General features: G+C 39.4%; 1 protein-coding gene across 1 annotated transcript; it reads left to right on the forward strand.

The window, feature by feature from the left end:
* Nucleotides 1–22,783: 22,783 nt before the first annotated feature.
* Nucleotides 22,784–121,573, forward strand: LOC135704039 (uncharacterized). Its single transcript, XM_065225452.1, has 7 exons — nt 22,784–23,451; nt 37,558–38,291; nt 116,958–117,327; nt 117,396–117,523; nt 119,219–120,204; nt 120,468–120,830; nt 120,895–121,573. Exons 2-7 carry the CDS (start codon nt 37,808–37,810, stop codon nt 121,213–121,215), a joined length of 2,652 nt encoding a protein of 883 aa, XP_065081524.1. The 5' UTR covers nt 22,784–23,451; nt 37,558–37,807; the 3' UTR covers nt 121,216–121,573.
* Nucleotides 121,574–130,351: the final 8,778 nt, after the last annotated feature.

Raw genomic sequence — 130,351 nt, forward strand, 5'->3', positions numbered from 1 at the left:
AGTAAACAAATTATTGACCCTTTGTAGAACCTTAAATTTAACTCGTAGTTAAAAGCGACAGATGAGTTATCGAATAGCCCTGCTATTCGAGCGTGGTTATTTCTGACCGACTAGAAGTTAAATTTTGGCAACTGTGACTGAGTTCTGTTTGAAAACCGATCAATTTCCGGGACTATCGAACATTGAAATAACACAGCCCAAGAAGTATTTCTCGATTACTTTTTCGAAGGGACGTATCAGCTTTTGTAAACAACGCATCTGATCGTCGATTTGGCGTAATTAGTAGCTCACCCACGCATGCTAACACTACCATCAGATAGGGGAAATTTTCCCCAACCTGATATAGTGGTGTTCAGTGATGGAAAAGTTCGTGAAAACTCACTATGACTCGTGAACTTTTCCCTTGGTGAACTTCGTGAAATATCGTGAACTTTTCCAACACTGGTGGTGTTAGTATGCGTTGTTTACAAAAGCTGATATGTCCTTTCGAAAAAGTAATCGAGATTTGTAGAACGCGGGATCATTATCATTCAGACAAGGTGGTGGATCTACTTCGGAGCGCTTGCGCCATCGAGGTGACGGCGCTGCCAGCAGCCAGTGATCTCGACGGGAACGACGCGCCAGGTTCGAGGTGCAAAACTGGAACGCTGCACGCTTGACAGTTACCGCTGCCTTCCTACTGCTGCTGCTGATGCCCAGCATGCGAAGCGAAAATGAGTTGAGGCACAAAAGCAGCGCTGTTTTATAACTTTTCAGATTCAAGCAGCACGATGTGCAACCAAATGCTACTCGATTATGACGACTGGGTGTGGGGAGAACGTTTATTTCATGAAAACATTGATAAAATTATCACTTTTTATTTGTACATTTTTCAACAGTATTTTTTTATGGAAAATTGAAAAAGTGTTTATTGTTATGAGAGTTATTTCCTATCGAATGGTGTATTTGGATTTTAATTTCATCGATAAATGACAAAGTTATAAGCGTTCAAAACGTTACACCTTTTCGTGACGGTCGAAATTTTAGATTTTCGATTTACCCCCAGTACCTTCCCGTAAGACGGAGTCTACGTCAAAAATAAGCAGGAAATGTTTTGACATGGCCGTGAGGATGGAAAAGGAAAATTTACGAAGAGAATCGATCTTTTAAATTTTTCGAACCTCTTAACGGAATCCCTTTATGAAGAGCTTTGAGTGTGTTTGTTTATTTCTTTAAATTTCATTATAATTGCTTATCTTTTGACAGATACGCGTATTTCGTCTACTACTTGCAGACTTCATCACTGCCAAGTACTCAGTGGTTAAGCATTAGCATTAGCATTATTGACCGCCCACGGTTGCTACTCTGTTATTACCAGATCAGCTGCAATTACACAGAGAACCAACAGATGATGTTTGGGACTAACATTCATCCTCAAAGTGTAAAAACTGAAGATCTAATATTTAGCAATACCAGCGCCGGCCGTGTCCGAATGCAGGTCCAATAGGGAATGGGAAGGAATGTGTTGACGTGATACTCGCTGTGAAGGAAACCGAGAAATCCTCTGCGCTTCCACGAGAAATCACTGGGATGTTGGATGTGGGGAAAGGTTTGCAGCAGCCGGGATCGTTTTTGGTAAACTAATGCTGATTGTAGTGATTTATAATAGGTACACAAACACATACATACGGGCGCATACACACGCACACACACTCGCACTCGTGAGTATAAACAGAATATAAAATGATATTAACTTTATTTTAACTTAACTTTAACATAACTTCAACTTAACTTTAACTTAACTTTAACATAACTTCAACTTAACCTTAACTTAACTTTAACTTAACTTTGACTTAACTTTAACTTAACTTTAACTTAACTTTAACTTAACTTTAACTTAACTTCAACTTAACTTCAACTTAACTTTAACTCAACATTAACTTAACTTTAACTTAACTTTAACTTAACTTTAACTTAACTTTAACCTAACTTTAACTTAACTTTAACTTAACTTTAACTTAGCTTTAACTTAACTTTAACTTAACTTTAACTTAACTTTAACTTAACTTTAACTTAGCTTTAACTTAACTTTAACTTAACTTAAACTCAATTTTAACTTAACTTAAACTTAACTTTAACTTAACTTTAACTTAACTTTAACTTAACTTTAGCCTAACTTTAACTTAAATTTAACTTAACTTTAACTTAACATTAACTTAACTTTAGCCTAACTTTAACTTAACTTTAACTTAACTTTAACTTAACTTTAACTTAACTTAACTTTAACTTAACTTCAAATTAACTTTAATTTTACTTTAACTTTACTTTAACTTCACATTAACTTTACTTTATCTTCTGTACGCTAGTTCATCTCTAAGCTGAAAAAGTGAATATTTATAATATAAATGCAAAATTCAATAATATAAATGAAATATTATAATATAATCCTAGAGGTGTTCATCATCGAAGAGCTGAAAGCAAGCTTAAATAATTAAAATCCATACATCCCGCATGAATGAAAACTGAAAAAAATGTATTATTATTTTGTAAACCTAATGATGTCATATATTCAAATATTCAACGATCTGAAAATAAACTTATCTTATTTAAAACAATGGATCTAACATGAGTGAAGACTGAGAAAAACTAATCATTACGTTATAAATCCAAAGATGTTCCCTCATCAACGAACTCAAAAGATGTTTCATCATTGAAGAGCTGAAAATAAATTTTTAAATAATAATATGTCTTCAAGTGTTCGTCGCAGCAAAGCTATGCAAGTAAAACGGCGTCCCCGAAAGCTGTTTATAATGTCACTTTAATAATGAATCAATAGTCAGAAAAATCGAGGTTATTTGGACAGTAAACAGTTTTCATGCACTTGTTATCATGGATTACAATATTTTTTGTATTTTCCTGAACGAAGGCTGAAAAAGTGAACCATTATAATATTATTCTAAAAAATTTCCATCATCGAAGAGCTGAAAATAAACTTAAAGATTCAAATCAGTAAATCCAACCTAAACGGAGGACTCGCGAACACAATAAGCTCCCCGATCACTCATATTCCGAATCTGATTAAATGAGTATTTACAAGTATACAATTAAATATATCAACAAGTAATGTAATTTTCTCTCCGGGAATGGAAAAATAAAATTGTTAATTGCTCTGTCATTTAAACGTAGAACATACATTAGAGAAAATCAAAGCTCTTCGTTCAGTCCGCATCGTGCTCTCTTGCCGTGCGGATCTATTTGCTTTTTGCTTAAGGAAGTGTTACTACTACCTAAAGCTACAACAAATTTAAACAGCACTTTTCAGTGCTCAACCTGTAAAAAATGTCTACCTTGTTCAACTCCTCTTATTCCTCTTCGATCCTTGTTTGGACCCTACCCGAGGTAATCCTTCTTGGATATCGATTTGGAAAATTCCTCTTCGATCCTTCAGATTCTTATAGTAATCTGCTTGGAAGTCGATTTGGATAATCGCATAATCGCACTTTTCAGTGCTCAACCTGTAAAAATTTTCTACCTTGTTCAACTCCTCTTATTCCTCTTCGATCCTTGTTTGGACCCTACCCGAGGTAATCCTTCTTGAATATCGATTTGGAAAACTCCTCTTCGATCCTTCAGATTCTTATAGTAATCTGCTTGGAAGTCGATTTGGATAAAAATTTACTGCCGCCATGGCGCCTAAACGCAAAAGAAAGGGGCAAACTCTTGACCCCCCTTCTGATGAAATTAATTTGAGTAATCAATTTGATTTGCTCACGGATGATGAGAATGATCCATCATCCAAGAAAAATTCTAGTAAACTTTCCCGGCTTAATGCCAAGAAAGAAAAGATTCCCCCTATTGTGATAACCACTACCGATTTCCATGCTCTTCGCATGGATCTTTTGAATTTCGTGAAAGTTAAGTTTTCACTACAAATTGGACGTCGGGGTGAATGCCGTGTATTGGCTGAAACCTTGGACGGATTTAAATGTCTTCTCAAGTATCTTACTGAGAAGAAGCACAAATTTTTACTTACGACACCAAAACTGAACGTGTGTTCAAGGTTGTCATGAAAGGACTGCCCAGTGGTGAATCCCTGGATCAGATCAAAGATGAACTGGCAAAATTACTTGGAGTTGTGCCACTCCAAGTAATCAAAATGAAAATGAAATCCCGTCCTGGCGATTCGCGCAACGGGATTTCTAATGCTTTTTATTTAGTTCACTTCAAGTCTAGTGAACTAAACAACCTTAAGGCCTTAGAAAAAGCTAGCCTTATGCTCCATTTCCGAGTGAAGTGGGAACACTTCAGGAAGACTGGAGGAAATTTCCAAAACCTCACTCAGTGCCGTAAGTGCCAGGGATGGGGTCACGGAACTAAAAATTGCTACATGCCAGCTAAATGCATGAATTGTGGTGATTCCTCTCACGCAAAGGACGACTGTCCTGTGAAGGAAGATCCTAAGAAATTTAAATGTTCAAATTGTGGTGAAAACCACAAATCAAATTTTTGGGAATGTAAGACTCGCAAAGCGATCCTACAATCTCGTTCTAACCGACAGGTAGGAAACGCTTCACGTTTCCGACCAGGTACAAATTCCTCTGCTGTTAACAACGGTCAGCGAGGAACAAATTCTACATTCGTACCCGTAGGTACAAATATCACCCCTGCTTCAAATTTTTCATCTGTACCTACTCCCCTCGCTGCTAACAATGTTCAGCGAGTTAATGGAGCTACCTATGCTGCTATTGCAGCGGGTAGAAATCAAAATACTAACCAACGTTCTAACGGAAATTTTGACAATTTTGACTTAGGAAGCATTACTGCTCCTAAAATGGAATTTTTACAGAATTCATTAATTGACATGATTTCTGATATGCTTAAATCTAACTCCATGTTTGATGCTATTCAAACTGGAGTAAAATTTGCTAATAATATTGTCATGACTTTAAAATTCAGTAATGGATTTTAAAGCATTAAACATTTTAAATTGGAATGCTCGATCTCTTAAAGATAATGAATACGAGCTATTTAATTTTTTGAGAGTTCATAACGTGCATATTGCCGTTATAACTGAAACGTTCCTTAAACCTGACCATAAGGTTAAGAAGGACTCAAATTATTTAATTTATAGAAATGATCGTCTTGATGGACCCTGTGGTGGCGTTGCCATCATTATTCATAGACGAATCAAACACAAAATACTTTCTTCATTTGAAATCAAAGTTTTTGAAACTTTGGGAGTTTCTGTTGAAACAAAATTTGGACAACTTACGTTTATAGCTGCCTATTTGCCATTCCAATGCGTAGGCCAGCAAAAGAATTTTCTCAAGGGTGACCTCCAGAAACTTACCCGTCATAGGTCTAAATTCTTCATTATTGGTGATTTTAATGCAAAACACCGCTCATGGAATAATGCTCAAAGCAATTCCAATGGTAATATTCTGTTTGATGATTGTTCTGCAGGTTATTACACTATTCAATATCCAAACAGCCCAACATGCTTTTCTTCTGCAAGAAATCCCTCAACTATTGATTTGGCCTTAACTGATTCATGTCATGTTTGTAGCCAATTGGTTACCCATGCTGACTTCGGTTCTGATCACCTTGCAGTAACTTTTGAAATATCCCAAGAAATAATTTCTAATCCCAACAGCTTTACTTTCAATTACCATAGGGCTGATTGGGAGCAATATCGAACATTTATGGAATATAACTTCGATCCAAACATTCCTTTGCAAACCAAAGATGAAATTAATTATGCTCTTGAATCTCTGACTACTTCTATAGTTGCAGCAAGAGCTGCCTCAGTACCAAAATGCGAGGTTAAATTCGATTCAATTATAATAGACGACGATTTTCAGCTCTTGATCCGTCTTAAAAATGTCCGTAGGAGACAATATCAAAGAACACGCGATCCTGCCATGAAGGTTATCTGGCGGGATTTGCAAAAACAAATTAAAAAGCGATTCTCTGCCCTGAGGAACAAAACGTTTGAAAATAATATTTCTAAATTAGACCCGAGTTCCAAACCCTTTTGGAAACTCACAAAAATTTTGAAAAAACCTTAAAAGCCTATTCCAGCGCTTAAGAAGGTGGTAAAATTTTGATCACAAATTTGGAAAAAGCTCAGAAACTTGCTAAGCAATTCGAGAGTTCCCATAATTTCAGTTTGGGTCTTACTAGTCCTATTGAGAATCAGGTTGCTCGGGATTTTCTGAATATTTTCTCTCGGGAAAATATTTTTGATGATTCCTGGGGGACTGATTTGGACGAAGTAAGGTCTATAACTAAAAAATTTCAAAATATGAAAGCTCCAGGTGATGATGAAATTTTCTATATCCTCATCAAAAAACTCCCAGAGAGTACCTTGTCTTTCTTGGTAAAATTATTTAACAGATGTTTCCATTTGGCATACTTTCCTGATAAATGGAAAAATGCAAAAGTTGTTCCAATTTTGAAGCCGGATAAAAATCCAGCTGAAGCTTCTAGCTACCGTCCAATAAGTTTGCTTTCTTCAATAAGTAAACTTTTTGAAAAAATAATTTTGAATAGAATGATGCTTCACATCAATACGAACTCAATTTTTGCAGATGAGCAGTTTGGATTTCGCCATGGGCATTCAACTACTCATCAACTCTTGAGAGTTACCAATTTAATTCGTTCAAACAAATCTGAAGGCCACTCAACTGGAGTTGCTCTTCTAGACATAGAAAAAGCATTCGACAGTGTTTGGCATGAAGGTTTGATTGCTAAATTGAAAAAGTTTAATTTTCCACTTTACATTATGAAATTAGTTCAAAATTATTTAACTGACAGAACTCTGCAGGTAAATTATCAAAATTCCAAATCTAATCGACTACCTGTTAGAGCAGGAGTTCCTCAGGGTAGCATTCTTGGGCCTATATTGTATAACATTTTCACTTCGGACCTCCCTGATTTGCCTCAGGGTTGCCACAAATCTTTGTTCGCTGATGACACAGGCATTTCCGCTAAAGGAAGAAGTCTTCGTGTTATTTGCAGCAGACTGCAGAAAAGTTTGGATATTTTCTCTTCTTATTTACAAAAATGGAAGATTTCTCCCAACGCTTCCAAAACTCAACTTATAATATTTCCACATAAGCCTAGAGCTTCCTTTTTGAAACCTAGTAGTAGTCACATAGTCACTATTAACGGAGTTCCAATTTCCTGGTCAAACCAAGTGAAATATCTTGGATTAGTTCTTGACCAAAAATTAACTTTTAAAGATCACATTGAGGGCATTCAAGCCAAATGTAACAAATATATCAAATGTTTGTATCCTCTTATAAACAGGAAATCCAAACTTTGCCTGACGAATAAACTTCTAATATTTAAACAAGTTTTTAGACCGGCCATGCTTTACGCTGTGCCAATATGGTCTAGTTGTTGCACTACCAGGAAAAAAGCACTTCAAAGGATTCAAAACAAAATTCTGAAGATGATTTTGAAGTTGCCTCCCTGGTACAGTACTACCGAAGTACATAGAATTTCGAATGTTGAGACTTTAGCACAAATGTCCAACAAAATAATTAATAATTTCCGGCAAAAATCGTTACGATCCTCAATTGCAACGATTAATTCCCTTTATACTTAGATAAGATTTAGTTTTAGTTATTTAGTTTTAAGCTATCAATTGTTATACTGACATGCAGGTTTAAAAAACCTGTTTAAAATACTGAATTGCCAAGACAGGAACAATGTAAAAACACTTAGATATATATCATAACAATTAAGGCTGGTAAGTTACTGTAGTAACTGGAGCACCTAGGTTAAAAATGAAATGTAATTTATTTTGAATTTGGAACAAATAAAGAGTTAAAAAAAAAGCTCTTCGTAAAGAGAATCTGCCATTGTTACGTAGGACCTAATCTATTGTTCGGCCTGCATTTTCCTGCAATGTAGAATAAATAAATTAAGAAACGATTTCCGGGGTGGAATAAATTTTCAAAAATATCTATTACTTTTATTTGTTTGAAATATTTGGTGAAAAGATATGAATGATGTGTGAACACGAAACTTCATTTAAATGTTATACATTTAGACAATTAATAGATTAAGGATGATAAAAGATAACTAGTTCCATAATTCCAATAAAATAAACATGAATTTTACCCAATAATCAGAGCGATTAAACGCGAAGCTTTGGATTTATTGTGTCCTCACTAGCACTTTACGCTGGCTCTCAACTTAGTAGCACTTTCACAATTGTTAATTGAGAGCTTTCTAAGCCTCTTTCATTTTTAAAATTATTATTATTGTGTGGCAAGTACAATCATAATCTATGCTCAGGGAAGTCGACAAATGTATCAACCCTAAGAAAAATGCCATAACTGGAACGGAAAGTGAGCCCATCCGCTTCCTGCATAGTCTAAGCTAAGAGAGGACCCGGAGCTCCACAAATACCAATCTTAGTTTTACAAAGGAATTGGTTGATAAAATTGGTCACCCTGTTATCGTGACTGAATGCGACTCTTGGCTCGTCAATTTGATCTAGAGCTGCCTGAGGTTGGGTTAGAATATCTGGGAGCTTAGCTTCGGGATGGTTCAGGTTACATTATTTTAAAATTTCTTATATTTTTCAGCGAGACTTAGTTAACGCTAGATTTCAAACAATATTTCACGTACATTCATACGAAATATTCCATAAATCGAAAATATCCCAATAGAGCAGTTCTACGCAAAATGGCGGAAAAAAAAATTGAATTTTTGAATCGACCTTCTCCGATTTGTACGCAACTTGGCGAAATTGTTTGTTATGGGAGCAATGATTCTTATTTCTGCTGAAATTCTGCCATTTTGAGTCTTGTAAAATTTGCAAAATGACGTTCTTGGAATTTTTCTACACAGCAAAAAGTAAATTTCAATTTTACATCGAAGTAATATTACACCATATTTTTGACACGATTAAAAAGGAATCCACGATTGAAATGCGGCTATCAAAATTATTTTTTTGCTGTGTATAAAATGCAGCATTTCTGATCGAAATGAAAGCTGAGACAAAGTTTTTGAAAAAATATTGTCTCTCTTAGAAAAATAAACAAACAATGTTTTATTTTTATTTAGGAAAACTTTCAAAAATATTTCAGACACTGAAATAAATGTCCTTGTCTGGTATTTCAAATTTTTTATTATTTTTTTATAAATTTTTGGAATTTGAAAATGATTTAAAATGTCTGAAACATTGTTTTCGGGGTAAAAACTTCATAAAAAATTGTTCAAAACAAAAAATAATAAACCAGAAGTTCTTGTGCTACAGATTTTATAATTTTAAGTGACATTATTATAAACATTCCGAAAACTTGCATTTTTCATGAGCTTATTATTTTTTTTTCAAAAATCAGACATGGACATTTGTTTTAATTTTAGCTTGAAACTTAAAAAAAAATTAAATATATTTTCCCAGAAAAACGCTATGTTTCTCAAAAACTTTGTTCCAGACATCATTTCAATCAGAAATGCCATTTCCGTGCAACTCAATCAGAAATGCCATTTCCGTGCAACAATTTTGAAATTTTACATGATTTAAAATGAATGAATTTTAGCAAAAATATTAAACATTGCCCATTACAAAAAAATATGTAAAGTTTCATATAAATCGGTGCAGGTCGAGTTTTTCTAATTCGTCATTTGGCGTGTATATGCTCCCAAGCTTGTGTATGATTGCGCCATTTAAATCAATTATAGCTAAAAATGACACAAGGGATAAGCGACCCTTATAGGCAGTCCATAGTTTGCACCAATCCATCCTATCTTTCTATATATCTACACAGCAAAAAATAATTTTGATATCACATCAAAATGGATGCACTTCAATCGTGTCAAAAATATGGTGTAATAGTACTTGCCAAAAGGTCAAAATTATCATTAATACAGTGCATGAACTGACATTACGCTGCTTTTACTGCATTTGTTTATTTTTGTGGCCATAAAAATTACATAAAATTTTTGACATGATTAAAGTGCAATGTAATTTTAAAATTTATTTTTGCTGCGTACCTATTAATCTATCTATCTATCTATCTATCTATCTATCTATCTATCTATCTATCTATCTATCTATCTATCTATCTATCTATCTATCTATCTATCTATCTATCTATCTATCTATCTATCTATCTATCTATCTATCTATCTATCTATCTATCTATCTATCTATCTATCTATCTATCTATCTATCTATCTATCTATCTATCTATCTATCTATCTATCTATCTATCTATCTATCTATCTATCTATCTATCTATCTATCTATCTATCTATCTATCTATCTATCTATCTATCTATCTATCTATCTATCTATCTATCTATCTATCTATCTATCTATCTATCTATCTATCTATCTATCTATCTATCTATCTATCTATCTATCTATCTATCTATCTATCTATCTATCTATCTATCTATCTATCTATCTATCTATCTATCTATCTATCTATCTATCTATCTATCTATCTATCTATCTATCTATCTATCTATCTATCTATCTATCTATCTATCTATCTATCTATCTATCTATCTATCTATCTATCTATCTATCTATCTATCTATCTATCTATCTATCTATCTATCTATCTATCTATCTATCTATCTATCTATCTATCTATCTATCTATCTATCTATCTATCTATCTATCTATCTATCTAACTATTTTTTGGCAACGAGAAAACCTTCAAAAAGGCCATCATGCCACCACTTGCTTGTTGGCTGACCGGGTGCACGGTTGCGGTGACACGGTGTGTGGGATTCTTACCACACTAAAACCCCTTAAAGGCGTCCATTGCGCTATTCCCCCGGGGCCACTTGTCGTATTACTTTGGTGGGGGCTGTGCATTACGCATCTCACTTTACCTCAGCTAACTGGCGCTTCTAGTTTGCTGATCATCTCTCCTGTTTGTGAGCTATTTAGCTCCCAGCGTCGAGTTATACTCGACTAACCCCCATCGGTGGATTCAGCATACTCCGACAGAGAGTTCTCCTGGCTCCGTCTTTCACTTCGCACTTGTGTGAGTAAATTACTACTTTCTAGCTGGTTCTCTCGCCATTTTCGCTGCAGCGCTGACATGATCTGCGTTACTGCTCTGCTGACGGCGTTAAAGGTGCCCTCCTCTCTACACATTTCTTCGACGACATTCTCCGTGCTAAGGGCGAGCATCACCTCTCGCACAGCATCAAATCTAGGACATTCGAAGACCACGTGCTCTGGTCTTCCAGCTTCCCACACTCCGGACAGAAGGGTGACGTTGTGTGTCCGAACCGATGCAAGTGCTTGCTGAAGCAGTCATGACCAGACAGGACATGCGTCAAGTGGAAGTTGACTTCTCCATGCTTCCTGTTCACCCAGGTCGAAATAATCGATATTAGCCTGTGTGTTCATCTACCGTTCTCCGCTGCATCCCATTCCTGCTGCCACTTAGCCATCGACACCGTACTCCTCTGGTTTCTCTCGTCATATTGCACTCGTAGTCCTCCGCTAAGGTGATGCTGATTGGGATCATACCGGCGATAACGCATACTGCCTCCATCGAAATGGTTCTGTACGCACTCATGATTCGCATGGCCATGAGCCGGAACGCACTGCTCAATTTCATTTGGTTCTGCTTCGTTTTCAGCGCTTCAATCCAGGCTGGCGTCCGTACCTTAGTATCGATGAGGACACACTATCGAGAAGACGCCTCTTGCTGCTGCTTGGACCAGAATTGTTCGGCATGATTCTGGCTATTGCGTTGATGACGTTCGCTCGCAAACATATTCGATGTGGCTGTTAAAGTTTAGCCGGTCGTCGATCATCACTCCTAGATACTTCAGAACGCGCTTCGAAACAATGGTGTGCTCTCCAACGGTGATTTTCACTTTTGTTTTGTAGTGGGCTATCTGCAGCTTCGCTCCTTGCATCCAGTTACCAATCGTATCTATCGCCTCGGCCGCCAGCATTTCCACTTCTTCTAGCCTCTCACCGGTTACCGTCAAGACGACATCGTCCGCAAAGCCAACGATCTCAACTCCTTTGGGCAGCTTGAGCGTCAACATTCCGTTCCACAGCGTGGGACCTAGAATGGAGCCTTGTGGAGCTCCCGCCGTGATTCTAAGCGATTTCTGCCCCGTGTCTGTCTCGTAGACCAGGACCTGGTTCTGGAAGTAACTACTTAGAATCCTGCAGAGGTAGTCTGGAACCCTCATTTTATGGAGCGCCATGGCGATGGCCTCCCAGCTGGCACTATTGAATGCATTCTTCACATCAATCGTAATCACGGCGTAGTATCAATTTCCTCTCCACTTCTATTTGGAAGCTTTCTCGGCTCTGTCAATCACTGTCCGAATTGCATCCACCGTCGATCTCCCTTTACGGAATCCAAACTGCCTCTCCGACAACCCGTGTTCACTCTCCGTGCATTTCGTCAGCCTATTCAGGATGATCCTCTCCAAGAGCTAAGAGATGAACTAGCCTATGGCTAAAAATCTCTATAATAAGAAAAAAAAAAAAAAATCTCCAAGAGCTTTCCGACAGTATCCAGCAAGCATATTGGCCTATACGATGCAGAATCTCCCAGCGGTTTTCCGGGCTTTGGCAACAGCACAAGCTTTTGTACCTTCCACCTATCAGGGAACTGACCCTTGTCTAGAAATTTCTGCAGCACTATCCTGAACATGTCCTGGAATGTCTGGATACCCGCCTTCAACCGCCACGTTGGGAATTCCATCCAGGACGGGAGCTTTATTTGCCTTCAACCCTTTCGCAGCTGCTAGGAGTTCCTCGTTGGAGACTAGCACGGAGGGTGCTAATTTCCTCGTTCCACCAGTAAGCTGGACGCCGCCTGTTCGTTGGTTCCAGTTTTCTCGGCATAGTTGTGTCACATGCCCTTGCTAATGATTCGGTCAACTCGTTCGCGCTTAAACTCGGGACGCTGCTAAGCTTCGATGAAGAGATCCTTATTGAATGTCTTGCTCTTGCACTTCCGCTCGCTTACTTTCGTCCTCCGCATTTCCACCGGTGTCCGTTCGCCGATACTGTACCGGATCGCCTGATGGTCACTATGGGTGTACTCTTCGCACACTCTCCAGTTCATATTTGCCACTAGCGACGTACTGCAGAAAGTGACGTCGATAATGGATTCCCTACCATCTTTGCGAAAGGTGCTGATGGTTCCTAAGTTGGCTAGACTGACGTTCAACTTTGCCAGAGCTTTGGTCTCCGTTGAGCCCATCTAGCATCTAGTGGAACTGCTCAATTGTCCATCTCTGGGGTGCGTAGCAACTACATACATAGATTCCATTGATTTTGGCGATCACGAAACCTTCGTATGAGCTTGCCACTACTTGTTGAATGGGATACCTACCCATGACTTGTATGGCCGCCATTCCTGCTCTATCCGCCACCCAGCTACCATTATCGAGAGGGACTCGATATGGCTCTGCAATGATAGCAACGTCGCACTTTGTTTCCGTTGTTGACTGCCACAACAGTTGCTGTGCTGTGTTGCAATGATTGAGATTTATTTGGGTTACCTCCATTATTGTTGGCCCACCAGCGCCTTCTTGAACTCAGGGCACCTGAAACTTCCCGTCACATGACCGTGTCCGTCCTCCTTTTTGCAGAGCATGCACCTCGGTTGCTTTGTACAGTCTTTTGCAACGTGCCCCTTCTCTCCGCATTTCCTGCACATATCAGATCTGTTAGGGCCTGATGACCGAAGCCCAAGCATTTGTAGCATCTCTCCATTTCCTTAGACACCCGAGGAATAGCTTTCAATGGGCACACTAATCACCCAACCTTGATTCGGCCTATCTTCAGCAGCTCGTTAGCTGCGCCCGAAGAAAGTCGTATCGACGCCGTCTGCATGCCACCATACGCCTTCCTCAACCGAATTGCCATTGATACGTCTACCAAGTTGCATTGCACCTTCAGCGCACTTTTAAACTCGTCTTCCGTTGTGATCTCGTCCAGATCACTGCACTCGACCACTGACTCCTGGGATAAGGCTCTTACGTTCACCGTCCCGCCAAGACATTTTTCGATGAGCTTCCTAAAAGCTTCGCTTTTAACCGTAGGATCCCTTTTCAGCTCAAATAGCATCTCGCCTTTCTGGGTTCGCCTGGTTTTCACCACATTCTCGCCTAGTTGTTTCAACTACGGATTCTATCTCACTTTCCGGAGGAGTGCTGCGTAGGACGTGTTGTCCTTCGCCTCAACAACCAAAGCGTCACCCTTGCTTCTCTTCCTACGAGGCCTAGGCTACTCCTGGTTCTTCCTGTCTTCCTTCTTCTTCGCTTATTATTCCTTCTTCCTTACTTCATCTTCCTTCTGTTTTTTCTTCCTCTCCTTCTGGTTCACAACTTAACGCCACCCACCATTTTCTCCCATCTCCTTGATGCCTTCCTCGTCGACCCTGCATTTTTTGGGCTCCTCCTGATCAGCTGGCGTGTCCCTATCTCTCTTTTCAGGACGTGGATTTGTGGGTCCCTTCGGCGTCTCATGTGCTTCAGCCAGTCTTATGCTCTCCTTGGCTTCCAGGAGAGCCTTTTCGGCATTTTCGGCTCTTTTTCTCCACTCTTGGAATTCCCGATCTGCTACTCTTATGCCGGAATTGATTCCAGTCACAAGTTGCTTGATCTCTTTGTGTGCGTTGTTTTTATCCTTAACGAACACATAGACTTTGACTATATGTTAGTATTACTTCTGCGTGAAGTCATCGATTTACATAGTTGAAGATGCTAATTTCAAATAACAGACTGAAGTGATAATTTTTATACAATAGATGAGGAGATGAAAGTATAGAATTGATAGTTCCGTTTAGAGTGCGGCAGTGTGAAAATTGCATATAGAGAGTAGAAAGCGAGCTAGACAACTTTTAGGAAGGTACAAATCAGTTTTATCATCTCTCTTTACCAAACTCCCCCTTTGAAGAGGGATGGTGATGGGTTTTGATACTACTTTGAAATCAAAGATGGCGACTTCTGGCCTTAAAAAAATTTGTTAAATTCCCAATCAAATGAGTATTTTTGGACAGGAAACCAATGATTCAATGGGTATCTGACAGTTTTTGTTAAAATGAAAGTCCCCTCATAGATTTAAAAATGGCGTCAAACATCGATTTACTGCCTCTAAACGTCGTCTCTGTTTCGAATATAACCATACTACTGGGTGTTTGAAAGTTATTCATAAACTGGAAGTCACCATCTTAGATTTCAAAACAGTGTAAAACATCGATTTCTGGCGTCTCACGTCGACCCTGTTCCGAAAATAAACATATTGCAGGATATCTGACAGTATTTTCTTAAACTGGAAGTCCCCATCGAGGATTTCAAAATGGCGTCAAACATCAATTTCCAGCCTCTACAGGTCATCGCCTTTCCGAAAAAAAAATCATATTCTTGGGTATTTGAAAATTATTCTTTAATTGATCCAGTCCGCATCGTGCTCTCTTGCCGTGCGGATCTATTTGCTTTTTGCTGAAGGAAGTGTTACTACTACCTAAAGCTACAACAAATTTAAACAGCACTTTTCAGTGCTCAACCTGTAAAAATTTTCTACCTTGTTCAACTCTTATTCCTCTTCGATCCTTGTTTGGACCCTACCCGAGGTAATCCTACTTGGATATCGATTTGGAAAATTCCTCTTCGATCCTTCAGATTCTTATAGTAATCTGCTTGGAAGTCGATTTGGATAAAAATTTACTGCCGCCATGGCGCCTAAACGCAAAAGAAAGGGGCAAACTCTTGACCCCCCTTCTGATGAAATTAATTTGAGTAATCAATTTGATTTGCTCACGGATGATGAGAATGATCCATCATCCAAGAAAAATTCTAGTAAACTTTCCCGGCTTAATGCCAAGAAGGAAAAGATTCCCCCTATTGTGATAACCACTACCGATTTCCATGCTCTTCGCATGGAACTTTTGAATTTCGTGAAAGTTAAGTTTTCACTACAAATTGGACGTCGGGGTGAATGCCGTGTATTGGCTGAAACCTTGGACGGATTTAAATGTCTTCTCAAGTATCTTACTGAGAAGAAGCACAAATTTTTTACTTACGACACCAAAACTGAACGTGTGTTCAAGGTTGTCATGAAAGGACTGCCCAGTGGTGAATCCCTTGATCAGATCAAAGATGAACTGGCAAAATTACTTGGAGTTGTGCCACTCCAAGTAATCAAAATGAAAATGAAATCCCGTCCTGGCGATTCGCGCAACGGTATTTCTAATGATTTTTATTTAGTTCACTTCAAGTCTAGTGAACTAAACAACCTTAAGGCCTTAGAAAAAGCTAGCCTTATGCTCCATGTCCGAGTGAAGTGGGAACACTTCAGGAAGACTGGAGGAAATTTCCAAAACCTCACCCAGTGCCGTAAGTGCCAGGGATGGGGTCACGGAACTAAAAATTGCTACATGCCAGCTAAATGCATGAATTGTGGTGATTCCTCTCACGCAAAGGACGACTGTCCTGTGAAGGAAGATCCTAAGAAATTTAAATGTTCAAATTGTGGTGAAAACCACAAATCCAATTTTTGGGAATGTAAGACTCGCAAAGCGATCCTACAATCTCGTTCTAACCGTCAGGTAGGAAACGCTCCACGTTTCCGACCAGGTACAAATTCCTCTGCTGTTAACAACGGTCAGCGAGGTACAAATTCTACATTCGTACCCGTAGGTACAAATATCACCCCTGCTTCAAATTTTTCATCTGTACCTACTCCCCTCGCTGCTAACAATGTTCAGCGAGTTAATGGAGCTACCTATGCTGCTATTGCAGCGGGTAGAAATCAAAATACTAACCAACGTTCTAACGGAAATTTTGACAATTTTGACTTAGGAAGCATTACTGCCCCCAAAATGGAATTTTTACAGAAATCATTAATTGACATGATTTCTGATATGCTTAAATCTAACTCCATGTTTGATGCTATTCAAACTGGAGTAAAATTTGCAAATAATATTGTCATGACTTTAAAATTCAGTAATGGATTTTAAAGCATTAAATATTGTAAATTGGAATGCTCGATCTCTTAAAGATAATGAAGACGAGCTATTTAACTTTTTGCGAGTTCATAACGTGCATATTGCCGTTATAACTGAAACGTTCCTTAAACCTGACCATAAGGTTAAGAAGGACGCAAATTACTTGATTTATAGAAATGATCGTCTTGATGGACCCTGTGGTGGCGTTGCCATCATTATTCATAGGCGAATCAAACATAAAATTCTTTCTTCATTTGAAACCAAAGTTTTTGAAACTTTGGGAGTTTCTGTTGAAACAAAATTTGGACAACTTACGTTTATAGCTGCCTATTTGCCATTCCAATGCGTAGGCCAGCAAAAGAATTTTCTCAAGGGTGACCTCCAGAAACTTACCCGTCATAGGTCTAAATTCTTCATTATTGGTGATTTTAATGCAAAACACCGCTCATGGAATAATGCTCAAAGCAATTCCAATGGTAATATTCTGTTTGATGATTGTTCTGCAGGTTATTACACTATTCAATATCCAAACAGCCCAACATGCTTTTCTTCTGCAAGAAATCCCTCCACTATTGATTTGGTCTTAACTGATTCATGTCAACTTTGTAGCCAATTGGTTACCCATGCTGACTTCGGTTCTGATCACCTTCCAGTAACTTTTGAAATATCCCAAGAAATAATTTGTAATCCCAACAGCTCTACTTTCAATTACCATAGAGCTGATTGGGAGCAGTATCGAACATTTATGGAATATAACTTCGATCCAAACATTCCTTTGCAAACCAAAGATGAAATTAATTATGCTCTTGAATCTCTGACTACTTCTATAGTTGAAGCAAGAGCTGCCTCAGTACCAAAATGCGAGGTTAAATTCGATTCAATTATAATAGACGATGATCTTCAGCTCTTGATCCGTCTTAAAAATGTCCGTAGGAGACAATATCAAAGAACACGCGATCCTGCCATGAAGGTTATCTGGCGGGATTTGCAAAAACAAATTAAAAAGCGATTCTCTGCCCTGAGGAACAAAACTTTTGAAAATAATATTTCTAAATTAGACCCGAGTTCCAAACCCTTTTGGAAACTCACAAAAATTTTGAAAAAACCTCAAAAGCCTATTCCAGCGCTTAAAGAAGGTGGTAAAATTTTGATCACAAATTTGGAAAAAGCTCAGAAACTTGCTAAGCAATTCGAGAGTTCCCATAATTTCAGTTTGGGTCTTACTAGTCCTATTGAGAATCAGGTTGCTCGGGATTATCTGAATATTTTCTCTCGGGAAAATATTTTTGATGATTCCTGGGGGACTGATTTGGACGAAGTAAGGTCTATAACTAAAAAGTTTCAAAATATGAAAGCTCCAGGTGATGATGGAATTTTCTATATCCTCATCAAAAAACTCCCAGAGAGTACCTTGTCTTTCTTGGTAAAATTATTTAACAGATGTTTCCATTTGGCATACTTTCCTGATAAATGGAAAAATGCAAAAGTGGTTCCAATTTTGAAGCCGGATAAAAATCCAGCTGAAGCTTCTAGCTACCGTCCAATAAGTTTGCTTTCTTCAATAAGTAAACTTTTTGAAAAAATAATTTTGAATAGAATGATGCTTCACATCAATACGAATTCAATTTTTGCAGATGAGCAGTTTGGATTTCGCCATGGGCATTCAACTACTCATCAACTCTTAAGAGTTAACAATTTAATTCGTTCAAACAAATCTGAAGGCCACTCAACTGGAGTTGCTCTTCTAGACATAGAAAAAGCATTCGACAGTGTTTGGCATGAAGGTTTGATTGCTAAATTGAAAAAGTTTAATTTTCCACTTTATATTATGAAATTAGTTCAAAATTATTTAACTGACAGAACTCTTCAAGTAAATTATCAAAATTCCAAATCTAATCGACTACCTGTTAGGGCAGGAGTTCCTCAGGGTAGCATTCTTGGGCCTATATTGTATAACATTTTCACTTCGGACCTCCCTGATTTGCCTCAGGGTTGCCACAAATCTTTGTTCGCTGATGACACAGGCATTTCCGCTAAAGGAAGAAGTCTTCGTGTTATTTGCAGCAGACTGCAAAAAAGTTTAGATATTTTCTCTTCTTATTTACAAAAATGGAAGATTTCTCCCAACGCTTCCAAAACTCAACTTATAATATTTCCACATAAGCCTAGAGCTTCGTTTTTGAAACCTAGTAGTAGTCACATAGTCACTATGAACGGAGTTCCAATTTCCTGGTCAAACCAAGTGAAATATCTTGGATTAATACTTGACCAAAAATTAACTTTTAAAGATCACATTGAGGGCATTCAAGCCAAATGTAACAAATATATAAAATGTTTGTATCCTCTTATAAACAGGAAATCCAAACTTTGCCTGACGAATAAACTTCTAATATTTAAACAAGTTTTTAGACCGGCCATGCTTTACGCTGTGCCAATATGGTCTAGTTGCTGCACTACCAGGAAAAAAGCACTTCAAAGGATTCAGAACAAAATTCTGAAAATGATTTTGAAGTTGCCTCCCTGGTACAGTACTACCGAAGTACATAGAATTTCGAATGTTGAGACTTTAGCACAAATGTCCAACAAAATAATTAATAATTTCAGGCAAAAATCGTTGCAATCCTCAATTGCAACGATTAATTCCCTTTATACTTAGATAAGATTTAGTTTTAGTTTTTAGTTTTAAGATATCAATTGTTATACTGACATGCAGGTTAAAAAACCTGTTTAAAATACTGAATTGCCAAGACATGAACAATGTAAAAACACTTAGATATATATCATAACAATTAAGGCTGGTACGTTACTGCAGTAACTGGAGCACCTAGGTTAAAATGAAATGTAATTTATTTTGAATTTGGAACAAATAAAGAGTTAAAAAAAAAAAAAAAAAAAAAAAAATTCTTTAATTGAAAGTCGTTGTTTTGGTTGTTGTTTCTTTATTAAGGATACTTTCAGCCCAAGGCTAGCTCACACGTTGTCAAGGGAACGCAGTAGGCTCTGTCCGCGAACGGTTGGTTTTGGTTCTGCTGGCGCTGATTTCATCTGTTTTCCGCATATTTTGTAATTGTACCAAGGCAAAAAATATTAGTTTTTGCGTGTGGATAAGCGTAAATCACGTTTTAATAAGCTTTTAGTGATATTGTAATTAACGTGAAAATTCTAGGACAATAATTTGTTTCGAGTAGCTGTGTTGCTATGGTGTCGCGTTGGTCGGTATTTCTTTTCGCTTGTTTTTGGTGCTTTGCCTCCCGCCCAAGAAGAGTTTTACCGGGTATTTTTTTTTTCTTTTCTTGGTGCTGGCGTTCCTTCCGGAGGATGCACGCGAATGAGGTGTTAGGCAAAAATTCAGTCCAAAAGAAAAACTTCGCATGTGATTCAAAATGTTGTGTTCGGTTGTAACGAGTGAACAAACCGGTGCATTCTCGGAGGCAGGACTTGGTGAGAACCATCTGATTATAAATCAATCATAAATGCATATTTCCATCACATTTCGAAATCTGGAAGTGTGTACTGCAACCATTATTCATATGATAACGGTAGTGTTTACACGCGGGGCTTATTGTATGTGAAAATAACCTAGGAATGGACGTGAATTACCAGGCATTCTGAAATGGGGTGCTGAATCTGCAGTACAGCTATCGCTTTCTAACTCCCGGAATAAACTTGCATTAACTTATTAAATCAAGAATTGTTGTAAACAAATTTCTTACATAATACACAGATGGAATACACACACATACACAAGGCTAGCTCACACGTTGTCACCTTTTGGTTTGCCGAACAGCATCCGAGACGTTCTCGGAAATGAACCATCCACCATAGCAGCAGTTATGTGCTTCCTGAAGGAAGTAAGACTTTATCACAAAATCTAGGATCGGCAGCATAGCATTCCACAATAGATTTTGCTGGAACGTATTTCTGGGTTTCTGTACAAAACAATATCATTAGAAAACTAAATTCAAATTCATGCATTAAACAAGGTGTTTACCCGTTGCAACTAAGGCTTCCATAACCTTTTTCTTAACCGGGAGGCCTACATTTTCGTCGAATAGACACAGCTCGATAAGACTGTTGCCCAGGTACTGCAAATGAGTCAAAAACTCTTCATGTACATACTGCTTTTGCAACGTCTTCATCGATAGCTTAATAATCCTTCAATATGTTTAACAAGTTCAAATCGTTGTTCGGTGCTAACCAACTTTTCAAGTATACTTTCACAATAAATACATTAAATTGAGCCAGGTGAGTTTTTAGCTGTTTAAGGTAACTCAAATTCGTGTCTGCAGATTAACATTTTCAACGAATACATTATTTTAGCCATCCATTTCGCATTGTGGAGAGCTTTGACTTTTAATTTGTTATCCATCTTTCCACCCAAAAATAAAATCGCTATCTGTAGAACTTCTCGGTAATCCTTTCGGTGGTGTTGCTCAATGATTTGTTTCTCAAAAAGGTTTAATAAAGTCAATCTTTCCGTTTATGTATTCCCTGTTTAAAAAATATCAGTATCCATACCTGAGTTGTTTGATTGAAATTTTTTGAAAATCTCGACATTAGGAAACTGTGATGTTTCAAATTTTAGCTCATGACGCATGAAAGTTTAGCTCATGATTTGTACATTTTAGAATGAAAAAGGTCAAATTTTGACCACGTTGCACCACCCCTAAATCAAGTCCGATTTAGCTCAAATTTTGCATAGGGTCGTTTTTCAAGGCAATAAACATACGCGAATCGCTTCTAACCACACTTTATCGACAGGTGACGGTTGTTATTTACATCAGAAGTGAAGTTGAAGTGAAGTGTAGGGTGAGAAAGCCTTAACTCCGTTCCATCTTCAACCTATCTTTCGAGGAAAGCAAACCACCCTCATATGTCAAAATTTTAGGTTATAAGCGGTTTGTGCAAGACTTCATTCTGGAAAAATGCCGAGTGACAGCTGGTTTTTTCCCGAGAGGAAAGCAAGTGCAATATTGCGCATTTTGCACCACTCCTGTGCAAACAAAAAACCATCGGCGCATGAACTCCAGCTAATATTGAATATCGAGCAAGGCCGGGTACAGTCAGCTAGATTAACATACGCTGGTATCTAATCTGTTAGATCTTCGCATTCTTTAGGAACAAGTGCAACAAACCTTCAATTTTTCAAGTGAGCTCCATCTCCAATAAAACTTCAATGTGATGACCGAGCTCAAGCACCGATCAATCTGCTAAGCTCGCATCACTCACTACACCCCACTTTGTAAGTGACAAATCTCTCATCGCTCGGATCGTCCGATCCCCCAGTGGTCGACCCGCTTCCACCCACTTTCTGAATGTACATATACAAACACACACACACGCATCTTAATCCACATAACTTTTTTTCCTTTATCTCGTTGCTCTACTCCCGATTCCGCGTTCTCTCATAAATCATCATCTGCGCATAATTCCAACAGCGAAGCGCGCGCCTCTCCAACCACCCGAATTTTAATTGTACGTGTGTGTATGTTTATGTTGGCACGCTGCTGGTCGCGATCTCTGTCTAGTAACCTTCCAACTGGCATGTTGTTGCTGCTAATATAACAAGTGATGTGATTGAAAGGATCGTACCGGAGAACGTTTGAGAAGAGACAGGCAGGAATGAATAAATTTACTGAGAGAGAGAAATTGCGCGCCCCGCGAGAGAACGATCAAACGGGTGGTGGTTGTTGTTGTTGTTGTTGTAGGTACCGACTAATACGCGTTTTCGGTGCTGAGCTTTTTCCGCCGTCGTCGTCGTCGTCGCCGGTCGGTCGTTTCGAATGCATGAATAATGAAAACATAACGAGTCCGTGTCAGTAGACTATCAGACAGCCATCAGTTAGTATCAGGCGGCACCAAATATCCCCGAGCGTGTGTATGATCGAGTTGTGTGTTGGGCGCGATCGGATGCGAGGACATCGAAGTTTTGCGCGCGCGCACATGCTTCCGAGATTTATCGACCGAAGAACGATTGATCGATCGTCGGTTGCAGTTTCAGAAGACAAGTGGCAGTCGAAGGCGCATCGCGGCGCGGTGATGAATTGATTGACTGTTTTGTGGCTGCATTCGCTTGATGACATACTGATGCCGCGCAGCAACCTGTTACGGTGTCGTTCGGCCAGGGGGGAAGATCAGTGGAACATGTGATTTATTGGGACCGACGACGAGAACGGTGAAGAGTATCAGTTGATGAGTGTGTGAAAAAATTCGCATCGTTGCTGCAGGGCAAAAAGATGGAAATATTTGTGATATTATTTATTGTTTGAAAAATTTGATACCAAAACGAGAGCGAGTGCAAACTTATGAGACAACGCTGCAACGGCAGCTGGATGGGGAAATTGAAATTTTAAGAAGTATGACAGTGCAGCAGATTGTTTTTGTCAGATGAGTGTTCGAATGAGGAATTATTTAACCTGGGTTCGGTGAACACGTTGGATGTGCTCCGAGTGAGGTATGCAGGATCGTTGGAACAGCATATAGGCAGAGCTGTTCTAGATAGGTTAGTAGAACAATTGATGTTTCCCAAAATTACTTGGTTTAACTAAATAGTCGTGACTAATTAACCGAAACCGTACATTTTATTTTGATTATGAATATCTTTTAGAAGCTTATAGACATACTCGTTGGGCTACAGTTTGCTTTAATCGTACATAGTAGTTAAATACCAAAACAGCACCAATTTTTTTAGATTGGATGTGAAGATAAACTTGATTTCAATCAGAGTTGGTCGGAAATGCTATCTAACATGAGGCTTTAGTGTGATAATTTATTAGCTAGAGAATGGTCTTAAGAGAGGGTAGGTAGATAGTTCCGCTAGAGTACGGCAGTATGAAAATTGAATAGAAGTTGGAAATGAGCGAAGGGCCATTAATGCGACAGTACCAAGTCAAACGCACACTTGATTGCAATATCAACGAAATTTAAAGTCAGACCTAGTCTGGTAATAAGAAGAAAACACATTTGGGACCACATTTGGTACAATTAATACGATTTAATATTAATTAATAAGAGAATACGTAGAATGACCAACTCTATCGACTGGAATACACAGAATTGATGAATATTTTTTGTTGTGTTCAACGATCAGGGGTCCAGTGACGCCTAGTAGATTACCGTTTCGTGGTGTATTACTGGCATTAAGATCTACCTCCGAAACCTAGTCCAAACTACTTCAAACTAGGGGAACAGGATTTTTTTTTGTAATCTAAGGAACACATCTTAAAGGCTGACTAAAAGTAAATTGGCCCGCACAAAAAGACCTGCCTTTCGTGATTCAAAAAGTTTAAAAAGTCCATTAATGGTTGCTTTACAGTACTTTTACTAAAACTTCAAAGTTAGAGCATTAGATGGTTATATTTCTCCAGTTCGAACGAAATCTCGAACCTTCCTCTTGATGGAGCCCATCAGCGCCCGCACAGTGGAAATGGACACGGAATCAGCACATTTCTTCCATTTTGTCAGCATTCGCTGGATGTCCTTGACTGCCCCGCCACTTCGTCGAAGTCCCTGCGTTGAAATTGCCCAGTATTTTTCGATTGGTCGAAATTTCGGGCAATTCGGAGGATTCATTAGCTTGGGAACAAAATCGATTTTGTTGGCAGCATACCACTCCAGAACCACCTTGGAGTAGTGGCAGCTGGCCAAATCGGGCCAAAAGATGACTTTGTCCCTATGCCTGCGGATGAACGGCAATACACGCTGTTTCATTATTCGATGTAAACTTGGGATGTCATTGTCGAGGATGTGACGAATGGTTCCGTTTTCAGGCCACAACTGCAAATTGTTTGTCAAATCATGACCTTCTTCGTGAACTTGTCGGCAAACACGAACTGGAATATTCCCGGCACATCCCCATGTCTAGTCGCGATGTAAAACTTTTGACCGGGAAGCTGCTTAAAATCGAGTTTGACGTGTGTTTCGTCATCGATCAAAGTGCAGCCCTTGTGTTTCGTCAAAACACGGTCGTACAAGAGCCTTGCACGCTTGTTGGCCACGGAATTCTGCTTCATGTGTCGGTTCGGATGTTTGCTGGCAGTGTACGACTTTTAGCCTTCCCTGGCAAGGATGTTCCACACCGTTTGAAAGTTGGCGTTGTTCCTTCTGGCCACATATCGGATCGAAAGACCAGGGTTGGCTATAACGCACCTCAAAAGCTTGCTGCGCAGCTGACGATCCCTGGTTCCAGTTTTTTCGTAGGTCCACTGATTTCTTTCCACACTCAGGGTTTCTTTGTAGGTTTTCAGCAATCGACAAACTGTTGTTTTCGGTATCTTCAGCACTTTAGCAAGCTTAAAACCGGACCACTCCAGATTTTCCAGGTGTTTGTGCACAATATTTTTTCTTCATTCAAATTTCATTTGACGTTATTTCTGAACACGATCGACTACTTTGATCAAATTTGCACCAGTTGTTCTCTATAGTAGGATTGGGCGATCTTGGATTGATCTTTTTCATCTCGATTTTCGATTTTTCGGATCGATTCTTTGTCCACGAAAAGATCGAAAAAATCGATCTTTTCTTTCGATCTTATCGATCTTAAAAAAAAGGTATTAATTTTTTTTAGTGTATTTACATCGAAAAAACGGTTTACTCTCACCACAGACTGCGTTGTAAATTTAACGAACATAACGTTAACATCAGCATAGCTCCCTACGTTACTATTTGCGTTTCCGATATTTACGAATACAGCAACATTTGAAGCTTTGGGCTACCTCCCTCCTGTGCTCATTGCTGCTTGCTGTCACAACATCAATTAATTTAATATTATAAAGGAAAGAATTTCTTGGGGTACCAACGTACACAAGCGTATTAAAATAAAAATCAAAAGGTCGATCTACCCAAGAGATCGATTCTTTGGTACCGGTTTAATCATTGGATTAATTCTAGAGCCAAATATAAGATCGATCCGTTAAGATAGATCTTTCTCTGAAGATCCTCCAATCCTACTCTATAGAAGTGTAAACAAACCACTGTCAAAGATTTTCGAATCCCAACACTAAAGGCGTGCTAGCGGCGCGCGAGGGGCGTACCAATTTACTTTTAGTCAGCCTTTAGTCCTTATTACTTTTTATGCCTTGTTGATAGTTACAAGACTCGGCTTTGTCCACCGAGAATGATCTTGAAACAAGGAAAAAAAATAGAAAGGTAGTTATTTTTAATAAACGTGATTCCTAATCTTTTATTCGCTGTTCTCTAGTTTGGATTCTGATGCATGGTCATTATCGGTGTTATTGCTTGATTTTGTTGCGAAGGAATCCGTGTTAAACTGATAAAGGGGTGCGCCTTTGGATTACAACACTCCGAAAGGTATAAAGAGCGGGACCTTACAATTAGAGTCGGATCCTTGCGATAAAGGCAAGAATGACAACTGTATCAAAGACGAATACTTCATCATTTCTGAATAGGGATGGAGTAATACGACATGCACTAAACTAAGGACAAGAGGCATACCACAGTAGATCAAATAACTGGTCGTAGTGGGTTTATGTCCTGAACAGAAGATAAAAAAAAGGTCACAGGGACATCGTGGATACTCGTAGATCTGGCAATATAGGAAATATCGAATGTTTTCAATGTGATGAGACTGAATCAAGGCAAGGGTGGAAAACTTGCGCTAGATTACGGTTAGACTTGTGAAACCCATGTGTATCAATTTGTGGTGCTCCAAAGGCCCACAAATTGCTATCAAATGAACAACCAATTTCTAACGGGATCAGTATGACAGTTGTCTGCCACCCCTGCTGCGCACGCTAGTGTTGATCACCATGAATAGTCATTTATTAATTTTCCATTTTTAGCAATGAAGATTTTAGAGTATCACTATTTTCAATTTAAATTTAATCTCTTGATCTAGCAGTCGGAGTCGTGTTGGAATATTTTCTCCGACTCCGATTCCGACTCATCAGTTTGTCAAATTCCTTCTGACTTTAACTCCAGCTCCTAAACTTTGACTCAGATTCTCGATATAATATTCCAATATTTTTAGAATAATTAAAAGTAATATATTAATAAAAAAAAAACAAGACGTTGTATCCAAGACACGACCGTAGAATTGACGTAGGATTACGAAAGGTAGTTTTGATGTCACAACAAAAGTATAGTATATATTAAATTGATTTCTTAACTCGTTATCAGAGAAGAAGGTTCGATAAGTTGAAATTTGGATGCAAACTGAGAGTTCTGTTTGTGAAGTTCTCTGTCGATGTCCATGTAGTACAAGCCAATCCTGGGCGATATGTTTTGGATACAAGCTCTTACTCTTTTATCAGTCATTTGTGGTCTGGTGGGTTGGATGCTTGGAAGCCAGTTTAGAACAATGCCGTGGAAAATTGTCCTCGATGTTCTTGGAGATGATAGCGGTGCGGAAATGAAATATGTATTAGGGAAAACACATCAATGATAGAATCTGAGTCTACCGGACGGTACCTACGTTTATGCTCTTTGATACAAATTTTAAGCCCCTTCTATTAAGAGAACTCGGCATGATTTTTTTTATGTATAATTCTCTTAATAGGATCAATTTGCATCAAAAGGCATAAAGATAGGTACGTTCTGGCATGCTCAGTGTTTGATATCAATATTCGGCGACTGTGTTTGGGAAACCACTTTTCCCATCACGGAAACGCCTCATTTCCTGATGTCAAAATCACGCCTTTTCGTTCAAAAAACGCATGGTACTTTTGATGTATTCAGAGTGGTTCGAGTTCGGACGCCGCTACCCTTTTGTTTTCGTAATAATTAATTTCTTTTACTTATACACTCCACATTTTATATCTCTATTTTTTTTTTCATTGGATTGCAGCTCGGTATATCTCATCCTCCGTTCATGCGGTCTCCACTGTTAATTGCTAGCCAGATGGGCTAGTTTAAAGAGATTCCTCTAACCTCTGGTCTAGCCAGGGAGATCGTCTGGGGTGGGCTACACTCGCCTCTTTTGTTGGCTAGCACGACCTCGAAACCCCAGAGCTTCAAGGTCGTCTCCTGGTTTGTCGACACTGATCCGAAGTACAAAACCTATTCGTTATTTTCAACTCTTTTCGATGTATGTAGTATGTGTGTTTGTGAGTAGTGCTGGCCAGCGATGACGGGATTCTGCAGCGGGTGGGGTTTCTCGGCGGTGGATGAACAGTACGTTCCCGGAGGATGACGGTGCTCGATGGTTGTCGCAGTATGGCACAACGGATGTCGTGCTGGAGCTCGATGGGCTGATCGACGGTGGACTTGCTGTTCACCTATTGCTAGTTTAAAGTGGTCGTCGGTAGCTTGCCGATCAACACTTGCTAAACGGGTGGTGCTGGCGGTATAGCGTTCGCCCTCGCACGTTTCGACCAACGTTTTTCTGTGGCCGGATCGCAATGACTTTTTAGCCTGTATTTAATGGGTCCTGAGGGGAATATGAGAGGTGGTCTTAGGGCTGGGAATTCCGCTACTGGGTTATTAATTAGGTCCTACCTGACTCCGTATTCAGCGGTATTAGCCGGTATTTGTTGGTAACTCTTCACCATGAGACTCGTTTGTAATTTATAAGAACTATCTTGCGCAATGGCTGAAGTAGAACCTTCTCTTCAGTTTGACCCAGTAGCTTCCCCTTTGACCTAAGCACATTTCCACCACCCTTTGTCCATATCCTTCTCCTGTTTCCAACGCCCACCTTCATCCTTTCTCCTTCCTGTTACGTGTTCTGTGTTATGTGTTGTTGATGTGACTGGGTTACAATTATTTAATTTGGCCGTTGATGTGGAACTGGGTTTTCCTTTACATTAAAAAACAATACAATACTGTGTACAAGAAACTGGCATACAAAGCTTAGCTCTCATGAGCATGGTCGAATTCATTATGAATACACATTATAGTGGGTCATTGTTGTATGGAAAAACGCAAACTTTACTTCATCAATCGAGAACAATCCTTTTTTTGGTTCCATTTGGAGTCCCAAACAACTGTGCAAAATTTGGGGATTCTTTATTACTTCAGTAGATCATTAATGTACAATGAGGATAAGATTGGCCCCAGAATAGAACCCTGGGGAACCCCAGATGTTAATTACAGCCTGTGTTCGCATACTTAAATAAGAATTAATCAAGTTTGCGGAATGATCGGAAAAACCAAAATTTGATCTGAGTTTTTGACATAAAATTTTATTCGACACAGTGTCAAACGCTTTAGAAAAATCTAATAGTATTAGAACAACCGGGCGACCTTTGTCTACTACTAGACCTATATCATCAATTATTTTGAGCATAGCTGCTTTAGTACTATGTTTCGAACGATAACCTGACTGAAATTGATTCAGAAGATTGTGTCTATTGATGTGACCGTAAATGTTCATCTAAACAATTTTTTCAAATACTTTTGATAATGCGCAAAGGATGCTAATAGGTCGCAAGTTTTCCAACGTGTTCAAATTAGCCTTTTTCTTAATTGGTATAATTTTTGATTTCTTCCAAGCATCTGGAAATACTCTTGTAGTTACAACAGTGTTAAATAAGTGTGTTATAGGCTCAATTAATAGAGGACAAATAGCCTTTAAGAATTTCATTGGTAGCATGTCGACTGCAAGAGCATTTGATTTGATGGAGTACATGACATTTATGACATCTACTTGGTTTATTCTATCAAAATAGAAAGCATCATGGTTAAACCCATTTGAACCCGTAGAACTAAAACTTCGAATATTATTGTCGGAAAAATAATTGCTAAAGTTACGGTTTATTTCATCAGCCGTAAAGCTGTTCGATGATTGTTCATTTGCTTGACCGAATCCAAGTGCCCTGAGATTTTTCCACAATTCCTTAGGAGAAACCTTCGGATCAAGACGAGAAGCAAAATAATTTTGTTTTGCTGTGCGTATCATCTTATTTACGTGGTTTCGTGCTCTTTTAAACTCATGATGATCAACCACGTTGTTACTTAATTTCCATTGTTTGTATAATAAGTCACGATTAACGATGGCCCTGCATATGGTAGAATTGAAACAAGGATTATCCTTTTTATTACAAATAGTAGTTCGGATTGGAACGAAAGTGTTATGGAGATCCGTCAAAATTTGACCTACTTTTGTAAGAAACTAACTTGGCACAAACAATTTCAAGTTTATATGGAATTACTATGGGAAAACTTAAGTTTTTGTTCATATCTATCTAGCAATTCACCACATCACTATGCTTTTAAAAATGATAGCAGTGATTGTAGAAAATTTCCTCAGCTACAACTTTTTTCAAAATCATTTTTCAATCAAAAGTTATTAATGATTCAAGTCACTGATGTCTTATGATTATGCTCATTCAACTGTTCAGCAGGCAACATTGGTGTTTCTGGTGCGAAGAATAGAGCACAAATATCATGGCTACTATGTCACACTGCAGAATACAGTGTTACCCACAGAATAGCTGCTTGATTATGCCATGAGATTATCAATCTCTTAAACAATTATTAACAATTTAATTTGGCATTTGGCTGAAAAACGATATCCCGCAAAGTTGTAGCTTAAAAAAAATTCCCGTAAGAATAGTAATAGATTTTTTTTTGCAAAATCAATATGGAAAATGGGTAGAAGACAATAAAAAAAAAAGTTTGGTTTTTCCATAGTAATTTCCGTATAAACTTCGAATAGTTTGTGCCAAGTCACTTCCACTTCGAATTTTCAATTACACACATCTCAGAAATTTATGCCCCATTTCACCAGAAATTGCTCCTTCATGAATGCTGCAGTAACAGTTTAATTGTGGTACGTATCGTAGAAGCTGATATTTGTGCTCTTAAAGTTTCAAAGTTGTTTCACTCACTTGCTATAAACATTTTTTTTCGGAATTATGAAATCATGAGATGATATAACAATAATTAGTACTTGTAAGTTACAAGAAGAAGTCGTGAAGTATGTGTTTGACACATAAAATCTGTCAATATTGCTTTCAGTACGTCACAATCAGCGATTTTACTAATCGTGAGCGCTCACTCTGAGTGAACGTTCTCGAATCATAAGATCGCTGATTGTGATGCTCTGAAAGCGAAATTGACAGGTTTTATGAGTCAAAACACATACTTTGCACCTTTTTCTCGTTACTTAGAAGTACAACTGCTAATTATATCACCTAAGGATTGCATAGTTCCGAATTTTTTTTATAGCAAGTGAGTGGAAGCAACCCTGGCTACGAGAGTAAGGATCTCACAGCGAAACACCTTGAGAAGGGCTCATATAAAGGTGCGTCCAAATTTTTTCTAAATGCATTATTTAATATTAATAAGGTATAACTTTGATTTTGTAGTTCATAATGAATAATGTTTACAAATAATTTCAGACTCAACCTTCTCCGATTTGCATGAAACTTTGCATAATTCTAGGCAGAGCTGAAATTAGGGCGTAACTGCTTTTGTAAACAATGACTTCTCTTGATGATTTCTCGGAAGCCATGGCTCTCCCTGGCAAATCGACATCACCATCGAGTACCTTGAATTCCAAGGAATCATTGTTTACAAAGGCTGTTGTATGTATGGAAGGTAGCCACCACCCCTTCAAATATCTTGTCTTGTATGCAGCTCCACTTAATAGCAAGATCAATTTGAGCTACCGCACAGTGCACTATGGGCAAAAATGAGTCCAAAATTACCCAAAATTCAATATCTCAACAGCACGCTGAATTCCGGCCATGAAAAACAACTTTTCCGAAGGGAAATCGTCCGGGAAATCAATTGCACGTGGTCCCATAGACCGGAGAGCTATGTAGGTATGTGTTTTGGACCATTTTACCCCATTTTTCCCTACTTTTTGGAGGAAATGTTTTTTCACAGCTCTATTTATCGTAAAACATAAGCACTTTATGCATGGTTTTAGAATACTATGTCTTTAAACAACAGTTCATGAGATATTAGGGGAATACGGGGTACACTTAATAGGGGAGTAAGGGGTAAAAGTGAAAATAAAATCAATGTTTTTTAATGCAAAATCCATTTTTTAATATTATTATATTTTTTTCTGAAAAATACTTTTAATAAACTTTCACTTGGTATTTTGAGTTCCGTCATCGGCCTAACAGTTCAAAAGTTATAAATTTTTGAAAAATATCGAAAAAAAATTTTTTCGTTGACTGCCCTAATAAATAAATAGTCACCCTAATGACAAAACAAAAATACGGGTCTAATATGTTGCGATTAGGAACAAAACTACCAATTTTTACAAAATTCTGAGAATCACTATATCGTTTTGCTGTATACAGACAAAAAAAGTGAAAACTCTTTTAAAACAGATAGCAGTACATTAAAACTTATTTAACCCCAATTAACCTTAAAATTTCGAAAAAAAAATCTCATTATTGCAGGCAACCTTTGGGGTCATTCAAACAATCGCATCGTTCAACATTTTTATGAATTAAAATAAATTTAGCGAGGGTTCACTTTTACCCCTTTCTCCCCTATTAAGTGTACCCCGTATTCCTCTAATATCTCATGAACTGTTGTTTAAAGACATAGTATTCTAAAACCATGCATAAAGTGCTTATGTTTTACGAAAAATGGAGCTGTGAAAAAACATTTCCTAAAAAAAGTAGGGAAAAATGGGGTAAAATGATCCAAAACACATACCTACAAGGCTCTCCGGTCTATGGGACCACGTGCAATTGATTTCCCGGACGATTTCCCTTCGGAAAAGTTGTTTTTCATGGCCGGAATTTAGCGTGCTGTTGAGATATTGAATTTTGGGTAATTTTGAACTCATTTTTGCCCATAGTGCAGTGGTTTAAAAGTGAAAATTCGTGAACTTAATTGTATCCTGATGTTTGTGTACATTTTAGCCATTTTACGTATTACAATGATTTTCATAATGGTCTGTTCCGCAACTTTTGGAATATTCACCTTACATTTTTGTTAAGGTGCAACTGTACTTCAGAAACCTAACTTTTCCATTTCAACAAATAGAGAGTAGATGTACATACAAAAGTTATAGAAAATATTATTTCAAGAAACTTTGCTCAAGACATCAAGTTGCCATGACTTCAATTTGCCGAGATATAGGATATTCTTTGACAGTTGTATTATAAAATCAGTTTTTTAAGCTTTTATATACTTTAATCACGTTGTATCTCTTATGTATGTTCGGCGAAGGTTTAGAAAATAGTATAATAAGCAACTTTTCTGGAAACACTAAAGTGTTATGTTTACATTTGTGAGAGCTTTTGCGATTTTTAAGCCAAAAATGACCCTTTTTCAATGTGCTATAACAAAGCAAGCACTTGAAACAACTTTCATTTGAAAGTTTAAAACCAGATCTTTATTTTTGTCCTTATCCTGGGGAATGCGGTGGATTTTAGTAAACAAAGAATTTGATATATGAATCTCAGTATTTTATGACATATTAAGATTCAAAGATTGCAATCAATTTGAAGATTTATTGGTATGTAGCAACCATTTTAATATTTTAAAATTTTCCAAAATCGTGTCCAATGAGTCTGGATTTGGTTTTCCACAGGGCAGTTACGGCTTTTGAAATTAAATGTTTATTTCATTATTCTTAGTGTGTTTCAATATATACACTAAGAAGCATACACAGAAAAAAATCTGAATTTTAACTATCGTGTAAAATCTCTCTTCGTTTAATTTTGAGCTATACCTGGCATAAACAGCGAAATCGTTTACAAGCTTGCATACAATATTGCTAATTTATGCGATATTGCGCTTTAATTTACACGAAATGTCACGTAAAATTATGCCCAATTTAGCGTTAATTTTATGTGCGCTATATCTCACAGAAATTTACATGAATTTTTCGAACGGTGTATAGTCAACACTCCACAAATCGAAAAAAAAATTCGGTTGCATGTTATAGAATCATAGTAAAAATTAATTTCATGGCTTCTGTGATGTTGATTTGTATGGGATTGTGCCACTGTTAACTTGATAATTAACACGAAAGTCTCTTCAATATCGAGTTGTAGAGAGTTCACTGTAGATCACTTTGATTTAAAGACCAGTGAAGATCATAGCAACCTACACATTTATGTTAAAATTAAAAACACAATCGTACAGCTTGTATTCGGCTGTTTAATAACTTACAGATCACAAGTGAGAGTTCCCAAAGCAGATCCGATTATTAAATTGCAGTAAAAAGTAATCGAAAATGTCTAATTACTCTTCAGGTATTTATTATATTCTTTTTAATATTGATTGGAAATTGTGAAAAATTTATTCAAACTTGAAATTGATAAGCATAGGTTGTTTAAAATATAGAAAGAAACCCAAGGGACTGAGGCAGACAAAGTTAAGAAGATGAGTCAGGAAGTGTATGTGGCGTACAACATTGACGAGTTTTGTTTGAATGGATTTGATGTCGAAAGGGCTCTGCTTCCGATTTGCAAATACTTTACGAAGCTGTATCGCAAGTTCCATCGAAGCGAATCGAAAATGATAAATTGCCACATCCACTACTTCAGAAAATCCTTCAAACTCCCCAGTCTCCTACTCTCTAGTCTTCCTTCAGCTAGTCGAGGAAGAACACCGATTTGTTTTCAGGATAGTTCTGATGCTCGAAAGACTGCTAACCTAAGACGAGGTCATTCCTTTAGCAAGTTGGCTTACGTTACGCAAATGAAACTACGTGAAAGTGGATCATTAAAGTGGTAAAGGAAGCAACAATGACAACTCCTACTCGAGCATCTAAAATGCTTGTTTTTTTGGAGAAATTCCCAGGAGAAGCAAACCGTTCTCTATTCTGATCTGGAAGCTCTAGCACTGATCATTGATGCCAACTTAACCAAGTCGCAATACTTGAAAATCCAAAGAGACGCAAAAATTAGAAATGTGAACCTTTATCCGTCTTACAACAAAATTGTCATTGCCAAAAAAGAGTGCTATCCGGAGGATCAGTTCATCGTGGTCGATGAAAAGAAAAGCCGAAGTAAATCTTCAAAAACTTTTGGACCATACCTCCAGTAGGATTGTCTTAGTGAACAAAGAGCGTCTTGATGATTTCACAGATGATGAGCTTAAGAAGGTTGTACTTTTTTTTTAATAATTTGTTTATTTTTCTAGGCTCATTTGATGTAGCTTTGCGGAGCCGATATTCATTGTTTAGATAACAAAATTACTTAAAACTAACGTTAGTAAAGCGGAGGCCGATTACTCGCGGCTATCTCGAGGTTAGGGGTAACAAATTGTAACAAATGGATGGCAGGGTAGGGATTGTGAACACAAGGTTTGGAGAGCAATGTGCTCTTGATCTCGAACTAGGCGACACTCTGATGAAAAATACTTTTTTTTTTCGTTGATGCAGCTTTAAACAAAAGATTTATCTTCTTCGGGTTGAACTTTTGATAAAATGGGGATTTGATGGTAGCAGTGATCATCCGGAGTACAAACAAAAAATTGAAAACGATGACGGAGAATCCAGTGATTCTAATGTGTTTATAGCTTCCTTAGTTCCAATTAAGGCAGAAGCAAACGGAAAACTTCTGTTCCAAAATCCGAGACCATCATCAACACGATTCTGTAGGCCTGTGAGGATTCAGTTTGTCAGTGAAACGACGGAAGTGTCGATAAACGAGTACAAATATATAGAGAATCAAATTGACCAGCTCACTCCAACAGAAATCACGGTAGATGACAGAACTATTATTGTATGTTATAAAATGGTTTTGACGATGGTAGATGGAAAAGTTTGCAATTCGGTCTCGGGTAATAAATCATCACAGACATTTACAAGGCAACACCGAAGCAAATGAATGATCTTGATTCTGTAAAGCAACGCAAGGAGAACAGTGAAACTTTTCAGTTTGGACTTTCTTCATTGCATGCCTGGATTCGGTGCAATTTGTTAGACTTAAGTGCATTAGGGTTTAATTTAATTAAAATTTTCATAAGTTGCATGGAATACTTTCTCCACATGTCATACCGTGAAGATTCGAAAGAAGCTAATAAAAAAACGGTTTAAGGTCGAAATCAGGCTGATTGTTGACAAGCCAAAGCAGGGAGGGTCTGGATCATCGAATGATGGGAATACTGCACGTCGTTTCTTTTCTAATGCCAATAAAACATCTGCAATAACTGGGCTGGATGTAACAGCACTAGAACGATGTGGTGCAATATTGCAGGTAATAATGTGGGATTATGATTTCAAGCCTAATTAATTAATTAATTTAAATATTGCTATGTTCTTAGGCAGGGTTGCTTCCACTCACTTGCTATAAAAAAATGATTTCCTGAATTTTGAAATCATTAGATGTTATAATGATATTTTGTAGTTGTAAGATATAAGAAAAGGTTGAAAGGCAAGTGTTTGACTCAAAAAACCTGTCAATTTAGCTACCAGAGTGTTACAATATGCGATCTTATGATTCGTGAGCGTTCACTCAGAGTGAGCGCTCGCGAGTCGTAAAATCACTGATTGTAACTATCTGAAAGCAAATTTGACAGGTTTCATGTGTCAAACACTTGCTTTTCAACCTCTTCTTGTATATAACAAGTATAAAATCTGATTATAACATCTAATGATTGCAAAATTCGGAAAATCATGTTTTTATAGCAAGTGAGTGGAAGCAAGCCTGTTCTTAGGTCTTAGCATGTGGATAAAAAATCAACACAGAACAATTTTCTGATTATTGTTCTGAAACAGCGAGGTATCTGATTCACTTATACCCGTGGTATTACATGCCAGCTTCGGTGCATAAAATCCTGATTCATGGCGCTCAGGTTATCAATCATTTCAATGTTCCAATTGGCCAGCTTTCCGAAGAGGCTCAGGAATCTAGAAATAAAGATCTCAAGCGATATCGTCGAGATCATACAAGAAAATGCTCAAGAATGATCTTGAACCTTGACTTGATTCGTAGTTTGCTTGTATCATCGGACCCACTAATCTCCAGTATGCGACAAAATCCCAAAAAGGAGACAAAAAGGTTGTCTCAAGATGTAAAGTTCTTGTTGAACATGGACAGTCCAGAAGAAAGTGATTCGGAGATTCAGAATGAAACTTTCAATGATTTTGAAATTTAGTTTATTTTGTAAATTTTATTTTGTTTGTTCCTTCATTTGAATGCTTCCTGTTATTGTTCTTATAAATTATGTTTATTATGATCAATCATTCACATTTTCACTAAAACTAGGCCATTTTAGATCTTGTATTTTTTTTTTAAATGGCGTCTTTGACATTTTTTAATATGGTCACGTCTTCCTTCGGAAGGGAAGTAAAGCCGTTGGTCCCGGCCCATGTGTGTTTGAATGGGTGCGATATCCTACGCAGGTGTGGAAGCTGCCTTTCTGCACATTCGATTGCCGTCAATGGATGGCAATCGATGTCCGTTGGTGATAGATTGCAGAACAGAGACCGACGTTAAATTAAGGAAAGAATACATATTTTAAGTTACTTCTGATCTAAATGACATACAATTGAAAGTTGTAGAGCAATATATAGTGTTTCTGGAAAAAATATACCCAGTAATTTTTTTTTCGTAATTTGGTGTAATATTTTTTTAAGAGTACCGAATACTAAAATGTATTAAAATGTCTTTGTAGAATTTTTATAATTTATGAAAGTATATTTTATTCTTTTCCTGCTAAATTTCCCCAGCCTAAACCACAATCAAGCAGCAAAAAAAGAGTTATTCAATTTTTACCATTTCAGATCCAAAAAATGACTGGAAATATTTCATCGAAATTATACGTTTTGAATTTGTGATACAGTTCTTCGGTCCGACAATCTCGAAAGGAATCCCGCGATCGACCAAAAGCCAAGCAAGTTACCGTAAAAGTGGATCTCCGTGCACACCCGAGTGGTGGTTCTGGGAGTGTGCGCGAGGAGCATAAGGAAGCGGCGAAATTATTTCGACTCCCCTTTGGACCGAAATCATAACACACGGGCAAGGCTCATAAAAATGTCACTGGATAACAGTATGGACGAGGAGTACGGTTCGATGAGTAGCAGCGGTGGCTTCGGGGAGCTGGACCCGATGGGAACGCTGAAAAGGATCAAGCTGGAAAGCGACGTCGCGATGGACGGCAGCACCAGCAACGGAGGAGGGGGAGGAAGCCTGAGTGAACTGTTGCGGAGTATCAAAAGTGGATTGGACATGCGCGTCCGAAGTGATGATGCTGCTGTTGCTGCTGCTGCAAGCTCAAGTGCCATTGGGGCTGGTGGTGGTGGCGGTGGCGGCGGCGGCGGCAGCGAACGGACTGGGGGTGGGATCTACGGTGGTAGTGGCAGTGGCCTGAATAATAATAGTGACGCTTTCAACAATAACAATCCGATCAAAGCGAAGCTCGGCGAGGTGGATGAGGCGAAATTTAGTGAGTTTAGTAAATTTTTGGGCGACAACGAGAAGGATGAGAACGTGGCGACGGTGCTAGAGCTGCTGCATGGTAAGTTAGTTTGCGGAATGCTATTTTCGGTATATCGATTGTCAGGGAGGGGTAGCGCAGAGCACTGTGCATTGTTATTACATAAAGGAACAACTTTTCATTTAAACCGATCGAGTAAATTACGCATTTGTTTTCCCAAGTGTTTTTCGTAAATAATTCAATTGAACAAATTGAGCATTTTCTGTTTGGCAGTTAAAAATGATTAACTAATTTGAATTGGAGATTTGGTCAACGGAAATCATTTCTACATTTCTGTGCTTGAATGATGCTGGTTTTGAAGCCGTGGTAAACAGTCTGATCAAACCCCGGAGCGATCCCCCGTGTTCCAGCATTTGTTTTGCTGATTTCAGCAATTTGCTTATTTTTCCCATCAAACGCAACAAAATTTCAAATGATAGCGAGGGAAAAAAACAACATTCATAATTCTCATCGTTCATCGTGCCTCGTCGCACTGACTGACTGACTGACTGGGAATGCAGGGAACGGGCAAATGCGAACAATCAACCATCCATCCACAGCACAATATCCAGCATAAAGCACCGCAGCCAGTTAGTGTGTGATGCTACAGAAATTTGAAAAAATATTTACACCGAGTTCGCGCTCAACAGCATAAACAGAATATTTACACAACGCTCATTCAATCGACTAATTTTTGTTTCCACTTTCCGCCTTGACTCGCACCACCAGAACAACAGTTTTTATGGACAGTTGTGATTGTGACTTTTCCTCCCATTCTGAATTAAGCCGGGCGCGATTCATCGGAACACGCGCAAAACTCTACGTAGAGTCGACGACGACGACGACAGTTTTGATGTTGACGCATTTTCCGTTCACTTGTGACCGTTGGCTGAAGCTGGATTGGAACGAATCGATGCTGGCTGACGGAGGGCATTACTCATCATCAGGAGGTTGTTTCATGGTACATTTTAAGTGAAATTATGAAACATTTTTCATGCGTTTGTGCAATTGGTTTGAAAGCGGTACAGTTTTGAGCTTACGTTTTCATGAATGGAGCTGAAAATACAGTGAACTCTCTGCAACTCGGAATTGAAGGGACCATCCAGTTATAGAATTATCGGAGTTGGGAAGAAATATCCCATCGGAAATCATCATCACAGTAACCACGAAACTCATTTTTACCATGGTTCTACAACTCGATATCAAGTTATGGAGAGTTGACTGTATTGCGCTGGCAAGATGGTAGGTAAGGAGGAAGATTGCGAAAGACGACGTGAACTCTTGTGGGCGTTTGACTGTATCAACCCCGCTAATCTCATGGAGAATTTTTGTTTTAATAATTCTACAGCAGCTTGTGAAAAGGGCCTATGTGTCAAATGTAAACAATGGCTTTTAACGTCGATTTGTCGGCACAGTACTGTCATGGTACATTGAGAGCTGCATTACCACCGCCCCACCACCGTAAATTCATGCGCCACCACCTTCACGAGAGTCCATAATTGTAATGCAGTTTTTTTTTTATCAATTACGGTTAACGACTTTTCAGTCAACATAAATTGTTTTATGAGAAAGTAATAAGATACTTAGAGTTAAGCACATAACAAAAAGAGACGTGTATATGTGTGAGAAAGGATCCGATGGGATTCGAACCCACAATTTTTCGCAAATTTTCTCACACACCCGTCTCTTTCCAATGATATGTGCTTACCTCTCATTATCTTCATTGGAGTAGCTAATGGGGGTGCCGGGGGGCCAGGCCCCCTCCAGAATTTTTTGTTTTTTTTTTTTGACTCAGCGGTATTTTGTCAAGCTTGTTAAGCTATTTAACAGTGATTAATAAAATTGGACCACCAACAAAGATTTTTTTAATGTCCTTTATGTTGATTACTTTTGTTATGTTCTGGACTAGAAGAAACAATTTCTTTAACTTGTGGAAACTTCTTAAAACTTCAAATAAAAGTTCAGGAAAGATCTTAAAAATTAAGTAAATTTGGTAGAAATTCTGGGAGCTTCATAGACCTTCAGAAAAATTCGTAGAAAAAAGGAACTTAGAATAGTTCTGAAAACTGCGCAGAAGTAGAGAATTCATTTAAATTTGAGTAGCTTCGTAGAAGTTAAATGAACACTATTTTATTTGAGGGAAGCTCATTATTGATCGGGAACCTCTATATAATTTCAGGTTTTTTTTAAGCCTTATGGACTTGGAATAGTTGTGGAAATTAAATGCAAATTCAAGAAATTTTGTTCATGTTCGCGGAAAATCAACGGGAAACGTAAAAGTACAGCAAGCTTCGTAGAAGTTTTTCGAATTTCTTAGCATTTTGAGGAGCTGCGTAAATGTTCATGTAAGTGTAAGGAATTTTGAAAAATTCCAGGAATTTTTTAAAAGATCAAAAAATAGATCAATAAACTTTTAAGAACTTCAGGGATCTTCGCTTCGGTTTAGGGAACTTTGTTGCCGTTTGTCAGAGATCTTACTTCAAAAAAGCTCCATGAACTTCTTTGAGGTTTTGGGAACTTCGCTAAATTTCAAGGAACTTTCCATGTGTTCAAGAATATTTATAGATGTCTTAGGTGTCTTTCCAGAAGTGCGAAGATGTTCAGAGATCTTTGTAAAATTAATAAAGATGGAAATGATGATTAAATAAATTACCGAAAAAAAGCTCTTACCTGTATAAAGTACGTGTAAATAATAAAATGCTACCAAATGTTTTAAGCACAACTAGCTTAATTTAAAATATTTAAAATATCCCTGCTGTGAGTCTCAGAATCTAAGATCTTGAATTGCGAATTTTGAAGACCAGGAGATTCAAAACTTGTCTAAGCCTATGATATCGTTTTTTTTTAGTAATGTACTCGTGCAATTTTTGTGCATCTAAAACTGCCCATAAAAACGATAATGAATAAAAACTGAAAATTTTTAATGCACTTCCAAATGGTTTCCTACCATTCCCATACATTCGAAGTGACTGGCCCTCTGGATGTGGATGATGTCAAAAACAACAAAACATGATTAATTAGGACAATTGATCTAAACTCGTTGACTTTTATTTGCATTTGTATTCGAAGAATTTATGTTTACAATCTGTATCAGAGAAATAATTTTTATTAGTTACAAAACCTTCAAAACATATAGGTTTGAAATCGTAAAACTATTTTTATTTTAACATTCACAATGTTAAGAATTGTGCATCTGCAACATATGCATGTACGTAATTGGTGGATTGGTTAGTTATTGCGACGCTTTTGGACAATGTTTGATATTTCCCATTTTTTCAATAGTTTCTTGTTAAAAAAAAATCAACAGTCAAAAGCAATGCTATCGATGCGTAGAAATATTTCTAATCGATTGGTGATAAAGTTATTGAAATCGGTCCAGGGGCAGCTGAGTTATTAACGTTCAAAATCTTTCATAATTTCGTTACATGTTCCATTTTTGGTGTTCACAAAATGTACAAGTGCAGCAGGCCCCCATTAGGCCCCCTCCAGATAAATTTTCTAGCTACGCCAATGAGTATCTTCTAACTTTCTCATAAAATTGTAATGTATGACGTTATGAATACATGTAAGCACAATAGAGTTCCCTCTAAAGGACACTGAGGTATGGGTATAGTTTGTTCGTAATCAGCTTGCCATAAAACTTAAAAATATTTACAAGGAAGAGAGTCATTCATACAATCCACATGGTCAAACAGAATGACTCAGCAACTGAATTCAATTGACTAAGGGCAATATCTCTCCATACAACATTTACTCATATTTGTGAAAACCTGCAGTTTGATTATACTAGCTGTAAAATGAGAAAGGGTATCAAGGGAATAGTCAATTCTATTAAAATAATTCTAACGTGGTTTATAACTCTATGTCTTTTTAGCACTCCTAGAAGTCATGTCTTTGTAATGCCTCAACCATTTACGTCCTTTAATTATAATTATATAGTTTTTACAAGTTTGACGTCAAACACCGTCAACCATTTAAACAGCGGAGGAACAAAAGAGACGACAAATTATCTGGGCCTCACCTGTTGCATCTCATTGCCCATTACCAAGACAAATGACAATTCGCTTTTTCGGTCACTCTGTAACTCTTTACTCCTATGATAAAATCCCATAGGCATACATCAGTCTGTGCGTGCAACATGGTGAAAATGTCCTTACCCTTTCAATCCTGTGAATATCCCATAAGAACTGTCAATTTTTGCGTGAAGAGACGGTGGCTTGCTGGTACCAGGGTGAAATGAAGAGATAATGCAAAGTCCGCTAGACTTCATGCACAGATTGTCAGATGCTGTGATCTGTGATTCTGTGAAAAAAATTCTCGTGCCCATCATTGAAAGCAGGGCTCTACATTTTCGAATCTCTAAAATGAACTCGTGTTGTTTTTTCTCTCATACATACGTGTTCGACGCTTCATTTCTATAACGCCTAGCTAGACTATCAGCAAGAAACGAAAATAAAAAAGCAGGACGCTTAGAAGGAAAGGCCGACTGTGGAACTTCTCGTCGTTGCTTTGCTCATCGCTTTCAATGTAACTAACGTCGATTTTCTAGTTAAACGAACCTCATTATGGCTTTCAATCCCCTTTCATGAACACTCTATCACCGATCTTTCAATTTGTTTAAAATGCGTTATGTCCCGTTTTTGATCATTTTTTTTTTAGATAAATATATGGATGGAAGATAAATTTAAAATATTACGTGTAATCTTCACGTGTTTTCACGTGAGAAATGCTTTAAATGTGTTATTTCATTTTCCGTCATATACGTCATGAAACCTCTGTTGATGTGTTTCATGAAAGAGAAAACTATCAAAATCGAGCGCTCTTTCGCTCATCCGTTTCACCGAAGCTTGAAAGGAAGACCAATGGAGCGACGGGAGAAAGAGAGACAAGCGATTGAACATTTGTTTGTGCACGCCGACTGAGGTTCTAGAATGCTGCGAAGCTGTTCGACTTTAACAGAAAAAGAAAGCCAGCAGTCTCTTCGTCGCATCGATTTGGTCGATTGAAGCTGATATTGTGACGCCCTGATTGAAAGAGCCCCTTTCTCATTCGAAGCTCATTGTCACTGTCAATTGAGTCATCCACTATCATTTGATATACGTGGAGTGTGGAGTGTGGAAGAAACCCAGCAAAATGGTCCCAAACAGACAAGTCGACCCGATGTCGGATCAATGTAAGTCTAATTTAAGGTCGATGTCGACCCAATGTCATGTTGTTGTCGGATCAATTTGGGGTTTATGTCGGGTCAATGTCCGGTCAACATCGGGTTGGGGTTTGATAGAAGTCAGGTTTGTGTCGGGTTGGCTTAGATTTTTCGCCGGAATGTCGACCAGAGCTAACCCCCTTGTGAAGAAAATTACACATTGATCTTAAAAAAATCTCTTTAGTAAAAGCATCAAAATTTGCATTTTCCAACGCTTTTGAATACCATACAGTCACGGCAACATATATTCTCCTTCCAAATATGAGGGACGCGCTCCTTTATTTTAGAATAGCACCAGTGTTTTTTGCACCACTCTGAGTTTTTAGTCGATCCCTGGCTGTGGGCCATCTATGCCAAGCGCGTCACCCTCATTCCAATACAGCTCACCAGCCTCATCTGTGTTGAACACCCTAATAGCTCAACATTACTCAACCATCACGACAAAACGGTCCTTTTCAGGACCACCAAAATGTGTAAGAGTATTTTTTTGGTCATTTGTCAAGGTCATCAATGGGATGTCAGTTCCCATATCAAGATAGAGCTGGAATAAGGGCGTAACAGCTTTTTAGGCATCATAGCCTAGTCATTAAAGGCACGGTATTACCAAGCCGGAGGGGGCGGGTTCGATTCCCGGTCCGGTTGAGGGAATCTTTCGGGTTGGAAATCTTCCCTGGGCATTGAGTATCATTGTGCTTGCCACAGAATATACAAATTCATGCATTGGTATTGGCATCGAAAGCTCTCAGTTAATAACTGTGGAAGTGCATTTAGAACACTAAGTTGAGAGCACGCAATAAGCTAATATGCGATAGGTAATAAGCTTGATATGCGAAAAAGAAGAAGAAGAAGAAGCTTTTGTAAACAAAGACTTCTTTCGATGATGTCTTGAAAATCAAGACTCGCTAACGCAAAAATCAACATCACCATTAGGTAGGGTAAGACTTCCCCTACCCGACGGTAATGTTGGTTGAGACAAACAAAGAGAGAGAGAAAGAGACTTAACACGGTTGGCGATTTCAAAAAAACAAAGTCGGTTGCGGCATGAAAGTGGTCTGATTTTGATTCAGAGATGACGGATTTTAATTCTTAATACGCCAATCACCGATTGCCTGCGAAAAGCGATTTCCCTAACACAGATTTCAAAGTTGAATTCCATCTGGTCTCACCAAACGGTGATTATTCAATCACCGCGTGGTGAGTGGTGGTGTTCTCCAGTACACAACGAAACGCTGCAGCCCACATGAGCATCCATAGAAGGAGGAATAAGAAGCACCGCTATTGATCGGATTCAGTAGCTCTTCGTGAGTTGCTGTGAGCCATCTATGTCAAGCACGTCATACTTAAGAGTATAAACAGAGAGAACCTTGTTCAAATTCTACACAAAACACAAGCTCCTGTTGCAGTTAAAAAATATTATTATTATTATTATTTAGCTTTATTAAGGAGGCTTTCAGCCTTGGGCTGGTTCGCCTCCAAATCAGTTAAAAAAATAAGATTTATTATAAAAGATCACGTAGTCCTACGTCACCATTACGTACAACCCCATAGGGCTGCCCTTGTAGTTTTTTTTTTCATTATACCGTTATGCTGAAACGAATCCAAGTATTGCTATCCTTCAATATTAACAATAATGAAGCACACCTCGAATCATTATTGGAGTCGCTTTTTAAGCGGGTGATACGTGCCGCGATAAAAAAAGCGTAAAAACCGCTTAAATTCCGGAATACGCGTAGAAAAAACCGCGTGAGTTCTGAAATCCGCGTAAAAAGCGACTCCAGTGTATAACGATAAACCGCGTAAATTCCGAAATCCGTGTTAAAAAAAAAACCGCGAAAATACCGAAGTCTGCGTAAAAACCGTGTAAATAGCAACCCCGATGTCGATGAATCGATTATTTTATAGTTGCCAACATTGAACAAAAAATCACTTCGCGGTGAGAACTACCGTATAGAAAAATGAGTTAATATTATCAATTTCAATTTTGAGGCATCTTCGCTATTAAATTCGTTAGGAGGTTTAACACGCTTTGCGAGGAAAAGGCTTACATACACTGAACCTAGAAATCATGTTAAATTTATCTGAAAACACACATAATTATTTTCCATGTAGCTTTTCACATAACTTCTATGTGCAAATCACATAAAAATTCGAGAGATGATTTTGATAACATTCATTGGAACAATCACATACATCTTATGTGAAATACCCATGAGGGTTATTGGTTTTTGTTAATAAATTTTATGTGAAATACCAATGAGAATTATTGGTTTCGATAATAAATTTCATGTGCTTTTTAATACTTTTTAGATCAATTCATCTTTAGGTTTTATCATACATGTCATTTCAGTTAAATAATCAAACAATTAAAATAATGTTTCAAATTATTTATTTAACATAGCTTTGCTACTATTTGTTCCTTACAAACTAATTACAATCGTGTGTACACTGGAGTCGCTTTTTACGCGGGTGATACGTCCCGCGTAAAAAAAAACCGCGTAAAAAAACCGCGTAAATTCCGGAATCCGCGTAAAAAAAAACCGCGTAAATTCCGAAATCCGCGTAAAAAAAAACCGAGTAAAAAAAGACCGTGTAAGAAAAAACCGCGTAAAAAGCGATATACCGCGTAAATTCTGAAATCCGCATAAAAAAAAACCAAAATCCGCGAAAAAAAAACCGCGTAAATTCCGGAATCCGCGTAAAAAAAACCGCGTAAATTCCGAAATCCGCGTAAAAAAAAATCGTGTAAAAAAACCGCGTAAAAAGCGACTCCAGTGTATTAAAATTAGATTTTAAGCGAAAGTAAAACTGTTCTCCTATTCTATGCCCCATAATTGGCGGACAACTGAAAGCGTCGATATGAATAATTTCAACTTGTGGTATCGCTTCGATTGCTGTAAAAGCCATGTAATGGTCGTCAAAGATCCCTGATTTAGCTACAAAAAAGTATTCTTCATTTTCCTGAATAATGTCTAGTATTTGAAACAAACATAAGTCAGTGCTCTTAAACAGCGTTACAAAGTTTCCAGCTTTATAACTAGTACCTTTATATGTGATTTTACTAGATATAGCAACGTCAAACCCATTTTTAATGATCATAGGTTTAGTAATATTGTCATAGTAATTGCGCAAACGAATATCACTCATAACAAAATCTCCATGTACTTCAACCTTTAAAAAAATTCCGTTGGATAAATTGTAAGCAAATTGCAAGGAAGCTTTTACGCATAAAGTATAACAAATATTGTTGCGTGACGACATGATGTGAGCATATTGCTTGAAATTTTTGTGCATTGCTTCGTTTCTGAAACACATCATCTTTTCTATGGGCCCAGAAGTTCGTATCAAAGTTGGATAGTGCACGATAAAATGATGCTTAGGTTTTAACTCCTTTTTTAATAGCTGTTACAGTTCGTGATGTGTTGTGATAGCTTCCTTAAGATAATCAATTTCAATTTCAGTAAATGATCGTTGAAGGCACATATCAACAAGTCTTATTAACGCTTTACAGAAGTTCCAGACTTCATCTCCTCTTGGTACAAAGTAGCCCACGATAAAAGGAAAATAATGAATCAATGAACGCATTTCACTGGATGTTAGTTTAAATGATATAGATTTCCTTTTCTCTTTGCTATGGTATGAACTTGAAATATCGGGCATCCTTTGCAACTCACTATCCAAGCAACCCAAGTAGCATTGCAAGTTTTATCAAGGTTTTAAAGCGTTCTACAAGTCCAACTCATGGTCTACAGAACCCTCATAAAACCAAAATTGTTACTTGGGAATGCTTACTAAAAGCTTTCCTCCGATTATTGAAATCTTGAACGGTAAAATATCGTTTTTTGTATATGCAATAATCCAAAACATCTACCAATCCATACTTGCAAATGCCACCGCTGAAGAGATCATGCATCGCATCTACGCTCTTATTCTCCGTCACGTGAAATGATGGCAGCTCGTTAAAAATGGATCTTCCAGCAATACCTGTTTGACTCTGTTTGTTTATTTCAACGTCTTCATCATAATCATTTCTTCTGCGTATGCAGTCTGCATGTTCTTTAACATCTACTTTGAGCAGTTCTTTAGGTCTGCAACAAAACCGACAGTAAAACGTGGCGTTGAATCCACTGGAAAATTGCAACATTGTATGCAAACCTAAATTATCGCCCTGAAGTAAGCACAAAACAATTCTTACATTAACTGATTTTCCCTTAACATCTAATTGTATTCCTTTCTCTTCCATAGACTTGAAGTTTTCTATCATTACAGCTAACAGTTTGTTGATGCCAGTATTTTTCATATCCACTTTCTTGATCATTCCTGCTACAAAAATATGAGAAAGCTTGGCGAGGAACTTATCAGGTACGGTTGGAAAATTATAGTAAATACCAAACACTGAGTGCCTATTAGAATGAGAACTTTGTGAGTCGTTGACTTCAAACTCGTCGGCATAAAGCTAAAGTGGAACAATTATGTCTCCTTCATATTTCTGATTTATTTGTTTCCATTTAGATCCGTTAACGAAATTCAAAATGCCGTCTGATTTTTCGAGCATTGCAGTGTTTTCCAAAATTGTATGTATTGTATCATTTGATTTCAAGAAAGACTTAATTTGAAATTCAATAGGCATCATTTATATATAACTTTTTGTGCTTTCAATTTCTACATCATCTTCAATATCTATTCTTCTGGACACAAGATCTTCGTTTTTTCTATGGTGATTATAAACGGCAATTCTAGACCTTCATTTTTCATCAAGTGATTGAAAAGCTTACAGTCGGAACCAATGGACTTAAAAATATTCTTCATTTTTGAAATGTAACTTTCGTAATAAAATTGTGATTCTGCATTAGGTGCAATCATTTCAAGATCTTGTAACTGATTGGCTATCTCAGTAAACATTAAGGTTATTCCTTCTTGAATATCATAAACGTCTTTTCTGCTGACATTCGTTTTCACATGTAAACTTAGGGTGAATGCTGTAGCTGATTTTTCAAGTTGATTTAATTTGTCAGATGATCCTCCTCCATAATCGCTGCTGACTTCTGCACTGGACTACATTCCATGGCATTTGATTGATCTGCGCTTTCTGGGCTTATGTGACCGATAATATGTTTTTTGAACGGATACAATTTAGAAAAAAATTGACTGCATGACGGTACGGTGCATCTGTAACGATAGTTCACTGGAACCCTATGATGATTTTTAAAATGTTCGAGATATACGACAGCGGTCTTGAAAGTGACGTTGCAGTGTTCGAACATACATTTAATCATGGTTCACTGTTGTCGAATCTTCAGTTTGAATTAGAAAATTGTGTAGGTGATTTACACTTGCGTAGGACTCGCGATGCTCAATGTCGTAGATAGAGCAGCTGATGAAATGCCAAATAAGTTTTGATATCTTCGAATAGGGTAAACCAAACAAGTGTGTGGTTTTAATAAGTACGTCGATTGCCCTTGCAAATGATGTTAACTCGAAGCAAAAGTCCGGGTAGTATACATAAAAACGTCCGGTTAAGGTTTCCAGTCCTGTCCCCACGGCAACTAGTTTTGGGGAAATCGGTAGCTTCCTGTCAACATACGATGTGTAAATTGCCTGAACTTTCAGAACGACTTGATCACTAGATTCCACAAATAAAATCGTATCCTCTTGAGCCAAACAAATAGTTGGCTTGAACTTTGAGCTGGCAACGTTCGGATGAAGGACCGTACTCAAGCCAAGTAGAAGTGCGCACAATTTGGTGTCTGCAAAGAAATAAAATATGGAAATTAATTGAATTGGTTGCATTCATTTTTTTTCGTTTTAGGTACCTTGGTTTACGTAACTGCTCGTTAAATATTTCAACAGTTTTACAGCTGAAGGATCGGTGGCTTTCTTGGCGATGAATAAAGTTATTGCAGCCGTTGCCAATTCAAGCTTCCGCAAACCATCCAAGGAACCTATGCTCAACAACTTACAGCCAATATCCACCTTTTGAGAGAAAAATTTCAATGAGTACAAACAATGTGCATTTCAAAACTAAATTAAAACAAATGTTAGCAAAAAGTTAAAATAATTGACAACAAAGTTAGCATACTGAGGAACATCATTACTCACTAGTTGATATCCATGATAAATCTTGTAGTGCGAGTATCTGGAAAACAGCATAGGCAGTGATTCCGCACTTTGAAGATATTTCCTTCTGATCGGGAAACTGGATGTCCACTTTTCAAGTACAACAGACCAAGGTTCCTGGTTTAATGCCAACCATTCAGCTGCTTCGATAGAAGTTGGATCAGAAGATGTATCGATTCCCGCTGCCACTTTGGCCTGCTTGCAGTGTTCCTTTTCTTTTACATCAGTTTTACGTTTTTTTTTGCTTGAGGTTCGAAATTTTGTTGGCGATTCTGCCTCCATGGTTGCGCCGTTGGCCGCTTCGGCAGATGAAGTAGTTTTCCTATGAGAATATAAATAACTAGCATCAAAATTTGCCTGATGACCATTTATTTTTTTATTATTACTACCTTTCGCTCGAACTTGAAGAGACTTGTTACAGCCAGTGAATAACTTTCCAGATCCTCGGTGGGTAGTTTATTTTTGTGTTTCAGATGAAACCGAGCGATGGTTCCGGCAAGCTGGAGCTGATTACTCTCGGATAATTCACACATTTGTGCATTCTCAATTACATCCTTTCCTTCTTCGCTACTATCCAGAAGAGACAGGAGGAGATTTGGTGTAAGTGTGATGATCTTGTTGTCCGTTGTTCTACTAGTATTTATTTCCACCTTGGAATGCTCTCCACGATTCTGAGCTTCAGTGTTGTCACCAGTCTCCAAAATTGGATCGTCATCATTCCGCGTGTTACTTGTTCCAGTTATGACCCCACAGACTTCATCGCCAGGTTTAAAATCTGTCCCATCTTCTGCTTGGGATTGTTGATCTGGATTGGCCGTTGTTCCTAGATCACAATCGTTTTCGACGATAACTGAGCGCTTGCTCTCTTTCAAGCAGGTGGCTTCAGAATACTCTCCAGCAGTAATCTTTACAAACTCTTTCTCGACGAAAAAGTCAGGCGCTAGAGCTTGAAGAATAGTCGTCTTCTGTAAAATACAAATCCAGAAGAGTTATAGTCAGATTGTAGAGGATTTTATTATTAAACAACACAACACTTACATTGCGTTCCCTCCAGGCGTCAATGTACTCGAAAATGGTTTCACAATTCCATTCAACGTTGCTCTTCCCCAAACTGGATTCGAAATCAACGATCGAATAGGTTATTAATTCGTACAGCTGAATTCCACACCCTGAGATTTAGTTTTATATCATCTTATATATGGTTTCAACAAACATACGCTGCGAAACTTCCAGTGATTCCTCCGAGAAACCTAAATCTGCCAGCAATTGATCACACAGATTCGCCATCTTGAAAACACTGCTGGAACACCACTGATTTTTTCACATCTGCCAATCACATAAGATTCATCTGACAATACACATAACCTTCGTTCACATACAAAGTATGGTATTGACAAATGAATATTCTTGGTGTGTCATAATGAGCCTTATGTGTTTTTTCACATGACTTTCAATGGATACACATAATATGAATGGGAATGTATTCAGTGTGAAGCTATGTGATGTTTTTAATAAATTTTATGATATTTTTTGGTTCAGTGTAGTTTTGTCTACAAAAGCTGATAGGTCCTTTTCAATTGTTGGTCGAGAATTATTTTCCTACATATATTCCCTAGATCCTTCATTTAACCACCCAATGATCATCAAATCAACACTTGTCGATAGCCTAACCCGCATTTAAGCGTAAGACCGGCCGACCGGCAACCGAAAAATCCACCATCGATGCCAGATTCCGCTCGGTTCTAAGAAATTTAAAAAATAATAACACTAACAATTCGCCGACCACCGTCATAAAATGCAAAAGAGCTTCCCGAAATCAATTCTGGTGACACATCATTTTTACTTTCCATATCGCGCCCCGCCAACCGGCGGCATCACCGCCGACGACGACGACGACGGCAGACGCAAAACAATGGAGTTCTTCTTCCGTGCCAGTTAGTCGGTCGGTCGGGCGCGGATTGACGAAAGTCACAGCAAGCAAGCAACAATCGCATTTAGACTTAATAAAAACCAATAAATTGAATAAAAAAATATACAGTTTCCACTTAAAACCAAACGAGTCAGAGGTGATGAGGAAGGAGGGGGGGGGGGTGACAATATCAGCATATGGAATGCGTACGCGAGTGTGTATGAATAACTGAACGGCAGACGACGACGGCGGGAAACGACGCAAGAATGAAAGCAATTGTATGTGAAAGAATAAGGAGGAAAGTGATGACAACGGCGCGCGTAATGCCGACAACGACGTCGACGTCGCTGGTCAACGCGAAAAAAAAAAAGAACGAGATGAAGATCGACGGAGAGGAAAACGCACACGCAATAATGTCTCGTTTCCCGCTTCTGACTCGTTCGGTGGGGGGGGGGGGGTTTCCACTGAGGAAGGGCTGGCAGAATCAAGAATGAGGGGGTCGCGTCAATGGAAAGATGGTGGTGGTGGTGGTGGTGGGGACAGGGAATAAACACCGATTTGGTTGATTTGACTGAATGAGAGAAAAATATTAATAAATAAACTTTTATATCAAAATCACTTCAACTTGCCTGGAATTGAATTGTGAGAGTGTGAGGTTGTGCGTTGGGTTTGGTGACCGTGCGATGGGGTAGGATTGGAAGGACGGAGGAGACCTGTAGGAAATTAGCTAAAAGTCGTTGCCGTTAAAGCAGTCAGTTGTCTTTCCTCTGTTGGTTTCTGTTATAATTTATAGATTTCGATAGGTTGTTGGTCTATGGTCCGTGATGGGGCTGACGGGAAAAGCATTTCTTATTCAGCTGCTGGATTCCAGTCCTATCGCCGAGCAATGGCTACCGCGCCAGTATTCGCGTCGCACCTTCTCAATACACTGAAAATTAAATTGAGGTTATACAACGAATGCGTTGGTTTGTTCCACGAATCCATTCGTTATTTTCTGCAACGAAATAGCTTCGTACTTTATAAGAAATCAGTTTAGTTTAAATTTACAAATAAAGTTGCCTCGTAACATTCTTGTATTTTACAAAATGGTGTCTCACTTACTACAAATGTTTCATAACATATATACGAACTATTACGAGAAACCCCGACTACAGAAAAAAAATAGAAGCGCAAAGAACACACGATCAGTGCAGCCACCGACGGGGGGCTAGATTTGGTCATACGTCGTCGTCGTCGTCGTCGTCGTCAGCGTCGAGAGGTCGTAACCAAGCAGATTACTGACGTTCTCCGGGAGTCCATGTTGTTCGCGTAGCTTCTGAAACTCCGGGCAGACACACAGCACGTGTTCCACCGAGGCGGGGATGCTGCAAATTGAACAGACCTTGCGGAAAGGTGTCCCACCGAATTTACAGGAAATCCTCGCATGGCCGGTCCGGAGTCTTAAGATGATCCGCTGGTCCTTGTACTTTTGGCTGTCCGGCCAGCAGCGTACGGTTTCCTTGATCTTCCTCAGGAAAGTGGTCCGCGACTGGAACCATTCCTGCTGCTAGGCTTCCATAATGGTATTCACAATCCAACACCTGACGTCTAGGGGGGGTACGTTCCTGGTGTAGTGAGGACGGGAGTTTCCGGGAACACCGCAGTGTCCGGGGATCCACGTAAAGATGGTTTAAGGTTTGGCGTACCGTGTAATGGCTTGTATCCAGGGGTGGCTCGGGGCTTCGGCTTCCAGCGCTTGGATGACGCTGTGTTAGTCAGTTAATACGAAGATCGGTTGATCTGCCGGAGTGATGGCTGCGTCTAGAATAGCTGCGGCTTCAGCGGAACAGACGGAACACTCATCCGGTAAATTTTGACTCGTTGCAGTGTTCAGTCCTGCCACTCCGAGTCCAACTCCAGCCCGCTACCGCGATCCGTCCGTAAAACGATGAACGTGCCCCGGATAAACCGGCCCGAGAAGCTCTGCAACAGAACGTCTCAAAGCTACAGAGTTATCTCCGGCTTGGAAGCCACTGTTAATCCGCTTATCTATTTTTACGACGTTTGATCGCCAACTCTTCTCTCCATACCAGTGGACCCTGGCCACCGGGGGGAGGTCACGGTTGGCTACAGTACGGAGGGCTCTGTTCTCCTCGGTGAGGAGAAAGACCCTTTCATTCCCGAATGTCTTAGCAGCGAGGGCGGTGGCTTTCGTAGCAATGGCTGCAGCAGTTCTTTCCGCTATCGATTCCGATTTCCACACCTGCAGCGTCTGCAGGCGTTGAAGGGAGAAGGCCGGATACGATGCGTACGTAGGTATTGTATACCGGAGCGAGGATGTGGTTGAGCTTCTCGGTGGCTAAGCAGGTTATTTCGAGGCCGTAGAAAAGTCGACTGTCGATAACAGCCCGAGCGATACGAAGGCGGATCTCACGGTTGCTGGCACGATGCGGGCGGGAGATTGTCCTGACTAAATATGTTCATGCGGCTACGACAGTTTTCTTTCACCATCCTGAATTGCTGGTTGAAGCTTAGGGTGCGATCCAGTATTACCCCCAGAACAAGCACTTTTTTCTTGAGCGGAATCGGGTGATCTTGGATGGTGATTGGTGGTCCTCGAATCAGATGGCCCGAGTGACAGATATGGCACCGTACACTCTTCGGAGCGGAGAGCTGGAGACCAACCGAAAGCGCCCACCTGCTGACGGCGGAGACTGCTGCTTGAGCTATGTTCCTGGTCCGCTTAGTCGTTCGTCCCGTTACGACGATGAGTGCACTTCTTGGGCAATCGGCTGAATACTCCGTTCATTGCCACCAGAAATAGCGTTACCGCTATGACGGATCCCTGGGGCACTCCAGTTTCTTCGGGGAACGGATCCGAGCGAGTGTTCCCGACAGTCACCTGGAAGGTACGATCAAGGAGGAAATTCCGTACATAATGTGTGATGTGACCTTCCAGGCCCCAGCCGATGAGCTGCCTGATGACACCAGGTGTCCATGTCCTGTTGAACGCCTTTGAAATATCAAGGGAGACTAACTCCGCATGGTGATAGTTGTCCTGGGCTTCCTTAAGTACTTTCCCGAGGGCTGCAAAGTAAGTGTCCTTGCCGGAACGCATGCTGCCGTTCGTCAAGGAGGCAGTTTGACTCCAGGAACTGCTTAAGACGACGATTTACCATTCTCTCCATCACTTTTGCAGCGCAGCAAGTTAGCGCAATCGGCCTAAAGGAGGAGGCTTTTTCACTCGCCGTGTTGTTCTTCAGAATGGGCACAACCGAGCTTTGTTTCCAGAGGTCCGGATACGAGTCAGTGAGCCATAGATCGTTGAAGAGGGCGAGTAGCCTCGTTTTTCCGTCGAGGGAGAGGTTTTTTAACACCGGCCCGGCAGATTTACCACTACTGCTGCCGAGGGCAAATTGAAGCTCCCGGAATGTAAGAGCTTCGTTGTTCTGGATTGCAGGAACATCGGGTGGAATTCACAAGTCGCGAATGCTGCTTGTGGAAGGTTTGACGCGCTGGATGAAATCGCTGTCGTAGCCACTGACAGCAGACAGGCCGGCAAAATATTTTCCTAATTCATCGGCGATGTCCTTCGGTTCTGAGATCGAGGGGCCATGAGCTTGGATAGTAGGTGGAGTAGACCGCCACTTGCCACTCAGAGCGTTGACGCGATTCCACAATTCACTCGACGATTGGGATTCGTCGATTGAATCCAAGAAATCCATCCAGCTAGATCGCTTTGTGTCACGGATCACCTGTCTGCACGAGAGATGGCGTTCTCGGTAAAACTTCAGCGCTTCCTCCCTCCCAGGGTTGTATAAGGCGAGACGCTTAAGCCGGCGTAAAGCTTTGCGTCGCGCTTTCACCGCACATTTGGTATCCTCGTTCCACCAACGTAGGGCTTTTCGCCCAGGTACGCTACCCGTCCTTGGGATAGATACTGTTGCAGCTTCGTAGAGTACTTCCGTGAAACTTGAGATGTCGTTGGGATCGCGTTGCTGAAGGAGAGCGTAAGATTTCTCCCAGCTGGCTTCCTCGTAGCGCCATCTGGGTCTCCGAGTCGTTGGAGGGGCCGCGCCTACGAAAAGCTGTATACGGATCGGGTAATGGTCACTACCATGCAGGTCGTTACGATCGCGGTGGTGTGCCGTCCATTAAAAAAGGTGGGAGCGCCGTCGTTCAGCACCACCAGGTCCTCACTGTCGAAGATGTTCGCCAGAGTTACCTCTATGGTAGAACCTCTGGGGTCTGGGCGGGGGCTGTCCCAGTCCGGATGGTGCCCATTGAAGTCGCCGACGATGAGCCGCGGTTAAGTCTCCATCTAAGTTGGCTATCCGTCCGCAGGGCAGGTACGCACAGCCGATAGCTAAGTTAGCAGCGTTCTTGAGGCGAACGCCAACTATTGATAGGTCGGTTTGGAGGTCAAGAACTTGGTGTGGAATGCTCCTAAGCAACCCGATGGCTGCGGAGTTTCTGAAGTTACCGCAGCGCTCCCAGTGAGTTGGTTAAACTTAAAGCGATAGATTGTTAATATCAGTATGGTTGATATTTCGAGTGTAATACAATCTAAAATGAAGTTATTTGCTGTTGATTTCATAGTTCTTCGATATGATCTCTCCCAAGAGATTTACACATCGAATTGAAATGCTTGGCAAGTAGTCATAAACAGCAATTCACTTTACATGAACGTGATGTTTTTTACCGTGTACTGTTTTCTTTATTTTATAAATAGGGTATACGTCCCTAACCTCGGTCTAATATGCAGCCATCGATTACGTTTTTAATCATAACTCATTTATTCATTTAGCTGCATACCATATTCAACCACCGACAATCCAACATGAATGACCATAGCAAAAACCATAAAATTTCTGACCAAAGCACACTGTTCGGGAGTAGCCTCACCCTACCCTAGCTATGCCACTGTCGTTTGTACAGAAACTCTCTCAAACTCTCACCACGTAGAAGCGAACCATCACTCCTTTCGTACGGACACTACCACGGAACCAATAACAGATTGGATAATATTAGATATCCCGATAACGATCGGGATTAATGCCGTCATTGCGGTGATCGTCTATCAGTGTAGGGATCGACAATTATAATATATTTAGAAATAGCCAGTTGGCTCTGACTCTCATCGAAGGATGGATAGTGTTTTGTGTAATATGTGTAAATATGTAAAGTGTTGTAAATAAATTGTATGTTAATAGTTTAAACTTGACATGGAAATATATGTGATGTGTGATTGAATGGACGAATGTGCTGTGTAGTAAAGGATGGAAGGAATTTCAAAAAGATACCAATCGAAGTGCCTACTTCCGCTCTTATCAGGGCGCCCAAGAAGATCCCACCCCAGAAAAGGCAGTGCCTTTTTATTAACCCCCCTAAACGGTGTTGGGAAGGGTCCGGTAACCCAACACACACTACTGACATATGGTTCCGTCACCGACAAACCAACATTAATGACCATAGCAAAAACAATAAAATTTCTGACCAAAGCACACTACTGACATCTGGCTCCGTTTTCGCGGAAAATATTTAGCTAAGCCATAAACCCGCATGCAAAAGTTATGAATTGGCTCGTGTCTGATCTATTCTGGACAAATTATTTTCATCTAGATCTATAAATCCTATGGTTTTGACAGTTCGGATCACTGTGTTTACGGACATAAGTCAGAATTAAGTGTCATGACGGTTTGTCGGTGATTCTACTGCTAAATGATATGCTTAGATATGCTATCCGTCAAATTCATGATTATATTCGTAATGTAACTCAAAACGAAAATTTGCTGAATCTTATTGTAAACGTATATGTATATATTAACTTCCACAAGAAAAACCTAACTGACTTGAAGAAAAGTACTATTGTTTATAAGTATTCGTCATATTGAGGTCATATTCGAGAACTGGATTTTGTGGATTAATAAAATTTAACACAAATATAATGAACACATTTCTAGATAAACATTTCAAAATGTCCTATCTGCATTGATCGACTCTCTTCCGTTAATAACTCAGCTGTAAAAGCTTTCCCTATTGTGTTTGACATTTTGGATGCTAGATAAGAACCTCCTTTATCAAACCATTTTGTAAAATTAGCGCAAAATCTGCACAGCATAGCAGTGGTTATCAAAAGAGATAGTCGATGAAGAGAATCGATCAAAGCAGATAGGACCATTTGAAATGTTCATCGAGATTTAATCATTCTCTCTCTCTCTTCTCTCGCTCTCTCTCACACTCTCGCGTTCTCGCTCGATCTGTATCGTACTCATACGCTCACTGTATCTAGCACTGCCAACAATACTGTTTGCGCTAGATCATATTCGTGGGTGTATGTTCAAATCTGCTATGCCGCATATCTCGAAAATGGTTAAAGATATCACCAAACGGACAAAACGTTTGCCTTAAAGACTTGTTCGAAAATCAGCTTCGTTCGATACATTGGACTTAGGCCTCTGGCGCCACCTCTAAATCTTGATGTTCGTTTGGCCCTAGTGTAATCATTTTACAAATGAGAAAACGTGTCCCCGAAAGATTTTGAAAAATAAGTCCCACCCTAATGTGCAGTCTTCCCAATGACACTGATGAAGATTGTACTCTGAAATTCGTTGACGTTATTTATTTTTTATATTACTGTTAACTGGAGTTGTACCAACCAACAAACAACACAAGAAGAACATCTCTACGTTGTGATGCCTGTATAAAAAGCAAATGATTTTTATAATTTATAATAAAGCCATTTACAAGTAACAAAAATCAATCATCTGGTCTCAAATTGCCGCTACACATTAAAACATGAGAAGCGCAAAATCACTCCAAAATACCAATTTAGAGCATGTGCCCGCTTCCAACGAAAGAGGTGTAAAACTAAATCGACAATGGAAATCATCCACAAAACATATTCGACGAGAGCATAAATAGAAGGAGAAAAAAAAGCTACGCTCCAAACCTCATCTTCAAATTAAGCGATTGTAATCTAAGGCCACGGGCAAAATGTAGTTGTTATTTTGCGCACTCTATCTATTCCCCCGCTTTTCGCCTTGGCCCGATACCGTCCAACCATAAGGCGAGATACAGCCTAATCCCTGGCATCTTGTTATTATTTTGTGCTTTGTGGTGATTTCTTATGCCCCTCCCCTCTCCAATACCCCCTTCCACCACATACCAGCTTGCTCCCACGCGGGTTGCCGATTGCACTTTAAAGCTTTTTCCTATTCCCTATCTTGACTTGACGTCAACAAATTATATACAAAATTTATTAAGAAAAAAATATTATATTTCTCCGGGCTGATTGATTTATCGAACGCGCATTAGACTAGTTTGAATCGATCGGGAAGACGGGGCTAAAGACAAATAATGCGGTCGACTAATGCCTGCGAATTTGAAACTTAGGAGTCAATGAAACCGTTTCGATAATTTTAAGAATTTTAATCTCCGATCAAGTTATAATCTTTTTAAAGATTATGATTTGCATCCCATCATCGAGTGGCGTTTCAGGGTTGACCCTATTATTTCCTTCTTTTGTTTCTTTGCTATGCTTTTTTTTTTGGTTGGAATAAATCTCAATTGAGTTGGTCGTCTCGTGGCTCTTTCTCAGCCTCTGTTCGTTGCCACTCGGCTGCTGCTGCTGCTGGTCAGTTGTGCACTACCCAATCGGAGCCATCCTGAAAGGGGTTGTCTCTGATCGAACCTCATCATTTTTGGCCACACTTCAGCAACATGGACCTTCCTACCCAACTGAATCTTTTGCGCTAATGATAGTGTTCAACAATGGAGAACGAACCGGTTCACTGCTACTGAACCAAATTTAGCATAAAAAGCTTCCGTCTAATTTGTGGCTTGGCGTTGTTGGTGCGAAAGGCTTTCCCTCGAGCCTGGCGGTTGCGGATCGAACAAGCATATTTGTAGTATGTTTTTAAAGGTATTTTTTTGTGTCTACATTTTATTGCAAATTTCTATGACAATACAGTAATGACCCGATTTTGTCAGACCCTCCGAGCATCCGACTTTTATCTTTCAATAATTTCACATAACTGCTACTCCAAATCATTCTCACGGACACGGTATCAGCGCATTTCATCCATTTTGCCAGCATTTGTTGGATGTCCTTGACTGCCCCGCCGCTTCGTCGAAGTCGCTGTTTTGAAATTGCCCAATATTTTTCGATTGGTCGAAATTCAGGGCAAATCGGAGGATTCATTAGCTTGGGAACAAAATCGATCTTGTTGGCAGCAGTGTTGGAAAAGTTCGCGATATTTCACGAAGTTCACCAAGGGAAAAGTTCGCGAGTCATAGTGAGTTTTCGCGAACTTTTCCATCACTGCACACGCCGCTAGCACGTCTCTAGTGTTGGGAATCGAAAATCTTCGACAGTGGTTTGTTTACACTTCTATAAAGAAGTTTGATCAAAGTAGTCAATCGCGTTCAGAAATAACGTCAAATGGAGCTCAAAAGAAGAAAAAATATTGTGTGCAAACACCTGGTCAATCTGGAGTGGTACGGTTTCAAGCTGGCTAAAGTGCTGAAGATGCCAAAAACAACAGTTTTTCGAGTGCTCAAAACCTACAAGTAAACCCTGAGTGTGGAAAAGGAATCAGCGGACACAAAAATGACTTTAAAATACAAATACAAATACAAATAGATCACTTGGGAACGGTGGAAGTATCACTTTCCGGGAATCTACAATGGTGTACGAGTCCTTCGGATGAGCCCCATTCCGTCATGTGTGACCATCGATGGCGAAACAACGCTGGTGACATACCGGAATCAGCCCAAATCATGTCGTCACTGCGGAAAAGCAGCCCATCCCAAACAAAGACACCGAAAACAGTTAGTTACTCCAAAACCCAGTGGGTCGAGTGATCCACAGTTGAATGAAGACGAGTTTCCACCATTATCATCAGCATCTGAAGAAGAGCTGAACTCCCCATTAACCAAAACCAACGAAGAAGCCAAAATGCAACAGAACTAAAACAATAACGAAACCAACACAACCAGCGATACCGGTGATGACGGCGATGTTGACGATGAAAATGATGATGGCGATGACGGTAAAGACACCTTGGATACCAACGATTTCATCGAAGCAACCAATAAAAAGCGAATGCCAACCAGGGCCCAACAAAGTCACTTTCACTCGAAAATCGTCAAGCGACGACGAAGCTGTCATCCATCTCTGTCAATTGAAAGTCATTCTGTCTTCTTTTCAAGCAAATCACCTTCAACATCAACAGAACCAGATTCGACCAGTTTTCATGCTGTTTGTTTTGGCTTGATTCGTGTTCATATCGTCTTTCATTGTCAAATGAACTCACATTCACGCAGTTTTTCTAAGTCTTGATGATTGTTCACTCGGTTCATTTAAGTGCATGCACATTAGACTGATGCTAAATTTGAAATTTTTGCTCCACAGTGTTCAAACGGTTTCAAATCGGGTCCTGATTAGCTTCCGAAACATTAAACTCATTTGATAGGAAACTGACTAGGCACAAACCATTTGAAGTTTATATGGAAATTACTATGGGAAAACAAAACTGTTTGTTCTTTGTCTTCTGGCCTTTTTACATATTGTACTGTTAACAAATTCTATTGCTATTCTTATGGGAATTTTTATCATCTACAACTTTGCAGAAAATCGTTTTTCAGCCAAACGTCAAATTAAATAGTTAGTAATTGTTTAAGAGATTGATAATCTTATGGCAAGATTAAGCAACTGTATTGTGGGCAACACTGTATTCTGCAGTATGACATAGTAGCCATGATGTTTGTCCTCTATTATACGCGCCATAAACACCAATGTTGCCTGCTGAACAGTTGATTGAGCATAATCATAAGACATCAGTGACTTGAATCATTAATAATTTTTGTTTCTTACATTTGATTGAAAAGCGGTCTGTAACAAAATTGTAGCTGAGAAAATTTAGCTCAGCTATCATTTTCTAAAGTAGAGTGAACTGGTGAATTTTGAGATGGATATGAACCGAAATTATGGTTTCTCCATAGTAATTCCCATATAAACTTCAAATGCTTAGTGCCAAGTCAGTTTCTTACTAAATTAGTTCAAATTTTGGGAGGCTAATCAGGGCCTAATTTGGTACCGTTTGAGCACTATGGAGTGGAAATTTCAAATTTTGCATCAGTCTAATGTACATAGACTGTCAAAGTTATCATTGTCGGGTGGATTGTTTTGTTTTCCAGTCGTTTCCATCTATTGTCGTCACTTTTACTCCGGTGTGAAATGAAAGGGTCAGAAGAAGAACAAAATGTGAGGTTCGGGACCATGCACTGATCCATAGAAAATGAAAACAATAGCACGCGTGTCACATTCCCTTTTCCGAAAAAGTGGGAAATACTGACACCGACAAATCAATTGAAACTTTATTTATTTTTTTTTCCTTTGGTTTGTTTTTTCCGTCGATCTTGTTTTCCGTGCTGAGCACCAATGCTACCGACGTACCAGGAAGGCAGCTCCCACACCTGGACCCTACCTATCGACCCATCAACTCATGAACCGGGGACCAACGGCTTTACTTCCCATCCGAAGGAAGGCGTGATCAGAGATGTTATGCCTCAGAGCATCCCGGCGGCGCCGAATGGGATTGAACCCAGGCCTGCTGGGGTGAGAGATAATCACGCTTACCACTACACCACCGGCACCGTTAATCGAAACTTTATAATCGACGTTATTTTTAAATCCAATATGGTGGCTTCCAGTTTAAGAAAACGTTGAAAATACTGCCGCCGACCTATCAAAATGTGTATTCTTGGAATCAAGGTGACATCTAACGATCGAAAATCGATATATGGGAAACCATTTCAAAATCCAAGATGGTGGTTTGAAAAATGGTGGAAAATACTATCACTTACCTTTTAATAAGTTTTTTTTAAATCGCGAGGCTAAAAAACGACATTTGACCCATTTTCAAATCCAAGATGGTGGCTTCCGCATTAAGCAAAAGTGAGAAATACTGTCAAATATCCATCAATATAGGTATTTTTGGAATCGGGATGATGTTTAGCAAATGAAAATCGATGTCGGACGCTATTTTGAAATCCAAGATGGCAGCTTTCGATTTAAGAAAAAGTTGGAAATACTTTCAAATACCCATCAATAGGGTATTTTTGGAACCTGGGTGACGTCTCAAGGCCGAAAATCGATAACCGATGTCTTTTTTTTAATCCAAGATGGTGGCTTCCCATTTAAGAAAAAAGTGGGAAATACTGACGCTGCCCCATCAATATGGGTATTCTTGGAATCGGGGTGCCGTCTTAAGATCCAAAATCGATATGCGACACCATTTTAAAATCCAAAATGGTGGCTTTCGGTTAAAAAAAAGGTGAGAAATACTGTCAAATACCTATTAATATAGCTATTGTTTGAATCGGGATGACATCAAGAGGCTGAAAATCTACATCCGAAGTAATTTTGAAATCCAAGCTGGCGGTTTCCGATTTCAGAAAAAGTGGCAATACTGTCAAATACCCATCAATTTTTTGGGTATTTTTGGAATCGAGATGACGTCTAAAGAATGAAAATCAATGTCCGACGTCATTTTGAAATCCAAGACGTCGGCTTCTGATTTCAGAAAAAGTGTCAAATACCCTTAAAAATGGGTATTTTCGGAACGGGGATGACACGTAGATGCCAAACATTGATAACAGACGCCATCGTGAAATCCAAGATGATGACTTCTGGTTTCAGAAAAAGTGTGAAATACTGTCAAATACCGATCAATGTGGTAATTTTGAAATCCCAGTAACGCCTAGAGGCCAGAAGCCCATGTCCGACGCCATTTTAACATCAAAGATGATGGCTTTGGTTTAGAAAAAATGTGAAATATTGTCAAATACCAATGAATGTGTCTATTTTTGGAATCGGATTTCAGAAGAAGTATCAAATACCTTACAAATAGCGTCAAATTTCGATCTTCAACATCTACGCGTCGTCACCGTTCCAAAAATACCCAGCTCTTAGGGTGTTTGATACTTTTTGTGAAAACCGATGGTAGTTATATTGAATTCCAAGATGGCGTTGCATATCGATTTTTGGCATCCACGCATCGTACTCGTTCCGAAAATACCCATATTGTAGGGTATTTAACACATTTCTGAAACCCGATAGCCACCATATTGGATTTCAAAATGGCGTCGAATATCGATTTTTGGCAGCTACATTCTCCGTTCTGAAAATACCCATATTCTTGGGGTATTTCTTCTGAAAACTGAGACCGCCATCTTGGATTCCAGAAAGGCGTCAAATATCGATTTTTGGCTTCTACGCGTCGTGCCCGTTCTTAAAATACCCATATCTTAGGGTATTTGAGACTTTTCCTGAGTCCGATGGCCACCATCGTGAGCTGCAGAATGGCTTCGTCAATTTAATTTTCGGTTAATATAAAATAATAATTTATTACTACACATAATGGACTGGACTGGAATGTTCTATCCTAGAAGCCTCAGAGCCTTTGATTGGCATCGACACCAATCATCCTGCGTTGGAAGTTTCCATCAACCTATCTGTTCCTGTTCGCTACGATAACCCCCCCTGTTGATGTACATGAGCTCGACTTTCGTAGAGCAGATTTCGTCGCGCTGAGTCACTCGCTTGCCCAGGCAGATTGGCAGTTCCTTGACACGTGTTCATCTATTGATGAAGCCGTCAACTACTTCGCTGAGGTCGTTGGCCGGGCAATAACTGATTCTGTCCCATTGAGGAGACCCTCTCCCAAACCCGCATGGTCCAATGCTCGACTACGGAATTTGAAGCGTCTGAGATCGAAGGCCCTCCGTAAATACTGTCGTACTCGTAACCCATTCACTAAACGATTATTTTCAACAGCGAGCTACGAATATCGCACATATAACCGCATTCTTTACAAGAGCTACACAAGGCGTGTGCAGGCTAATTTACGGCTTAATTCAAAGCAATTCTAGTCATTCGTGAATACCAAACGAAACGAGGAGGGGCTACCAGTCGAAATTCACCTGGGTGATAGAATCGCCAGCAATTCCCTTGAGAAATGTAATCTTCTGGCAGAACATTTCAAAAGCATTTTCAATGACACTACGGCTTCGTTGTCCCAAGTTGCTGAAGCGGTGAGGGACACTCCCAGTGATGCTTTCAATTTTTCGATTACCTCGGTTACAGTAGACCTCGTCGAATCCGCCATCAAGAAGCTGGCCCTGACGGGATCCCCTCAAGCATCCTGAAGCGATGCTGTTCAGAGCTTACAACACCGCTTTCGAAGCTGTTAAATATTTCATTACAGCAGGGGGAGTTCCCTACGCGTTGGAAATCGTCATTCATGTTCCCGATCTACAAGAAAGGAGACAAGAGAATCGTCGAAAATTACCGAGGGATCACATCACTCAGTGCCTGCTCTAAAGTTTTCGAAATCATCATCAACGACGCATTATTCTCTAGCTGCAGAAATTACATTTCTCCTGATCAACACGGTTTTTATCCCAAGAGATCAGTTTCAACAAATCTAGCTCCGTTCATTTCTTTATGTTTTCGGAGTATGAAAGCTGGAGCGCAGGTGGACGTTGTATACACAGATCTTAAGGCTGCATTCGACCGGGTTGACCACTCCATACTGCTAGCTAAACTTGAAAAACTCGGTGTATCCTCGGGTTTAACTCGTTTGTTCAAGTCCTATCTGACCAATCGGGAACTTTAGAATCGGATCAGAGCAATCGGACTATTTCATAAACAGCTCCGGTGTTCCTCAAGGTAGCAACTTGGGACCATTGCTATTCTCGATTTGTGTGTATGAGGCCGGACTGATCCTCCTAACTGGTTGCCGATCGTTCTACGCTGATGATGTGAAGATCTATGTGATTGTTCGTAGCTTCGCCGATTGCTTGCGGCTTCAGCACCTAATCGATACTTTCGAAGAGTGGTGCTCAAGAAACTTTCTCACGTTGAATGTACAAAAATGTAATATTATCTCATTTCATCGCAAGCTGAAACCAGTGGCATTCAACTATACGATAAATCACCAACTTCTGCAATGTGTGGACAATGTTCGTGACCTAGGAATCACGCTGGACTGCGCCTTAACATTCAAGCTTCATTACTCCGGCATCGTTGCGAAAGCTAACAGGCAACTCGGGTTCATTTTCAAGATCACTGACGAGTTTCGCGATCCTGCCTGACTAAAAGCTCTATACTGCTCTCTAGTGCGATCGATCTTGGAATTCAGCTCGGTAGTATGGTGTCCGTATCAAGCAGTTTGGATAGCGAGGATTGAATCTGTTCAAAAAAAATTTGTTCGGTATGCCTTTCGTCACCTTCCTTGGAATGACCCTGTGAATCTTCCGCCGTACGAAGATCGTTGTCAACTCCTGGGTCTTGAAACACTAGAACATAGGTGGACGATTAGTCAGGCCGTGTTCGCAGCGAAAGTACTTATTGGTGATATCGACTCTCCAGGAATCTTGGCTGAATTCGAAATCTACGCACCCGAACGAGTTCTTCGGTCGAGGAGTTTCCTGCATCTTGGACCTCGTGCTGCGAACTACAGCTTGCATGACCCAATACGGTTTCTGTCTGGGCGTTTCAACGAGTTTTACGAGTTTTTCGACTTTAACTGTGCAGCGGAAACCTTTCGTCACCGTTTTCAACGCAGACTCCTGAGAAGGTGAGTAGCTGTCCATTTAATGTAGACGTGAAGGATTGTGCTACCTGTTTATTTTCTGTTTCCGGTTGAACTGCATGACGAGGACTTCTACCTGCTTCACGGACAACTCTATGCTATAGGAGGATAATTTTTTTTATGCTATAGATTTGATTAATGTTCGTTGTAATTGTATTGTATTATTGTGATTCATGTATTTCGAAAAGATATGGGGTTTTTACGCCTTTTCTAGGCTTTTCCCCATCAGGCTTTATTTAGACACGTTAAGTCCGATGAAGAAAAACAAATTAAATAAATAATCCGGATGCCATCCCTATCGGCAACCGATATTGTGCGGATACTATCCGGATACTATATGTTGATGCCTAATGATGCGACACGTGACAAGTCGAATGAGCCCCGTATTGAAGTGAAAGTGGAAAAAACGAAGGATGCAGTTTTCGAGTCATTCATGACGTCAGATGAAACAAGTCTTTGCTTCAAATGAAATGAACTGATGAACGTGATGCAAGAAACAAGCGATAGCCAAGTCATGTTTGACAGTAGGGATGTTCATCGTGACTCGATAATACGGAATAATAAATTAAAAAAAAAAATTAGAAGTGTCTGTACCTAGGGCCACGAACGGAAGCTTGACGTAGGACCGCTAGTGGACGAAACAAATGTGAACATTTAGTTCTTTTAATTGATCAATCATCAATTATCTTAACTCTTTCCGTTTTTATTTGTAAGCGTATCAAATTTGTAGTATGTATTTCAAAGAGAAAGTTGATAAAGAGAATCCAAGGGACTGTCAACTTGAGTATTATCGATTCATCTACCCGACTTTAAAAGGTGTATTTTGAATTTTTTGTTATTTATGAATTTCTAAGTTTTGTGCATTTTGGTATTAAAGTGTATTCAATTCTCCCCTCACAGGATTTCCTTCCGAATTATATGAATGGGGCGGGGCGGAAAGTATCGTTTGTGCAGAATATGTAAAAAAGGAGGGACTTCGAGAGATTGAAATTGTGATAGCTAATTTTCTCACAAATTTGATTTTATTGGCTTTCTGTGGACTGAATATACACCCAAAGCGAATTATTCCCACTTCTCTCAAATTCTTTATTTAATTTTTAACACTTCCTACCGGCGTGTTCTGGAAAATGGTCGGACGATGATTAATCTCACCAAAACATTCGGGCCTACAATTCCACACCTTCTATAGAGACCAGGTTGAACCTTGATAGCTAGCTGCTTGCGGGAACTGATGAACTTGACCAATGTCCAAATAATACTCTTTAACAAATTTTTGGTGGCCGGTCCGTTTTGCAGTGATGGTTGAGTAGTTCTGAGCTGGGTGTTCAACACGGATGAGGCTGTCGAGCTGTATGTCGTTTGGAGCGAGGGTGACACGCTTGGCATAGATAACCGACCTGCAGCGACTCACGAAGAGCTACTGATTTTGATCCATAGCATAGCGGTGCAGCTTCTTCCTCCTTTGATGGTTGCTTATGTGGGCTCTGCAACTCGCTGCTTGCAGGCAGCCTTTTGTTGTTACTGGAGAACAATTTTCAACGCCACACGCCGAAAGCACTGCTACTGCTGCTACTAATTTCGACGATCGAACTCCACCACACAACCCAAGTAACAATTTTGGTTTTATGATGGTTCTGTAGATCATGATTTGGACTTGTAGAATGCTATAAAACCTCGATAAAACCTGCAATGTTACTTGGGAGTGGTGTGGTCGTTGGGAGCGTGTGGTTCTGAGTATGGCGATGGGTGTGTAAAATATTACGCAATTCCATCCTCCCTATTCGCACGCGCCCGAGGATCGGAGGCGAATGCCACTTCGACTTGTTTCGTCTACTTACTACTCTCTGACGACTGTGCTGGGGAAGCAGCATATGCATGAAGGTAATTGGTGGATTTGTTAGTTAATTCGACGCTTTTGAACAATGCTGGACATTCACCAGTTTTTCAATAGTTTCTTGTTGAAAATCAACATTCGGAAGCATTGTTGTCGATGCGTAGCCATATTTCTGATCGATTGGTGATAAAACTATTGAAATTGGACCAGGAGCAGCTGAGTTATTAACGTTCGAAATCTTTCTTAATTTGTTACATGTTCCATTTTCGGTTTTCACAAAGTGTACCCCCATATAGAAATCAAAGACGTAGTCCTACGTCAAAAAATGGAAGGTAGTTCAGGGAGCTTCGTTTGAACTGAGCTTAAGCTCAAGAGACTTTGTGGTAGTACAGGATCCTTCGTAAAAGTTCAAGAAACTTCGTAGATTTTTAGAGAACTTCGTTCATATTCACATACTTTGAATAAGATATAAATAAAATCCTCTGGATTCCAAATCAACATGTTCAAGAAAGGGGCCGAAACCATAATGTCAAAATCTTCATATCTACAGCAAAAATGTTCACATGTCTACTTAAAACCAAAACAGTATTTGCAGTCTCCTTGAAGATCAACATTTTATCAAACTTCTTCACAAAACATGAAATATCTTCAAAATGTCCGCGGGATTTTGTTTTCTCTAACTGATTGTTTATCATATTCTAACATTCCTGTATTATCATCATTATCGATCAAACGATCTTCGAACGGACATTGGTTATGGTTAGATAAAAAAAATCTTTATTTAGTTTAGCCATTTGTCCACCCCTCAGTATTATTTTAGTGACAAATACCACCTTAGACAACCTGCTGAGTACGGTGTTGTCCCCCGAGCAAGAACCAATAACTAACCGATAACATATGAATATCTTAATGTGGTATGATCAGCGAATCCAAACACATAATGCAACCAACGATACAGACAAAACGGTTGCTACGACTGCCATGACAAACTCGCTCTGTAACATAGCTCGAATGGAGTGGTTGAAGAATAATGATATATTGCTTGCCTGCTTTGTTGCAATATACACTGATGAGGACATAGCTTGATCTGAATCGAGAAAAGACATAATTAAAAATTTCCATTAACACACGTGTATCATCTTCGGATTTACTTCGTGAAGCAGCTTGCCAACAATTTGCTCGTTTCCTTCTACCGCCCCGAGTAAGCTGTGTCCAACGGGATGCTTGTCATGAAAAAAAAGAAGAAGATTATATCATTATTGCTTTCACTTCTAACATAGCGTTATCATTCGGTTCGTTGATCGCTTGTCATTTTGTCATTTGGAGATATTTTTGATTCCTTGGGTATGATACCTTATGTTCGTTTGCTTGTGGTATAAAACTTTGTTTTAATATTATTCAGCTATCGACATATTTTGTTAATATCAAATAAATATCAAAATTACAAAATGTGATCTTTCAGTTTTTGGACAGTAACACCTAAAAGAGTTATTGGATTGGTATTAGAAGACCTCTAAAATAACACATTATGATATTCTAGCATCGAAAAAAGCGCCTGTCATCCGTCAGTTATTATAATAACTAGTTTATTTATTAGTTCTTTATTCGTAGAACATTTTATAGTTATTATTTTTGGTATTTTACATCTCATGTCAGCCTCGTCAATACCATATTTAGGTTGCCAGTTATGCAATTTTCATACCTGAATTTGGTATTAATAAGTTATTTTCTCCTGCTGGGGCCGTTACATATGATCTATGATTTGATTTTACTCAAATAATCATAATGCTTAGTACACAGTCAACAACTGACCAACCAAAGTAATTGTATTGGTTTTAAGCATTCAACGGTTTGAATCTTGAAATAATTTACAAAGCTACATAAGGAGATTCCATGTCCGTCAAAGCAACAAAAACTGCATCAAATTTTGATTTTTCCATTGAGATGTATCGGAAACTAAAACAGAGGATCAAGTGTGTCCACTCTAGGCTATAGACGATTGCCCTGTCTAAATGCCTAAACCTCCCAAAAACTGTTAACGTGTTTTGTGGTCGATAAGATATCATCAGTCCAAAGATTTGATAAACAATCGCAGGATCGATTAAATTAGATTCCAGCAGTCTATCCTGCACACCCTTGCCTCTTAAATCAAACAGTTCGCACATAGTATACCCATCAACCCTTCTATCTAATCTCCCAACGAACGAGAGTTTCTCATCGAAAACCGCTCAAGTGGAAATTCTCGATCAAATTAATTTCTAATTGATTTTCATAAAACATCTTAAACCCTCATCCCGTTCAAGCTCTCCCGGCAGAAAGAGTGATTCTTCAATCGAGGTGGATTTAAGACCAACAAGAGACAAAAATGCCCGGCGTCGTGTCTTCGAGTAGTAAAACGAAAGCATGGATGAAACACCGAAAAAAAAAATATGATTGAGAGCAACGTCTCATCGAAATTTATCCACCCCAGGATTCGGGCAGGAGGTGGGCATGCGGCGGGAAAAGACGTGGTGAATACATTATTTAGTGGGCTTTTGAAAAAAGTGGCGCAACCGAATCAATGCCCGTTGTATGTAGAGATGTTTAATGCTGATGATGAGAACGAGCGGCTGATTCTAGTTCTTCATGCATCTACCACCACTCTGCGAACATGTTTGATGTTGAAATGATAGATCTCTGTAGATAGCTCTTTGCTGACTTGATTGGAGAAGGGGGTCCACTGCTGGATTGGGTCGGGTGTCGAATGCCACACGATGTTGAAAAGGAGAGGGAGGGAATGATTCCAAATAAAGCGGGATGAATATTTGAGAAAAAAATGCTACATTCTGATAGTGCTTTTCAGCTGATTTGGCTACTTTTTCTTCGTATTCCTATCGTCGGAATCGAATTCAAACTCTTTCACATTTTTTCCCCTATTTGTTGGTCGTTCAAAGGTTCAAAAGGCGAAATACGAGCTCTCTCTCTCTTCGATTTAGATGGGAAAATTATTTTTACGTTGTTTATTCGATCTATTAATTGACTTCAAGTATATGGTGCCTTCGAGTATCTACATATCGAAAAGAGATTGACAACGCGGGTAAGTACCGGGCGTGGTGATGCTAGGGAGGGAACGAGACGGAAAGACACTTGAGAATGTCGAGATTGTTTCAATTTGCAGCCAAATGAAAGTAGCGCAAAATAAATTCAGTCTCATCGCGTCGTTTTGTGTAAATTGCCAATTGTTTGGTGATGGTCTTCTCTCACAACAACCGCCACCACCGCCGGCCGACAATTCCCTTCAAAGCGATATTTTAGGATTTTTACGATCAATTTATTTCTAGGTTCACTTGAGTTTCACCAACCAGTGCTTCCCTCATCTTCCTCCATCCTCGTATCGCTTCAATATACAGTTTTGTCTAATCACCACCACCCGTGAAGATCTCTTGAAAAGACAAACGAAAAAAAAAAACATGAAATACTTGTCGATCGTGTCGATTTTATTTACTTTTTCGATTTTGGCTTTGGCTGCAATTTGAATTTCTTGTCTGAGATGATTGTTCAACCGAATCGAGGTATGGTAAAAATAGTGAATGATATCAACGACGGGAGAGAGCGTTGTTTTCCTCGTATAGGAAATATTATGCCTTTTGTGCCCATTTGAGGGCTCGGAACAAGTGCACGAATCTTGATTTGTCACTCCTAATTGAATGTGTCAATCACTGGCTGGGGTTGCGTAAAACGCAGAATAGAAGCGTTTATGCGATTGAGGGACTAAAATGGAACGCTCAGAACTGATGCATTTGCTCAATTTCAATTTAATTCTGTAGTGAAAAGCTTTTTTTCTATCGTTTTAGTCATTTTAATACTAATGAATACGAGAACAAGTCCAATCAGTGCTGTGTCCCTAAAATTTGAGCTAAGCCGTCGCACCCAACCCACCCTGCGCCTTTGAAATATAAATCTGCCTAAAATGACGATGCGTCCGCCCCTGACGTTGATGGCGTTGTTTCAAATAGTGTATTATCTAGTTGATATAGTACTTTGCAAAACATTTGCACTTTATCACTGCCGTACCATACTCATACTCTACAGGTGACGAAGGTGTCCCTATATCCTTCTTGAAATTATTCTGAATTTCTAAAAGTTCTGTCATTATTTTCCATGCTCCATATTTTTTTTTCTTATTTATCGTTATCTTAATTTCAGGAAAAAACGTGATTCATTTCTAGAAATTTTCCGTGGGCAAAACAAATTTCTGAAAAAAAAAAAACTACGCAAATCTTTGAAATAACATCCAGAGATGTTTGTTATGTTACAGTTGATGTTACCGTTGGAAACCTTAATAGGCAATACGTTAAATAATATCAGTGCCAGGTTGTTCCGTTTATATCAGGTTTTTGTTTCTGACGTTCCCAAGAGCTCGTGGGAGTAACCACGGTTTGGCATTACTGCCGAAAGTGTTAAATCAATCCAGAAAATGTAACACTTTTGAAAGTGAGTCTACCCTTGGGGGATTCAATATTATACCTACTAAATTCAATCTTTTCTGACGTTATTAAGTATTTTATGAGCTGAATACACGGATACAGTGTTTCGATTGTTTCCGAAGAGATTCAAAACTTTTGCAAATTTCAGTACTGTTCAAAGTAATTCTGTACGTGCTAAGCTTTTCTGAAATGGTTCAGTATCTGTTGGGAATCTCGAGAATCGGATGCAGGAGAAAATAAACTAGTCCTTTAAAGCTGAAATATATTCATTGATAGTAATAATTAGCATGATTTATGACTATATAAACAAATGTGTCTTACGTTCTAGCTTACACTTTCGTCTAATTCTCTCCGATCTTCACAGCATCATTCCAATTCAAGCTCTAATAATTGTTTTATAATATAATTCTTGTTCCATTCAATTCAATTAACTTACATAAAAATTCTTCTTCTACCAGATCGAACAATAATCCACTTCAGCAAGTCATCCGTCTATCGTTCCCGTTCCACGAGTAACAGCAAATCACCTACAGTCCAGAATCGAACTTCAATAAATGTTTCCACTGCAACTTCAATTTCGTTTCTTACCGATACTTTAGAACTGCCTTACTGTTCAAATTTCACTGGCCAAGACTTTACAATAACTATTGATTACTAATTAATTATAATCACTATAGAAATCAATATCCGCTTTCCTGTTACGTTGTCTAACTCCTTTGGTCACATCCAGAAATGCCAGATTCACAGCCGGTCGTGTCATCACTCCGTTGGTCGTGCGGACTACAACTCTGCGTACTTGACCGTCATTTCCTGTCGTAACTCCTATGATTATGCCTCTCGTCCATCAATTTCGCTTGTTTTCATCGATCACTAGGACCTACTGGTTGGTACCACTTCGTTCGCCTTGACAAGTCTGGCAGATACTCGCGGATCCATCTTCTCCAGAAGTGATCGACAAGGCATTGTGCTAGTTTCAAGCTGTCTCGAAGCGTCATTACTCCTTCGGTCAAAGGTGTTGGGGGTTGATCGATGCCACGGGTTCCGTACAGGAGGAAGTGATTAGGAGTGAGCGCTCCATCATCAGATAACTCGGTGCATCACTTACAAAATGATCCTAAGACTTTCTCAAGTTATTCAGTACTTTCTGAAGTGATTCTGAAATTTTCCAAAGTGATTCTAAACTTTCCTAATGTAATGTAATGTCAGTACAGATAGATCTAATTTTTGGAAACATAACTACAGTGCACTCTCTACAACTCGATATTGAAGTGCCTATCGAATTTTAGAATAATTGAGCTATAGAATAACAATCCCATAAAATTCGCTATCGCAGTAGCCATGCAATTCATGTTTACTACGGTTCTATAACTCGATATAGAATTAGTGTACATCGAGTTGTGGAGAGTTGACTATACGTCATCTATGTTGCCCTAATAAATCATTTTGTTCGAACATTTTCCACAAATATGGCGCTGTTCCGCTGGTAGGAAGTGATAAAAATAAATTGAGAGAAGTGGGAATTATTCGCTTTCGGTGCATATTCAGGTGGAAAAGAGTGAACGACAACCTAAAGAAATTAATCAGGGACTTTGTCGTTCATTTTTTCCCGGAAATTATTGTTAAACAAGCTACAATCAGCGGCGCCGGTGGTGTATTGGTAAGCGTGATTTCCTCTCACCCCAGCAGGCCTGGGTTCAATCCCAGTCGGCGCCGCCGGGATGTAAAGCCGTTGGTCCCCGGTTCATGAGTTGATGGGTCGATAGGTAGGGTCCAGGTGTGGGAGCTGCCTCCCTGGCGTCGGTAGCATTGGTGCTCAGCACGGAAAACAAGATCGACTGAAAACAAATCAAGGAAAAAAAAGCTACTATTAATTAAAAATGATTTTTCCCCATACCGTTTTACCTGCTGTATTACCAGTTCCCAGAGAGCCAAAAAATTTGAGAAAGAGGATTTGCTCTCACGATCCCAATCTCTCAACATGCCATGTATTTTGTTGACACTCGATTTGTGATTTCCCTTTCATAGACTACAAAAGAGAGTACCTGACACTACAAAACATGTCTGGTACCTCCTTTCCAGCGTTGTGTTGTAAAGTAGTTGAAACAAAGCTGCAGATAAAGCTACAAGCAGAAGCTTGCAAAATAGTTTTGGAGAGCGTTAACTCAACTTTTTCACAACCATTATTCAATTTTTCAGACGCACTGAATAACATCACCCAATAAACGCTAATGTAACTTCTATGCAAATATTAATCAACTTTCAACTTTTAGCTTCAAAACAAAGTTTTAAAGCAAATATATTACCTACTTGATGGTTTCTAAAGAACCAACAACTCTTACTGAATAACATAAACATCAAAAGTGCTTTTCCAACAACTAAACAACATGTACTCTACTACTTTGGAAGCAATTTTAGAGTCAACTAGGTTTATTTTTAGACTTGTGCAGTTTTACAGCTTTTACTCTGCTTTTTTTTACAAAGAAAAATGATTCATGTGCACTATTATAAAGCATCTACTTAGCAATCTTGTTGTAGAAGGGCATGTAAATTTGTTTACGTCAGTTCAAAGTGTTGGCGTAGCGACGTTGGTAGTATCAAGGTTTGCCATTGCGGTCGTTCGAGTTCGATTCCAGGTTCCGGTACAGGGAAAATAATTTGGTGGTGTGCTTATAAATAATTTAGATTAATTTAATTCGCAGTAAAGTAATGTCCTCTAACAAAAAAAAGCGTAAACAATATTTAACCTGGCGTCAAGAGAAAGCTGTGTAGTGATTATTGGATAATCGGGTAAAGGTTGAGTAAGGGCCTTTCAAGTTCACACACAACTAAACAGCAGTATAACAGCTGTATAGAAGCGTAAATAGATACCCGCATAAACAATAACCATAAGATGCGCCTAACCACCAATTCGGGATATCATCCCAATTTTATGTGGTATGGTCGCACCATCTAAGATATCGTCAGTATATGGTACACGTTTATTAGGGTATGCAATAAGAGCTTGTCCCAACCGTCACAAAAGCCATAAGTAGCTGACTAAGTTCACCAGATTTGCTTGTAAAGAGGTTGAGTAAAGGTTTCCTTATATCGTATAACATTTGAATACAGCTTGAGGCTGTATAAATGAAATGAGCACTGCGAAAATTGTTAGTTGGGTGCCCCGCTAAACTGATGCAAAATTTGTCTTTTTTGCTCCACAGTGCTTAAATGGCTTCAAATCGGGTCGTGATTAGCCTCCAAAAGTTACAACTCATTTGGTTAGAAACAGACTTCGCACAAACCATTTGAAGTTTACATGTAAATAACTATGGGAAATCTCAACTTTGTGTTAATTGCCTTCTAGTATTTTCCATATTGAGCTGCGAATCAGCTAGATAGGCATTCTTATAGAAATTTTTTTCAGCTGCAACTTTGCTGAAAATCGTTTTTATGTAAAACTAGACAGGAAATAGTTATTAATTATTTAAGAGATTGGTAAACTTATGACATGATTAAGCAGCTGCTCTGTAGGCAACACTGTATTTTGCAGTGTGACATAGTAGCCATAATTTTTGTGTCCTATTCAACGCCCCAGAAACACCAATGTTGCCTGCTGAGCAGTTGATTGAGCATAATCATAAGACATCAGTGCATTGAACCATTAATAACTTTCGATTCTTGCATTCAATCAAAAAGTGGTCTTGAGCAAAGTTGTAGCTGGAAAAATTTCCTACAGTTTTTGAAAGTTTTTGAAGCAGACCGATATGGTGAATTATTAGATAGACATGAACAAAAATCTTGGTTTCACCATAGTAATACCCACACAAACTTCAAATGGTTTGTGCCATCTCAGTTTTTCACCAAATGGGTTCAAATTTTGAGAGGTTAGTCAGGATCCGATTTGGAATCGTTTAAGTATTGTGGAGCGAAAATTTCAAATTTTGCATCACTCTAGTGCCCCGCCCATACACTGAAAATAAAATTTCGTTTATACAACGAAATCGCTCGTTTGTTCTACGTTGTTAATAAATACGTTGTTGATAAATTCGTTGTTTTCTGCAACGAAATGGATTTGTACATTGTATGAAGCTAGTTTCGTTAGAACTGTCACACTCGGTACCGCAACACCCAACCAGCGGTCCACAAGTGTTGGTTGTGGAAACCGAAAAATGTGGAGTGTGTTAGTGAGGATGGGTAAAAATAACTTCATCATTGGAAGGAATAAATATGACAAAAAAATAATAATAGGCTTGAAGTCGGACTCCACTCATGAACTTTGCGATCGTTGGATCTGTGCTTTATCAATTGCTCTATCTGTGCTATGAGAAATGGTAAAGCTAAAGGCAAATAACAAGCACTCATGGAGCGGTACTTCGATTTCACTTGCTTTTTCTGCTGCTTGCATGTATTTTTTTTTTCTAACATAGAACCATCGCGACGAGTAATTTGATTTATTGTGGTAGCTTGCATGTATTGGTCAAACCGACAATATTTCTAAAAAAAAAATCCCATCTCCAACACACAATCAGCACTTTAGGAGACAATAAGCGCAGTTGTTGGTTTGATTGTACGAAGATGTATTTGTATATTATACGAATAAGGCGTAATATTGACATTGCGCCAGATGACAGGAAAAACGAATGTTTCGTACCATTTATGAAAGATGTGTTGTATGTACGATATTCATTTTTACGAAACGGTTTTCAGAGAAATAACGAAAATACATTTTCAGTGTACATAAAAATCGGCGGGATATTCTGTGAGGGGTGAGCTATTTTGTGTGCAGAATGTGTAAAAAAGGAGGGACTTCGAATAATAATCTAAATGCATATATAGTGGTGGGGCCTCCCTTAGCTCAGTCGGTAAAGGCGCAGCTACAAAGCAAGACACGGCTGGAGGTGGCTGGGTTCAATTCCCGGTCCAGTCTAGGAATTTTTCGGGTTGAAAAATTTCTCGACTTCCCTGGGCATAGAAGTATGATTGGACTTGCCTTGCCACACAATTATACCAATGCAAAAATGGTACAGGCATCGAAAGCTCTCAATTAATAACTGTGGAAGTGCATCTAGAACACTAAGTTGAGAGCACGCAATAAGCTAATATGCGATATGCAATAAGCTTGAAATGCGAAGAAGAAGAAGAAAGAAGATATATAGTGGTACCAGACATGTTTTGCACTGAAGTGTCCTCTGTGAACAATTATAGGAAAACATATTGTGTGTAGTTTCCGATAGATGTCACTGCAAACAACAGCAGTGACATCTGATGGAAAATGAATGTAGAAGCTTGACAAAATGATTAATTGAGACCTATTTCGATGTGTCACAATTAGCAATGGGCGATCTTGGATCGAAACACAAAAGATCGATTCTTTTGGTTCGATTAATCGATTTTTTGAATCGATTTCAAACACGGTAAAAATTAATTGGATCGATCATTTTCATTCGATTTTTGTTTCGATAAAAAAAAATTAATATTGATTTTGCCTTGAACATGGATTCTGCTAACAGCCAAAGTGACAGTTCAGTAGAAACATTCACTTCTTATGACATATTTCAGGTTCATCAGTCCTCTGCTATGTCAGAATTGAATCGCCATGGGTGCATATCGGCAGAATTACAAAAATTCTTGCATCAGCCTGTTTTTCCACGTTCTGTCGAACATTCGTAATGTATATCCCATTGCTCGAGACTGTTTATCAAGAATGGTAAAAAGTGTTCCGTCAGAGAGGCTATTCTCTAATTCCACACAGAATCGATATCGGCTCAATGCAAAACGCATGGCTCAATTAGCTCCCTCTCGGATGAGTTTTGGGATATCTGAATTAAGTACTTTCCGTACTTACCTGCTTTTACACATAGCAAAAACTTCCACATTTACAATGAAATCAAAATAGTAATTTACTTTTTTCTCATCATGTACAGGGGTTACTGAAAATAGCTAGGATGGGCAAATTTTTGGTCAAGTGTTGTAACTTTGTCAAATATGATCCGATTTTAAATCTTCCAAAAGCATTTGACTGGAAAACTAATATTGTTTTACGGTAAGCCACGAAAATAATCCTGGATACTGGAGATATTCCGGGTTTCCGGAGGGCTTCCGCCCAAAACTTGGTCATAATCTTTCCTTTCATGATTGGTCCAACTGAGGGCCATGATATGGCACCCCATACCATAACTGAGCCTCCTCCGTGCTTTACAATCGCTAGCGAGCACAAAAGTGCTGGCGAACATCTCCAGAACTGACGTTGACAGTCATTTTGTTCATTAAAGGGTTGTTGTTGTGCTCTTGCTACACCGTACATTAAAACAAGAGAGAGACTTTTATTGGTCTACAACCAGAGTTTAAAGACCCAACCTCCCGATCCACTGCTAGTAGTCAATGGTTTATTTCTAAACTTCAGATAGTTCGAGCTATTGAACGCTCCCCAATGGCATTGTTTTGTGCAAAAATGTAACTGCAGCCTACTACAGGTTCTCCCCGGGGGATTCCAGTGACTCCGGTCCAATGTCCAATGTGGTCAATGTTTCACTTTAAGTCTATAGAAAGAATATTCATGAAAATCCATGAAGAAAGAGCTGTCGCACGGCATGTTTTTGAGTAAACATGCAATTGACCCCTGCTACAGATTCTCCCGGTGGCATACCGGAAGTTCTAGATTGGCCAATGTGGTCAATGATGCATTTAAATTTTATCGAAAGTCTATTGACGAGAAACCAAGACGAAAGAGCAGTCACACGGCAAATTTTGAGTGATTAAATGATCTGCCAGCATTCAGAACCCTCCACCAGAACCGATTCCAGGGAAATGGCCATATCTCGGATGAATATAAGCCGATTTCAGTTCTTGGCCTATGATTCGCTTTAGAAATGGTTCTTCTTTCTTTGTATTTACTAAAAATATATATTTTTAACCAGCATCATATCATTTATAACATCGCATCAAAAATTTAGCAAGTTAGACAAGACCTCGGGAAACCCAGAATATCTCCGATATCCGGTGACCATGATTATATTCGTGACCACACCTTAAAACAATAATAATTTTCCAGTCAAATGCTCTAGGGAGATTTAAAATCGGATCAAATTTGACGAAGTCACATTACTCCAAAGTTAACCAAAAATTTGCCCATCCTAGTTATTTTGAGCAACCCCTGAATGTATGTTACACTCACAACTTTTACTGCGTACGTACTACACAATTTATTTCTAAATGATATCAATCATCCCAATAAATGACTATTATAAGTAAAATGTCATAACAAGATAGCTTATGTAACGTAATATCAAATTTTGACTGAACTTGGCGTTAACCTGCACCAACTTTCCTAAGATCCCTTATATTTGCAACATGTTTGTGCCATTTTGAAAAATGAATCTATTCAAAAGATCGATTCAAAAAGATGGAAATGATTGATTAAATCTGTGAATCGATTATTTAAAAAATCTAAGATCGATTCTTCCTTCAAAATCGCCCAATGTGAGCCACAATCGAGTGTTAATGTGGCTTTACGATAATAATCAATACTCCGTTTAAGTGAATCCTGTTGCAAAACTATTGAGAAATTTTGTGGATGTTATGAGGATTTCTCGGTTTCCAACAAAGGTGGAATCACGTAAACACATTACTTTCCATTCCCTGATTGACCTACATTTGGACGCGGCCAGTGGTGTTATTGCCTATTGTAAAGTATGAGATCACCAGTTTTTACACATTGCAGATGCATGTTAGTCCCACGCATCGTTTGTTGCTTCTATGTGTATGCCAGGTGACCTGGAAGTAATGGAGTATCAACCGTAAGCGGTTAATTATTCTCATGCTTACTTTTGACTGTAAGTACCAAAGTGATTCAGTACTTTCCGAAGAGATTTCCCACTTTTTATGAATGATTCTGTGCTCCACAAAGTGATTTGGATTTTTGTGAAGTGTTATAATATTTTCTGAAGAAATTCCAAACTATTCTGAAGTGGTTCAGTTATTACAAAGCGATTCAGTGCTTGAGGAAGTGATTGCAAACTTGAGAGAATTGATACAGTACTTGCCGAAGTTTTGTGAAATGATTCTGTTCTTCAGTAAATGATCCAGTTCTTACGGAAGTGATCACAAGCTTTCTGGAAGGATTCAGTATTTTCCAAAGAGATTCAGAAATTGTCTTAAGTCACTCAATACTTTCCGAAGAATTTTCAAACTTTTCTGAAGTGGTTCAGTACTTTCAGAAGTGATTTCAAACTTTTCAAAAGTGATTCAGTTCTTTCCGAAGTAATTCAGTACTTGCGGAATTGATTATAAACTATCTGCAATGATTCAGTACGTTCCAGAGTGATTCTAAACATTCCTGGAATGATTCAGTACCTTCTGAAATGATTGAGCTCTTCCGAAGAGATTCCGAACATTTCTGAAGTGAATCAGTGCATTTATAACTGATTCAGTTATTTTCGAAATGATTCTGTTCTAGCAGAAATGATTACAAACTTTCTAAGATGTTTCAGTACTTTTCAAAGTGAATCCGAAATTGTCTGAAGTGATTCAAGTGTGATTCGAAGAGATTCTGAACTTTTCTGATGTGATTCAGTTTAGGATTCAGTACTTTCTGAAGTTATTTCAAACTTTCTACTTTTTGAAGAGGATTCAAATTTTTCTGAAGTGATTCAATACTTTCTGAAATGATTCAGTACTTTGCGAAGTGATCATGAACTTTTCTGAAACTATTCAGTACTTTCAAAGTGATTCCAAACATTCCTGAAATTATTCAGTATTTTCCTAAATGATTCAATTATTTCCGAAGTGAACTTTCCGCAATGATTCAGTGCTTTCCAAAGTTATTTCGAATGTTTCTGAAGTGTTTTCGATCTTTCCTGGTGTTATTCAGTTCTTTGTGAAGTGACTCCTCAAATTTATAAAGTGATTCAGTACTTTCTTAAGTGATTCCAAACTATTCTTAATCGATTCTGAAGTGATTCAGAATTTTCCGAAGTGAGTCCAAACTTTTCTGAAGTGATTCAGTACCTTCTGAAGTGATTCAGTTCCTTCTGAAGTGATTCAGTTTCTTCTGAAGTGATTCAGTTCCTTCTGAAGTGAACTTTTCGCAATGATTCAGTGCTTTCCAAAGTGATTTCGAATGTTTCTGAAGTGTTTTCGATCTTTCTTGGAGTTATTCAATACTTTGTGAAGTGACTCCTCACATTTATAAAGTGATTCAGTACTTTCTCAATCGATTCTGAAGTGATTCAGAATTTTCAGAAGTGAGTTCAAACTTTTCTGAAGTGATCCAGTACCTTCTGAAGTGATTTCGAACTTTTCAGTTCTTCAGTGCTCTCTGAAATGATTTGGTACTTTCCAAAGTGATTCCGAACTTTTATGAAGCTATTCAGTCCTTTTAGAATTGATTCCAAATATTTCTGAAGTGATTTACTACTTTCCGAAGTGATACAATTATGTTCTTAAGCGATTCAGTACTTTCCGAAGTGATTCCAAATTATTCTCAAGTGATTCAGTATCCGAAGTTATTGGAGCTTTTTTTATATGATTCCAAACTTCTCTTCTATACCTCACCATGAAAGAATTTTGAAAGCATGGACATACACGCATTGGATGCACGCCATTTCAAAATAAACTGTTTATTTTTTTATTTTTCTTTGATACTCAGATACACGTGCGCCTTTTCGCATAAAACGCTGTTAATCGTTTTAAACAAGCTTACCAGGGGCGCAAGCCATGTCAAATATAACCTTTTCATTATTTTTGCAGAACGTGTTTATCAGGGGCGCAAGCGATTTCATTTTTTTTTTAAATTTTTCCCTGAATTTACTTAGCGCATATTAGCTTATTACGTGGTCTCAATCTAGTGTTCTATAAATGCACTTCCACAGTTATTAATTGAGAGCTTTCGATGCCAATACCAATGCATGAATTTGTATATTGTGTGGCAAGTACAATGATACTCTATGCCCAGGAAAGTCGAGAAAATTTCCAACCCGAAAGATTCCCTCGACCGGATCGGGAATCGAACCCGCCGCCTCCGGCTTGGTAATACCGTGCCTTTACTGACTAGGCCCCAAACCAGGGGTGCTAGTTATGGCAAATTTACTGTTAAAAACTAGCCAAGGGGAGGGACTACCGAGGCACGTAGAATTTTGAATGTTGAGACTTTAGAACAAATGTCCAACAAAATAATTAATAATTTCAGGCCAAAATAGTTGCAATCCTCAATGTTCCCTCTATACCTAGATAAGATTTAGTTTTAGTTTTTCATTTTAAGATGTCAATTGCCATAGTGACATGCAGGCTTAGAATTTTTTTTTAAATTACTGAATTGCCAAGGCAGAAGCAATGTAAAAACACTTCTTTTTTTCCTATGTTGGGGACATAATACCACCGCGACCATTACTTTGATCTATTGTGGTGTATCCTCTTTTTATTTATGCCATAACGTAGCGGTAAGCCACTATTGTTTGAGTAACTACCACTACTGTTGTAAGCAATCATCCCAAGCAGGTAATGCATTCCTTATGAAATTTATTACCTGATTGGGAGCAGCAGCCCAGATTTCCCAAGGTCTCATCAGACCCTTATCAAGATATCTGCATCGTTTATGAAATAGTGCAACACAGTCACACAGCAAATGTTCAGAGCTTTCACTCTTTAAGTTACAAAAGCGACATTTATCTTCATGAAGTTTACCAATGATTTTCAGGTGATTACAAGGACAGTGTCCTGTTATCAAACCAGTGTATGTACTCAAATCTTTTTTTGAAAGATTAAGTAACTTTTGTGTATGAAAAGCGTTCGAGCGAGAATTTAAGGTACTGGTCCAGTTGTACTGTACCTTTGTTTTTTCCCAGTTTTTTAGCTCCATTTTTAAAGCACAAAAAGAAAGTCCAAAGAATGGTTCAGGACCGATGAATTTCGTGGATGACCCTATTTTTGCCAATTGATCAGCTTTTTCGTTTCCTTCGATTCCACAATGACCAGGAACCCAATAAAGGTTAACCGTATTTCGACAGGACAGTTGCTGTAATAGTTTAGTACATTCCCACACCAGTTTTGACGTATAAGTTTTTGATTTCAAAGCATTCAGCGCCGCTTGACTATCTGAACAAATGCATATATTCGCATTTTTATAGTTTCTTTTTATGCAAATCGCTGCACATTCTAAGATGGCATATATTTCAGCTTGAAATACTGTCGGCCAATTTCCCATGGACACCGAAAAGTTAACCCCAGGGCCGGTAATACCAGCCCCGACCATATTATCTTGTTTCGAGCTATCTGTATAAAAGATTAATGATCCAGGACTAATATTCAGTCTTCCTGCATCCCAGTCAACGCGAGTCACACCAGGAACTTGGAAATTATGGTTGAAATAATGTCGCTTTAGCATGCGATCTTCGTTCATCAATATTAATGGACTTATCTTAAACTCTTTTAGAATGCTCAAATGTCCAATAAGATCTCCATCGAAGAAATTCATGGACCGTTTGAGCCTTAGAGCACTTTTCTCTGCATCCAGTTGAATAAATTGATGAAGACGAAGGATATTGAGTAAAGCATCCAAGGCTGTAGATGGAGTACTACGCATTGCTCCAGTTATGGAAATAGTAGCAAGTCTTTGTAGCTTGTTTAGTTTGACTTGTGCCGTTTGTTGCTTAGTTTTCGGCCACCATATAAGTGAGGCGTAGGTAATCCTGGGTTTAACTATAGCCGAGTATATCCAGTGTATCATATTTGGCTTCAGACCCCATTTTTTTCCAAACGTTCTTTTGCAGGTCCAAAAAGCATTTGTTGCTTTTCCTATTTGTTGATCAATATGTTTGTTCCAGCAGAGTTTACTATCTAAAGTTACTCCTAAGAACTTTACTTCTAAAGATAGTGACAGCTTTACGTCTCCTAGTTTAAGATCATTGATAGAGATTTTACGTCTTTTAGTAAAAGGTACAATAGTTGTTTTTGTAGGATTGATATTCAATCCCTCATCTTTGCACCACGATAGTGTGAATTTTAATGCTTTTTGCATTCTTTCGGAAACAACTTTATCGAATTTTCCACGGACTATAATGACAATGTCATCCGCAAACCCAATTATTTCGAATTCTTGGTGCTTTAGTTTTATAAGAAGGTCATCAACAACTAGGGACCACAGAAGGGGAGAAAGAACACCTCCTTGAGGACAGCATTTTACAGCTGTTACTGTCACTACTGAATCTCCTAGATTAGCTGATATTTCTCTTTTGGATAGCATTTCTACAACCCAGTTGATAATGTTTTTATTAAAACCACGATTTCTCATGGCGCTTATCATCGACGTGAAAGATGCATTATCAAATGCACCTTCAATATCAAGAAGCGTTGCTAGTAGAATGTCCTTAGCCGCAAAGGATTTTTCTATTTTATTAATAAGAGTATGAAGAGCTGTTATTGTTGACTTGCCTGACTGGTGAGCAAATTGTGTCTTACATAATGGTTTTTTAAGAAGTATTTCTGATTTGACATATTCATCTATGAGTTTTTCCATTAATTTCAAAAATATTGATGACAGGCTTATTGGTCTAAATGATTTTGGTGAAGATTTATCTCTTTTGTTCGCCTTTGGTATGAATACCACTCGGACTTGTCTCCATTTTTTTGGGATGTATCTCAATAAGAAACTAGACTTGAACAATTTAACTAAAACAGGAATTACTATAGATTTACAATTTTGAATATGTGCTGGAAGAATTCCATCTGGACCAGGGGATTTGAAAGAACTAAAAGAATCTATCGTCCATTCAATTCTTGAGTTTGTAAATATTCTAATGGCAAAGTTTTCAGCCTCTTCATTTGACATTTCTAGCCCACATATTTCGGTAGATCTATCACGTTCACCACGGTCTGAAGATGTGGCATTTTTCATGCAATCATGATTTTGTAGTTGATCATCAGTAGGAAGGGACCCTGGATAATGGGTTTGCATCATCAGTTCCAGAGTTTCTTTTGAGTTTTCAGTAAAATGTCCGTCAGTCTTTTTGAGAGTTCCAAGACCGTTAGAATGATCTTTTGAGAGAACTTTTTGAAGTCTTGCAGTTTCAGGAGTGTTTTCTATGTTTTCACACATGTGTCTCCAATCTTTCCGCTTGGATCTTCTTATTTCTCTGTTATATTCAGTTAACGCCTCTTTATATTGAGACCAGTTTGAAGTAAATTTTGCACGGTTGAATAGTTTCCTAGCTTTTTTCCGTAATTTTTCTAATCTATCATTCCACCAGGAAACATCTCTATTAGTCGAGCGCTCCTTTGTAGGACAACTGGCATTGTGAGCCTGATTCATGTTAGTTATTAAGTCATTAGCAACTTTTTCTAGCTTTGTAATGGTATCAATATTATTGAAAATGGGTTCATGATGACTCTTCATAATTGTGCGATATAGTTCCCAATTTGTTTTACGAGGATCTTTATAAACCTCTTTCAGTATATCATTAGCCTTAAATTCAAACATAATTTGTTTATGATCAGGTAAAGAAATTTCGTCTGATACATGCCAATTTACTATTCGATCAGAAAGTATTAAACTACAAAGAGTAAGGTCCAAAACTTCTTCCCTTATCGCATTAACAAATGTCGGGGAGTTCCCTTTGTTACATATGTCAATATTATGTTGTGAAATGAAATCAAATAGACACTCACCCCTTTTGTTGATTCCGGAGCTGCTCCATATCGTATGATGGGCGTTTGCATCACATCCGATGATAAAAGCCTTATTTTGGTTTCTGCAATGAGAGGCGAACACTTAGATATATATAATAACAATTAACTTTAGTAGCTGGAGTACCTAGGTTTAAATGAAATGTAATTTATTTTGAATTTGAAACAAATAAAGAGTTAAAAAAAAGTATGCTTAGTTGAAGGCTATGTATGTAGTATATCTGGAATATACTGATATCAAAAAATCATGCAGGAGTTCAATCGTTATGGCCATTTTTAAAAGTGACCGTTTTTTTCCGAATCACCCTGTATGTATATTCTTCGACGGTATTTTAATCATTAAACCCTCCTTTTTTGGCACAAAAAATATAATTTCAATGGTTGGAAAATATTCTTGCAATATTACTCCTATTTCTTAATAGGATTTGAACCCCAGCTGTAGGGGAAGTTATGCAAAAACAATCTGATTTGATAAGTTAATGCTTGCTTTCTCAGGGTTAATGGTCTTAGTTTCTTAAGAATATCGAGTTGATTTGAAATTCCGAGAAAATAAAAGCTTTTGTCCAAGATTTTCCCCGTTCTGCCCAATGTAAATCACCACTAGGAGCGTGGTGGTGCAATGGAACCTGCCTACAGATTTTCTTTTAGACAGGTTTTAAAACAAATGTAGTGCAATGGATTTGAATTGAAGCACCATTTCGTTTGATATTCCCATCTAATCATTCATTTTCCCAGTTTTGTCTTGCCATGCTGATCGCTGTCATCGTGGTCTCCACTTCTAAAAGTTCAATTCCACCCGATATCCAGAATAACCTGAAAAGGTACTCGTCATTGCCGGGCGGGCCGAGTTATTTCAATTTTTCCACTCACTGTCTTCTCTCTCTCCTTCGCTCTATCAATCCTTCAACTCACTCTTTTCGGCCCAAAAATTGTACATTATCATCATTTATAAGAATCCGAAAAAAATAATATTAATCTCCCAATGGTAACGGGTCAAATAGGATTGGCCATCAGCAGCGCGCTCGTGGAGTGTGGATCTACTCGCCGAGAGCGAGAGGGGTAGAGACCGGGCAGAATGTGTGATGTAGGCTAGGCGATAACGCAAAAATAGATGAATATCATGCGGGATTTTGAAGTGCCTCCGCACTCGCCACCTCGCGTCGTCATTGGAACTCGATTTCGAGGGTCATCCGCGTGGCTCGGCGAGGACGGACGGGCGGGGAACGACGGTAGTGGTAACGAGGGATGCTCTCCAGAGGGTTGATATAAATTTCATATGTACACCTAGTTTGCAGTTTATTTTCCTTAGCTCTTGGCTTTCTTCGGTCGGGGTGGGAGGGGGGAGCCTGCCATGCCCGGTTTTGTTTCTTTGCAGAAAAATTCCAAACAAAAATAATCCGTTCAAGCTCCTCCGTCCGTGGTCTTTCGTGGGTCAGTGTGTGATTTTTTGCACGTTCGAGAGCATCACGATAGACCTCCAGGTGAAATCAGACTGGTGGTACGTGCTGCCGGGAGCAAAAGTTATTTATCATTAATTTTAATAAATTTAACACTGTTGGGCTACTTTTGAATCATGTTTGTTAAGGTTTTTTTTGTTTACAACGGTGATTCAGTTGTAAATTAGGGGGAAATATTTGTTCATAGAAAACACACCTAGTGCCATCGTGGATCTAATCGACTGAACAACCTCTATTTGAACCGCGGAATTCAACTACCAACACAAACCAGAAATTGAACTGAAATATTTTTAAACACACATTTGTCTTTATACTTCAAGTTCAAGTTCCACACTACCACCATGTACAATTGATTCGCTGCGACCTTCAGGGACCAGATATTTGCTGTCGAGCGTTGAAACCGGAGCAGAGCGGACCACCGCACTCTTTTATCAAATCATTAGATCAAAAAGTCAGCCAAAAACATCTAAATCATTCACTAATCGAAGGCAATATAGCGGTCTCCGAGAGCAACTCGAACCCCAAATAATATAGTCGGGAGTATAGAGGAGCCACCAAGTAGCACATGGCAAGCCGAAAAAAAAAATCTCCAACAACAACCTGAATATCTACGAATAGCCATTTCTCGGTTGGTCCTGTGGCCACTTGAAGCAAGATCAACAGGCGGCAACAGCAACAGCAGCAGCATAACCAATTCCAATTCCCAAACGCAATAACATGTTTTCATGCTCTCTTTCTTCGTCGTCGTCGTCGTCGTCGTCGTCGTGGTGGATGGAACTGCCGGCTTTCAACTCCTCGACTTTGTACAAAAGTGTTCTATTAAAATACATCATGTTGAAACGATACATAGAGGAGCCAAAGTGAGTCACACAGCAACAAAAAGAAGTTCAAACCTCACCTCGGCCTCACACTCCTGGAAAACAATAAATTGATTGATGTTGAACATATTTCTCCATCCAATTGAAAGCTCCACATAATGTATTGAATCTGGTGGCCGGGACGAGCGAATCAGATAGACGAAATTTTTTCCCAAGTTTCTCCTTAAATTCAAATCAACATCATCGAAAAACTTCAACTTTGTTAAATTTTTTTTTTCGAGCTATTTCGTTTCATCGGTTTCATTACTGTTTTTTGTTTGGGGTCTCCCGTGTTGTTCCCTTTCGCGCCGCACCGATGGCCACCACACGCGCCTAATCTCTTTCACGCGTGCTCGCACGTCTGGCTGGAGGCTTGTTCGGCAAGCGCGCGCACTTACTTGTATGGGGCCGGCCATACAGGAGAGCGACAATGAATGTTGATGGGTAAGTATGAAAATTTCACCATGCCTCATGTGAAGTCAGCGGATCGCGGAGATAATTCATCTTTTCATAAGTTTTTGAAGATTTGTTTTGCAATTTTTATTGACGATGTTTCAGTTTGTGAACCAACAACTATCGCTCGGACGTTGTTAGTCGCCAAGTAGGATAGCTTGCAATTCGTGGATTGTATCAGCGAAATATTTTAGTTTTTGAGTTGTAAGAATATCAAGCGACTTCATGTAAATTGCAGCGCTCCAACATATGCAAGCGTCACTTATTTCCTTCCACTAAATTTTTTCATAATGGAAATGCTTTGCTAACTTCATTTATACAGCCTCAAGCTGTATTAAACTGCTATACGACATGAAACAACATTAACTCAACCTTTATACAAGCTAATCTGTAGTTAACTTACTCCAGAATCATTCAAAACAACAAGAAAACCTATGCCAAATACACGCTTTTTTTATGCATAAGCATGAGCATGATTGACCGCCCGCAGTTGCCACTCCGTTATAGCCAGATTCGCCTTTTGTCACACAGAGGAGCAACATACCATGATGCTTGGGACTGCCATTATCATCATGGCGTAAAAACTGGTGATCTAGTTCTTCAAAAAGGCAATACCAGCGTCAGCCACGTCCAAATGCAGGTCAATTAGATAATGGGTGGCAATATATTGAGGAGATATTCGCTTTGAAGGGATCTGAGAAATCTTCTGCACTTCTATGAAAATCAATGGGAGGTTTACAGTTGAAGTATAGTGTTCATGAAAGCAATGGGATTGAACCCACCATGTTCTGGGCAGTTAAAAAAGGCCAACATTAGGCCACCAGGCTGCTCATATTACAACACACAACTTATGATCGAGTTGTTGATATTACCATTCAAGCCCGAAAATGGTGCCAATAAGTTGAATTGAAATGATGTGTTCATGTTATATGCAGAAAGCAATACGACATTAAAGACTTAATAATGTGACCCACGATCTTCTACACAGTAAGCAATAATGGTTGTCCAAGGGCGTAGCCAGGTTTCGAGCTAGGGAGGGGCGAAAAAAAAATTACCATGGAAAATTTGGCCGAATGCCATTTCACCGAACGCCATTTCCTCGAAAGCCTTTGTGTTGCCGAGTTTAGGGGGGGGGGGCAGTCGCCCCCCCCCCCCCTGCCCATATCTGGCTACGCCTATGTGGTTGTCATTAGGTCACGGAGCCACTGATATTACAACACATTACAACGAAAACGATTCGCTGAGTTGAAATGGTCTGTTCTAATTCCCTGAAGAAGGTGTAATAAACTCCAAAACGTCAGATAAAGGGTAATACCTATTCGTTTGATTGCTATATAACTGCGAAACCGAAAATCTCTCATTGTTAATAAAGAGAGTGGTACAATATTCCCTAGAATATTATTATTATTATTATTATTTAATTTTATTCATCGGACTAAATATTGTCTACATGAAACAACCTTAAAGCTAAAACAATTCAAGTGTTTCTAATCCATTCCAAAAAGCGAGATGAAGATTCCCCAAATTCGAATAATTCTTCGACAGCCATAAACGTAAACGTACGCATCATAGTTGTTAGTGGTTCGTTGTAACCGAAGGTCGTTCGATGGTACCGCGGTTGGAGAAGGGTACCACTTCGTAATGTTCTCGGTGGTACTCGGATATTCAACAGCGAGAGAAGCCTCGAGCAGTCGACCTCACCATTCAATAGCTTGGCAACAAAAACTGCTTGCTGATTTTTCCGTCGGCATTCCAGAGTATCCAAGCTCAGCAGATTGCAGGGATCAGAATACGGCGGGAGATTTTGCGGATCACGCCATGGTAGATTACGTAATGCTATCCTGATAAACTTGCGCTGAACACTTTCGATCCTCAAGCTCCAAGTCAACTGATGAGGAAACCAGACCAAGGAGGCATTTTCCAGGATTGGTCGCACAAGTGAGCAATAGAGAGCTTTCAGGCAGTGTGGGTCAATGAAGTCCTTCGATATTTTCGACACAAAACCTAGCTGGCGATTCGCCTTTGGTGTATATGGAGGAAAACTGGCAACCACTAGGCCACTAGCTTAATTAATAAAAAAAAGTTGATGATGCTAATTTCAAATTACAGACTGAAGTGGTAATTTTTATACGATAAATGAGGAGATGAAAGTATAGAATATATAGTTCCGTTTATAGTACGGCAGTGTTAAAATTGCATATAGAGAGTACCCAAGTAACCATCAAGCCCGCTAATCGCCGTTTTTGCAATATAAAGCTGATATACGGCTGATAAAAAGTATGGAAGCCCTATATTAACCTTGTATTGCACAAAGAGCGATTATCGGGCTATTAGTGGGCTTGGTGGTTACTTGGGTAGCAAGCGAGCTAGGACAACTTTTAGGAAGGTACAAATCAGTTTTATCATCTCTCTTTACCAAACTCTCCCTTTGAAGAGGTATGGGAGCATACCATCATTGGTCGAAAGATAGCAGTAGCAGCACCTACCCTACCCGTGTCTCCTCGAGATCGTCAAGTCGACGATGACAGGAGCACGTACCAATATGACAGGAGAGGTAACAATAGCTGCAATTTCAAAACCTACGACTGGATGCCTTCCTTCAGATAACAACTGGAGTGCGGTAAAAATCGGTAGAACTGTTTCAAACACATCGTTGGTACATGGGCGGGTCGGTGATCATCTCTTTTTGCCAGTGGTGGCGGGGGGAGGGGACACACACCCCTCACCATCCCTCTCCAAAGGGGGCGTTTGATAAAGAGAGATGATAAAACTGCTTAGTACCTTCCTAAAAGTTGTCCTAGCTCGCTTTCTACTCTCTATATGCAATTTTCACACTGCCGTACTCACGGAACTATCATTTCTATACTTTCATCTCCTCATCTATCGTATAAAAATTACCAATTTAGTCTGTTATTTGAAATTAGCATCTTCAACTATGTAAATCGTTGACTTCACGCAGAAGTAATACTAAACATATAGTCAAAGTAAAAAAAAAGTATTTGCAATCACTAAGTCCCATTGGCGTAAATAAGAATGAGCCACCCCAGTAAATTTGAATCAATCTATATACAGTGTTGGAAAAGTTCGCGATATTTCACGAAGTTCACCAAGGAAAAAGTTCGCGAGTCATAGGGAACTTTGATGAACTTTTCCATCACTGTCTATATATTTGCATTGCATGGAAGAATCGCGATATTTTTCCAGATTAGCGAAAATATACTTAGCTGAGACTGTGAATTTCTGAAATAATTGCCTATTCACGGCTGATGATCGACCTTCATTTTTTATTCACTTTTCCGCTACACGCAAACGTCTCATATAATGATCAAACATCTTCATTATTTTTGAAAACATTTGAAATTCTAGGAAGAAGTGTTCCTGATATTTTTAGAATAATACTGAAAATGTCTTTTAATTTTCCATGCAAAGAATTGTATTGAAAGCGTATTGAAAATCTATGGAAATCAACTAAGTTCTATAAAACTTATTCGACGTTTTCTATACTTCTACAAACCTTTTTAATTCAAATTCCATGAACTCAAATAAAGCTCCCTGAACTTCTTCCCAATCGATTTAACTTATCCCTGAGGCTCTATGAGGATCTTTAAATTTGTGAAAAGTTCTGCTAATTGCTGGAAAGTTGCGTCTACTTCTACGAAGTTTTCTAAACTTTTACGATTTGCTTATAGATTACACAAACTACATCTAAATTATTACCAAGATTCTTGAACATGCACATGTTTCCTATGTCTCATTTACTGTTCTCGGAAATTTGACCATGATCTCAGAACACCACGTTAAATTTCTGCATAAACCTTTCTTCAAAACTCTCTGAGTTCCACGAAAGTCTCGAAAATCTAGCCGAGCTTGTATGAAGTTCCTTGAACTTCTACATAATTCCTTGCTCTTCAAAGAAGTTTTGAGAAGATTCTCGATATTTTTCTAATTCGCTCAACTTGTACAATGATCGCTGAACTATTCTATTTTTTTAAAGAAGTACTAAAGATAACAGCAGGCACCGGAATTTTAAAAGAGTTTCCCGCAATAAAAACATGTTTCATTCACTTCATTGAAGTTTCCAAAAAAAAAACAGGATTAGGAGGTATCAACATTATTGAGACCTAATAGTTAGTTCCGAGGTTGTAAACGTAGGATGAAAAATGACACCGATAATATCTTGGATTTAAAAATGGCGTCGGATATCAATTTTCGGCCTCTAGACATCACCCCGATTCATAAAATAACCATGGGTGCAGTGCAATCAGGCTAAGGTCTTGATGTCCAATGCTGTTCGAAGAAGTCGTCTCCACTCTACTCTATCCACACAGTTCGAAAAGTAGCGTACATTTACATCAAATATCATGCACATAAAAGGAGCGTGATAAATAATGTGGCATTACATTGCATTCTATTTTTACATTAGCATCTGGTTTAATGTATATTAAATTTAAGTTATGGAAATGTAGGTTATGTGCCTCATTATGTGCTCAAGTTATTAACGAAAGAGAAAGCCGAAGAAGAGAATCGATCAATGTTACTTAGGACCTAATGCAATGGTTTGTTTTTTTTTCCGTCGATCTTGTTTTCCGTGCTGAGCACCAATGCTACCGACGTGCCAGGAAGGCAGCTTCCACACCTGGACCCTTCCTATCGACCCATCAACTCATGAACCGGGGACCAACGGCTTTACTTCCCATCCGAAGGAAGGCGTGATCAGAGATGTTAGCCTCAGAACATCCCGGCGGCGCCGACTGGTATTGAACCCAGGCCTGCTGGGGTGAGAGGTAATCACGCTTACCACTACACCACCGGCGCCGTTACCTAATGCAATGTTCAGCTTGAAATATCTGTTTGTTGCTACTGATGACAGCTGCAGCCTCGGCGTCAATTTTAATTAATAATAATAATAATTTTTCCTTTGTGACTCTACAGACGGCTAAGACCAGTTTCTTCCATCTCTCAAATTATTAATTTGTTAATCTAGATGCGAAATACAGGAACATAGTGACACACATGTATAAACCTAAGATCTCATTTTTATAATGTACATTTTACAACCGAAATGATAATCCAATTGTGGGATAAGTGCTTTTACTGGATTATTCAATCGAAATAAAAGTCTTGCAATTTTCATGTTGGAGTAAATGTGAAACATACCTGTGTCTGGTTCGCAGCTGTTGGAGATGATGAGGTCCTCAGGTGCCCAGAATTCTTCTGCTGTGAGAAGCATCAGAAGGCTTCCGGTGAATGCTGAAAGTGCCAGATCGTTTGAAATTTGACATCCATCACTTTCCAGCACGACCTTAGAAAATGTTTGTTGATACGTATTCGATGCTGTAAATGAAATAAGTATTTTTGTACTTCACATTTGTAACAGGTATCTATGTGAGCTTTTTTCTTACCTTGCTCAATTAGACTGACAACCGTTGCTATTGCTGGAATGATGTGCCTTGATTGGCGTGATGAGTCGCAGACTTTGAAAGCTATGATTTTCTCAATTTTTTCTTCAATAATCTTGGTCTAATCTAGGAATGGTCGAGCGTGCTTTGCAAATAGGTAGATTTGATTGTTTTCCACAAATTTGTAGATCGGCGCTCGATCGATGAAGTTGTTGATCGATCTGCAGACTTGTTTTTTTTTTCTCGACTTGCTTCACATAGCACTTCCCGTAAACCGTGTTCACTTATATTACGGACAAATAGTTCTTCATCAAACACTGTGATGCTTCCATGTAATTTATTGTATACGAGTGGTTCAATTTCAATCACTACAAAATCTTCACCGTATTGGTCATGCTTCACGAACAGAAAATCACCTCTGCAATAGGTATATCCCAAATAAGTACCCTTTTCGGCATACACATTTTGATCCGCATCCAGCCCAAAATCATGTAATAAGCTTCGTGTTTTCAACGGTAGTTCACTGATGTGCTCAACAAATTTATCCAACATAAAGTCATTCCTGAACCGAGAATTTTGTAAACCTTGAAAGTATTGATGTTGCTCGGAACAAAACCTAACTACGTTTTTAAAATTTAGTGTAGTTCTCAAGCACCGTTTAAACAAACAATGCTTCATTTCACAGAAGAGGGTGCAATATATCATTGGAGGGCCCATCCATAAAATGAATCGTGGGTAGTGTAAAGTGAAATGGTGTTTGGGGCGAAGTGGTGCATCAAATTGAACCTCTCTTAGCTCGTAATACTCAAATAAGTCCGAAGATAGTAATCGTACTTTAGTTTCCGAGATGACTGGCGAGGTTATAGTGTCTGTTATTTTCTTAATCAACAACAGCATGACCAGATAAGGATTGTCGTCGACCGTTGAATAAGGTGCCATATATCACATGCCTTTCCTTTGATGTTTTTTGACTTACGGGTAAAGTTAAAATCTATTTTAGTGCTGATATTCAATCTTTTAAAAACACTGTTGACCCTACCCTGCCGGTAGCTCAATGAAACCACACGGTTAGACACCATTTTTCTAAATATGAGGTATAGGTCATTATTCGCCCACCCTTCAAATATGTCATGAGCCACACATGGTGATGTACCATACTCAAACACTTCGAAGTGCTTTAGTTCATTGAATATACAACTTGTTTTCACTCTCCGGAATGGAATTCTAGAGGAATCATTAACAGTAACTTTCAGATCTTTGATGATCTCCTTTCTGAAGTATGCAACGGATCGTTTTGAAAATAGTCATGGTCCTTGTAGCAATAGTGACAAAAATGGGAACTCCTCGAGAAGTTCTGTGTCAGTCCTGCTAACTGGTGAGCACCTAAGTTGTCATTCAACGTTGTGAAAACAGATCCGTATACCCTCTTTTCTGTTCCTCCTCCATTAATGATGATGATGTCTTCTTCTTCCAAAATCTTTATATCCTCAATCAGTCGACGGAATATTGTATTCGCCCCAAAATAAGCGAAGTCCTTATTTTTACTCAGCAGAATCAGATGCACGTTATCGGTTAATACACGCAGGTGAGGATCTAGATTAACCAGGACCAAATAAACGCAAAGTAGCTTGTATCTCGATGTGGCGTTCCCTATCGTGTTTACCACGGCTTCGGCGCATCTTGGTGTATAAAAAGATTCACAGTTGTTTTTTAGTGAAGAACGAGCTGTTTTTGAATTTCAGTCCATTTGTGTAGTCATGTAGACATCCAACACTTCCGTGCTTTTCCCGAAACGCTGCGTTATAGATATCTCTGTCACTCAACAGAGCTTTTAGGGTGTCATTTAAGGGAACGTAGTAATAAAAGCACTCGGTATGCTAACTGTTCTTTTGAAGCGGAACTTCCACAGGAGCAACATATGTAAAATTACAGCTAAAGAACTACTTCCACATATAAGATGATCGAAAAATACCATTTACCCCGAACTGGTTTATAAGAAATAAACACTCGGTTAATGATTCTAAGAACAATCGCGGAGAATCATCTCTGACACCAAAGTAATCAATAATCGACTCTAAACTGCTACGCAAAATTCTCTCCTGTATGACACGCACTTCACCAAGCACTTCTACGATTTCTTGGATCGCCGTATCCGTGACATGATGTTTGGAAAAGAGGTTCAAGAAAAGGCTACCAAAAATTAATTCCGCTGTCATATAAAGATTGCCACCGCATGCATTCTCTTCGCCTTCTTTAGGTTCTTCAATTTCACTAAGAAGCTCCGAATTTACGTCACTGGCACCAATCGGCGAATGCTCCAATATAGATGGTGAAATTTTCAGTTCGCTCCTGTGTGCATACATTTTATGTATACGTAAACTATTAGGGCTTCCGTGTGGGGCATCTTAGTGGACAATATATGGGAATTCCGGCTGAAATATGCTTCATAGCGTGCTTCATAACTTTGTGTATATTTTTTTCCGAATATTCGCACGACGGGATGAGGCATTTATGATGTGGCCCTTGGTTCTCATCGAAATGCTGTTGCTGCTCGGAAAAAAATCCGTTCCCGAAAACGGGAACGGACCGTGAACTAAAAATCACGGCCAGCTATCCAGAACAAAATTGTCTCAAATATACACCGTGAACTATGGTTCACGGCTGTGGTTCACGAATATGGGAACTCTTTTTTTTTTCCCGTGTGTAGATGCTTCCAGAAAGCAACAAATGATCTAAACCGGATTGCACAGTTTTCGACCGGACAGTCGAACATTTTTGAATTCCGGTGAATTTTTATGTGGGTTTCGCACTGTAAAACAACACACTTACACACTTAATTCCGTCAAACATCACTGTATCACTTTTAATCTTATTTAAATTAAAAAAAACGCCGAGAGCAAAATAAACATGGCCTGACGCGCGCGGAAGCCATCTTGCATTGTGAACACTGACTGATTGTTGCGGCTGCTCGTTTGTTTACATTTAGTACATGTAAAGTTCAAAGACTGTTCATTGATATTTACTCATGTCACACAATTTTCAATGCTGGGAAATGTGGTCCTAACTTTAATGGGGTTCCACTGTAATAATGCGGTTCATGCCATGCTCCATTTATGTGCATTATTTATGATACAAATTTCAATTAGAAAATCGTTTAAATGAGTACTTTTTCCATCATTTTCCTGTTAACGTTCCACGGAATATTAATAAACTTTTGCTGTGCATGCCATGGCTACACTTCAGGTCACAGGTCCAAAGTAGGCACGAGTCCATGCCATAGTGCGTCTTTGAATTTCTCTGCTGGTATCATACATGATACATGAGCCCGTCAACCACCTCGATTTCGTCACCGTCTTCTGATCACACCGTCTAACGTAATGTTGAATAGCAGACACGAAAGTCCATCACTTTGCCGTAACCCTCTTCGAGATTCAAAGGGACTCGAAAGTGTCCCCGATACTCGAACAACGCACATCACTCGATCCATCGTCGTCTTGACCAATCGCGTCAGTTTATCCGGAAATCCCGTGCATCATTTGACATAGCTGATCTCGATAGATTTTGTCGTATGCGGATTTGAAATCGATGAACAAATGATGTGTGGGCACGTTGTATTCGCGGCATTTCTGCAGAACCTGCCGAATCGCGAAAATTTGGTCCGTGGTGGCGCGGACACCCATGAATCCCGCCTGGTATTGCCCCATGAACTCTCTTGCAAATGGTGACAGGCGGCGGCATAGAATTTGGGAGAGTACCTTGTGCGGTAGTTGTAGCAATCCAACTTGTCGCCCTTTTTGTAGATTGGGCATACGAAACCTTCCATCCTCCGGTGATATCTCCTCCTCCCAAATCTTAGCAATTACCTAGTGCAGTGCTCTAGCCAGTGCTTCACCACCGTATTTTAATAGTTCACTTGGTAGTTGATCTACACCAGTTGCTTTGTTGTTCTTCAGCCGACCAACCATCTCCTCAACTTCTTGAAGATTAGGGGCTTGTAGCCTGTCGTCTTTTGCACGTGCTGCATGGTCTGTTACCGTGCCACCTTCATTTTCTGCTGCATCACCGTTGAGGTGCTCGTCATAGTACTGCTTCCACCTCTCACTCGTTCGTGAAAAGGTTGCCATCCAAGTCCTTTCACATATCAGCTTGCGGCACGTAGCTTCTCGTAGAATTTCCGTGAGTCGTTTACGTGGTACAGATTTTCCATCGCCTCGCGATCTCGGTCTTCCTTCGGAAAACGAGCTTTGTCTGTTCCGCACTTGTCTGCATTGCTCCACATTCCATCTCGTGCGGTATTGCAGCATTCTTGCCCGTGCTGCATTCTTCTCCTCTACTAACAGTTTGCATTCGCCGTCGAACCTGTCATTTCTTCGGTCCGGGATTTCTGTACCTAGTGCCGCTGCAGCAGTACTACATATGGAGGAAAGGATCTTCAAGAGTAGCTGTGCCAAGCTGCTTTTCCTTGGGTAGTATAGCTTCCAGCCGCTGCGTGTAATCCTGGGTAACTCAGGTATCCCGTAATTCCTCAATGTTTGACTTCGACGGGTGTTATGCTCCGCCGAAAGTTTTGAGCGCCTGAATACTGCAACTAAGTAGTGGTTCAAATCTATGTTCGCATTGTGGTAAGTGCGGACGTTGATAATGTCGGAGAAGAATTTCCCGTGGATTAGAACGTGACCGATTTGGTCTTCTGTGTGTTGGTCAGGTGATCTCCAGGTGGCTTTGTGGATATCCTTGCGGGGGAAAAAGGTACTTCGGACTACCATACCACGAGAGGCTGCAAAGTTCACGTATCGTTGGCCGTTGTCGTTCGATACAGCATGCTGGCTATTTGGCCCGATTGCTGGTATGTACATTGCCTCCCGATTTTGACGTCCCGTTGCGAACAGCCGTCGTACACCTGCATGGTAAGAAAAAAGTACCCAAAAGTAAGTTCTTTTCCCTCATCTCGGCACTATAGTGCAGGAACCCAAAAGTAGGTAGGTAAATTCGTATGGAATTTTCCACTAGCTTTCTACCCAAAAGTAAGTTAGTTGTACCGAAAAGTAGGTAAATATGATTATACTCAACGTTGAGTTCCTACACTTTGCTACCCCTGTTGGGTGGTTTTCCTACTCCGTTTTTGACAACATTAGAAGGAGAAAAAGAGACAAACTAGTCAAAAGTAGGTAAAAGTGAACTGACCATTGGGTACTTTTTTCTAACCGTGTGCTACAGCTGTGCATAGAACGCTTCTTTCTCGTCGTCGGGTCTCCCTTCGTAGTTGAAGAAACGGCCCTTAATCCTCAACTTGCACATCCTCGCGTTGATCGGCTGCCAACCAATCACGCGTTGGCGCATCTTATCCAGCGCTACAAAGCCGGTTCCCAGCTCGTTGGTGGTGCCACAGCTCTGGCAGGAAGAAGCCGCTCGATGCTCGCTTTTACTTACCTCATGCAGTACTACGACTTCGAAGTTGCGTGGTTGAAGTTCGTCATAGATTAACCTATGGCAGCTCAGGAAGGCGAGCGATTTGCAGTTCCATGTTCCGAGTTTCCTATCGTAGTCCTTATTTCGTCGTGTAGGTCTGCATAGGAAAAAAAAGATCCACTTCAATCGTGTCAAAAATATGGTGTAATATTACTTGCTAAAAAGACAAAATTATCATTAAAACAGTGCATAGACTGACATTACGCTGCTTTGACTGCATTTGTTTATTTGTGTGGCCATAAAAATTACATGAGATTTTCGACATAATTGAAGTTCATCCTCTTGGATGTAATATTAAAATTTATTTTTAGCTGTGTGTGCCGATTGTTCCGATCCCATATTGATGGGTATTTGACAGTATTTCTCACTTTTTCTGAAACTGGAAGCCGCCATCTTGAATTTAAAAATAGCGTCGGATATAAATTTCCGGACTCTAGACATCACCCCAATTCCAAAAGTACCCATATTGATGGGTATTTGACAGTATTTCCAACTAGTTATGAAACCGGAAGCCGCCACCTTGGATTTCAAAATGGTGTCGGATATCAATTTCGAGCCTCTAGACATCTCTCCGTTTCCAAAAATCTGGATTTCAAAATGGCGTCGGATATCAATTGCCGATACCTACCTGATTCCTAAAATACTCATATTGATGGGTATTTGACAGTATTTCTCACTTTTTCTGAAACCGGAAGCCGCCATATTGGATCCTGTTCGGAGTCTATCGGGATACTATCGGGGTAGCAAAATAATGGATATTTTCCCTATCCACTTTTTTCTATCCGGATAATTTTAACTCGGATAGGGTAGGACGGAAATTTGATCAAAATAATTTCCGTCCTACTAAGCACAACCCGCGCTTTTCCTCTTATTTTTTTAACGGGTTTGAGCAAAAAATTGAATATATCTGTCAAATATGTCTTTCAAATTTATTCACCTTTCCATACTTACCATTGCATTCGATAAAAGCAAACAATTTTTTGAGATATTGTTTAAAATCTAATACTGCTTCTTGATTCTAAATTCGTGCTACGAGTTTCAATTCCGTCCTAACGCATTGAAACACCATTAGATTTTCTTCGTCCTACGCTAAGAGGAAGAGGTGACAATTGGCTTCTTACTCTTTTATTTCTATCTCTATCTCTATATTTATCTATCTCTATCTCTATCTTACGCACATGAAATCGGCCAATCAGGAGCTGGTTCACGTTTGACAGAGAAGTGGTTCATTTTCGCCCCCGTATTGTCACCTCTTCTCTTAGGTCCTAGGGATAAACGGGATAAACGTAAAAAAAAGGGATTACCTAGGAGCGCTTCTTTTGTTTTGAGAACAATGAGCGTAAATATTCATACAATGCGCTCTAATAGGATTTATTATGTAGCTAATTAACTAACCAGGGGTCTGGCTGGCGGCCATGTTTTTGATGCTATCATCTGCTCTTGTCTCTCTGCTTACTACACGATTTTCCGTCCCTTTCCACCATGTATACGTCAGGCGGGCCGTATTTAAATAAGGCCCGTGATCTTGCCTACTGTCAAACGCTTAGGATTGATATGGGGTTGCCAGCCTCCTGGACAGTGTTGGCAAAATCAGAAATCAAATGATATTTTTCCGCTCTCATGCGCTCGCAATATCACGCGTGATATTGGAACAAAATATCATGCTTGATATTGATTTTACAAGCTCCTTTGATATTGCGAGGCTATTCACAACGTGCAAAAATCAAGCTGAGAGTTGACTCGACACAAAAATTATTCCATTGCACATCGTTTTCTTAGAAAGAGAAAGCATAGTATGCTATCTCTTTTTGATCTTCACCGATGGCAGACGCGAAGGGACTGCTTCAAGCCGTTATGGAAGTTTCGGTTGCATTCGGGTGTAAAGAAAAAATCATTAAACTCAATCTCACCACAGTTTGTTGAGATTTGAAGTTGGTGAGTTTTGTTAGCTTGATATTCTGAGCTGCGATATCACAGCTTGCAAAATCAACCGCAGTTGTTTGCTTGTTGATTTTTGTCTACGAAAATGAAGCGTGATCTTGGACGTTGGTGAGATTTGATTTTTTGATATTTTCCCAACACTGCTCCTGGAACTAACACATCCAAACAAACCTATTATTGATTTGTGCATGGTGAAATCATTGATATTATTGATCTTTTCTGATCGATAGAACGGAAATGGGCGATTAAGACGAAGTAGTGCCCTACCCTATTATCCGTTTTAAAATTATCCGAATAAGGATGGAGATAATATCCAATGATAGATTGAATAATGGATAATGCATTGATGATGCCTGGACATGACTAAATACGACACCTTCAAGCCACATTTAAGAATTTTAAAAGCAACAAACCAGTCAAAAACTGAAAGTCTCTTTAGTAAAGAAAAAAAATAATAACCGGCCATGTAGCCAAAACTTAATTTTCGATGCATTACACCGTATGAAAGTTTAATAAAAATAATATTTTGTTCCCAGTTAAACATACATTGGCGACCCACAAATTGTTTTTAAGAGATCACCGTTCAACGTCGCTTCTCAAAATACGGAGTTGAGCAATTGAAGAATCAAAGTGATGATTGACTCACAGATGGCGAGTGGATGAAAATGGTATTGACGTTTTGATATCTGTCAAATTGTATGACATTTTTTTTAGTACACCATCATTTTTGTAATTGCGAATCTTAAAACTAGGTGTCACGTGACCAGTGTCGGCTTTGTATTGATTCGCCAATTGCGTCGTATTTTTCCAGCGGGAAGCAGGGTTGCCAGGTAATTTTTTTTTTAAATAGCAGGAACCCAGAATTCATTATTATTGGCAGTGTAGTAAGAAACAGTCGTCGACTGTTGTTATATCGAGTAGGGGAAATTCCTCCTCAATCCGCTAGTGATATTGGTGATTGCGTGGGCGTTCTTCGATTTGCGTGGAAAGAGCCTTACATGTTTTCTTTACAAAATCTTTTGTGTCCGTTTTTAAATGTTACGTCTGAAATGCTCAGGATGGGCCCAAAACATCAGGATAAATCCTGCTAACGCTGGTGAGAAGGGTTAGACAGATAGGTTTAAGGCAGCCAAGTTGTAAAGTCGTTTTGAAATATTTATGACATCCATGACATGAAAACAGTAATATATTGTAAAAAGAGTATATTTTTTTAATTCGATAAAGTAGAGGCGCTTAACGAAGCAAAGACGGTTTTCAGGCTGAAATTATAAAGGGGGAACAATGCCAAATTTAAGTGCGTAACCACGTTCTACAATTACCATTACTGGTTATTTAACAAACAACGATTTCAACGCCTGAAAGAGCTGGAAGGTTATTTTTAAAGGAAGGGTAACACTTTTTGATCCCTAAAAGTACTCCTCCATACAAGTCGTCTCTATCCAGGCGTTTAATGTTAAAATCATGGAAGTTGAGTTTTCTATCGGAAGAAAGCCATGTTTCACAGAGAGCAAATATATCACAATAGGATTTAAAAGCAAAAACTAGTGTAGTTTAGGTACATGACTATGGCAGCTCCACTGTAGCACAGTGATCATATTTTTGTAATCGTTCGAAGAATGATTCATCGAAAGATAATGAATGCAAGGAGGGGTCATGAAACAATCAATCGTTTAAGATATAATTCCACTAGTGGAAGAAAGGCAGAAACTAAGCTTCTAAGAGGGTCTTGTATGTTGAACATGTTCAATATTAACTTCCTACGCTTTAAATGATAACTCGCGACTCACCAGTACTGGGTCACAAACCATAGATTTAGAAACGTTTCTCTAGACGCCTCTTGCAAATGTAAACTAAATACATTTCAGATTTGAAATCGCGTTATTTCAAGCAATCAAGCATCAATGTATACATTTGAATATTGACATGCCAAATGGATGATTTATAACTCTCTCAAAAACTGTCAACGTGCTTTCTGGACGCGCATTGTAAAGAAAAGCATAAATTTCTTGTAATTTGAAACAATTCAAAACAAATAGCATTTGTTGCTTTCCATAGATGCAAAAACAAACAGTGGGTGGCACAAGTCATAGCAATAGGATATCATGTTTGTTCTTCCCTTTAACTGGCTCATCGTATGATGAAGAGGCATCACATTAGCCTCCTCTTCGTTCTTGGAAAGCCGCACTCGTGGGTCGCCATCCGGTTCAATTTGTAGCATCGACTCTTCTTTCCCTGATGCTGACTCTTGGTACAATGCCATCCAGCTAGCCATCATCATGCGGACTGCTCTGGAAATGTCACATGACACTTTCCGGATTGATTTGTCATATTTTTTTTACCTTTCCCAAATCCATCACATTAATTATTCACAACCAAGGAAAAAAAAACTCAACTTTGCCTATAAAACAAGACATTCCCTCCTCTTCTTCGCCATCAACAGCCAGATTGAAATCCTATCGCACTCTTTTGTCTCACAGTCCGGATTTATTTCTGCGCAGATATTGGAAGGAATTACCGCAAAAAAAATCCAAACCATGCGTTACAAGTGACCGCTCTAAGGAAGAAAAATATCCACCAAATACCGCCATCGCCGAAAATGGCATATGCTTATAGGAGAATTTTTAAGATTTTGACGTGCCATTAACATAACATTGATTTCCATCACACATTCGTCAAATACTGGTTTCGGATTTGTCTACCCCGGGAGAGCTTAGATCATGGTTAATTTTTTTTCCCAACAAAACAAGTATATTGAGAGCAAAAAAGGGTCCCGGGCGATTCGACAGTAAGAACCACAACGACCGTGACGAAGGCGAATAAATGCTGAAAAATGTGGCTAAGAAGTCGAGTTTTTGATATTATTTCCCCGCTTCTGCTCTGACGATCGAAACGAGCCGAGGTGTCCGATGCTTGCACGGTGTGCTTAATTTGAGCACGCTCTCCTATTCTCCTATCAATCGTGCGTTTTTTTTCACTCTCTGTACCACTCTGTGTGTGTCGATATTATTTGATTGGATTTGAGACTAGTGTTTTTCGACCCGCAGAGGTCCTATCATCTGACTTCCATCTATCTGGATCGTGTTTGGCTGCTGCGGTGTGCTGGGTGGTTTTTTATTCCGTCGAGACCGGGGCATGATTTGTAGGAATAAAAAAACGTTAATATTTCTATTATTATCAAGTTCACCAGGACGTATAAAAGCCATTTATAAGGCCAAATTAAAATTGCATGGTACGACGTGGTTGAGAGGCTGTTTTCGGAGCAAGGGGGTGTAGGTATGTAAATTATATGATTTTTCGATGGAACTGGACACAGCGTGCGGGTTTTGGCAATGGAGATCGGATGATTGGAATCGATTGGAGTTATTTGTCCTGTTGCTAAAAACTCTGCCACCGCTGATGTGAATTAACTTTGTAATGGAAATTTGTTCAAATAATCATGGCAAATGCCTTCTGAATTTGAACGTGTTTTGCTGCTCTGGAGGCATGCAATAATTACGTAAGGATTTTCAAAGTCCCCTCTTCCCATGAAAGACTTAGTAATATTTAACAAATCCTCCCCTCGCTCCTTTGTAAGATAGAATATTTGAATGGTCTGTATATGACTTGTTCATGCTTACGTTAAATGTTTTTGAGACCTTCATGTTGGAAAACGTTAGAAAATTGTAACAGGTATGCCAAGTGTGCGTTACATTCTTGGTTGTAAATAGCAAATCAATTAAATTCAAACATTAGTAGATTAGGAAAGCTTTCGATTTGAACAGATCATCAGCACTGTACATTAGACTGATACAAATTTTGACATTTTTGCTCCACAGTGCTCATACGGTTCAAAATCGGGTTCTGACTAGCCTCCCAAAATTTGAACTCATTCGATAAGAAACTGACTTGGCACAAACCATTTGAAGTTTCTATCGAAATTACTATGGGAAAACCAAATGTTTTGTTCATATCCATCTAACAATTTACCATATCGCTCTGCTTTAAAAAATGATAACTGAGCTTGCAGCAAATTTTCTCAGCTACAACTTTGTCCAGAACTACTTTTCAATATAATGTAAGCATCAAAAGTTATCAATAATTCAAGCCACTAATGTCTTATGATTATGCTCAATCAACTGTTCAGCGGGCAACATTGGTGTTTCTGGCGCTTAGAATACAGCACAAAAATCATGGCTACTATGTCACACTGCAAGATACAGTGTTGCTCACAAAACAGCTGCTTGATCATACCATAAGATTATCAATCTCTTAAACAATTAATAACTATTTTATTTGACGTTTGGCTCAACAACTATATTCTGCTAAGTTGTTGCTGAGAAAATTTTCCATAAGTATAGCTTTTGAATTTTTGAATAGTGCAATATAGAAAAAGGTAAGAAGACAATGAACAAAAAGTTTGTATTTCCCATAGTAATTTCCATATAAACTTCAAATGGTTTGTGCCAAGTCAGTTCCTTATCAAAGAAGTTCAATTATTGGGAGACTTATCAGGACCCGATTTGGAATCGTTTGAGCACTGTGGAGCGAAAATGTCAAAATTTGCATCAGTCTACTGTACATATATAGAGGAGTGGGTCATCATGATCATTTTTTCAGAACAATGTTTTTTTTTGGTTCCATTTGGGGTCCCATACAACTGTGCAAAATTTGCGAATGATTGCTTTTAACCCGGATTTCCGCATTGCGTTTGAAATTCGTATAGGAATTAGTATGGGAAAACCTACTTTTTTGAGTTTTTATTCCTTGGGACCACAATTTAGCTTGAACCATGCCACTAATCACCTTAATATATTTAATATAGTTTATGAAGTACCCAACAACTTTGCCAAAGGATGTACGGTACTAGAATGTCTTAAAAAAAAAGTTATAGCTGTTCAAAGATTGTTGTTTCGAATTAAATGCCAAAAATCACTTTTACTGCCAACACTGCCGGTGTAACAAGGAAAGTCAGATTCCAAACTGAAATAATTTTGGAGTTTCACATCTTATCCATTTGGTATGTTCAGATGAATTATTCAAAAATAACAGTTTTATCTCATATGCGTAGATGGAAAGGAGGGGGGGGGGGAATTTACCCTCCCCCTCGCCCCTTCACTCATAAATATCAATGGAAGTTTCTTATCTTATCGTTTGGTTATTTTCAGATGAATCATTCAAAAACAATTGCTCGATCTTAAGCGACGCTGGTGTTGTAGTGATAAGCGTGATTACCTCTCACCCCAGCAGGCCTGGGTTCAATACCAGTCGGCGCCGCCGGGATGTTCTGAGGCACAACATCTCATCCGTTGGTCCCCGGTTTATGAGTTGATTTGTCGATAAAGGGTGATACGGTCAAAATTTGGTCAAGGGAAAACGCGTGTAAATCGGTGAAATCGTTTATTTAAAAAGTCAAATTAAATTTCTTCTTCAAGTTCAATTAGTATAAAATTCAGGAAAAATATTCAGTTAGGCTTCCGCTTTTCCAAATCCGAATTGCCGGGCCTTACGCTTGACCCCTGCCATCAGATTTTGTACAGCCACCTTGTCCACCTTCTTCGCCGCAGAAAGCCAGTTTGCCTTGAACTGCTGCTCGCCCTTAGCAGTTTTTTTTGGTCTTCTTTAGGTTCCGCTTGACAATAGCCCAGTACGGAACAACCGTGTTTCTTCAGGAAAGGCAGCAGACGTTTATTCAAACACTCTTTCACGTAAATTTCTTGGTTGACAGTCCCGGAAGCTATGAAAATGCTGCTTTTCAAGCCACAGGTACAGATGGCTTGCCAAACCAGATATTTCTTTGCGAACTTTGACAGTTTCATGTGCTTGAAAACATCTGCTACCTTTCCCCTTTCTTTTGCCGTATAAAACTCCTGTCCCGGAAGCTGCTTGTTGTCGGCTTTGACGTAGGTTTCGTCGTCCATTACCACGCAGTCAAACTTCGTCAGCATCGTCGTGTACAGCCTCCGGGATCGCGCTTTGGCCGTCGTATTTTGTTTATCATCGCGATTTGGAGTCACTACCTTCTTGTAAGTCGATAGTCCGGCTCGTTTTTTGGCTCGATGCACGGTTGTAGACGATACACCCAGCTTATTTGCGGCATCTCGGAGAGAGAGGTTAGGGTTTCGCTTGAAACTACCGGCAACTCTCTTTGTCGTCTCAGCGGCTTCCGGTTTTCGATTTCCCCCCGATCCAGACTTCCTGGCTGTCGACAAACGTTCCCCAAACACTTTAATTACATTTGTAACGGTTGATTTGGCAACTTTTAGCGATTTTGCCAACTTTGCGTGCGAGTAGCTCGGATTTTCGCGATGCGCGAGCAAAATTTTGATACGCTGCTCTTCTTGCTTGGACGGCATTTTGACAACTGAAGAGTGAATTCCAAAATCAAAATAGGAGCAACATTCTACACACACACACCTTCAAAATGAGGGGTGTTCAGGTTTTTTAAATGCAAAATTGAAAGAAATACGTCAAGTTGATATTGACCAAATTTTGACCGTATCACCCTTTAGAAGGCAATGAACAAAAAGTTGAGATTTCTCATAGTAATTTACATGTAAACTTCAAATGGCTTGTGCGAATTCTGTTTCTAACCAAATGAGTTGTAACTTTGGGAGGCTAATCAGGACCCGATTTGAAGCAATTTAAGCACTGTGGAGCGAAAAAGTCAAATTTTGCATCAGTCTAGTGTACAGTTTCCGGGCCCGTTCGTCACGATTTTGAGCCTTCTGCATTTTGTACGTATGCAGTCCCTCCCGGTTCTTGGCTCTCTGAACGAAGGACTTGGACAGATTCAACTTTTTGGCCACATTCCTGATTGAAGCATTGGGATTCCGCTCAAAACGCTTTCACGACACGCTTGTGATCCTGATCACTAATAGAACATCGATTCTGACCGCATTTCTCCTTCCGTTTGGTGCTCAGAGTTTCGTTGTGACGTTTAATCACACGACTCACCGTTGACTGCAAGATTCCGAGTTGTTTTCCGATGTCCCGATGAGAGAGTTGAGGATTTTCCAGGTGCTTGCGTAAAATCAATTTGCGACGTTGCTTTTCGGGTGACGCCATTTTTTCCAACTTTCGAAAAACTGACAGCGATAAAAATACAGTGTGAAAAATACACTCTAAACTACTTCTACAAACTATGGGTAATTTTCTACAGTGTTTTTTTTTTTTCATGGTGCAATTTGATGTGGGACACCCTTTAGATCCACCCGACTGGTTCCACCAATTGGAAGTTAGATGGTATTTTATCGCAACCTCGTGAGATAGGTCTGAACTGTCCACCATCCAATAGGACTTGTTCTTATCCGGATGCTTCGGCCAGGATGTTGTCCTGCGTTGTGTCTTGATGGTGATGTGGTAGAAATCAGCAGGAGAGAAGATTCACTTTTGAAACACGAGTAAAAACAGATTTTTTTCAACATTACAATCACCTTTTATTGCTTACGTTAAGGTAACCTTACGTTTACTTATATGACCGCGCACGGGTAGGACAAATTTCTTATGTTTTTTTATGACAATAAAATATACCGGTTTTCAGGCTATCCAACCATGGCAGAGGGAAACGAACAAGATTCAATCTACTCGAGATGCCAACAAGTAGCAGCAAACAATTAGAAAGAAAATGGCACACTAGTGACACTTGATGAGTGAATCCTGAATTGAAGTAAGCTGAACTCAAGTTCAAGCAAACAACTATAGCAATATAATGGCAGGAAGCCGCCATCTTGGTTTTCAAAATGGTATCGGATGTTAATTTACGGCCTCTAGACACCACCCCGATTCCAAAAGTATCCATATTAATGGGTATTTAATAGTTTTTCCCTATTGTTCTTAAACCGGAAGCCGCTATCTTCGATTTCAAAATGGCGTCGAATATCGATTTCCGATCTCTGGATGTTACCCCGAATCCAAAAATACCCATTTGATAGGTATTTGACAGTTTATTCCACTTTTTATGAAACCGAAAGCCACCATCTTGCAATACGTTCCAGTTCTTGAAACTACCGAAAACATCAGCAGCGCTGGTGATCCATAACATATTTAAGTTCCAACCATGTAACATTAAATGTGGCAAGGTGGCAACCAGTCGCGTCCCGTAACCTTACTTTTCAACTGTGCACCAACTTTGAAACCCAGATTCAATGCCATATTCATACTCGAATCGGTTGAAAAATTCACTTAATCCTCTAGTTTCTTTTATATCTATCCATTGCAGGCAATATTTTGATAATTGTTTATGTTTTGAGAGTTGGTACACAGGTAGATTGAGGTTAAGGAAACGCCACTAGTGACAACACATTTTTTTTCCTTGATTTGTTTTCCGTCGATCTTGTTTTCCGTGCTGAGTACCAATGCTACCGACGCCAGAGAGGCAGCTCCCACACCTGGACCCTACCTATCGACCCATCAACTCATGAACCGGGGACCAAAGCCTTTACTTCCCTTCCGAAGGAAGGCGTGATCAGAGATGTTATTGCCTCAGAACAGACGGCGGCGCCGACTGGGATTGAACCCAGGCCTGCTGGGGTGAGAGGTAATCACGCTTACTACTACATCACCGGTGCCGCTCATGTGGCAACACATGTAATGCCTTCAAAATCATTCCTACTTTCCCGCAATTGACAATTAATAAATGATTTAGTTGTTTTCGAATTGACGAGCACAATTTGCGTGAATCATGCTTTCCTATAACGTTGCTCCTATAAGGAGCTGTCAAATTAGCACCAGAGTACCAGAGAAATTTGGCTTCACTCGATTTGTTCGCAGATGACAGGCGTTGCAGTCCTGTGATCCGGATCAGTGCTGATAAAAATCATTTCTTCTGCACTCAACTTAGCTGACAACCATAACAGATAGACCAACTACCTGCATGAATTTGAATCTTGACATAACAGCATTCTCTTGATCAAGGCAACCTCTGAGTATCGAAGTCAATATTCGTTTTTCTTCATTCGTGACTGGATGTTCATTATAGCCTCTGTTGTTGTCAGTTTTAATATTCGTCTTCATTTTCGGGGATGATTTTGAAGATCAAATGCCAAATGATTATTTTCATTTTACACAAATATAGCATTGTGTCGTGTTGGTTTTTACGCACAGATCGATGGCAAATTATTGCCTCATGCTGAATTGATGATAATATCTACACAGACAAGCAGACGTAACACTTCATTGTATAACTTCGTTCACGCATTTAACGGTTGATTTGAATATTATCAGTTCCGCGAACTACTCGCCGCAGCGCTGGCATCGGATCACTTTGACGTTTCTATACATTCTATGGAACTATTATGCAATATTGTTTGCGAGTTAGCGAACAAGCTTGTTTTCCGCGAAAAGCCCGAGAGTAACGACATCTCTCTATATTAGTAAATAATTTATTTGCTTACCTTTATTTTTTGCTGAGTTTTTCAGTATTTTTAGTTCAGCATTTTGATAAAAAAAATCTGTAAATTAATCAGAAACGTTGATTTCCTGGTAGTGAATGATTTTTTTTTTTGATTCTTGATGGTTACACTGCCGTGAGATGACAAAGTGACGTAAATTCCACCAAGGTATATTTTCAATTTTCACCATATTCGAGTTCTGCATCCTATATGACACTCAATAACACTTCAAACTTATATAAAATTTGATTTTGAAGCATGCAGACAAAGTGACGTCAGCCATACATTTTCGGAGAAGCAGTGATAATTTATGGGTTACCATATTGTATCCTAAAGAAGCACATGCCCTCCTATTTCAATAATTTTTCGACATCCTCCTTTTGCCCGAAAATGTCCTCATGTTTAATCCTTGAACATTTTCCAGTAACATATTCATAAAATTGTTTTCAAAGAGCGTTGTTTGCAAAGCTTATTTGTTTAATTACCGTATGCGTGATAATGTTTGCACCATTGAGCAATGTCAAATTTAAAAAAATCTCAATAATTTCGTTTTCGAGTTTTTTTTATTTATTCAAAGGGGGGAATTTTTTCAGAGTTTTAAATTATGTTAATCATCGATCGAGTTTCCATTTGCTGCAATTACGGCCTCCACACGCTTCCTGAATGCACGGCAGGTTCTAATAATGTAGTCTGGATCCATTTCCCTCCAGGTACTGGTCAATGTTTGTCTGAGGCTTGCTGTACTCGGGGTGCGTTTAGAACAGGCCTTGGCCTTCATGACGCGCCATATTGAGTAATCCAGCGCATTAAGATCGGGGCTGGATGGCGGCCACATATCTTTCGCCCAGAACGGAAGATGTTCCTGCAACCACTTCTGAGTGTGGTTCGAGGTGTGACACAAAGCCCCATCTTGTTAAAATACAACATTTGGCTTCGGACCGTACTGTTCTTTGATCCAAGGAAGAACATACTTACTTAAAATCCCGATGTAGACCTCCGTGTTGACCTTGTCGCCTTCTGGAATGAACACCGGGTCCATTTTTTGCCATCTTAAGCCACCAATCCAAACAGCATAACGCTAGCAGGATGCTTGGTCTGATACATGTTCTTGTGCTCGTCGGCCACGTCTTTTACCGGAAGAGAACTAATATACCGGTCGGTTCTGGAATTTGATACGGGATCGACGGTAAACATGCTCTCGTCGGTGAACAGGATTACCGGATTTTTTCGCTTAAGGAAGTTCAAGATTTTCTTGCATCGTTCGACTCATAGCTTCCGGATGCGGTTGGTAATCATGTGAGTTTTTTTTCCGTGCTCTCGACTTCGCCCCGCAATCTTCCTTTACGATCTTCCGTGCCGTAAAGTCACTGATCCCGTGGTCCTTTGCCATTTTCCTTATTGAACGCACTAGATACACCCGAATCTTCCTTTTGATAGCAGCGATAGCCGCTAACCTTTGCGGACAGTTCTCCTTTCTTTTCTCGGTCTAAAACCCTTTTGACGGTCCACCGGGACACTCCCACGGCGATTGAAATGTCTTTTTGTGACATTTGCGCGTGGGACGAATCACGAATACGCTGCCACCAGCTAGCTGGCATCCCTATCTTGTTTGCCTTGCCTTGAAAAGAGCTAACATCGCTGCGGACCCGCGAATTGCGGGCCCCACTGACTGCTAATAATTTGTAAACAAATAGAAGATTCAAGCCAGAATTTCAAAAAAGGCGTGACTGATATTATGGATATTCTTAATATTTTTGCTTACATTTTGTGAAAAATAAACTTAGGACTCATAAAATATTATTTTCTGATTTTCTTCCACGAAGTCAACCATTTATATGGCATAAAAGGGAAAATAATTTCATTTGATAAAAATAAGACAATTCAGTCACGCCATTTTTGCAGTTCACACTGGAATTGTGACGTTTCAGATGTTGGTTTCAATAACATGGCGGCATGCCAGCCAGCTGGCTGCCACTTCGTCATGGTGCAACTGTCAAACTAAGTTAATCATTTTGTTTTATACACACATGGCGAATGAGAACGAGTCAAATTTGAGTTTAGTTCTCTTATAATCGCCAAAAGTGCAGGAACTCAGCAATGAGTAAATTTGTCCCATGTTTTCCTGTGGAAAACCTAAAAAATCTGCCGGAAAATGAGGAAATTGACGAAAATTTTATTCAGTCTCGGAGTAGTACCAATAGACTGAAGGAATGCAATCTTTACTTTTCTCAAATTCAGGAATTTTTCCCTGGAAAATCCTTGGAAAAACATGGGAAAACATGAGGCAAATTTACTCATCGCTGAGTTCCTGCACTTTATGTGATTTATGAGTTGACTAAACTCAAATTTGGGTCGTTCTCATTTGCCGTGCAGCCTACTACGGTATGAGCTATACACGGAGATAAAAAACTACCCAAAATTAAGTACTTTTCCCTCAATTCTGTGGTTCAGACCAATAAACCAAATTAAAGTAAATCGCATATATAGTAGTTTCCATGCAACACCAGCAAAAAAATTACTTACTCTTAAGAATGTTCTACCCAAAATTAAGTTTAATTCATGAAAATTTGAGAAGATGCAGTTTACACAAAAGTAACTTATTGGGCTGAACTAGGGGAATTTACGTATTCTCGTCAGTCTAAGCAGCGTCCGAACTTCTATTAGCGATTTCTCAGCGTCACACACATACATGACAGGTTTGTTTGTTGACATTTATCTGCTGCTTGCTGTTCTACCAATTCCAATCGACAGAATTGATCAAAACGGGTTGAACATGTTTTTACAACGCTCCAAACTTCTCAGGTGAGTGTGACTATTGTCGGCAGTCTCTTTTTCTTCGGCACCCTTTCCATTTGAACTGCATGTTAACCAGCTGTTCTATTATCGGCAACTCGAAATCAGCCGTATTTTGTAGTGTGTATATTTAATTTAAAGAAAAATATGGCATAACAGGATTGCACAGTCGTAAAAATGTAATCAGATTGATGCTGAAAAGGTAAGGAATCGGCTTAATACATTCAGCGAGGAGGGGGACGACTCTATCTACGATGCAGGAAATATTGTGTTTTGATGTGGCTAGCTGCGCGTACGCTGAGTAGATAGAAAGAAGATTTATCACGATTTTGAAGATTTCCTGCAAAAAGATGATGCGCGATGCAAGTAGATGCGAGAAATGTAAGAAGATTTTTCGAAGATTTATTCGCTAGTGTGAGATTTTTTGAGCATCTAGAATTGAGATTTAGATGTGTCGCCCCCCTCGTTCAGCGAAGAGTTTTGATGGGAAAATACAGTGAAATTAACGTTTCAATTTCGGTTGCCGAAAACAGTCAATGGGTGCCGAAGCCATAATTTACCCTATATCGTTGGGTCGAATCCCTAGTTCCTTTTTTGACAACAATAAAGAGTGCAAGTGAGAGGCTGAACTCAATATTAAGTAAAAAGAACTCAAATTTTGAGTAGTATTTTTTCTCTGTGTAGGTTACGTGCATGCAAAGAAAACCAAGTCATTGTATGCACAGGTGAAACAAGAACCTTATTTGTACGATGGTGCAAACATTATCACGCATACGGTGTGTCGCAACCTCTTCTTATCTAGCTAATGCAGGCCAGTGACAAGACCTACACACTTAAAAATAACTATTTTTATACGAGACGTAATCCATCTTTGACGTAAATTATGGAACGTAAACAAACATGTCTTGTAAAATTAAGTGTTCCCAAAACGAAACATACGTAACTCGACGAAAAGTACGATTGATTGAATCTATTTTCTCGTTTCTTTCAACTGATTCTTATGTCATTTGGGCCACTTGCATGTGTCGGTCTCAGGGCACGGAAATTTACATGACTTTTTGGTAGTGTGTACACTAACAGCAGCGTTTGACAGTAGGCAGCATGTCCCGGGCTCAAATCATTTATTTTGCTGTGCTGGGCCCGCTGTCACTGTAGAACATATTGCCTACGCGCCTGCCAGTGGGCTGAGCTAATGCCATTCGATGGTGGGACTAGGAGTATACTACAGCTGTCAACCCCCCTACATTTAGGCTGCGGTCCATTTGGTGAACTTTAACTTTTATTTGACACATGGAAAATTTTCAAATTAACCTGCTATTTACCAGACTAATTTCAGACAAACCAGGAATCAATTTTGACAAGCAATTTCTCGAAAATCGGACGTTCAACAGAAGAGAAATGTTTGAACATTACAATTTATTTCGAAGTGTCAGTGAAAATTTATCAAGTGGTTGTGACTTAGCCTGTGTTCCATTTTTCTGAATTTTTACCTAAAATTGACATTTCGAAAATAAATAATAATTTTCGAAAATCTCTGCATGGTTGATCATGTGATTTTCGAGGTGTTTATCAAAATTGATGGTCTGGCAGAAATAAGTCTGATACAATAGCAGGTTTATTTGAAAATTTTCTATCTGTCAAATTTAAGTTAAAATTTTCCAAATGGAACATCCAACATGTGTTCGATTTTGACGTTCTGGTTCTATGGGATTTATATTGATATTATTTGTTTAGGCCGCTGCCAAATCGAATGTAAGGAATAATATCATTTATAGGAATTCTATTGTATAGAATGCTAAGCACGCCTATTCGCCCCCACTATGACAGTGGCCTGGTAGTCATATGCTGAATCAATGGTAAAATTAACAGGTTGCTTAGTTGTTCCATGTGACATGCATCCTGATTTTTGTACATGGTAAAAGTTGGGATGGTTTTAAAGCGGTAAAGCTAGACTAGATCATTTACAGGTATCAAAAATTAATTATGAAACCTAGTTTGATGCTTTTTTTCAGAAGTATAACGAGAAGATGAATTGGATTGGTAACGACTATAAGTTATGCAAATCATGAATTTTGTGATAGCGTACGTATTATTAAAACGTTTGATAACAACTCATTGTCCTCCTTTGATGTTAAGAAAAGGAATCATTGTCCTTCTTAATCTCAAAACCTCAAATGAAATGTCTTCCTTACATAAGTGCTAACTTATTAAAAGCTTTTTAAACATCAAGGATCATATTTTTATCTTCGTTTAGATCATATTGAACAGATCCAACAGCTCAACATGACTTTGATTGTTTTGCTTAGATTGTTTTGCTTAGATTGTTTTGACAATTTTGGTTTGGATAATCAAATAGGTACTGGTGAATATCAACAAACGCGTATTCATTGATGCGTAATGAAGTCATTTGTTCATTTCGCTCATACGTAACTGCGAAGATTTTCAAAACAAACGCAATTCTTCTACACTAGGCTGAAGCGCTACTTCTTGCTTATAATGGTAAATGTTAAAAACAGGCACTGATCCGGATACTATCCGGAAAGAAAAATAATGGATAATATCCAAGATAAAATTACCCGGATAATTTTAACTGGGGTTTATCCGGAAAGAAATTGTATAGGGATTGACTCCGTTTATTTCTATCAACTGGATAGGTCTTTCCGGATAATTATGTGATCCATGTCCGGATAATTTAGAAGCCTAATTACAACGCGATAATTTTTCTGAATCATTTTCGTTCAAATGTTGCCACACCTCCGCACTCGGGAACCTTCGCCAACGGCTCGAATCAGTCTACATTCTGGCGCTTATTGCTATCGTCGGTGAAATATTTCACCACTTACCTGCACATGCACTGTCGCTCCATTGAGGCGTAACGACCCTTCATTAGAAGTTCAGTCTGGAGAAACTTTCTCCTCACAAAACTAAATCAAATCCATTTATTACTGACTGACAAAGTTTGCTCTAATTATTACATCCTTCGCTGTCCCCCCCCCCCACGCCCCACCATCCTTTGCCACTAGCGATTCACATTCAAGTACATATAGAATAAATTTGAAAAATTTTCTTCCATTACTTCTACCGAGCTCGAAGGAGTGCAATTTCAAAAGTTTTCCCTTTTCTTTGTTCTTCTCCTCGCTGCGCTCACAGAAAACTATGGATTGATTCAACGGTACGCCTCCGGCTACGACTGCAACCAGGAAAAGTGCCAGTACGAAAATCTGCACGAGCACTTCCACTGCTACGACACGTTCTGCCGGGGGAAGGTCCTGTACAAAAAGTACGAAATCATTCGCCATCTCAAGTGGCACAAAAAGCGGAAGGAATCGCTCAAGTATGGCTTCTACCGGTTCTCGTCGTCCGACGACTGCAGCATCCAGTACGGGCAGTGTCAGCACAACCACAAGCACACGCACTACCACTGCGTGCACGAGAACTGTGATAAGGTTTATATCAGCACCAGCGACGTGCAGATGCATGCCAACTACCACCGGAAGCACGAGGCGATCGTCAAGAATGGGTGAGTGTTTTGCCGGGTGGGTGTTGAGGGGCAACAGTTTGATCGCCAATTTGTGGCCATCGTTTTAGGTTTCAACGGTTTCGCGCTACGGAAGAGTGTAATACGGATCATTGTGCGTTCAAAGGACAGAAGACGACACACTTTCACTGTCGGAGGGAGAACTGCAAATACACCTTCAAGAACAAGGCGGATATGGGTAAGTCCTGAGATGCTCTGAAAAATTATCGGTCTAAACGAAGTTGAAGTCTTATCTTTGTTATTTGCCTTCGGATTAAATTCAATACGTACTTTTCGACGCACTAGATCATATTGAAAACGAAATTTGATGTTGTGATGTCGCTGATAGGAAAGGTTAATTAATTATGTCACGCAAATTTGGCCCATCGGCGCAATCGAATCTTATCTAATCTATCACCAACACAGCCAGTTCTTAAAAGCATCATAGAAAATGAGGGATTTACCTCTATCATTTGTCTTGTCTCTTTGATTTCACATCGAAGATGCGTCTCACATACCAACCAAAACGGCTAGACCTACTGTGCAACATTTAAGGGGCAAGATGATTCAGAAATCATCGGGCCTGTTTAAATCAAAGCATGAGCATGAGCACTAGCTCTTATCATAGCCTTTTGTGCCTTATGGCTATAGAGCCATTACTCGATTTCTGAAAAGATAAGAGGAAAAGGAAACTAAAGGGAGAAGGACAAAGAGAAAATGATTATATGAACTCTATGAACATAAATAATACTTGTGCTTTGAATTATACAATGTAAAAATTCATAACGGAGCTGGTCACTACCCGAGTCTTGTCACGATTAACAAGGCATATAAAGTAATAAGGACTAAAATATGTTCCTTCGATTACTGAAAAATCCTGTTCCCCTAGTTTGAAGTTGTCAAGACTAGGGTTCAATGGTAGATCTTTTACCAGTAACCAGTGATGTGAAAATATCAAAAGATCTAAACTCACCAATGTGCATAATCTCATTTGAGTATCGTAAACCAAAAACTCAACACGCAAACAACAGCCAATGATATTACAAGCTGTGATACGGTTGCTATGATATCATGCTAACAAAACTCCCCGGCTACAATTCTAACCAAACTGTGTTGAGTTTGAGCTTCAAGATTTTTGCTGACATCCGAACACGAAACGAAACTTTCATCACTGCTAGCAGCAGTAACTTCGTGTCTGCCATCTGTGAAGCGTAAAGAAGGACAGCAAACTATGCTTTCTCTTTCTAAGAAAACGATGTGCAAAGGAATCATTTTTGTGGTCAACTCGTCAACTCGTGGCTGCAATTTTACATGCTCTGAATAGTCTCGCAATATCAAAGGAGCTTGTAAAAACAATATCATGCTTGATATTTTATTCCAATATCATGCGTGATATTGGGATCCCTTGAGAGCGAAACAAAATCATTTGAGTGAGGATTATGCCATCACTGCCAGTAACACACCACGAAAAGGTCTACTCTATATTTTGATAGTTATTAACATCTTATTGCTTATTGCATATTACTGATGTGTTTGTTAAATTGCTATCATTTTTAGCTACACACTTAGAAAAAATCATGTAAATTTAGGTGCTCTGAGGCTGACATATACGAGCGTCAATTTTGACATAAATTTGAGTCATAATAGACGCGAAATACAGCTCAATCAAATGTTATTTTCGTCGAACAACGAACTTATCAGTCTCGCAGCACTTAATTTTACACGACATGTTTGTTTACGTCTCATCTTTTATGTCAAAGACGGATTCCGTCACGTGTAAAATTAGTTATTTTGTAGTGTGTAGTTAGTCAACGATTATCTAGTCTTAATTGATCCAATAAAATAAACTAAAATGTCCTACTATATTTCAAACCAATTTTCTTCTCCCTTTCAGAGAAACACAAAACCTACCACCTCAAGGACGAGATGCTTCTCCGTGACGGGTACAAAAAGTTCCTCAAAACCGAAGACTGCTCGTACAAAAATTGTCGCTTCTCGCGGGTCTGCAACCACATCCACTGCATGCACGAAAATTGCCACTACGTGCTGCACTCCAGCGGTCAACTGTTAAGTCACAAGCGCAAGCACGAACGAATGGACACCGAGGTGGACTATCGAAAGTTCCAGATGGCCAAGAATCTGCTGAGCAAGTTTGGCATGAGCCGTTCGGAGGAGAATGCTGCGACCTCTACCAAGGAAGAGGATGAGATTCCCATCTCTCCGACTGCCACCTCGGAGCAAGTGCCACGCAATCCGGTTCTGGAACTGTTGGCAATCATGTCGGAACTCACATTCCGAACCATGCCTCTGCAGATGATGCTTCACATGCGAATGCAGATGCTTCAGAATATGGGCTTCGATCAGGTGTTGGCTGCGGACAATTTGGAAAGCTTGAAGAAGCTCTCGGAAAGTGGACTGAATGATGAGTACGTGAAACAGTTGTATAAGTTCAATGAAAATATCTGCCAGTTGAACGAACGCGCCATGCTGGATGTGACTCCGACACTGACCGAGTTGGCACGGAGTCAGGGAAGTCCAGTTCCAATGAGTTTTGCGAACATCGGTGATCAATTCAACCCACTGAAACGAAAGTTAGAGGACGAAGCAGTCGCTGGTCCTTCTACGCTTGTTCAGGATTCGTCTTTCTTCAACCCATCTCTGAACAAGTCGAAGCTGTTGTCCAACCCGTCGATTGATTATCGACTACTGAGAAAGGACGACTCTGAGTTAAGTGACCCACCGGCGGATGCCAGCAGTGCAGATCGACAAAAACCCCTATTGCAAACTGCAAATTTTCTGCAATTCAGCTCGAGTAAAACTTTGTTCAACAGGAAGCGGGGTCGACCTCGGAAAAACCACGTCATGGAAGTTTACAATAACGTAAGTAGAATCGAAATCATTTCACATTTGAATCAACTCCAACTTTCGGACTATGTAAACATCTGCAAAATGTTCTAACCACTTTCCCATTCTTCAGGAGAGAAGACCTATCCTTTCTCTTAACTAACAAACACCCACACAAACTACCGCGTGGCGTGTGTCTGCATGATCTCTCTCTCCATCACATTGATCACATCTACAAAAGAATCGTTGAGCGATCGTACCCTGCTAAGAGCCACCTTCTTCCACCTGGCCCGAATCAGGCTCAGGATTCTCCACAGGCCATATTTACCAGTTTCAAGCTGGAAAAGAACGACTCCAACAAGGCGACACCAAATCAGGACTTCCATCATCGAGACGGGCCGCTAGCGTTGGAGTCGGAATCAAGGTTCAAGAAAGACCTGCTCAATAGAAGCGATGAGGATGACACTGCACGGAGGCTTCGCAGCCTCAGTCCTTCGAAAATGTTCCTTCCAATGGAGCCACCGCCGTCGTCGTCCATGCCTTTGTTTGCAACTCCGGATTTTGGTGGATTCTCTCAGATTCTGGAGAAACACATGCGCGAGATCAAGGCGGAACCGAGCGCGACCGTAACCCACGAAATGGATCTCTCCTATAAAGAAAAGGTAAGGCGGCGTCTTTGCCTGATCGTCCAAACGACATTTACGAAAAGTGCTTAACCCTTTCCAGTCCCGCAACCACCTGAAGTGCGTCGTCTGTAACAATTCGTTCGAAACGTTTGCCGACATCAAGGAGCACGAGTGCCACCAGGCGAAGGAATCGGAAAAGCCTCTGCTGGCGTTTCCTCCCGGATTGACGATGCACCAGCCGGCGACCTTTCGCAGTTCCTACCCACCGGATGCGGACTCGACGAGTCGGCTGATCTATGCTCCCACTCCCATAGGTTTACCCGCCGCACCGGCCGGGGCGGCTAAGGAATCGATTTCGCTGGTCAAAACCACCGGGACGTTCTTTCCGGATGTGAATGCGAATAAGTTGAAGTATTTTTGAAATCGTGTGTACAGTTAGATGTTCATGGATGTTGAATGGTGTTTTCTAGGTTATTGATATAGAACATTAGATCATAGAGGCTCAACACGTAGAACGGTACGTAAACAGTGAATTCAACATACTGTGTCATAGAAGAAAAAAAAACTCTGAAGATACGTCAATGCCATATTTGTTTGGCCATAAGAGATACTCTGAAAGAAAGGAGGAAGTTTTACATAAAGATTTTTATTTTAAGAAACGTATTAGTATTAGATCAAATGTATTACATATTCAAAGATGAGAGTCAAATGGTACTATGAAGTTATAAGGTTACGTAATATTTACTGTGGATTGAAGCCTTCAAAAATACAGTAATAGAAGAATATATTTGTACATAGTTGAATTAATTCTAATATAAATGATTTGTTAATGCACTTCCAACAATGTTTATTAAATGAGAGAATGCTCCAGAATGTAGTCATAATTTTTCGGGAAAATACCTAGCTCACGTGAGTCATATCGCTCATCGTTATCAATGCTGGACTGCGTGGCAATGAAGGCCTTGAAGCTTGAGCTTGCGCGCTCAACTCAATGTAAGTACCTACTTTCCTCGAAGTGCTTATCTGCACTTCATCGTTTGTATGTATTCAGCTGTTCTGTATCTACCCTACCTATAGCCGCTTTCTTCCATTACCTCAACGCATTTAGTAAGAATTTTTACGGCCTCATAAACTCACTGGCTATCAGATGCAAGCTAACCGATATTTTGTTTACATCAATGCTGGGAAATCGCACCGCACGCTTCTGTTCGAAATTTACTTAGTACGCTCGTTGATAATCCCCGACGAAAGTTTTGAGAAAAAAAAAGAAGAAGGGAATGCAAGGACATTGTTGCTCAGGATTCACAGAACCAACCCGTTTTTGGTTAGCAAATATTGTATTACAAAATGTTGTGCAGTAGATCAGAAATAACACTTCGAAATTAATACTCATCATGACGTAAAAAATTTCAACCCTCCACTTGGAAATTCCCGAAATACCCCGACATAAACAAAAATACGGGTACACGACGTTAGGCATAATGGACGTTAGGCATAATCTACCCGATGCATTCCAAAAGCATGATAATGGGGGTCGTCTATTGATTGCTGACATCGGTGACAATAATAAAAGGGCCTTAATTTTTGGGACTCATAAAAATTTGCGACGTCTTGGACAGGTAAAGTATTGGGTTGCAGATGGTACGTTTGCCACAGTTCCTTGTTTGTTTCGGCAACTCGTCACTGTTCATCGCTCCCTCACATCAGCAGACGTTTCCGCTAGTTGTCATTCTGATGACAACAAAAACAGAATTGTTGTATTGAAAAGTATGGCAGGAAATCCTGGAAGCAGCAGGTATGTTTTTTGATATTGAATGAAAAACCACAGAATTCACCATTCTTCATTTCATGCGCTGTTCTTTGGCATCATCTTTTAATCAACCTTAGCTGGTTTTTTGATATTGAATAAAAAATCACAGAATTCACCATTCTTTATCTCATAAGCTGTTCTTTGAGGAAAACCTTTTCTTCTTTTTTTCAAATTTATTTATTTATTTGTACAGGCTCAATCGAATAAACATTACAGAGCCAAGTTATCATTTGCGTTATACATAATTGATGTCTTAAATCTAGATTTAAAGGATTTGAACCGATTACTCGCGGTCATCTCGAGGTTAGTGGAGATTTACAGTTTTATGGATGGGGAGAGGGAGGAGGAGGATTGAGTTATGATTTACGATACAAGTATTTCATTATTCCTAAAACATGAACTTATTCCTATTCAATTTGGTATCCACAGTGTAATTATACATTTATTACAGAAACAAACATTAAAAAAACCCAAACACGAACAAAACAAAAACTAAACACAAGGTTAGTCAAACTTACAATCTAAGGTTAATATTCTTAAAGAAAACATATATAAGTTTCATAAACTCCAGATCGCGTCTACCCAAAATATCGCGAACTGGAACATTAGGTTGTCTAACTCGAGCCCAAAGGGAATCGTACAGTTCAGATCTGACTCCGCGATGCTCAGCACAAGACCAAATAATGTGATCTGCGTCCTGGTAACCTTGTCCACATTCACAGAGATTACTGTCCCCCAGCTCAACACGGAACAAGTGAGCGTTTAACGAGTAGTGATTGGACATGAGGCGAGACATCATACGAATGAAGTCTCGACCCACATCCAACCCCTTAAACCAAGGACTCTTCGACACCTTAGGGATGATCGAATATAGCCATCGTCCCAAACTTCCTTCGCTCCATTTATTCTGCCAGCTGACGAGTGACTGTTGACGATAAATGAAGAAAAATTCATTGTAGGCGATTTTTCGATCGTAAATATCGCCTTCCATAGCGCCCACATTATTTAGTGAGTCCGCCATCTCATTGCCCGGAATCGAGCAATGAGATGGGACCCATGCAAAGGTGATGACAAATGATCTTAAAGATAAAGCACTAAGAAACTCTCGTATTTTCATGAGAAAATACGAGGAGTGCTTTACCGGCCTCATAGAGCGAATAGCCTCGACAGAACTGAGACTATCCGTAAAAATAAAATAGTGATCTGGTGGAAGTGAGGCGATCGTTTCTAGTGTATAGTATATAGCCGCCAGCTCAGCAACATATACGGAACAGGGAGCTTGAAGCATTCGAGAGGCGCTATGAAATTTGTTATAAATACCAAAACCTGCGGACGCCTCTATCTTGCGGAATCAACTTGGCCAAACTTTGCAGCATAAATTGACGGAACAATCATGGAACGATGATGTTCTGGGATCCCACGAATCTCTCGCGTCATAGATAAATCAAAACTAACTGAATTGCCGAAGTCGGAGAAGCATACACGATGAGGATTATGTTGTGAACGGCTGACATCCAGTGTTATGTACACGTAGTACAATGACATAAAACGAGTTTGAGGGTTCAGCTCAAGAAGCTTCTCAAAGTTTTTGATTACCAGTGGGTTCATAACTTCGCATTGGGTGAGGAGCCTGAGGGACATTTCCGAAAACCGATCCGATAGTGGCAACATGCCCGCCAACACTTCTAGACTCATCGTATGAGTCGAGTGCATGCATCCTAACGCGATACGAAGACAACGATACTGGATACGTTCCAGTTTGATGATGTGAGTTTTAGCCGCCGACTGGAAACAAAAACTACCGTATTCTAAAACCGATAAAATTGTTGTCCGGTACAACGTTAGAAGATCTTGTGGATGAGCTCCCCACCACGTTCCGGTAATTGTTCGGAGAAAATTGATCCTTTGTTGGCATTTTCGTCTCAGATACTCAATGTGGGATCTCCAGGTGCATTTGGAATCGAACCAGACCCCAAGATATTTGAAGGACATAGAATGAGTGATCGGTTTACCCAAAAGTTGAAGCTTTGGTTGTGCTGGGCTATGCTTCCTAGAAAAAACGACCAACTCAGTTTTCTCCGTGGAGAATTCGATACCTAGCTGAATAGCCCAAGTAGACAAATGGTCTAAGGTATCCTGTAAGGGTCCTTGCAGGTCGGCCTTTCTGGGCCCTGTCATAGACACTACTCCGTCATCTGCAAGTTGTCTCAGCGTGCAGTTGTCACTTAGACAATTGTCAATTTCTCTGACGTAGAAATTATACAGAAGGAGACTCATGTAACTAAATCGAGAAGCTGTAGAGTTTCCATGAGAAAAGCTCATATGTTTCTCTGACAGCAAATTGTACAAAAAGTTATTTATTAATGGAGAAAGGCCACAAGCGTGGAGTTTGTCTGAAAGGACTTCAACCGATACTGAATCAAAAGCCCCCTTGATATCCAAGAATACAGAAGCCATTTGCTCTTTTTTAGCAAAAGCCAACTGAATTTCTGTGGAAAGCAACGCGAGACAGTCGTTCGTTCCCTTGCCCCTACGGAAACCAAATTGAGTATCTGAGAGTAGGTGGTTCAACTCAACCCATTTGTCCAGGCGAAAAAGGATCATTTTCTCCAACAATTTTCGAATACACGATAACATCGCAATGGGACGATACGAATTGTGATCTGACGCGGGTTTTCCAGGCTTTTTAATGGCTATAACTCTCACCCGCCTCGAATCATCCGGAACAATATTAAGCTCCAGGAACTGACCAAACAAGTTCAACATGCGCCTCTTAGCGACGTCTGGGAGGTTCTTCAACAAGTTGAACTTGATTCTGTCAGCCCCCGGAGCCGAATTGCCACACCAAAGGAGCGCGAGTGAGAGCTCCAGCATTGAAAAAGGCTGGCTGATCTCGTCTACCGAATTCGTCGTTTCGCGAGGAATCATCTGTGCCGGCACGGAATCAGGACATACTTTTCGCGCGAACTTGAGAATCTAACGATCTGAGTACTCCTCGCTCTCGTTGTTCGAAGACCGGTTACGCATCCTTCGCGCCGCGTTCCAAAGCGTATTCATCGATGTTTCACGCGATAATTCGTCCACGAATTGCCGCCAGTATTCGCGTTTCTTGGCTTTGATGAGGCTCTTGAGTTCGCGTTCAAGAGCCGAGTACGCTTCGAAATACACGGGTGTTCCACGTTTCCGGAAAAGCTTAAACGCGTCGGACTTTTTACGATAAACCTCAGTGCATTGGTGGTCCCACCAAGGGGAAGGAGGTTTCCTACGCAAAGACGTTCCAGGAACCGGCCGAGTTTGAGCTCGAAGCGCGCTGTCCAAGATCAGATTGGAGAGGAAGTTATATTCCTCCAACGGTGGAAGCCCTTCTACCGACGACACGGCTTCCTCTATCGCGGTCTTGAACGTTGTCCAATCGATATTACGGGTGAGGTCGTACGCGACGTTAACGGATTTCGACGGATTGGACCCACTGGCAATCGAAATTTTGATCGGCAAGTGATCACTACCGTGGGGATCCTGGATCACATTCCACGTGCAATCCAACGATAATGAGTTAGAGCAAAGTGTGAGGTCTAATTTACTTCCATTCGAAGATGGTCCAGCCAAACGTGTTACTTCTCCATTGTTAAGAATTGCCATATTGAAGTTATCACAGAGGTCATATATAAAAGTAGAACGGTTGTCATCATACAGTTCCCCCCAGCCTGTACCGTGGGAATTAAAATCTCCCATAATCAACCGTGGAGCAGGAAGTACTGAACATATATCTGAAAGTTGTTTTCGATTAACAACGGCTCTAGGAGGAATATACACAGAAGCAATACAAAGTCTCTTACCTTTAATAATAGCCTGACATGTGACAACTTCAATACCTGTAAATTGTGGAAGATTCACTCTATAGAAGGAATGGCACTTTTTGATCCCCAAAAGTACCCCTCCTCCACGCGAATCTTCACGATCCAGTCGAATAATGGAAGATCTATATCTGAAGAGAGCCAAGTTTCACAAAGAGCAAATGCATCACAATCATTATTGTGAACTAAAAACTTAAAAGAGTCCAATTTTGGAATAAGGCTTCGGCAATTCCACTGTAGAACAGTGATCAAATCCCCGACCTCGTTTGGAAAATTATCCATCGAAGGAAATGATTGCTGCAAGGAGGGGCCACTTCAGTGTCAATTGCTTCAAGAGGGTCTTCACAGAAGGAAGCATTGCCAGAACAATGCTTTTGAGAGGATCAGAAATATTGAGGTACTTGAGGATATCGTCCACAATTTTATCAAATGAGAACAACCCAGATGAAGAAGGGGCTTCTGTTCTTAAAAATGGGCCATCAGGGGTTTTTGATGTCCCCGGGAGAGGTGGAAAATCCTGGGTATAGTCAGTTCTGCGGAACCCAGGAGGAGTAGAAGTCTCTTTTTTTCCACCACTCCTTGATTTGGGCATGCTGATTTGGGGTTCTTCATTGTCAACTTTCCGCGAACGGATGCGTTTTCGTTTCCGTGCAGAAAAACGGAAAGAAGTTCCCTCCTCAGCCAAGTCAGAGTCAGTCTCGTCATCTGACAAAAGAGAGAATGGATTTTTGTCGTTGGTCGATGGCGTGGCCGTCTTAAGCATTTCCGCAAAAGACTGCCGGGAACGTTCCTTGAGTGAGCGTTGTAATTTCTCCCCGCGTTGTTTGTACACCGGGCATGACGAGAGACCATGAGGAGTTCCCTTACAGTACACGCAGTTTGGTGCAGCGACTGTGCAGGCACCATCCTCGTGCTTCTCCCCGCATTTGGAACAGCGTGCCTTGCTGCCATAGTGGGACGCCTTACAGTTTTGCCTAACGTATTTATCCCGAATGGGGTACACTCCTAAAAAATAGTGATTTCCACGAATTGAATAAAAATCATGATGTAATGTAGCATCTAGTAGGCCGTGACAATTGTTTCTGTTTTAGTGGACACTAGAGAGGGTCTATTTAGTATAAGAGAGGACCAGACTGCACAGTGGTTGAAAAGTCCATTTTGACGCTCTTAATTAATAGCACCATGGAGAGTGGATTTAGAGTAATGACGTCTTGAGCAAAGTATATGAGTATAACATGCTTCATCTTTTGAAGGCATGGATTTTGTGATTAATCACCCTAAAAGTGAAATGAAAAATTTATTTTTTCACTATGTCGAGATAAATGGTTGACGTCTTCAGCTAAGTTATAGCAAAAATAGTTACAAACAACTTTGCTCAAGACATAAAAGTCGTAAATTCCACTCAAATCAAGATAGAGAGCGTGGTTTGAGAACAGACCCACGCTATGTTTGAAGGCACTTTTTTTGCAACATTCGTGTACCTCAGTTTTATCTTCACATGAAGTTAGTATTGATCCTAACAATCAAATCTGCGAAGATTTTAAAATATTTCATCTTGGGTTTTTTGAGAAAAAGTTTTTTGAAGTTTACTTAGCTGTTCACAAAGGCGTATACGGACTATTGATGATACAAAACTGTTACGGATCGAAACAAATTCAGCTGAAAATGATTCAAAAGGGGATTAAAGTAGTCAAAACACTAAGTTTCAATGATACAGTAAGATTCCCTCTTCGGTACCGTCAGATATCGTAAAAATGTCATGATCTCAGAATGTTTAAATTAATAAAATAATTAAAACAATGGTTTAGTCTCTAAATTTACTATTATTGAGCCATTCCTTGCAAAACGATATAGTGGTTCTCAGAATTTTGTAGGAAATGGTAGTTTTGAACCTTATAGTAGAATTTATTTTTTCATTTTGTCATTAGGGTGACTATTTCAACGTTAGGGTAGTCCAAAAAAAAACTTTTATATTTTTTTTTCAAAAATGAATTTTTAAAATTTTTTATAGCTTTTGAACAACTGGACCAATTTTAAAGATCAAAATATCAAATGTATGGTAATTAAAAGTACTTGTAATGATGCAATATAATGATATAAAAAAATTGGGGTTTTATATTTGAAAATATTGATTGTATTCGTTTATTATGGTTTTCATGGTTTTGGGTGCAATGTGTTTTTATATTTTTCCTTAAAAATTTAGGCTTTTTTACACAAAATATCGAAAAATCAGCGATGTGTTGTTTTTCATTAGCTGATGATTAAAATTTCATCCTTCAAAAACTGCACGATTATCAGGTAATGGCGTTTTTCAAGCATCTACAATGGCGACCAGTGAATCCAAATTGCGTATGCTGAGTCGCATTTGCGGCAGCCACCATATTGCGTTATTGGGATCATTCTTGGCCGCGTTGTCTTTCCTCATAGCTGATTTGAGGCCAATTTTAGCGTCTGTAACATAACAAAAGTATAGTTTAAAGTCATGTAAAATATAAAGTTATAAAGATAACTGTTACATACTGACCTTATTAACACTCAGCTTAAGATCTTTCTTAAAACTGAGTAAATCTTCGTGAGAAATATTAGATTTGTTTCCTGACTGTTTCAAATTTAAACACTTATCGACTCACAAGTTTAACTGAATTTGATAGATTTTTTCATTCTTGATGATTCAGTTTTGCCTTCTGGGAACCGCTTGAAAAGAAAATGTGCAGTTCTTGAATTTTATAAGCTCTGAGAAGTGTTTATGGAGCCGATTACTATGGAAACGAATTTATTACGCGGTATAAAACACAGTATCCCCTTGTTATTTACATGACTTCTATAAAGCCTATCAACGGGTGTTTGTTTTGATAACAACTCCCCAGCAGACGGCCGTGGACGGACAAGTTTACCACCGTTTGAAAGCTCTTTTAATGTAGTTTTAGATGCAATTGACTTCATCTGCATCTTCTTGCACCGAAGACAGAGACGCAAGTTCAAAATATGAGGAAAATAGAAGAAAATTTATGAATAACTCATCCTATTAAAATGATGCAGGTATAGTATGTTCTAGAAAGATGTGTATTTTAGTATACCAATCAATTTTGTTGAACATAGTGAAGACCTAAAATTAAAGAAAATATGTGTTATGATGTAAAACGTGTTTTTGGGGGGTCTCACGCTATGTCTGATGGCACTTTTTTTGCAACATTCATGTACCTCAGATTTTCCTTGACAGGATGTTAGTATTGATCCTAACAATCAAATCTGTGATGGTTTTAAAATATTTCATCTTGGGTTTTTTGAGAAAAAAGTGTTTTGAAGTTTACAAAGCCGATTATGAAGGCGTATATGGACTATTGACGATACAAAACTATTACGAATTGAACAAATGCAGTTAAACAATGTTCAAATGATGATTGAATTAATCTAAATGGCATTAAAGAGTTCTCTTTGACTCTCAAGTAAGATCCGTATTGATTATGTAAACTTTGACCAAAATCAATTAATAATTGTTGCTAGAACAACTTCATAATTAGTTTCTCTTCCCTCATAAGAGTAGAAGAGAAAGAAACGAGCAAGACAGTCTGAGGCAGCCACGTAATCATAGTAGGCACAGATTTTCGTCCTGTTTCGAGTGTTTTTGTTTTTATTGGAGATATCGTGTAGAAAATCTGAAAAAATTAAAAAAAAAACTTCATGAAGAAAATAGAGAGTTTGCTTGTTGTGCTTCGAAAAAGCGACTCTGTAAAAAAAATCAAGCCACTTTAGAAGCGACGATCGTTGAAAGATTTTTACTCCATGGAGTTCAATAAAGGAGATTGTAGGTATCCGAAAGTTTTGTGCCCCGTACTCAGCAGGTGGTGAAGGTGGCATTTGCCACCAAAACATCCTGACAATTTGCTTGGATT

The sequence above is a fragment of the Ochlerotatus camptorhynchus genome, unplaced genomic scaffold (assembly GCF_037179485.1).
Source record: "Ochlerotatus camptorhynchus isolate MF236.1 unplaced genomic scaffold, CSIRO-AGI_Acam_v1.1 ptg000229l, whole genome shotgun sequence".
Taxonomy (NCBI): domain Eukaryota; kingdom Metazoa; phylum Arthropoda; class Insecta; order Diptera; family Culicidae; genus Ochlerotatus; species Ochlerotatus camptorhynchus.

Coding starts and splice junctions, on each gene's coding strand:
- LOC135704039 (XM_065225452.1), top strand. CDS start 37,808: ATGTCACTGGATAACAGTATGGACGAGGAGTACGGTTCGATGAGTAGC. Junction 117,328..117,395: donor GAGGCGATCGTCAAGAATGG/GTGAGTGTTTTG, acceptor CCATCGTTTTAG/GTTTCAACGGTTTCGCGCTA. Junction 120,831..120,894: donor ATCTCTCCTATAAAGAAAAG/GTAAGGCGGCGT, acceptor AACCCTTTCCAG/TCCCGCAACCACCTGAAGTG.